Consider the following 123,761-nt stretch of genomic DNA (forward strand, 5'->3'; position numbering starts at 1 on the left):
TCACAGAAAATAAGAACACAGGAGGGTAATTGTGGAGTTGGTATATGAATAGGCTTCAGATGGAGTGCATTTGCCTAGGGGAGAGAGTAGAAAAGGGGATAAATTAGGAAATTATTGCAATAATCCAGGTTTGAGAAAATGAGGACATGGACCAAAAGAGTGGCGAATACAGAAATGAAAAATAATTAAAAAGTAGGAGACATGATTTAAAAAGGGAGAGAATCAGCAGGATTTGGATATGAAGGAGGTGACAGAGAGGACAGGTTAGAGATGACTCAGGCTTTGAACTTGAGTTACTAGGACAATGGCGGAAGTAATAATAGAAAAGGGCCAGTAGCAGGAGGAGCTGGCCTGAAGAAAAGGATATACAATATGAGGTAACAACAGAACAAGCTGTTATTTTCCACGGAGAGTTAGAAATAGGAATGCTGGTGGTGGTGGTGGAAAGAAGGTGGAGCTAGAAATATAGGACTATAGGAATATTGCGCACAGAAATGCCCTGTGAAGCCATGAGAAGGATGTGAGTTCTAAGAGAGAAGGTGTATTGAAAAGAAGATGGTTGAGGTTATGTTCTTAGGAAACACCCACATTTAAAGAATGAGGAAAAAAGGAGACAAAGAGAAAGATCAGAGAGACGGTAAAAGAGTAAGGATAAAGCAGGATCATGGAAGCAAAGGAGATAGCACCCTCTGAGAGAACATTCTGAATTGAATGGCTCATTCATTTATTCAACAAATATTTGTTGGGCACTTCTGTGGACCAGAAACTGTGCACAGTGAAGGATGGACTTGGGTGGGGGAGATATTAGAGATCAGGCAGGAAATTGAGAGGGTGGCAAAGTTAAGGAAACTACATATTTTCAAATAGGGATGACCTCAGCATGTTTGTAGACTAGGGGAGAGAAGGCAGGGGAAAGGGAAAGAGGAAAGATGATACACAGAGAAGTCCTGGAGAAGTTGGAAAGGAGAGGCAAGAAGATATGCCAAAGGGTTGGCCTTGTAAAGGAAGAGTTACACTTATTCCTTTGAGTTCAAAGGGAAGGAGTAAAAGTGGAGAGGAGTTTTTGAGGGATGAATCAAGTGTGGTAACAAATGGAGGGTTCATAGATTAAGAGGTTTACGTGCATCGCCTCAACCTCATAAAATAGAAGGAAAGGGCATTCTGCGGGGGTGGAGGAGGGATGGGGAATGAGTGTAGAGAAGTTTGGAGTTACCTTTTTAAAATTGTTTCGAGACTTTTTAATTAAAATATAGCTAACATACAATATTATATTAGTTTCAGGTGTACATCATAGTTACTCATCAGTACCCACCTGGCACTAAACATAGTTATTACCATATTATTGATTATATTCCCTATGCTAAAGAAGTGATCACCATGGTAAGTTCAGCAACCATCTGACACTGTACCACGCTACCCCAATATTATTGACTATATTTCTATGCTGTATATTACATTTCCCAAACTTATTTGTTTTATATTTGGAAATTTGAACCTCTTATTCTTCATCTCGCCCCCCTTTTTAATTTTTCAATTAGATTTGACACTCAATATTATTTTATATTAGCTTCAGGTGTACAGCATAGTGGTTAGACATTTACATAATTTAGGAAGTGATTCCCCTGACTAGTACCCACCTGACACCATACATAGTTATTACCATATTATTGGTTATATTCCTTATACTTTACATCCTGACTATTTTTTAACTACCAATTTGTATTTCTTAATCCTTTCACTTTTTTTTACTCTGCCTCAACCCCCCTGCCCCCATCTATCACCCCGATAGACCTAGTACCCACCTGACACCATACATAGTTATTACAATTGAAGAGTTACCTTGAGGGATGTGACAGGGAGTCAATAAAAGGCAAAGGGTCACTGGGCTGCACTGAGAGCCCAGCAGTGAGGTTAGTCAGAGAATCTGGGGCTCAGTCAGCATGTTCTGGTGGTTTTTTTTCCTCTCTCAGTAATACTCCCCTGCCAAGGAATGAAAAAGAAAGGGGGTGGGCAGGGAGCAACAACCCTGGTTTGGGAACTAACCAGCTGGTGGATTGGCAATGGGGACAGAATTGAATAGTCTAGGCTGGGTAAGGAGTCATACAGACCAAAAGGGGTCTGGGATTTGAGACTAGAAAGGTGAGGAAATGGGAGAGGTGAGAGATAAGGGGGTTGTGGTCAAACATGGCAACTCCGAATCACGGAGGCAGAGGTTTCCAGCCACAAAAGCTACAAATGTGCTCCTACAGATGCTGCAGGAAACTGAGGAACGGTGGAGTCAAAGGACATAGGAATTGAGGAAAATGGGGAGTTGTGAAGCGTTTTAATTTAAACGGGAATTGACAGAAATGTTATATTTTTAAAAGCTTAGCACAGTGGACCCAAGCCTAGGCTGGGGTCTGGAGACCTGGGATTCCACCTGTAGTTCTGCTAACAAACTGTGGCGCTTTGGGGAAGTCACGGCCCTTCTCTGGGGTTGAAGCAGAAGACCTCTCAGGGCGCTTTCTGCTCTAAACGGTGAAGATTTTTAGGGTAATGGAAAGGGACTAGCTGAAGAGGATGGAAGATCACTCCCATCAGGTCACCTCTCTCCCGAGAAGGGTCCGGAACGTTTCTGCTATGCTTTCTGCCCGGACGTGCCGAAGAGGAGACCGGAAGTCCTTTGCCTGGAGGTTCCGGGTTTCCTGGGCTACTACGATGGCGATGAGTTTCGAGTGGCCGTGGCAGTATCGCTTCCCGCCCTTCTTTACGTGAGGCTCAGACCCCGAGAAGCCCCGCTGTGCCTCCCTCCCCACCCTCGGACCCCGGGCTCAGCCCTGATCCTTCACATGGGGAGGGGGAGAAAGGACCTGGTCGCCACCACTCTCAGCCGCCCCTCACTTGCTTCCCCAAACGCGCCTCCGGCAAGTGCTGCTTCTCTCCCTCCCACTCCCTCTAATTCTGCAACGCACCCCCTTCACCCGGCAGGTTACAGCCGAACGTGGACACTCGGCAGAAGCAGCTGGCCGCCTGGTGCTCGCTGGTCCTGACCTTCTGTCGCCTGCATAAACAGTCCAGCATGACCGTGATGGAAGCTCAGGAGAGCCCGCTCTTCAACAACGTGAAGCTCCAGCGTATCCTCCCTCAGGCTCTTCCACAGCCCACACACATGCACTTCCACACTTTTCCACATGCCCAGACTTCACACCCCACCCCTATTCACCCACAGTAGTCAGCTTCCCACCCGAACTGGCCCTGAGAAAGACTAAGTACGTGTAGCTAGCATCCATCTTACCACCCTTCCCCTGCCCCCAGCCCACATGCTGCACCAAACCCTCTCGTCCTAGGCAGTGATGGGTACCCAGGTGTCATGCAGGTCTTAAAAACTGCCCTGAAACCAAATCCCAACCTTTTCAACCTGAACCCATTAGATACTTTGAATCACCTGTCCTTGTCTTTGTGAGGCTCAAACTCGGTACTACCTTTAGTAATTTTCTCCACCAACTCTCCTCCTCCCAGGAAGTAAGGGTCATTTGTTTTTGCTGCCTGATTCATACCTAAAATATCTGTGCAGAAAGGCTAAAGGACGGAGAGAGGATAGAGAGTGAAAATGGTAGTACTTTTATTTTGTAAACCACTTTTTAAAAATTGGAATAGTTTCTTTTTAACTTCTTCCCCCCAATTACCAGGAAATGCCAATTCCCCTGTTGGGGCATTGCACATATATGTGTGTGTGGTAGGGAGAGGAAGGGGGCAAGTGGTTCTTAGCATGAGACTGGCTCTGAGAATTTTTATCCCACCCAATTCATTTCATTAATGCCATTCCCTTAACCTTAAACCAGGGAAGCTCCCTGTGGAATCCATCCAGATTGTATTAGAGGAACTGAGGAAGAAAGGTGGGTTCAGTTCCCCAGATTCCTTATTTTTCTGCCTAGTTGGGTTTTCCTGAGGGCAGATTAACACAAGTCTTTTCTTTTAACAACTTTTTTATCTCCCCTGGCTTAGAGCCCAGAGTGCTCTGTACAGTAGAGAGCCCAATTCCCCGTGTCCTTTTCCCTCATTGGTATACAAAGTTGAAATCTCTCCATCTGTGCTCTAAGACCTGAAGAGATGTAGGAGAATCGCTGCCTTGCAGATAGTGAAACAAATTTTGAATTTCTCTTTCTGAAAGCTGAGTCTCTTCCACTCTTTTCTACTTGGTTTTGCCTTTTTGTCCCTTCTTAGAGCATAATGCTTTCATAAGTATCTATTTTGCAGGGAACCTCGAGTGGTTGGATAAGAACAAGTCTAGCTTCCTGATCATGTGGCGGAGGCCAGAAGAATGGGGGAAACTCATCTATCAGTGGGTGAGACTATTCTGCTGTAAAAATCCATGCATGGCAAAGGAGAAATGTATCTGCTCAGCAGATACCTGGTGTTCCCAGATCCAGACTGAGCAAAGTGGGAGGGAGCAAAAATAAGTAGTGTAGGTCATCCAGGCAAGATTCTTTCAGTGACTCAATTTCCCTGGCTGCACAGAACTTCCCTTTCTTTGCCTGTTGGAGGCCAGAGGCTACTTGAGGCCATGTTTGGAGAATGCACTACTGGGAACCACGAGTACTATTGTTGGCTGGAGCCTCTGGCCACAGAAGATAAATGGGGAAAGGAAGGAGAAAAAAAATACGGGGCCCCTCCCCCCACTGCACCCTTATGGGGCTGTCCACAATATGAATGTGACTTTCTAAACCAGTGTGGGTGTGGGGACAAACTCTGTCCCCCAAATTCCCAACCACCACCAGCTCTAAACATTCCCGAGAGAGGAGAGGAAGAAGCATCAACAACCCAAATATAACAAACACATACCACCCATTCTTGAATAGGAAAACAACCAGAACGAGAGGTCACTCCTCAGACATGTGGAGGCCTGTGGTTTAGTGGTTCCGAATGTGTGTTTACACACATAAATATAGTACCTGTACGGTTTGTGGGTTTTAGCTGTTCCTCTGCAGAGGTGACTGAGCCCTGGTTTGGGAATAGGTACCATTCCTGGGTCAGTGAGGGGGAGCTGGTGAGTTTACCTTCTCCCAGGAGATTCCTGGTCCTTATTCAATCCCCATTTTCTATGTTCATAGGTTTCCAGGAGTGGCCAGAACAACTCCGTGTTCACCCTGTATGAACTGACCAATGGTGAAGACACAGAGGATGAGGGTAATGCCTTCCCCTTTCCCCCCAGTTTTGTCATCTGAATCCTCTTTCTTTACTTAATTGACATTCAGACTTTCCATTTCTCTGCCTCTGAATTCCAAATACAACATAAAACAAGAGTTTCTTAACCCATATCCAGTATTTCCATAAAGCACCTGAATTCACATACAAAAAAAACCCAACTTTCATTTGTGGGGATGTGTATGTATTTTTTTTTTAGGGATAGAGTACATATTTTCAGATTTTCAAGGGCATCTGTGACCCATGAAAAGTTAATTACTGGTGTAGATGCCGAATGAAGAACCAGAGCAGGAGATTAAGCCTGAAATCTCATTCCTTGCTGACTCAGGCTTTCTTTCACCCTTTATTCTTATAGAGGGCTCAAGATTTGTGGGCGTTAGCTGAAGGGATTGGGCCAACACTCCCAACCATTTGAAATACTTTGTTTTATGGCCAGGCAAGGATTTGTATACTTTTTTGTTTTTACATAGTGTAAATACTCTCTTAGCTGTTTTATTTCTGACTTGATATTCTGATCCCTAGGATCACCAAAAGTTCCAGTCTTGGCTGGCGAAAAAGGGGTGCCTCCCTTTTCTGCCAGACCCTGGTTCCCCCAACAGAGTTTATAGCTTTTGGCTCTTTCCCCTTGCCCTGCAGGCCTCTGCTTGCTACTCCCACCATCACCTATGACTTCAGTGTTGCAGCCTTGCCCAGCCCACCACTCAGGCTGGGTAAAGCTGGAGGCTTCCTTAGAAAGTAAGCTGCCTGACTCAAGAGCTGGGCCCTGCAAGGGGTGAGGTATACAAGCCTGTTAGGACTTGCCTCCTGCCTCTCACATCTTCCTGCAGTATCGTGCCATATCTCCAGATACTCAGCTGGCGCTTGGCTCCCAGCTTTGTTCCTTTTGACTAGGAAAGGGCAGATATCTATGCTGGACCTCTCCTGCCAGAGGTATGGCTATACTTCTCAGTGTTAGAACAGGTCCTCTTGATGGGTCCAGATGTGCAATTTGGGTCAGCTTCCAGTGACAAGGACTTGACATCCCTAGGCTTGATGGTTAAGGCCCCCTCTTTGTGTCTTGCAAGCAAATGGTTTTACTCTTGTGCATCAGACTAATGGGAGGTTGGCATGTGGGGGTTAAGTCTGACAGATGAACCAAGAAGGGTGAAATAAGCAGGAACACTTATGCTAAGTCTTTCTTCCACCCCTTACTCCTAAGGAGTACCCAGGAAGGGTGGGTGGCAGCTGCAGCAGTATGGATGGCACACGGATATCCTGGTTTCATAAGGTCTCAGCTTCCAGCTAGACTGCTCTCAGAGTCCTTGAACCCCAAGTAGCTGAGTGTCCCTGACTACCCATGTCTCCCTGTCCAGAGTTCCATGGGCTGGATGAGGCGACCCTACTGCGGGCTCTGCAGGCCCTACAGCAGGAGCACAAGGCGGAAATCATCACTATCAGCGATGGCCGAGGTGTCAAGTTCTTCTAGCAGAGATCTGTCTCCCTGTACTTCTTACCTCCTATCCTTCCAGGGCTTTCAGAAGGAGACAGACCCAGTGTCCCTATAGACTGGGTCTGTGACTCCACCAGACTTAAAAGGGCTCCAGCCCAGGGATGGGTTTCCTACTTACCCCATGTGTCTGTCCCTGGGATAGGGGAAGCTGAGGTGCCAAGGAGAAAAGATGTGTTTCTCCTTGCCCCACCTCCTCTCTGGTCCTAGGTTGTCCCTGAGCTAGGGTCTGTAAACCTGACAGTTCACATGCGTTCACATATGTAAGTATACACACACAAACACACACACACGCCTGCACAAGCTTCTGTCTCTTAACCTCTCCCACCCGCTTAGCTGCTGTTGCCTCCCCTCTCAGGCTGGTGCTGGATCCTTCCTAGGGGATGGTGGAAGCCCTGGCTGCAGGCAGCCTTCCAGGCAATATGAAGATAGGAGGCCCAGGAAAGGGCCTGGCAGTGAGAGGCGGGGCCAGACACTGATTTATGATATTAAAAAACTCAATCCCACTGCCTGCCTCTGACGTTACTACTGGAATGGGCATGGGGAGGGCTGTGAAGTGTTACCCCCGAGTGAATCCTCGCTTAGGAGAGGGGAGAGAAGGCCTATGGCCTTTGTAAATGAAAAGGTCCTCCAATGCGGGCGGGCTCCAGTGAGCCTGTGGTTTTACATCTGCCTGGTGGCCTCTGTGGGGGAGTGCTGATGGAACACAGCTTGGGGACAGACTGCTTTCTGTGTCTGAATTGGAGTAACTTAACGGCTTCTCCTTCCTTCACCTCCCCCATGAAAGTCCCAAACTTCTCTGAAGCCCCTCCCTCCATCCATCTGGTCTGGGTGAGGTAGTTGAGGCCTAGGGGAGTTGAGGGGGAGTAAACCGGATACGGACTTTGGTTTATTGGAAACTTGGGCAAACAGAAGGGGGAGGAAGGAGAGCCCACATAGCAAAAACAGCCACTCTCATCAGGGCCAGGCTGCGGTCAAGGTAGGGAGGTGGAAGGGGTGGGTGACCGGGTCTTTGGTTCGGGGGTGGGGCTTGTCCTGAGGTGCACAAACCCATCCCTGTGCAGTCCGGAGGCATAGTGGCGTTGGAGAAAACCGGACCTTTCCATTGACTTCTGTATTGTCTGGGGCTACACAGGACGACTAGAAGGGGTGGGGCTACCTTATCTGGGGCGTGCAGGCAGGTGGTAGCCTCCCCCAGCCACCCCCCTTTCTAAGGCCATGGAGCCAAGGTCACGTTTCCTCTCCCTGTCCAGCATGCCCCCCCCAAAACAGGTTTTCGCACTCTTAGTGCGCCAGGACACACCACGGCCTCGCCCCCGACTTGTCGGAATGAGCCTGGAGGCGGGTACGCAGGGAGGCGGGGGCGAGGAGGGGTAGCGGCCGGGGGCGGGGCGACGGCTGAGGTGAGGGGCTGCGCCCGCACCGGGATCCACACCGTTCTCAGTTCCGAGGGGGCGGCCTTGGGGGGTAGGGGCGGGAGCTCGGCCGGGGGCGGGGCCGTGGGTAGGGCTCCCGGGCGGGCGAGTGGAGGGCTGGGGCCCCAGTAGCTCAGCCAGAGTGCTGCGCAGCCGGCCAGTCCGCCTGTCAGGCCGCCTCCTCTCCAGCCTCCCGGCTCACTGCCCTGCGGCGCCCTGCCCTTCCTTATGCTGGCACCCCCAGTTCCAGAGACTGCGGTCCCCATGTCCCAGGCGGAGGCCGACCTGGCCTTGCGGCCTCCGCCCCCTCTCGCTGCCGCTGGGCCACCCCGCCTCGGGCCCCTTCCTCGGCGGACGCGCCGCTTCTCCGGGAAGGCTGAGCCCCGGCCGCGCTCTTCCCGTCTCAGCCGCCGCAGCTCAGTCGACTTGGGGCTGCTGAACGCTTGGTCTCAGCCAGCCTCACCCGTTCCGGAGCCCCCTGATCCTCCGGACTCCGCTGGTTCCGTCCTCGCCAGCAGCTCACCTCCTAACTCCGAAGAGCCCCCCGAGGGCACGTGGGCTGGGGGAGCCCCGGTGAAGTCTTCAGACTCTGCACGCCCGGAGCTCGCGTGCTCCGCAGGAGGCTTGGGGTCCCGGGAATCGCTGAGAGTCCCCGAAGCCGCGGCCCAGGAGCGGCGGCGTGAGCAGGAGGAAAAGGAGGACACGGAGACCCAGGCTGTGGCAACGTCCCCAGACGGCCGATACCTCAAATTTGACATCGAAATTGGACGTGGCTCGTTCAAGACGGTGTATCGAGGGCTGGACACCGATACCACAGTGGAGGTGGCGTGGTGTGAGCTGCAGGTGGGGCTGGGCGCCCCCTCAGTTGCACCTTGAGATGGGACCCTTTGGATGTCTTGGGATGGGAGACCCAGGAGACAGCAACAAGGGAGGGATGTATTTTTCCAGTCAAATGTCTAGATACTCCTGTCCCCACTTGCTCTGATGATCCATGGATCTGGCTGATCCTGGGCTGCAGAGAGAGAAACTAAGGCAGGTGGTGTGTGGTGGCTCCCCTATGGGTTTGGACACTCTCACCTTAAAGTCACCATACTCAACCCTGAGAGGCGGAAAGCAGGAGGGGAAATTGGGTCTGGAGCCAGTTCAGGTCTGAAGGATGGCTGGCCTCACCACTTTCCCTGAGTCCCGAGACCCTCAACGTTATCCGGGTCCTCCTGCTCCCTCAACCTGGATCTTTGCAGGAGGCTGGGATGATGGAAGCCAGGAGGTGGGGCAGGTTCCTCTCCACTTGCAGACGATTTGGAGCTGTTATGGAAGGATGAGGCCCTCCCAAGCCCCTTCTGGAGCAGTCAGACTTCTGGACTTCTCCACAGTTAGGGGAGGGGGAGACGGGGAGCTCCAGCCCAGGTCTGAGTCCGGTTCTGCTGCTCATCCCACTGCCTACCTGGGCTCTGTCTTCCCAGACCCAAAGGCACAGAGCCCCTTGGGCTTTAGTGGGGTATTAGTTCCGAGGGCCTTCCTCCCATGGGGGAGAACCCAGTTAAGTCTAGGCGACCAGCTTCGTATTCAGACTGGGGGACAGAGCCTGGGGGAAGGGTCCTCCCCTGGAGCCCTGGCACTGGGCTTGCCCCTTGCTCCTGCCAGTGCCGAGCCCAGGCTCTAGGCCAGGCAAGGAGTGACAGCCAAATTGGGAGGAGGGGGTAAGGGAGGGAGATGAGACTGGGGCGGGACGGCTATGGGGTAGGGGGCGGGCTCCTGGCGTCTGCCCCTGAATCCTTCCTCTCGTTCTCTGTACCTCCCTCTGCAGCCCTCCCTCCTCCTGTCTGGTTTTAGCAGTTCTCAGTTTCTGAGGCCAACCCCCTTGCCGGCCCCAGTTCTCTGCCCGCCGTCTGCCCGCCTGCTGCCTGCTGCCCGCCCGCTGCCAGTCCCCGGGCGCCCCCTCCCGCCTCACGGCCGGCCGGGGCGGCCACAAAGGCGCTATTGAGCTCAGGGCGCCTGGACCGGGCTGCATAAAGAAGCTTGTGTCCGGAGGGGGGTCCAGGGGCGGCCCTAGGCTCAGGATGGGCGTGTCCTTGGAGCAGCCCGAGCGGGCGGACCGGAATTCGGGGACTACAGCGGTTCGGGGGAGCGATCCCACCCGCGCAGCCCCCACCGACAGCTGCTCCTCTCCCAGCCCCGCCTCCTGTGCCCTACACCCCTTTCCGTGGGGGTCCCGGGCCTGACAGACCTTGACCCCCATCCTCTACCCCACAGACTCGGAAACTGTCTCGAGCCGAGCGGCAGCGATTCTCAGAGGAGGTGGAGATGCTCAAGGGGCTGCAGCACCCCAACATCGTCCGCTTTTATGACTCGTGGAAGTCGGTGCTGAGGGGCCAGGTTTGCATCGTGCTGGTCACCGAACTCATGACCTCGGGCACGCTCAAGACGTGAGCTCTGCGCCTGTGGTGCCGGGTGGTGGGAGGGCTGGTGGTGGGAGGTCCCCACTGCTTCTGGAACTTCTTCCAGGCTCCTCAAACTCTACATCCAGGCCCAGCACCAGGCTAACTACCTCTCACCCACCCCTCCTGTGTCCCTGCCTAATTGCGGGGTCCACTTAGCACTCCAGCCAAAAATGGGGCGTCTCCCCCATGCCTTCTCTCTCCACTCTGTGCATTCCCCTTCCCCTATGAGTCTCTCTCCAAGCCCCCCTTACATCTCCACACTCAGCTTTCACTGCCCCATCTGTACCCCCACCTCACTGCCAACTCACTGGTCTGGAGCCCTGCAGCCTGCCCCCCCCCCCAAAGGGCCTACCTGCCCTCCTCTCCAAGCTATACTGTCTTCCTGCAGTTTGGGGGTTATCTCTCTCCATCGCAAAACTGACCTTATCACTCCCCTTCTTAAAAACCCTTCAAGATTTCCCATGGAGCTCAGGATAAAGTCCACGCTCGCTAAACTGCTCACAGTCTTTTTTAGGATCCAGTCTAATCTTCAGCCTAAATTCCAGACAAACCAAATTCCCAGCACCTCCTCCCACCCTCTCCTGTGCTTGCTGTCTCTTTGCCTTTGAGCATGGTGTCCCCTCTGCCTGGAAAATCTCCATCTCTTCCCCTTTTCACCCTTCAACTCCTCCTCATCCTTCCAGACGCAACACAAAAGTTATTTCCTCTGTGGAGCCCTCCCCACGCCCCCCGCCCCCCCGCCGGGCAGTTAGTCATCCTTTCCGGCTTCCACAGCACCTTGGCCTCAGCCTATAACCTCAGGTCTACCTACCACACCTCCCGGGTTAGTTTCTCCCTGTATCCGGGCGCGGACCAAGGGTTAGATGAATGCTGGCGTAAGACGCTTAGGCAGCAGTGTGTGTGTGTGTGTGTGTGTGTGTGTATGGGGGAGGGCTGGGGGGTCACTTCCCAGTGAGGGCTCCCTTCCTGCCATGACCCTCCTTATGTGCCCTCCCCCAGATACCTGAGGCGGTTCCGCGAGATGAAGCCCCGAGTTCTTCAGCGCTGGAGCCGCCAAATCCTGCGGGGGCTTCATTTCCTACACTCCCGGGTACCCCCCATCCTGCACCGAGATCTCAAGTGCGACAACGTCTTTATCACGGGCCCTACCGGCTCTGTCAAGATCGGGGACCTAGGCCTGGCCACGCTCAAGCGGGCATCCTTTGCCAAGAGCGTCATTGGTGCGTCCCTCCAGAAGGGTCCTTGCCATTCCTACCTCCTCCACGTCAGAAGAGAGCCTGCCCCCCCCCCCCTCTCACGGAGTTAGAAGACTACGGGGAATATGGGGAGACCTATGGCATCCTCTCTCCCATACAGCAGTGGGAAAGGATCGGTCACTTGTACTGCAGAAATCGCGGGCTGCCTAGAGCCTGTGGTATGCCCAAGGGGGCGGGGAAGGAACACGAAGCCAGAAGGGAGGCTCTGCAGCCTGATACCAGTTGTGACTCCTACAGGGACCCCGGAGTTCATGGCCCCGGAGATGTACGAGGAAAAGTATGACGAAGCTGTGGACGTGTACGCGTTTGGCATGTGCATGCTGGAGATGGCCACCTCCGAGTACCCTTACTCCGAGTGCCAGAACGCCGCACAAATCTACCGCAAGGTCACCTCGGTGAGAGGAGGCGGGGAGAGAGGGGATTCCAGGTCGCCTCCCATTTTCCTGTCTCAAACAGCCCGCGGTCAATGCCCTTTCCCTTAATGAAAACAGGCTAGGCACAAAGACGCCCTGGTTTACACTGAAGGATGTCGGATGTACACACGACCCCCTCCAGTACAAGCTATTGAGGATAATGATGTGTGTGGCGCTCCCTAGAGTTTACAAATGATTTCATTTCTAACCCCTCAGCCAATCCTTCCAATTGTCTACCCCCCCCCCCACCCGCAGGGTGAGCAGGGCAAACATTCTGCCCAGCGTTTTACAAGAGAAAACTGGCTCAGAGGCAAACTTGTTCAAGGTCACACGGTGGATATATGGGGGATCTCGGATTCGAAATCAAATCCAGTAGCTGTCGCGGTGCTTTTGCGACTGCCTCACGTGTTACTGTCTCTGGCGAGTGTGTGTGTGTGGGGGGGGGGGAGGCGTGTCAAGCCGAGAGCTGGGGCGCAGAGGGCTGGACGCTCATGTAACCCCTTCCCCCAGGGCATAAAGCCGAACAGCTTTTACAAGGTGAAGATGCCCGAGGTGAAGGAGATCATTGAAGGCTGCATCCGCACGGATAAGAACGAGAGGTGGGAGAGGGGCCCACGGGGGGACTCGGGCGTGGGTTGCAGGGGCAGGTGGCGGCTGGTTTCAGCCCAACAGTGTGTGCCTTCAGGTTCACCATCCAGGACCTTCTGGCTCACGCCTTCTTCCGCGAGGAGCGCGGCGTGCACGTGGAGCTGGCGGAGGAGGACGACGGTGAGAAGCCAGACCTCAAGCTCTGGCTGCGCATGGAGAACGCGCGGCGTGGGGGACGCCCACGGGACAATCAGGCCATCGAGTTCCTGTTTCAGCTGGGCCGGGACGCAGCGGAGGAGGTGGCGCAGGAGATGGTGAGCGGAGCCCAGAGTGCTCAGCGGGTGGGCGTGTGAGGGGCGCAAAGGTGATGAGAAAGGGCCCGATCCACTCTTCTCTGGCACCTACTGCCAGTGTCTCCCTGCCCCTGCCTCTTTAACACTGGCACGCACATTCTGTGTTCAACACGTTGAAGATTTCCTTTTCCAGAACAGACCCTGGGTCCGCCAACCTCCCACTTGACTTCCTGCTGACCCGATGTTCCTGGAATACCCTTTCCTCCAGTTTATCAACCCGTTTATTTTTCTCTTTTTTCGTCTCCCACCCCACTTTGTTCTTTTCCACTCCCCGCCCCCCCCCCCCCCCGCCATGCTCAGAACCGTCAATTTCAGGAAACCTATCCCTCTAAAGTCAAAATTAAATGCTGCTTTTCGCTTCAGCAGGTCTTCAGTTACAGGACCCATCACCATGAGTCTTGTTTTATACCAGGATATATTTCTGTTCTTCTCTGCTCTTAGACTATAAACTCCTTGAGAGCAGAGACTGTGTTTTATTGATTTTTCTGTCTCTGACAGTGCTTGGCACGTGGTAGGAGGTCATTAATAGCCCTTATGCACAAAGCTTAGAGCACTTTCACCTGCATTTGATTGTTGTTACCAACCCTGCATGGAATGATTTTGTCCTGATTTATTGATGAGGAAAGGAAAGCTCAGAGAAGTTGAATATCTTGTCCAAGGAAAGGGGGGAACAGAGCTGGATGTAAACTCAGGTTGTTCAGCCTTTTAAGCCAGATCACCCTGCCCCTCCTCCTTTAGGCGTTCAGCAAAGCTTGTCATTGAAATGAATAAGGAGATGATGAATGGAAGCTGGTAGACTAGGAGAGGTATACGTGGGAAGTAGAAGATGTGGGGCAGAAGCTTGGGGGCTGGTTGAGGAAGGCCTGAGGGGGCAGGGAGAGAGTGTGAAATTCTCAATAGAAAAATGGCAATTGAAAGGGTGGAGGTTTCAATGGTGGATCTGGGTCGAGAACCTAAGAAAGTATTTGAAATGTGGCAATAACAGCAGGTCTCCACAGCACTAACCTGAGATCAAATCCTGACCCATGACTTACAGGAATTCTCGACCTTGTCTGGGGGGCTGCCCTGTGCATTTAGGATGTTGAGAAGAATCCCTAACTTCTACTCATTAGCTCCAGTAGTACCTGCTCCCAGTTATGACAACTAAAAAGTCTGCAAATATTGCTAAATGTCCCCCCCTTTCCTCAGTTGAGAGCAACAGATTTCACTGTATAACCATGAACTGGTTCCTTATTTCTAAAATGAGGTTGATAAGACCTACTTCAGAAGGTCATTGCTAGGATTTAATGATGATGATGTAAGGAGTTGCCAGTTAATACGTATAGTAGGTAACCAATAAATTTGATTCCCTTCCTCTATCCTGGATGCCTCAAGAAAGATGGATCTTTGAGGGGGGTCCCAAACTGTGTTCTTCACCCTCCCAACTCTAGGTGGCCCTGGGTTTAGTCTGTGAAGCTGATTACCAGCCAGTGGCCCGTGCAGTGCGTGAACGGGTGGCCGCTATCCAGCGAAAGCGTGAGAAACTGCGCAAAGCTAGGGAGTTGGAGGCTCTCCCCCCTGTGCCAGAACCCCCACCAGCAACTGTCCCCATGGCTCCTGGTCTCCCCAGTGCTTTCCCCGCTGAGCCCGAGGAACCAGAGGCAGACCAGCACCAGCCCTTCCTCTTCCGCCATGCCAGCTATTCATCTACCACCTGTAAGTTACCTTTGACATTGGGATCTCGGTCCCAGAACCCTTGGCCTTTGCCCCCCACCCAGAAGTTCAACTCAGCAGCACTGTCACTTACCCTACCTTCCACATCAAGCCATGAAACTCCTTCTGGAAAACTCCAGGCCCTTCCTTGCTCAAGTAGCCCCCCTACTCTGCCACCACTCCCCTTTATTTCCCCTTTTTTGACCCCCTCCCTCCCCTACCAGCGGATTGCGAGACTGATGGCTACCTCAGCTCCTCCGGCTTCCTGGATGTCTCAGACCCTGCCCTTCATCCCCCTAGAGGGGTGCCATCCAGCCCCGATGAGTCCCATCTCCGCCTGCCCTCGGTGAGAGGGGGTCACATGGGGGGCTCCCAGCCATTCCAAGCCAATGACGTATCTCCCTCCTTGTGAAACCCAACCCCATGACCTGGCCCCGTGTCCCTGGAAATCCACCACTCGTCCTCATCTTCCTTAATTCCATCCCCTTAGTACCTCAGCATCCTTGAAACCATCTCCCTGGATCCCAACAATTATCTTCCCCTGATCTCATGAATGCATATCCTGTTTCAGGCTTTTGCCCTGTCCATTCCACGTTCTGACCCTGGCAGTGAATTTTTCCCTGGAGACACGTAAGTTCTGGTATGAGTTGGGGTGCTAGCATGAGACGTACGGAGCTCTGAGGTCCCAGTGTCCACGCTGGCACTCCTGTCTCCGTTCTCGTTTGCAGCTATGTCTCAGATGCTGCATCAGGCCTTAGCGACTCGGGTGAAGGCATTGGACGGCTGAGGAGACCCCCAGGGAGAAATCTCCGACGCAGACCCCGCTCTCGGCTTCGGGTCACTAGTGTAAGGCAGGGGCACAGGAGATGGGGAATAACCGTCAGGGCCAGGCAGGAACTGTCAGGACGGGGGAGTCAGCTAGAAAGGGGAGCAGCAGTGTGTGATGTACCCAAGAGGCAGCCTCATTTCCAAAACCAGACTTTAGGAGCAGGGTCTGCTTCGCGGCAGTTCCAATCTGGCTAGTATGACATGGTTGGAGTAGGGTGGGAATACATGATAAGCACAGGGGCTTGACTTCCTCCCTTCTGCTGAATTTGAATCTGAAGGTCTCAGACCAGAATGACAGAGTGGTTGAGTGCCAGCTACAGACGCACAACAGCAAAATGGTGACCTTCCGATTTGATCTGGATGGGGACAGCCCGGAAGAGATTGCAGCTGCCATGGTGAGGGGGAGCGAGACAAGGACAGAGTGTTTGGGTCTGGGACAAGAGTCTCCCTCCTGATGGTCCCTGGTGCTGAAGTCCCCCGCCCCTTATCCCACAGCAAGGGTTTTTATAGCACTGATGGCCAGTCAGTGACACTGAAGACATCTCTGTCCTTGTTTTGGGGGAGATTTGTTTATCCAGTGTGGTTTGGAGCCTCAGCTGGAGAAATCTGAAACTAACATAGGGTATACACAAGTGTACAGTGAAGTACATGCTACACACGTGATACTGTGGCTGTAAGTAAAGGAGGGCAGGGGGCAGGAGGGGGAGAAAGTAGGTCTTGACAGATGGGTGGGATTGACAGTGAAGGGTGAAAAGGGCATGTCTAGTGGGGGTACTGAATAAGCAAAGGCATGGAAGTAGGGCGTGACTTGGAATATGGTGCTGGGAGCGCTTCCTGAGGAGAACACTAGAATTAAGGGTTCAGTAGGAGCCCTTTTGGAAGTGAGGTTGGGCATGTAGAGTGGGCCTGGATTACAGATGGTATTAAGAGTTAGGTGGAGTGTAACATGGTGAGAATAGGTTTTAAGACCAATCTGCCATGGGATGTGGGAGGGGTGGGGGGTGGGGAATCCAGTTGGCAGGTGGGTACAAGAAGCCAGGTGTGGACTGGAGAGGATGGTTTATGGTGAGAGGGAGGAAGAAAAAAGGTGAATCTGAGGGTCATTTCAGGAAAATATATTACTCTGCAATTCAGTAATTTATCGACATAGTAAAGTGTACATAGTAGATGCTCAATAAATGGTTGCTGTGTTCATATGATAGGGCATTAGGGAGAGGAGATATCAGGGGTGACTTGTAGCTTATAGGAACTAATGGGAGTAGACCATCAAAGGAGAGCGGAAGTTAGAAATGAAAGTAGGCTTTTTAAGGGGTCATAGTGAGCTTCAATGACAGAGGGACAGGCAAGAGAAGATGCTCCATAGGAGCAGGATATGGGTCAGGCAGGGCTAGACAGTTGTCAGTACAGAATCGAGAGTGAAGGGAGATGGGCCTGCAAAACCAGAGGCATAGAGAACCTGAAAGTGTGTCTCGGTGGCTACTCACAGTTCTGGAATGGGAAGAGGGATAGGTCATCGAAGGACACAGAGATGGAGTCTGAGAGACAGAAGAAGCCCCAAATGATGTTAGTAAAAACTGAGTGAGGAGAGAGTTTCAAGGAGGTGATATAGGGTGAAGCCGGAGGCAAGGCCAGGCTGGCTTTTGTCAGTGGAGTGAGGGCGGTGGCTGCCAGCCTCGGGGGTGAAGGAGGAAAGGGAATGGGAGAAATTTCAGGCCTCAGGAACTCTCTCCTGAAAAGCTTCTCCATCATGTCATTCAGCTTGTGCCCAGGACAAAGACAAAGTATCTCTTGGCACACAAGCCTATCACCTTCTGTCAAACTACTTGACCCTTCCAGAATCTTTCCTCCAACCACACTGGTTTCTGAATGGTCCTCTGAAGAGGCTGGGCACCTTTCCACTTCACTTCTGCCTCCATCTGCTGAGAGGTCACTCGCCATTAGAGCCTCCTCTATTGGGCTTTCAAGCCTACTCAGATCCCAGACACCCACAGTGACCCTGCTCCCTGAACCCAGGATCCACTGCCCTCTTTTCCCTCCTTACCAGACCATCCTCCGCTCCTTGCAGCAGAATTCTCCTGACACTTAAATTTGATCTTGTTGCTTTTGCCCTCAAATCTTTCCTGGCTATTTGTGGTTACAGAGTAAGGTCCAAATTCTGGAACATGGCCTTTAGAAGTCATAGCGCTCTCAGTTATATGTAAGTCTGCACTATTTTGTGAATGTGCCATGCCTTTTCGTGCCTCAGAGCTATTTATTACTCATGCTGTTCTCTCTGCCTGCACTGCCCTTTTCTCCCTGATGACCAGCATGGAACAGAGGGAAGGGTGGACTTTCACGTAAGACCTGAGTTCAAATTTCACTGTTATTTACTAATTCAGTGAACTTGGGTAAGTTTCTTAACCTCTCTGACCCTTGGTTGCTTATTGGTAAAATGCAGGTGATAATACTTATTTTGCAAAGATATTCTGATACATAATTTAGAAGACATGATATAATACATATGAGAAAGGAAATGACATAATATAATGTATGAGAAGTGTCCACACACGTTAGGTCCTCAATAAAGGGTTGCTTTCTTACTCATCCTTCAAGGTTCAGCTCTGTGACACCATCATCCCAGCTCCCCGTCTCCCTCAGGCTGGTATGACCTGCTGTCTCTCTTTGGAACAGCATTTTAAAAAGTTTTAGTTAAAGAACACGTAACATAAAATTTGCCATCTTAACCATTTTTAAGTGTACAGTTCATGAGCATCAAGTATATTCACACTGTTGTGAAACAGATCTCCAGAACTTTTTCATCTTGCAAATCTGAAATTCTGTACCCATTAAACAACAACTCTCTGTTTCTCCCTCCTAGAATAATATTTTTATCCATCCCTGAATCATAAATACCTTACGTACCACGGGCTGACTTGCAATATATTGAGTTTTGTATATATATATGTCTCTTCCACTAGATTTTGGGCTTCATCAGGACCAGGAGCTTGTCTCATGCTTCCCTGTATTCCTCACAATATGTAGCAAAATGCCTGGCATATAGTATGTGCTCAATAAGTGCACATTGAATTGAAGGTTACAGTTCATTTTTTGCCTTATTTTGATTTAACTTTGTGTGTGTGTGGGGGGGACTGTGTGGTATATGTTATAAGCCCTATGAGAGCGGGAATAGTGTCCAAAAGCATGAGGCAACGGTGGAAAGAACTTAGGCTTTGGCTTTAGACAGATCTGGGTGCAAATCCTGTGATCTTGGGCAGACTGAACTTAACCTCTTTGAGCACTGGCTATCTTAATTCTATAATGGGGGTGTTAATACAGACCCCAGAAAGCTGTTCTGGGTGTTAAATGTGATAATATATGTAAAGTCTCTGGGATATACATGCAGCCTATAAATGTTAGCTCCTTTCCTCTAAGCTGTATTTCTCCTTCCATCACACCGTGCCTGGCACGCAGTAGGTATTTACTAAATACTTGTTTTAGGTTGGTGGTTGGCAAAAGAGGTAGTGTGAGGGTCTGGGTTTTAAAGATCTGAGTAGGGGGAGAGGGATAAGTGGGATAACTGAGCCCTCCCTCCCCTTCCCGCTGACCTTTGCCAGGTGTATAATGAGTTCATTCTGCCTTCGGAACGAGCCGGATTCCTGAGCCGGATTCGGGAGATTATCCAGCGAGTAGAGACCCTGTTGAAGAGAGATATTGGCCCTGTGGAGGCTGCTGAAGACCCCCTGAGCCCCCAGGTCAGACCCCTCTGGATACCTCCAGGGAGAATGGACTCTGCTCCAGGCTTCACGACTGTCTGCCTGATCAACCGCCTGGGATCTAACTCCTCTTCATCTCTGGGAACCTAAAAACAGTGGCTCTTAGCCCATTTGAGAATCTGATGAAAGCCATGGACCCTTGTTCTAGAAAAATGTGTTCAGTGCATACTTTTCTTTTAACTTATCATTTTGAAATAATTTCAGACTTACAGAAAGAAGTTGCAAGAATTGTGCAAAGAACTAAATACTCTTTACCTAGATTTGCCAATTGTGTTTTGCTACGTTAGCTTTCTCTTGCTCTTTTCCTCTTTCCCCTCTCTATATTATAGTGTGTGCACCTATTATTTTCTGAACCACTTGAGTTGCAGACATCATGCCCCTTTATCTCTAAATTTCAGCAAATACACCTTTGAATTCTTTGAAACTTATCTATGGACTCCTAGAGGTCCATGAGTCCTAGCTTAAGGACCCCAGTCTGAAACCTTCCATCTAAGACTCGGCTCTTCCCCACTGACTCTGGGCCCCATTCTGTCCCTCAGGAGGAGCCAACACCATTGCCTGCTCTACCGGGCCCCTTCCCCAACCCATCCAGTGGTATGTACTGACTTCTGTCCCTATTCATCCCAACCTTTGGTTGCTCCTGGGAAGGGCGTAGGGAAGGGAGGACTGGAATCTCAACACACCCTCCTCCCCAGCAGAGCTCCAGAGCAGCACCTCCCTGGAGCAGAGCAGCTGGGCGGCCTTCTCCACCTCCCCATCTTCTGGAAACCCCTTGTCTCCTGGAAACCCATTTTCTCCGGAAACCCCTGTTTCCTCAAGTCCCATCTTCCCCATCACTTCTCCCCCAGGGCATCCCAGCCCCTCCACATTTTCCCCAATTTCTTCCCAGATCTCAAATCTCTCTTCACAACCCCCCAGCTCTCCACTTCCATTCTCCCCCAGTGCATCCCAGTTTCCATTCCCATCCTCTCAGTTTCCACAGAGTTCTTCCCTCCCCAGTTCACCCGCCTTCTCTCCCAGTTGTTCCCAGGTCATTCTTGCGCCTCCTCCCTTTCCTCCATGCCCCTCTGCTGCTTCCCTCCCCCCCAGCACAGCAGCCCCACTCCTCTCCCTGGCTAGTGCCTTCTCACTGGCTGTGATGACTGTGGCCCAGTCCTTGCTGTCCCCCTCACCTGGGCTCCTTTCCCAGCCTCCTCCAGCCCCTCCTGGTCTCTTACCAAGCCCGCCCCCTCCCACTTCCCTCCTTGCTCCTTGTGGCCAGGAGAGGCCTTCACCTTTAACAGCTGAGACGGAGAGTGAGGTGAGTAGGAAACCAAAAGGGATGATTGGGGCGGGGGCTCAATTCTTGATGATTTCCTCATGGACCCACACTTTGTAGGCATCCCCAAATCCGACTCGGCCACTCCTGGGTGAAGCGAGACTGGCGCCCATCTCTGAAGGTGAGGTGTCTGATCCCTCACCTTCCCCTGCCCATTATCCTCAGGCTACTTTATATCTTGCCACTGATTTCTCTCCCTCCTTCCATGACTCCATCCTTGTGTCTACAGAGGGAAAGCCCCAGCTTGTCGGGCGTTTCCAAGTGACTTCATCCAAGGAACCAGCTGAGCCTCTTCCCCTGCCATCAACACCCCCAACTCCTTCTGGTTCCCTGAAGCCTCCTACCCCTCGGCTGACCTCAGAGAGCTCAGACACAGAGGATAGTGCTGGAAGCGTGCCAGAGGCCAGGGAGGCTCTGGCCGAAAGTGACCGTGCAGCCGAGGGCTTGGGGGCTGGAGTAGAGGAAGGGGACAGTGGGAAGGAACCCCGAGTCGGGGACAGCCCCCCACCCCTGAGCCATCCCAGCCCGGTGTGGATGAACTACTCCTACAGCAGCCTGTGTCTGAGCAGTGAGGAATCAGAGAGCAGTGGGGAGGATGAGGAATTCTGGGCTGAGCTGCAGAGTCTTCGGCAGAAGTGAGTCTGGGGAGGATGGAGGACAAGAGGCGGACTTGGGAGAGCAGAGTGTGTGGCTAGCCCTCTCACGCTCCCGGTACATCCTCAGGCACTTGTCAGAGGTAGAGGCATTACAGACACTACAGAAAAAGGAAATTGAGGACTTGTACAGCAGGCTTGGGAAGCAGCCTCCACCGGGTATTGTGGCCCCGGCTGCTATGCTGTCCAGCCGCCGGCGCCGCCTCTCCAAGGGCAGTTTCCCCACTTCCAGACGCAACAGCCTGCAGCGCTCTGAGCCCCCAGGCCCTGGTGAGACTGTCGTCACCCAGCTCCCATCTTTCCCGAGTCCCCTTCCCTAGTGATCCAGCTTTCTCCAGGCCCTGGGGGTCTGCCTTTGGTTTGTGGGGAATAGCCCCCTCTTCCCGTGGCCCCTTCCCTCACTCAGTGCTCTCCCTCCCCATCCTGCACCAGGCATCATTCGAAGGAACTCCCTGAGTGGCAGCAGCACCGGCTCCCAGGAGCAGCGGGCAAGCAAGGGGGTGACATTCGCCGGGGATGTTGGCAGGATGGTGAGGGCGGGCCCAAGGGAGGGAGAGCCCAGGGAATGGGAACTGGCTACAGGTTCACCCTCCTCCCACCTTGGAGGTTTCTTCAGTGCTTTTTCTTTTCCCTCCAGTGAATTCAGAACAGGAGCCATGTGTCAACCCCACACCAGGGAGCTCGTGCTCTCAGAACCTGCTGACCAACACAACTCTGCAAGAAGACCTCAGCACTGAGGGTGTAAAAGTCCACAGGGACATGGAGAGTGGAGTTCCATTATAGGGAAGAGCCAAATATTTGCTGCAACTATTTGCTGTATGTGGATGTAAATTCTGCAGCCTACCATCTTCATCCCTGCCACCTCCCCAGCCAAGAGTCAACCACTAAGCAATCCCACCAAAATGCAGATGCTTCCAGAAGGCACACTCCCAGCTGGGCAAGTGGAGAGGGTGTTCTCACACTAGAATTAGTAGCAGCAAATAAAAATGCTGGAAACTAGGACTCTGAATTTGTATGTCGGGCAAAGGCTTGTGGGATAAGGAAGGGGAGGATTTAGAAGGAACTCTCCTCACACAATGGGAGGTAGGGGTGGAAGCTGCCCAGCCTGATTTCCTACCAGCAGTTCATGAGGAAACTGCAAGGTCAGTGATCCACCTCACCAAGCTAAGATCCCATCCAGACTCCACCTACACAGGCAGCCCCAGTGAAAGTTAAGAAAATGAAAGCTGCTTGTCCCTCATCCTTCATCTACCTCTCTCTAATGGTGGGAAAAGGCAGTAAAGTTGGAGTAGAGTGTTGTTGAGGATAGAGGACAGAAGAGTGACCTTCCCCCAAGATGTGGTTCAGTCTCAAACAGCCCAATGACCCACCATGATCTCTCCCTTAAATCAGGTGGAAAGATCACACGGAAAAAGCAATTCTAGTTAAACATTTACAGCTCCCTGGGGCAATGCCATTGCTGCAGTTACTGCCTGTGGAGCTTTCCAGCGTGAAGTGTCAGCCCCAACACACCATCTGACTCCAAGAGAGATGCCACAAGTTTATTCTCAACCTGACCACGTGTTTCCTATGGGCTTCAATACTGCAGAGCTGCCACACCCACTCCCCTAACAGCCCACCTCTTGTCCTCCTTCCTCCCAGACCCTGGGAGGTGAAGGGGGATAAACCACAAAGTCAGAAAGCTTGGGAAAAACCAAAGTTGGATACCTTTCAAACAAGGAAACAAACTACAAGGGCTCAGCCACCACACGGAGAGTGTGAGGTGGGCAGTGTTCCCTTGATGATGGCCAAATGCATAAATCTCTGGCTTCTTGGGCTCAGTCATCGTCCAAGTTTAGTAGGATGGCCAGCGATGCTGTGAGCAGGCTTCAATTTCTACAGGGTCATGGGTCATCATCCGTCATGTGAAGGGGCTCCAGCAGGTAGATGTGCGATGCCCACCTGGATCAGGGTCCAGATGCCCTTTCAACAGCTCGGGCTCGAGCAGCTTTGACTTCATCCTCCAGCTCATCTAGGAAACGCTCCTGGGACACCGAGTAGAAGGTGTAACCATCTGGGGAGGTGGGTTCAGGAAACCACTTGGAATATGCACATTCCCTTTTCCTAGACTTGCTTCCACCACCGTTGCCGATCTCTCATTTTCCCAAATCAGTGATTTGATCTGCTCTCTGCTCTTCCGGGCCCTGACCCCGACTCCATTATGAAAGAGATATTGAAAGAGCATCTTAAACGACAAAGTAATATACATTAAACGCTTGGCTCAGCGTTAGACTCACTTTCACTGCTCGGGCTCCTTCTACCACCCCCACACTGCCCTCCTACACGCCTCTGGTCCCCTCCCTTGCCCCCATATGCGGTCTCCCGAATCTACAGTCCAGATGGATACAAATAGCTAACACCAGGGCCCCGATGCCCAGGCCGGTCGCGATGTTTCGAGTCCGCCGCTGTGGCAGCGTCTTCTGCCACTGGGCGAGCTGCACCTGCCGCATGAATTGCAGCTGCGCGGGAGTCAGCTTCTCCCGAGTCGGGTCGATACGCTGGGCAAGAGGGGCCTTCTCACTCTTAGCATCAACAGAATCACCAGACCCGGGAGACGCCATATTGCCGCTCCGCCCTTCGCAGTCCCGGGACGCGGAGCTTGCTGGGACTAGACCTTGGTCGCCGCCGCGGGGGACACTGGGAATTGTAGTCACGTTTCCTTATCCGAACGGAGTGAGGCGCTTGGCCTTAGGGGAAGGGCGGAGTAGGCGGGAAGCGGCCGTGCTTTCTGATTGGCTGAGGGGTCCGCAGCCGTTGGGGCGGGAAAAGGCTGTGGAGGGAATTGGGTTTTCCTCAGACTTGAGGTGAGGACAAGCTCACAGAAGGCGATAACGAAGCCAGAGTGTGGCAGAAGGCTCTGAAGAGAAGATAAGGGGGTAGGTTTATGGATCCAGTGAGCCGTCTGCGTGTCCCAAAAGTCTTCTGAAAATGGACGCACCTGTGAGGCCAAGATTGGCCTCACACAGTGACTTTCGGTTTGGAGCTGTTCCCACAGAGACGATCGAAGACGCTCTGCTTCACTTGGCCCAGCAGAATGAGCAAGCAGTGCAGGAGGCTGCGGGACGCATGGGCAGCTTCAGAGAGACCCGGATCGTAGGTGTGGACGCAGGGCCGGGAAGCCGGGTGTAGGGGAGACCCGGGCGTCTGTCTTTGAGGCACCGGCCTTGAGGTTCAGTGTACTTTATTCACATAAATAAGTTTCGTTAGTACCCACTGTGTGCCGGGTTCTGGGGACATGGTGATGAACAAGACACACCCGCACCTCACCCTTGATTTCCATGAGTATAGAGTATTTATTATCCACACTGCCTGGGACAGAAAGATGAAATAGAGATGTACTCCCTGCTTTCAAACCATGTATATAATCCTTGGAGAACATTAGGACAAATTTACAAATGCGTAGGTACACGCATGGCGAGATAAGTGGCATACTAGATAAAACAAGCTGTGATAGGGCTTGACAAGAGTGACGGGGTGAGGTGGGGCTGGGAAGAATTAAGGGTCCTCCGGGCATGGCGGCATTGGACGTAGACCTTGAAGGAAGGATGACGTTTGAGTTGGGGAAGATGACAAAGGGAAGAGCGTTTCTAACATGCGTGAGGCTATGGCACTAGGGATGCTTGGGGTGAGCGGGAGTACAGTGTAGTGCACGTTGGCCAAAGCAGGTGGAAAAGCAGCTGAAAGCAAGATCAGGAAGGCAGTGTGGAGACATTCCCTGTGGAGCTCTGAATGTCAAGGTGAGGAGTTTATACGTGGCGTAGTAGGAAAACAAGAAGGCATTGAAGGTTTTTCTTTTTACATAATGGGCGTGATGCAACTGTAACCTTTGCCTTAGAAAAGAAAATTATTTTGGCGGTGCTGTAAAGGATGAACTGGAGTAGAGAGAGGGGAGGTAGGTCTGTGTTAGTAGTTTAGGTGATGGGGCAGAGGGACTGACAAGGGAGGATGGATTAAAAACACTCCAGACGTAAAATCTAGGGTTCTGCAGTGGACGAACTTAAGAAGTGAAGAAGACGAAGATGACTATGCCAAAGGGTTGAGCCTAGGAGACTGGGAATATAGTGGTGCCATTCAGAGAAACACATACATTAAAAAAAAACATAAAACAGGAGGAAGCATGACTTTTGTTTGGGAAAGACAGTAACTTTGGTTTTTGAATCTACTGAGTTTCAGGCGCTTTAAAACATTCAGAGGAGGGTTTCCAGCAGGCTGTTTAAAAAGTAAGTCAGAAGAGAGATCAGAACTAGAGCTAAAAGTTTGCGAGTTAGCTCCATAATGATACTGTTGAAACTGTGGCAGAGGATGAGCTCCTAGAAAGAGAAAAGAGAAGGTCAAGGGCAGTTCCTTGGGAAACATTTTGTGTTCGGGGAATTGGAGTAGGAAGAAGAGTAGGAAGGAAATAAAAGGAGTGGTTTTGGAGATAGGCACAGAACCAAAAGAATAATGGAAGGTAAGATGGGGTTTCAAGAAGGATGATGGTCAGCAGGGATCAGATGCTTCTGGGATATGAACAACAGGAATGAAGATGGCCAACGGGAATGAGTATTGCAAAAGGGCCATGATATTTAATAATTTGGACACATTTGCTGGCTTTTGACACAATCATTTCAGCAAGTTGAGAAAAGTAGAAGCCAAACTGCAGAACATTAGGGAGTGAATGATGAAGGGGAAGCAGCAGGTGTAGTAAGCTAGGCTTTCAAGAAATTTAAGTGATGGAAACTAGAGAGATAAAGCCGTAGCTTGAAAGGAAAGAAGTGGAGGGTCTTTTCGTTAAATGCAGATCTGAGTATGTTTGTAAGTACAGGCGGTGGAACCAGCAGAAGGAAGAGGTATAACCCTTATTCATTCCACCTATCCCAAGCTCAGTTTTCTTGGCAAATTAAAATGGAAAATAGAAACAGTTGCATGGATAGATAATTCAGGCCAAAACCAAAACCAAACCAAACAACTATGCATACCTACAAAAACAAAACAAAGAAAGCCTAAACTCCAGCAAATAAAAAGACTGGCTAATAACACACAATTACGTATTCGAGGGTATTTTGCTTAATTGCTTCAACTAATTCTCTTCTTCATTGGACACTGCTAGCAGAGCTTTAGTCTCTATAGCAATAAGGTTTAATACATATACCTCTGTGTAACGTGTCGAGTAGATTGTTAAGTTATCTTGTTCTAGCTTGACTTTTATAGGTTTTTTTCCTAAAAAAGTCAAATTTTCTCTGAAGATATGGTAATTTGATTGTATGTAATTTTTTGCTGATCAGTGCTAAAAGTTCCCAATTCTGCAGAGGCTTTCTTTTTTGAGAAGTACATTTACCCTTGTTTCTACCCTCTAATGATATTGCAAACTAAATAGAATTCTATCTGGGGCGGTTCTTTCAAAGAGAAACAGGCAGCCTAAAATCTTGCCAAGGTATCTTGCCCTTCCCACCTTCCCAGTGACTCCGCCCCACCCCAGAATTGGGCTATGTTCCCTGATTTGGAGGATGTTTCTTCAAAACAAGCCACTCCACTGTAACAAACTTGCTCCTGAGAGGCTCAGCCACCACAGATTTACCCAACAAACTGGTGGTGGAGACGTGGTGTCCAGCTGTTAAGGTGAATTGTGTTTGTAAAGCAGTGGGAGTTCTCCAGAGGGTGGTTACTAAACAAACAGTATTATAAAGAATATTGAATCTCCAGGAGGGATCTTTCTGTTCCTGTCAACATTCCACCGCAAACAGAATATAGGGGTTAAGGTTTTTATCCATCCCAAGAATCTCCCTTGAAGCTGGTGGTTCCCAGCATGGTGTAGAGGCCAATTAGACCAGCTGGTGTGTTTGTGTGTAGCTGGCTAAGCCTTTTATCAGCTGAGACCCACAGGAAGTCTTAAGGGTCACTGAGGGGGCTTGGTAAGCCCTTGTCTTTGGCACTCAGTCAGCGCACTTTTCATGCCTCTGATCTGCCTATTGGCAGCAAAGGGAACTAAGCTCAGCTTGGGTTTTTTCAGTCTCATCTTTCTCACCTCCTGACCCTCTTCCCTCAGCCCCATCATGGCTTTTAGCCAAGAGTTCACAGAGTGGTTTTGGTTGCACCTTGTGAATTAGGCTCTTCTTTCCTATTTTGGCAGAGTTTGTTTTTCTCCTGTCTGAACAATGGTGTCTGGAGAAATCCGTGAGCTACCAAGCTGTAGAAATCCTAGAAAGGTAAAGCACTGAGCATAAGGCCTTTGTAAGTGGTACCTCTCAGAATGGCTAATGTACCCAAATCTTAAAAAAAAAAAAAAAAAAAAAAAAGTTCTAGTTGCCCCTTACCATGAGACCTGGTTTTGCACCCTCTGTTACTTACAAATGTTAATTTCTTAGCTTGCAATTGCTATTGGAGAGGATAAGACACAGCATAGTTTGAAGCAGAAACTCCCCTTTAGTTTGAAGGTGGATTGTTTACTCTCGCCTTCCCTTCTTTATAGGTTTATGGTTAAGCAGGCAGAGAATATCTGCAGGCAAGCTACAATCCAGCTGAGAGATAAGACAGAGCCTCAGAATTGGAGGGCTCTGAAAGAACAGCTTTTCAACAAGTTTATCCTGCGTCTTATGTCATGTGTTCAGCTGGCGAGCAAACTTTCTTTCCACTACAAAGTAAGGAGCTGGGGTTGCTCTTAGGCACCTGAGTGTTAGAAAGAAACCAGCTCTTCCAAAGGTGACTGTGAGAAACCTACTCCTAGGCGAGGTGATACTACTCATGTAGAAATTCCAGAGTGTAATTATGCTTCCTAAACATATCTTCCCACCCTCACCCCCACCCCCACGCACAGTCACACAGAGGCAACTATTAAATAGCCTGAAGTTCTGTTCCCAAAGTATAACTGCTGGACAGATGCCATCATTCATACAGGTCACCTTTTCTCCCCTTGGACTCAAGGACAGTTTACATAAGGTGTCTGAATTGCCAACAAACTTATCAGTATTAAAGGCAAACTATTACATTTATAAAGCATCAATTTTTTTCGCCACATCACTACCCAATGCCTATCTAACAAAATATCATTCAGCAAATATTTATTGTCTTCTGTGGGCTGATGCTGCACTAGGTGCAACGGCTGCAACAGTAAAAATACTGTCTGTGCTCTCAAGGAACTTATTATCTAATGAGACACACAGGCAAATAATGTGGGAAAGTGTTCCAACTCATGTAAATACAGAGGGCTATGAATGTACCTCATCAGCCTTGGAGAGTAAAGGAAGTGTATTTAAAGAAAATGACTTCTTAAGGGGGAAGGGGTGTGGAAGATGGGTGGATCCTAAGGGAAGAGGGAGAGAAGTTAAGGAAAGCAGGGAGAGAGAAGGGAGAGGAAAGGGAGATCCAGATACAGTAAACAGCATGGGTGGTGGCTCGGAGTTTGGGAACTGCAAGTCATTCTAGATGACAAGCATCAAGTGTAAGGGGGAATTACCAAGAGAGGAGACGAGATGAAGGCATGGGCTAGATTGTGAAGGGCTTTGTATACTATGCCAAGACGTATGACCTTTTACTCTGACACCCTTCTCTCCCTCTCACTGTTTTGTTTTTCTTTGCTCAGATAATCAGCAACATCACAGTCCTGAATTTCCTCCAAGCTCTAGGGTATCTACACACTAAAGAAGAACTGCTGGAGTCAGAGCTTGATGTTTTGAAGTCCCTGAACTTCCAAATCAATCTGCCTACTCCCCTGGCTTATGTGGAGATGCTCCTGGAGGTTCTAGGTACTTTATTAAGTGTGCCAGGGACTGTGGGATGGAGTCTCCCAGAGGAGGCAGTAAGAATGTGCAGTGGGCAGATTTGGGAGCAGTGGGCAGAATACACCAGAATCCAGGAACAGCGGGAAGCCTGAGATGATGGAGAAAAATGTTCCCTCTGGTACTTGTCACAGGGAAAGAAACTCAGGTCTCAGCCGCTGGCTTCTGTTTGGACTCACTAGGTACTCTTACTGCGGGATCAAAGTGTTGATTTTATAGAGGCATGAGTTAAGAGGGGAACCAACAAATATACTCTAACTGTACATGTATACTGTAGATGGGAGGTTTCCCTACCTCTCCCTTTATCCTTTAAAATTGACCTCCAGCTAAAGAGGATTCTTATAGTAAAACAAAGCAACCAGGAAGCACATTAGCAGCTCATCAGCTTTATGTTACATGACTGTGATTATAATCAGAAAAGACCCGCATAATGCTCTTTACCACATCCATACTCCATCTAGGATACAATGGCTGTTTGGTCCCAACGACACAGCTGCACGCAACCTGCCTGACCCTGCTGGACCTAGTCTATCTTTTGCGTGAACCCATATATGAGAGCTTGCTGAGGGCTTCGATTGAGAACTCCACACCCAGTCAACTGCAAGGGTAAGGCAACTCCTTCAGGGTAGGCTCCTTCTCATGCTATCACAGCATGAGAACTTGGGGAATGGAATTTACCTAGCAAGGCATCCAGTCCACAGATAACCTGCATAGGTTATCTATATGTTGCCTGGATGCGGGTGACAGCCCACTCAGCAAAACCTAAATGCTTTTACTTTTAAACTTAAATGACTTCAAGTAATTAACATACTTCCTTTCCTAGTGCTTCCTTTATAGCTGTTTATAATTTGAGATTACTGGACTGCTTTTATAGTCACTTAGAAAAAAAGCCAGTCACAGGGTTGCAACTTGGACAAAAGTGTTTGATTACTGTAAAGTCAGACTAGTAAAAAGCCTCAGTTACATTTGTTCGGGAGACAGATGGAACAACAAAAGGCCTACAAACCATTCAGACAGGAGGCTCATGTTTTAATCCCAGTTGATTTGGGGGAGGTTGGGAGAGGAGTCAATTAGCTATTACTTGACTATTTCCTTCCATATCTAAAAAATCCAAGATGATCAACATCAACAGCTAATAGGTGAAGTTCCATGACCCTAGGGTTTGGAAGATCAAGTTTCATTCTAGCTCCAAAATTAATAATGGTTTTAATCACTCAGGGAAAAGTTTGTTTCAGTGAAGGAAGATTTCATGCTATTGGCAGTGGGAATCATTGCAGCAAGTGCTTTCATCCAAAACCATGAGTGCTGGAGCCAGGTACGCACCATTGAGCAGGACCAGCATGGTCAGAATTCATTTAATAGAAAGCATTCTCCCATTAGTTAAAGGAAAACAGAAGACAACCTATAAAAGGTAAGTGCCAAGACCCAGGATTAGGATGAATAAACAGGATTTGGGAAGAGGAAAAACTAGGACTGAAAAGTATTCTCCACTTTTCCTCTCATTGAAATCGGAAATGGAGGCCCAATTCAGCTTGTTCGTTTCCCTTTATGATGATAATCTGCTATCATGCTAAAGTCCAATAAGTATTTCCTCCCAAAGGGAGAAAATGTCAAGGCCCAAATATCCCTCTCACAATTCACAAAACTTATCTCCAGCAGAGTGAACGCCTAGCAGAAACTTTCCACACTAACACCATCAGGGCAAAGGTATCCTAATGTCATCTGCCCACTGGCAAACACTGGGATCTGGATTTAATCTTCTCTGTAAATTCAGAGAAACGGAAAAAAAATTTCTGTTTGGCTTGAGAGAACAAGCAATTTGTCTGTTTGTGTACTAAAACATGTTGAGATGATTCAGTACTAAGAAATCTGTCTGTTTCTGAAGGTTGTGGGGCATTTGCAGAGCATCACCGGCATTACGTTGGAGAGTATCACCGCCTTCTCTTACGCAATCCTGACTCACAGCGTGGGAGCCAACACTCCAGGGCCACAGCAGCCTATTCCTCCCCACCTGGCAGCCAGAGCTCTGAGGGCTGCTGTTTCCTCCAACACATGAGGCGGGCTGAATCCACCAAATATAAACAGCCTTCTGTCATTGCACTCACCCTCCCTGTTTACTTCATACTCAGGGTACAAAAGTGTCAAGTATCTTTTGAACCATGTTTTGTATTCCAACTTCCGCTTATTTTTCTGCATCAGAGAAAGAATTTAGGTGGATGAACATGTCTTTTTTTTGTCGTATCAGACTGAAAATGTAAAAAGCTGGGAGAAAGAGAATGTTAGTGAAGTTGGTTCAATTTTGTTTAACAAGATAGTTATGGCTTTTCTTTAATTGTTCATTTCATTAAGAGAGAATATCAGACATGGAGATTAGTATTAACCAGGGGCTCAAAAAACGAGGCCATCTGGGTGACCTTGACTGAGCAAGGAGGAAGCCTTTATTTCCCCTTAAAGTTAATTTAACATCTCTGTTCTGTTACTGAGATCTACACAAATAGGGCATTCCCTACAGCTGTCTATTTCCACCAGTCTTTTTAAAAAGTAACACTAACCCATCTCTAAACCTGTTTCAACAGAATTTCCACATACCTGCACTTGAACTCAATTCTCCCAGAATACAAAGTACTCTATTTTAGTTAAAGAAAAACCCAACAGTGCACCTTGGGCAGTTATCAGACTGTAGCAAATCTTTTATTACAAATAATTAAATCTCTCCATAATGTCTCAAACAGTATCAAACACCATTTCATATCACTAACACAGAGCAGTGTAGGCATTCAGTACTAGAATCGAGTGAGGAGAAGTATTAAATTTCAAGCTTCTGATCACATCACATGGTGACCGAAACTTATATGTCATTTTCTCACGTTATCCAACTGTGCGTCTCATACATCTCATCGTCTCAGTGGAGACAAAAGTTTCTATTTCATATTGTTAAGTGCAGGAAGTTGAGAGAGATAAAATCCAGTGAAAACACATCGATCTCAATTCAACTCAGTTAAAAAAAAAACAGAAGCAATCTTAAATTAGTTGTTTTAAGGGGAGAGAGGGAAAGGAAGGCATGAGGTTAAGAGTCAAAACTATAACAAAGGCTGGTAAGCTATACATGGCATGTTATAGCTCTGAAAACTATTTGTCATATGATATTTTAAAATAAAGTGGCTTTTGTGGATTTTTTTTCTTTTTTGGTATTGTAAACATGTGCTGTTTAATAGTACCCGAATTTAATTTAAAACACTTTTTTTCAAACAAAACAAAATTTAAAGCCTTTAAGGCAAACATTCCCCTAAGGAAAAAAGAAAGTCATTTGTTATAAAACTGTGAGGACACCCAAGCAAGACCCCACTTAAGATTCGTCAGCATGAACTTGAGAGCTTTTGTCCACTGTTCCTCAGAGTTAAACTGGGTTTTGATGGAATAGGAGCCGCCGCTGCCTCCTGTGTCTTCAATCTTGCCTTTCTCCACATCCATCCTACAGACGGACACAGCAGAGCTCATTAGTAACTGAGATCCGAGTTCAGTCAGTTCAGGCAAATGGGCAGGGACTTGATCATGGGACCATTCACGTCATTTTATCTATTAAAGAACTCTTGGTGAGGAACGGTAGTGTATTTTGGATTTGCTTGAAAGCCAAAAATCAAGAAGGCTGTCACAAGAGCCTCATTGTCACTGTGGAGTACAGGGACAGGACACACACCCAAACAGATGACAAGCCCAGAGCAGAGGGTAAGGGAGGGTTACAGTACTCCTCACTGTTTTCCTAGGCATCCCTGAACTCATGGGGAGAGAAAAGAGGCAGAAGAAAAGAAACGCTTTGTTTTGGGCTGACAGAAGCAGCTCAGCCTTACTCTCTTGAACTAAGGTCTCCATCCATCACTGGGTTCCTACACAATTTGACCAAAGGAAGCATTCCTGTATATTTCCAAGGGCTTAAGGGAAAACCTCCCTGAAACTGCACAGCTGGTTTGAGCTCTGTGCCAAGAAAATCCCCCAAACCATCTAAGATAACATTCTTTTTCTCCAGGGACCAGGTGGTCACATTCGGTCCTGCTTGCAGTGTTGGATCCATCTTTGCCCATCAGTGTCATGTGATTTTTGCACCATTTTCTGCTTTCCCACTATTTATATACTATGTTTTGCCGCCATTTTAACTGTCCCTACAATTCTGTTGAATTTGGTCCTACTCCAGGTTCATGCAGCAGTGGGGGATACTGACCTGTAAGGAAGACAAAAACGTGTCTCGCCTTTCTCAACCTCTTCTTTGAACTGCTGCACACAGTCCAGGAAAGCGACCATTGCATGGTCAAACTTGTTGTCCCAGAAAAACCGCAGCCCCCCAGAACAGTACAACGGCAGCTCCTGCCCAAGAGAAAACTGGCTATGGGTGTGGCTCCAAGACAGGTGATCAGAGATTGTTCCCAATCCTATCAGTCTCTCAAGTCATGTTCTTCCTGTATTCCACTGGAAATAGTAACCTTGGGCAAATAATGCAACTGGAACTGTTCCACGGGAAATGCATTCAACACCTACCTCAGTGATGCCTTCCCCTTCCTAGCGCACACATGCTCCTCTGATCTGCCCATATACCTTTTCATCAGACTGTAAAAACCCAGTTTTCCCTATAGGCCTCAAAGAGCTAATCCTGAACTCGACAAGACATTGAATGAGACACTGGCTCTTCATGAGATAGCTAAGTCTAAGAAAGAAACAATAATGCCACTATCAAAAGCAAACCATTTCATTAGGAGGTGCAAGAATTCTGTATTCCAGTGAAAATGGAGTTTCTCAGAGTACCTTAGATTTGTCTGTCAGAGACTCCAGGTATGAATGGTTTCCATAGGGAACAAGTCGATACCTAAAAAGGAGATGCACACAGAGATGGATATACAGGACTATTCCTAAAGCGATTATTGGGATGTTAGAACCCACTGATTTTCAGACTTCATCCTACCCAAGGACCTCTTTTATTATTCCCACCTCTCTGTCTCACCTCCCCATGCTTAACATTTTGTTTACCAAACAAAGGACATTTATTATATAATTGTCTCGGGGCCTTTGTGGACGAATATATTTTTGGTTTAGATTTAAAAACAAAAACTGAAAATAGTTTGAGGAACATTCAGGTTCTGGAGACAGTATGTCGGGGACCACTGTTATGGTCATGCAGCCCTCTTCCCCCAAGTCATCTGCCTGATCAGTAGAAAGAGCCAGAAGCTGGTGAGGGGAAAACCAGAAGCAGAGCGTCTGCATAGACAGAAAACTCCCAGTCTGTTAGGAGCAAGGGTTCCTGCCATGGTGGAGAGCAGTACCAGGATGGAGATATAGATTATATCAAAGACATACCACACCCCAACAAAGGGCTATATTTCTTACCTCTGAAATTTCAGACCCATCTTATTGGCCAAGGCATGGAGCAGCAATACCGTCTGGCCCCAAGCAGCATTAATCTCATTCCATTCCACAGGAACACTGGGTAGGCGACCCAGTCTGAAGTTATTGATTGTGCCAAACTGTCCACTGTGCCTATAGAAGGCAGAAGGGCAGGGAAAAATACAGGGAGAACTTAGCAACTTCTGAGACTTTCTGCTCTCACCTAAAACCTAACATAAACCTCTCTCTTTATCTCCAGATTCATATATCCAAGCTCTACTTGGTAGTTTAAATACTAGTCTAAAACGCGAGTCATCTTTCCACCTGCTGCTCAGATGTCAAAGCAGAAACCTGGGTATCATCCTTGAATGCTCTCTCTCATCTCCCTCACCGCAAAAAAAAAAACAATAAACTGTTGATTCCACCTCCTAAATCTCTTAAATCTGTCTGTCCACTTCTTTCCAAACTCAATGCCATACTCTCTTTTCCTGTTTAGATTGCTACTGACAAGTCTCCCTATCAAAAATACTACCCTCTTCCCCCAAGTCATTTTTCACATTGCAGGTAAAGCTATCATCACAAATGCAAACGTAATTATGTCGCTTCCCTGCCTAAAATGCTTCTGTGGCTCCCACTGCTTTTTGGATATGGTCCAAATCCTTTCAAGAGGCCTACACGATCCTTTAGGAATTGATAACGCTCCAGTTTCATATCATGTCATTCTCCCCTTTACACTCCATCTTCACTCACAATAAGCTCCTTTCAGTTCTCTGAATTCACCACTCCCACTTTCCTGTTTCTTTGCACATGATGTTCTCTCTGCCAGGAACAACCGCCCTCCTCTGCAGACTTCTACTTTGTATCTCAGCTTAAACATCAACCTCCTCTGGGGGAAACTTTCCATATGGCCTCCCCACATTGGGAAACGTGTCCTTCTGTGTTTCCACAGCATCCTAGGTTAACTATTATCACACTGTACTACAATCGCCTATTACTTATCCATCTCTTCCGCTAGATTATAAGCAAGAAGGTAGAATGCATAGTTTGCTGTTGCCCTCCTAGTGCTAGCAGTGCCTACCATACAGTAGATGTTCAACAGATACCAGTTAAATAGATAAAACGTCAAATAAATGAATACACGAATGACTCCGGAGGTAAGAACCCAGCTCCAGGCAGAGGACCACAATTTCATGTGGCTGGAGGGCTCAGATCTTTCCCTTTCCTTGGAAGAGTGGATGTCACCAAACTCTAGAATTCCAATCCCTGATTGTGCCTATCCAATCACAAGGAGTTAAAGAAACCTAGATGGGGTGAAAATGACATACAGTCCTATTTTGTGGGAGGTGGGCCCCCTGGTTTAGTGGTGAGCAGCTAAGGTCCAGATATGTAGTGCTTCCCAGATGCTCCTCACCCTCCAGCCCTCATTACCAAATGTGGAAGGTTGCATTAAAGACGTTGGTTTTCTTCAGCTTGTCCAGCTGCATCTGGGCATAACGCATCTGGTTTTCTACACTCTTCAGCTCATCATCCAATTCCAGCTGTTGTCGTTTAAATTCACTGTACTCCCTCTGATACCTGTGAGCAGCCAAAGTGGCTGTTAGTTTGGGGGCTAAAATTTCTCTGTTACCACCCCTCTTAACGATTTATCGTTAGTGATTATGGTTCTATCCAGTTATAGCATCTTTTAGATTTGGCACAGATCCCACTCAAAGGAACGCACATGCCCTAGTCATTTTGCCTGGGAGGGACAGAACTGTCTCAAATTCCCACTGCCCATGTGCAAAACGGGGAGGAAAAACAGATTCTTCCGAACCAGGACCACATGCCACTTGGATGTCTGATCTTTTCTAAAAGTGAGGTGAGTCGGTCAAGAGTGGCTTCTTTCACAGACTGGCCATAACTGAACTTTTGTAACTTCACCTCTGGATACTATTGTCCTTTAAATAGTTAGTAAACACCATTTCCAATGGAACTTGTCACACTACTTTGTGAAAAATTAACTTCTTTCTCTGTCCTTCATGTGCCCAACTTCACTTAGTGTGGACACTGTGTCTCCTCCAATAGACAGAGGGTTCTCTCAGGTCAAGAGCACCAATGAAATTTCTGAATTGGGAAAGAATGAATGTAGGCCAATATGCTCATCTTTGCAGAGGAGGATGCCGGGTACAGCAACTGACTTACCCAAATGAGCCCCGTTCGTACAGCAGAGCTGTGACCAGAGCCCTGGTTCTCTGCTTTCTATTTAACCAACATGCTTTTTTCACTTAATCATGCTAACCCTTCAGACTTAACCCTCCCAACGAACCTCCAGAAACGGCCTGAAAATAATATGCAGGATCCAGAGCAGATAGGCTGTGGAATGACAGCTGACTGCAGCTTACAAAGTAATCAGACACATTCAGCTGGAAGCCATTTCCCCTCCTGGAGCCTTGAGGACAGGAAGATAGAAGAACATGGTGATCACTCACTGAGCCTCCTCCTGATCCAATTTCTCAGCCTCAGCCTGGACCTTCTCGAGATTTTCTGCCACTATCTTGCGGTTCTTTTCCACATCTTCCAGCTCCTGGATCAGCCTCTCCTCCTCTAATGCCAGCTCCTTTAGCTCCATCTGTAGCTGTTCACTGTCATCCTCATTCATTTGCTCTAAGATTTCCAAACAGCGTCTGCCAAGGACACAAGCAGAGTATGCTTACCAGAGGGAAACTGTTACTCTGTTCCCGAGTGGAGCATACATAGCTCTTGGGTAAGAGCTAAGCAGTCTCATAACAGTAAAAGCTCTAAGACCCAGATCTATTGCCAGGCCCTGGCTCTGGAGACACTCACTTGTAGTTTTGACACTCATTTTCAGTGACGTTGAGCTGAGTGTCCAGCTGGTCTAACAGAGTATCTGTGCATTCCTCACACAGTGGGTGATCCACATCTGTCTGGCCAGACATGATGTCAAAAAGGTCCCCAGTGACCTGGAAGTGTGGGAAAGTTAGATAGGGTCTTCCCCACGCTACATGCCCAGACACCCCCTCTACCAGCCAGGCCCACTGTTTGCCACTGGAATCAGGCCGACTTGCCTTCAGTCTTCGGCTGAGGTTCTCCATTGTGCCGCCATCGGATGCCTCCCCGATCAGAGTGAAGCTGTTGGCACTTTCTGTAGACATCATCCTGCAGACAGCCCCCCGCCCATGGGCCACATGAGGGAGCAGAGAGGCCTCCTCCACCTACTGCGGTGCCAGTGGCAGAGACTCTCAAGCACCAGCTGAGGGGCCTCAAGGTGCATACCCACTCCTAGCCCGACTGACCTCCCAAGGGTACCTCTCTCCCAAGGGAAGGCCATGCTGGTCTTCCAGAGGGGCACTCAGCACGAAGGTTGGCCTGCATGGACTAAGGAGGGAGAGGGGGCATCAAAAACTGTTATGTGTGTGTCTACAGTAGAAAAGGAAGGAGAATCAGGAAAGACCATTTTTTGTAATATTACATCCTTTGCAGCCACCTTCACAGGCATCAATAACTAAGGACCTGAACATCTAACATTTACTATTTAAAAATGTTTCAAATGCCCATCTCTTTGATTAGTCAATCACTCCCTCAACTTTTCTCAGTTCTTCACAAAAGCCCTTCCCACTGAGTGAATGGCTATCGGAAAAACTCAATCAGTAATGGAAGATGATGGGCCAGGTATAAGGGAACACATATTCCCTGGAAGAGCCAAAAGGCTAGGTGATGATTTGTCTCCATCACCTGCTCCAGGTCTCAATTCTGGGTTCAGTTTAAATTCTACTGGTCTTTGGTAAGGAGCAGGGGGCTGAGGAGTAGTAGGCACCTGGCTGGGGGGATGAATCTGCGAGAGACACCATCCTGGCGAGTTTCAATAAATGGCTCCTGGGAAGGAAATAAGAGGGCATTATAATTCTGGAAGTTTAAAGGTGGAGTCTATTTCACAAAGAGCCTCAGACCTATTTGGCTTTACCCTTGATTTATAACCATAAGACTTGATAAACCACAACGACTTAAGAAATGGGTATTATGTAGCCAACCCTGGATACATGCACTAAGAAAGGACCCCTGGTACATACAAACCCCAAGTCCCATTTAATTTTTTGTGGGGAACAGCATTCCCTAAGTGTTTTACTCTACTATAGTTACATTTGCATTATCTCAACACTTCCTAGTCAGGGGTAGGGGTGAAATGCCCTAAATCATAGCCTAAGGAAAAAGCCAGATCAGACTGCAATGAAGTTTGCCATGGCATAAAACAAAGTAGATAATTTATACGTTTTAAATACTTCGATGATATAATTTATGTGATCAAAATCTTATGACATCTATCTTTGGCAATGAAAATGATCACTGTTTAAAAATGACATGTTTTCTAACACAGACAATCCTTTCTCGCTAAGGTAATCATACAATTCACTGCCCAAACCAAGATACTTTTGAGAATGGAGAGGAGTGGATATTAATAATTAGCTAGGACAACAGATGTACTAACCCTAACCCTAACTAGAAATGCCCTGGGATGACCTGGATACATTGGTTATCCCATCTCCCACCTATAATGGCTTATAATTCTGCCTCAAATAAAGAGTCTCTCTCCACATTATGAAGTGGATGCCTCATTCAGTAACCATGTGACATCAGGTATACTTCTGTACCTCTAATGATACACAGTGACCTGATCATGTGGAATGTCTCTTGTTAATCAGAAATCCCAAAAGTATGGTGGCTCTAGAAGTACCAAGTATGCTGCAGAAATCCAGTTTGCATTCCAGTGTTTTCTCACCTCTCCTGAGTTAGCCTCTTCCTCCTGGGTCTCTCCTGGTTTTACCTGGGCTGTGGCAAGTAATGGAGCTAAGGACAAGAAAAATATTGAGTCAGAAAGAACCTTATTAAAGCAGGAGCAGGTATGAAAGTATGGGAAAAGAATTGGAAATATCCTCATCACTACCCCCATTTCCACTTTTTTCTTAAATTACCACTTATAGAAAGAAGACTCTTTTGCCTTCTCCCCCTCACTCCCATTAAATCAGATTAAGGAGTTGTTACAATTTTTCTAGTATAATGGTATCTTGGTTATGTTTTTAAAAAGAGACCTTATCATGCTCGCTTCCACAGCACATATACCAAGATAGGAATGATACAGAGATTAGCATAGCCCCTGTACAAGGATGACAAGCAAATTCATGAAGAAGAAAAAACACACAACACCTTATCATTCAAAAACAGTTACCAAAATATTTACATATTTATGTTTGGAATTTGCTTCAAAATAATTTTGGGTGGGAGGGAAATGGATGCGACTGTAGATGAAACATGATTAAACATGCATTAATAATTGTGAAGCTAGGTGATGGGTACATGGGGTTCATTAGGTACTTTGAAGTTTTCCATAATAAAAGCAAAAACCAAAATAATTGAGTGGGGATGGGAGGTGAGTGGAGGTATAGAGAACACAAGAATGAGAAAATGTAGCTAATTGTTGAAACCAGGTGATTGATACAAGTGAGTTCATTATGCTATTCTCTAGGCTGTATGTTTGAAAGTTTTCATAATAAAGAGTGTAAGACATATTAAAGAGTTAACTCCCCTCAAAAAAGAAAAATCAGGTAGTAATAATAGCTAACATTTATTGACTATTATTTGCCCAGCATATTCCTAAGTATTTATGTTATCATATTTGATCCTTACGACTTCCTCAAGATCGTTTTACATTTTATAGATTTAAAAAACTAAGAAACCAGGCCTAGAGAGATGAAGTAACTTGCAAAAAAGTCATTCAGCCAGTAAATGACAGCCAGGATTTAAATCTAAGGAGGCTGACTCCAGACCCATGAGCTTATTTAAACTACCTATTCAGTCTTTTTTTTTTTTCTAACTTCATCTCACTTCTTGGGATTATGAGACTCTTCCTCTATGTACCAGCTGTTGACCACTGGGTACATTCACGTCATTTAAGCTCTCTGAGTCTCAATTCCTCATCTAAAAAATGATCCAAAAGGTTCGTTGCAGGCACTAAACAAAGTAACGCACTTGGTGTAGGGTAAATTCTCAACAAATGCATATATATATTCCTTTACTCTGTAACAGCAGGAGTAGAAAACTAAGAAATTTCCTTGCTATATAAAGCTCTCAGAAGCACGAAGAGTCAGAACTCCGGATGAGAAAACGGAGCCAGACAGATTAAGTGACTTTCCTTGGTTTACACGACGCGTCTGTGGCAGACTACACGGATAGACACCTTAAGGCCTACATCTCCAAAGCTGCCCACTTTCAACGATCTTGACAACCCTTTTTCCAAGGGTCTCTCTGACCTGTGAGCTCCTGGATAGTGACACGGTCCAGGATCTTGAAGCTCGTGTCCAGTTTCAGGGGCTGGCTGCAGCGCTGGCACACGAAGCTCACCTGCATGGTGCTGCTGGACGTCTTAGACCCCTCCATCCCTGCGGCGATGGAGAGGAGGCGATATTAGGGAGAATCGGCGCCCTTGAACCCCAGGTCCGGGGCTACCACCTGCCTTGCTAGTGCGGTTAAAGGAGAAAATCCTTGCCTGCACCGTTCCCTCTAAGAGCGGTACGATACCAACTGGACCTGCTGCCGGGACAGTCCCAGCAGAGGCAGTTTACAGCCCAGTCAGGGATGGGGTGCAATAAGAGCCGTCAGGGTTCCCAGGTTCCCTTCTAAGGTCGTGATTCAGCCCTTGACGCTCTTCACCTCGGGGCCCGGAGCCCGCCACCCTGGTCCGGTCTACCGCGGGGGCACCGTGGCCTCGGGTCTGCCAAGAAGCGAGGCCTCCAGAACTGCCATCGCCCAGTCTTCAGCTACTTCCCGGTCAGCCAGCGGAGGACTTCCGCCCTGACCGGATGTGACGCCACGGAGGCGGCTGCAGCAGGAGCAGCCCGGAAGTCCGTCCCTGTCCACCCGCTTGTACAGGCACGGCTGCGACCCCTAGCGGCTGAATTGGGAAAGGCGGCCGGCATCGGTGTGTGGGCGAAGGTTGCGATTATCAAGTGGGAAAGAAAGGAGTCTCGCCGTTCTCTAATTCAGTGAATTTTCTTCAGATTTGTCACTTCTGAGCGGAACTGCTTTTAACTCTTTTTGCAGTATCCGTTTTAAAAGTTTCTCCTTGGAAGAGCTAGGCTTTCTTTCAAACGCCCTTGAAAGAAAGATAGACACACTTGGAGGGGAAGGCGAGGAGGTGAACTTCATTGTTTTATTTTATATTATAAGCTTTCAGTTATTAATTAGGGAAAGTCGAGCACTTCAGATATTGAAACGTATTATAAAGTATAAAACTAAAACGTTTTTGTCTTGGTCCAGGAATAGACAGATCAATGAAACAGAATGAAGTTCAAAAATACACCAAGTTGGGCGGGCCAGGTGGCTCAGGTGGTTGGAGCTTCATGCTCCTAACTCCGAAGGCTGCTGGTTCCATTCTCACATGGGCCAGTGAGCTCAGCCACAAGGTTGCCAGTTCAACTCCTAGAGTCGGACAAGGGTGGTGGGCTCCGCCCCCTGCAACTAACAAGGGCAACTGGACCTGGAGCTGAGCTTGCGCCCTCCACAACTAAGATTGAAAGGACAACAACTTGACTTGGAATAAAGTTCTGGAAGTACACACTGTTCCCCAATAAAGACCTGTTCCCCTTCCGCAATAAAATCTTTAAAAAGAAAAAAAATAAACCAAGTATACAGGTTTTAGTATATAATAAAGCTAGTATTTCAAATCAGTGGACAAATGAACTACTTAATAATTGATGAGTGGGGCCAAAGAGCCATGTAGACAGTGGCGAGTTGAATCTCCTACTTCACTGCTTACATTAAAAGAAGTTCCAAGTTGGTCACAAATTTAAGCATGTGGGGACAGAACCCCAGAAAGCAGTTTCCAGGCTCTCGGCCTCACATAGAAAGGTGCTGGCTCAGGTAGTAAATAGCCATCAACTGTGATTGGATGGCCATCAGCTGTGGCTAGTTGGCCGTCAGCTGTAACCAGTGAGCCATTGGCCACTAATATAACTGCCGTGGCTACGCTAGCAGGAAAAATGGGGGGCTAGCAAGAAGATGGTGGCTGGCAAGCGCGGACTGCTGTTAGGATGGCGGGTTGCAGATTATGTGGCTCCTGCTTCCTGTCTCCAGCCCAGCCGCCAGAGAGAATATATTGGTTTGACTCCCCTATCTATGGCTCTGTGGGTGTTCCTGTTTGGCCTTACCCTGTCCTGCGTTCTCATGTGGGGAGCGGGACCTGACACCCTGCAGGCCGCCCCGGACAACGAAGCATCAAAAATACAATGATTAAGAGTACTAGATGAAAGTATGGCTGAATATTTTTTATAATCTTGGAATGGAGAAGGTTGGTCTAAGCACATGAAAGTCAGAAGCCAAAAAGGGAAATACTGAATTTCACTCATTAGAAATGAAAACTTTTGGAACTATCAAAGACACTATAAAAAAATGTAAAAAGAGAAATGTGGAAAATAGTTGCAGCTCTTAAGATAGAAGATAAATTTCCTTAATATAGAACTCTATTCAATTAATAAAAATATGAATAGGCTAGTAACGAAATGGTCAAAGAATATGAAAAAACAGCTCACAGAAAAACAAAATGGTTGATAAAAAAATAAAAAGATGTTTCATTTCACTTGTAATTCAGCCAGTGGAAATTAAACTTCTGTGAGGCAACATTTCTCATTTATGAGACTGGTAAAGGCTGAACCAGTTGATAATATCCAGTGTTAATGAGCAGTTGGGGAACTCTAAAATACTGTTGGCTGGGAGTGTAAATTAGCATAATAGTTTTGGAGATCAATTTAGAGATGTCTATCAAAATTTTAAATGTTCATATTCTTTGACTCATAAAAATCTCTCTAGGAGAAATTTCCTAATAGATATGCAAGTGATTAAATATATATGTACAAGAACTTTCACTGTTAAACGTCCTTCAGTAATAGAGGATTGTTGAAGTAAGTTATGGTATTATCCATTTAGCAGAATGCTATGCAACCATTAAAAAGAATGAATAAACTTGCTTTTTACTTGGTTCATTTGGCTACTTAGAATAGTCTGAAGAAGGGCCAGGGTAGAAGCAGGAAGCCAGTTAGGAGGCTTTTGCACGAATTGAGGCAAGTGATGATTGTCAATTAAGAAAAGTTACAGGCAGTATACATGATATGATTCCATTTATACAAAAAATAATATGTATATGGTGTATATGATGTTATGTTATATGAAGTGATATGCAACAAGCAGTGTCTTTCATTGGACAATGGGACAGCGACTTCAGTTTGTATTGTTAGGTTATTTTTACAATAAACCTATAATGAATTTACAACAAAATTAAACTTTTACAGATAACAATACAGGAAGTTAAGGGAATAGTGTCATGAAATTACCCATAATCTCACCACACTATAATTTTTATGTTTTCCATTAAAATATTTTTCCTGTTTTAACACAGTTGTATTTGTAATCTATATGCAATTTTTGTATATTGATTATATACAAATGGCTGGTTCACAGTCCTATATTTCTTCCTGCTTGGTCGGCTGTCACTAATACCAGAAAGGCATAGAGATGTAATAGGCTTCTAGAGAGGTAGGTGTATAGACATTATAACTGAGGTTTGAAAGTCAAGATGGCCTGGATTCAAAATCTATCTTTGTCATTCACCAACACTGACCTTGAGCAAGTTATTCAACTACTCTGTACCTTTTCTTATTTCTAAAGTGAGCATAATAGTGTCTGTCACATAGGGTAGTGTGATGATTGAATAATCTAATAATGAGGTACAAAGAGCAATTGAGTGGCAAACAGTCAACCCTCTGTGTGCCCTGCTGCTTGGAGAATATATGAGTCAGCATGTATAGTGCTTGAGGGATTGGGAATAATCAACAACATACCTCAAGTCAATTCAAGAAGTATTTATTGAGGACCTAATATGTGCCACTTTTCTAGGTCTGGGAGGATACAGTGGTGAACTGCTCTAATAGTTCGTATTCTAGAGGAGAGATTTTGACAATAAACGAGTAAAATTTCAGATAATGGTAGGTATTATGGGTTGAATTGTGTACCTCCCAAAAGGTGTTGAAGTGCTAACTAACCCCAGTACCTGTGAATGTGATCTTATTTGGAAATAGGGTCTTTGCAGATGATCAAGTTAATGAAGTCATTAGGGTTGGCCCTAACCCAATACAATTGCTGTTCTTATAAAAAGGGGCAATTTGGACACACAGGTAGACATGAACAGAGGGAAGAGAAGCGGAGAGAAGATAGTTGTCTCTGAGCCAAGGAACACCTGACTATCAGGAGCTAGAAGAGCGGTCTGGAACAGGTTCTTCTTTAGCTCCTTCAGAGGGAGCATGGACTGGCTACTTTGACTTCCAGCCTCCAGAACTGTGAGACAATATATTTCTCTTGTTCTAAGCCACCTGGTTTGTGGTACTTTGTTATAGCAACAAACCAATATAGTAGGTATGATGCGGAAAATAATAGAGGATAATGTGATAGAGAGTAAGTGGGGGCTAGGGTGGGTGGAGTTACTTCAACTGGGGGATTCAGGGGGGCCTCTGTTAGCTGGGAAACCATTAAGGGTGATAAGCAGGGAAGAGACATAATCTGGCTGACTTTGAAGTATAAAATATAGAGAAAAAGACACAAATCCTAAGTGTACAGTTCAGTGAATTTTCACAAATGAACACACCCATATAACCAGCGCTCAGCTGTCCTGCCCTATGCTCCATTCCAGTTGCTGCTCACCACAAGGGTAAATAATTTCCTCAATTCTAACACCATAGAATGTTTTGAACATCATGTAAATGGAACCATAGAGTATGTACTCATTTATGGTTTATTTTTATTTTTTCAATCACAGTTGACATTCAATATTTTATATTAGTTTCAGGTGTACAGCACAGTGGTTAAACCTTTATATAATTTATGAAGTGACCCCCTTGCTAAGTCTAGTACCCACCTGGCACTATACAGTTACTACAATATTATTGGCTGTATTCCCTATGCTGTACTTTACATCCCCATGATTAGTTAGTAACTACCAATTTGTACTTCTTAATCCCTTCACCTTTTTCACCCAGCTCCCCAACCTCCTTCTTTTATTCAGTATTGTGATTCCTCCATCTTATGTATAGTTTTAGTTCATCTATTCTCCATATATGCAGAATTCTGTTGTGTGAATATATTAAAATTTAGTTATCTATGCCACTCTTGAGAGACATTGAGTAGTTGCCTGTTGCCACGCAGCAGCCTACCCGTCTGTCTCCATGTACCTGCCCCTAAAGAAAGGAGAGTCTGTGACACGGATCCTTTCAGGGACTTTGCTTCACCTTTGTGCTTGCACCTTATGTCTCCCTGTTTGGCCCCAGAAAGATGGCTGGTTAGTCAATGACGAGTAAGATTCCCCACAGGGGGTGGGGGGATAACTCAAGCCAGGTGCCCTCGAGTGGGGACCAATAGGAGAACCCACAAGTTCATAGAGGTGGGCACAGCACCCCCTTGTCCCCCGGCTAAGGAAAGCCTCTGCCTCAGTGGCTGCATTCCTTCCCACAACCTGCAAGGGAAGAGATTCAATGGTGTGCTCTCCATCTATTCATATGCATAAAGATTTTGTCCCTTGGGGAAGTACACACATCCTGAGACTCAAAGTTCAACTGCCTGCAGGCAGGGGTGATTGGCTTGAATCAGTTTCCTGTTGTGATGTGTGGGATTCACAGATCTTGAGATTGACAAGCTTTATCTCCTTTACTTCCCCACCTAAGTAATAAAAACTTTGCGTATGCCCCATTGGGGTCCAGTCCTTGAGGCTGGAGTTCCTTGGCCCCGCTTACACTCTATTCATGGCTACTGTCTTTTCTTAACCCTGCACCACCCTCCTCGCTCACAACCCTCGTTGACAGTTGTCAGTTGAGGCTATTGTTAATAGTGGTGTTATTAACATTCTTGTTTGTGTTCTTGGTGAATATATTTATGCATTTCTGTTGGGTATTTTTCTAGAGTTGGGATTTCTGAGTCACAGATATATATATAGAAATATGTATCTATATATTTGTTTTAGTAGATACTACCATAACCATGGTTGACATATTAAAAGATAATCTGGGTGTGAGCAGAGAATAGAACGTATCAGTGGGGGTGGTGGCAAGAGTGAAAATGGAGACTCGATTGTCCATTGTAACAGTGTTAGCAAAGGATGACAATGGCTTTGAGTAGGATAACAAGTGAGGAGATGGAGAAAAGCATACTCATACAGGATTCATTATACAGGTAAAGCTCACAGGACCTACTAACGGTAGAATGTGGGGAGATGAGGAAAAGAGAGGAATCAAGGTTGATAATTAGATGTTTGAGTAACTAGGTGGACAGTCGTGTCAGTTACTGAAATGGGAAAGAGCAGGAAAGTAAGAGGTGTGTGGGAGAACTGAGAATTCTGTTATGGCCATATTAAGTTTGAGATGTCCATTGGCTATCCAAGTCGAGATGTCAAGTAGACAACTGGAGCTGTTAGAGGTCAGGAACGGAGAAATAAATTTAGGACCACCAGCATACTGGTGTTGAGTACTGAGAGATTCAAGAAAGATGGAGAAGTGACCACTGGTGCTGTCAACATGGAAGTCATTGGTAACCTAACAAGAATTATCTCAGTGATAACATGGAATGGGAATGCCTGATTGGAGTGGAGTAAATAGGAGATAAGGAAGTAGAATGAGACAACAGTATCATTCAAGAAGTCTTGCCATAAAGAAGAGCACAGAAACAGAGTGATAGCGAGAGGAATCTGTGTTCAAGGGAGGGTTTTTCTCAAGATGGGAGATATTTATCATGTTTGGTCCAGTAGACAGAGATAAATGTAATACAGGAAAAATGAATAATCACTGAAGCACAGATCTTGAGAAAGTGAAAGGGGATGTGTTCCAACGCACAAAATGAAAAGTTGTTTTTTGATGGGAATGGGATGTTTCCTTCAACGAGAGGAGGAAAGGCAGAAAGTATTTGCAGGATGGCAGATTTGGTGGTGAAATGAAGTTCTCATTTGCTTCTGTTTTCTCAGTGAAGAATAAGTCAAGACCATAAATTGGAGGTGGGAGAGGAGGGCTATTGGAGGTTTAGGGAGATAAGAAGTTATGACAGATTCAGAGTGTGGAAGAGTAAACCTGTCAGAGGCACGTAGTAGGATCTCAGGTAGTGTTGTGCACCCATTTGAGGTTTGTGGACATGAATTTAAAGTGAGACCAGTTATCAGTGATCACGTTTGATTCATAAGTACCCAGAAATGAACAGAATTTGTTAGATATAGCGGTGCCTTCAGCAATTGTTCACTGAATAAATAAGCGAGTAGAGTATTATATAAAACATTTGGATAAGGGAGGAGGTAGGGAAATAGAGAAGGAATGTGTGTCTTATTACAACTTACTTGAAGAAGACAAAACACAATTATTTGAGAACAAAGCCATATTTCAACAAGCACAAACAGTAAATTTTCAAGTTGAAGTTATTAATTCTGAAAGAAATGCAGGATAATGCCATACTTAAAACAGGGTGAAGTTAATTTGGGAAAGCATTCCTGAAGTTCCAGATCAGAATTTAAAAATTACTAGGGACAAGTGTTATAGAAAGAAGAGGAAAAAGGGGAAAACATTAGATATTAATAAGCAACATAGGTAATATGGGCTATGTTGTATGTAGCCTTGAATAACTGGAAAAGGACTTTTGAGTCTGAAATCAGGGGTGATAATTATATAGTTTAAGGGGTAACCTCTTCATGCTAAGCATTAACAGGTAGCTTATCTGATAATGGCTACTATGTATCTAGTACCTGCCTTGCGTCCTGGTACTGCACTAGTTCTTTTATATATGTATGATTTCCAATACGACAACCTTAAAGAATTACACATTATTTACTAATGATTGAAATTCCACTTGACAGATGAGGGAATTGACACTCAGCATTTCAGTAATTTTACCAAGATATCACAATTTACTAGTAAACAGCTGAGATGGGATTTGAAGCCATGTCTCTCGGATTCCAAAGGACATAGTCAGTTGCACTTCATTTATCTATGTATTCCCACCATTTCTCTTGCTCTTAGCACAGAGGCCTGGCCAGGATAAATGTTCAGCAGCAATGGTGACCCCAAAATGTAAATCACATGCCTGACCTGCCTTTGCACTTAATCCAAATTGTTTCCCAACAACCCTCCCCACCCTACTCGCCTTACTATCCCAAGTTCACTAGTTTTTCAATTTCTTCAATAGGACCCTTTTCAAGTATTTGCCTGTGCTGCACGTATACCCCTGAAGGCTCATCCACTCAGGGTTTCCACGCTAACCCCTTTATATCTTTTAGGCCTCAGCATAACTGTCACTTCATCTGAGAGGCCTTCGTTGGCCATTCTATCTAAAATAGACCCCTGGTATATTTTCTACATCAGTCATTTGTTTCCTAACGCTTATCAAATTTTGTAATTATGTCGTCAGTTTACTTTCTGGTGTCCTTTCCCAGTATTAAGCCCCATGAGACCGGAGAACTTGAGTCCTGTTTACCTTTGATTTCCCAGAGCTGTGCTGTTCAATACAGGAGCCACTAGTCACACATGGCTATTCGGTACTGCAAATGTGGCACTTCTGAATTGAGATGCGCAATGAAGTGTAAAATTCATACCAGATTTCGAAAGACTCAGTATGAAAAAAAGAATGTACGTTATCTCATTAATATTTTTATATTGATTATATGTTGAAATGATATTTGGATAGCTTGGATTAAACATGATTAAAATTAATTTCACTTGTTTACTTTTTAGTGTGGTTACTAGAAGATTTTAACTTACGTAAGTGACGCACGTTAAATTTCCAGGCTCTAAGGCAGTATTGTCCCAGAGCCTACCAGTGTCCTGGCCCATTTTATTGAGCGAAGTAATCAATGTTAAGAGACAGACCGAATGAATGGGTGAGTGAAGAGACCGAGTTTCTGCCTTCCTCTAGGAAAATGGATACAGGACTGTCCTAGAAGTCAGATCAGGGTATCTGGTCCAGGATTTACTGGAATCACTGTGTAACCTACAGGACTCTGGGCGTCAATTTGCCCATGAGGCAGTTGATTTCAGAGGTCTGAAAGTGTATAAGTGGCGGAGGAAGGTGGGGAAGCCTGGGACAACACAACTTGTCTTCTGTTTGGCTCTAGCCTAGCCTAACACTAGAGCTAAGGCTAACGGGAGGCGGCAGCAGGAATCACAGGATAGACCCCGCGAAGCCAGCGCCGGGACCACCGGCTTCCTGGGTCTGACGTCACTGGGGCGCGACGGCGTCGTCGGTCCTGCCCTCGAAGAGGCAGCGGCTAAGGTCTCTTCGGTGAAGACGAATGCCGGGCTAACAGAGAGTCCAACAGTTCCCGAGTCTCTCTGAGACTCAATTCTCAGTAAATCAGTCTCCACCACCCTTCCTCTTACTTCCCCCTTACCAGGCACAAGATCCCGGGAGATGTAAGCCGGGCGGGAGAGTCCAGCACCGAACTTCAGCGCGGCTGCGCAGAGCACGTGCGCATCCTCCCCGGAGTCCCGGCTATTGGCTGTGACGTAACTTCCGTCGTGAGCGGCGAAAGCCGGGAGGGCGAGCAAGAGGGAGCAGGCAGCAGGCAGCTGGCCCCAGGCGGGCGGGCAGACGGCAGAGGGGGGGGGGAACGAGCGAACAGTGAGTGAGCCAGCGAGGGCGGACGCGTCCCAAGAGCAGCCGAGATTCCTCCCGTCTCTCTGACCCCCTCCCCGGAGCCCACAGCGCCTCTGGTCTCCAGCGGAGCGGACACGGCCCGGCCCGGCCATGGCCTCGCTGCTGAAGGTGGATCAGGAAGTGAAGCTCAAGGTAGCGGCACCGGTCTGGGCCTCCGTACCCCTTGCTTCGATCCCCGAGCAATCTGACCGGCTCCCCACACCCCGTGGTGTCTTTGTCTCTCTGGGGACACCAGCTCTGAGCTTCCGCTAGGCTCAGCCCAGCCCCCCACTCCCGAGATGGCTTCGGGGGAGAGGATAATATAGGGTGGCCCTCAGTACCTCGTTTGGTGATTGATGGAAAGCCCCGGGGAGACTTCCGCGGACACGTGGTCGACTCAGTGCTTTATGCTAGTGACAGCTGGATGTTCCCCAGCCCGCAACATCCCCGCCTCCGGAAGCTGCCGCTGCCCCTGCCATTGGCGTCAGTCCTACCTCATGTCATAGGCTAGGTCTGGGTGGGGGTTGGCACGTTTATGAGTTCACACCTCCCCTATCTACTTGTCTTTTGTCTGCTCTCAGACTCAGACAGCCTCAGACACAGGGAGGGAGGGAGGGAGGGAAGACCGGCAGGTGTTGACCTCAAGCCCTGCTTCCCTCTCCTGAGATGGAGAAATGGGTCCTGAAAAAAATAAAGTATTTGCAATCTGGGGGCCTCGCAGCTTCTCATTACAATAACAAGGTGAGGGAAAGACAGCTAGATTTGGGTTTCCCTACCCAGCCCATACCTCTGTTGCCAGGTACTGACTTTCCGTTACTGAATTGCTCTTTGTTAATTTTAGGTTGATTCTTTCAGGGAGCGGATCACAAGTGAGGTGAGTGAAATAAATAGAAGAATGTGTGTTGGTTAATAATTGGGAGTTTCCCAAAGGAGAGATGACTAGAGAGAGACCATCCCACAATTATTAATGTATTTTCCCTCATCTTTAGGCAGAAGACTTGGTGGCAAATTTTTTCCCAAAGAAGTTGTTAGAACTTGATAGTTTTTTGAAGGTGAGAGACCTTTTTCTTTTCTGCAGATTCCCCAATTTTTTGGGCCCTGGTCCTTCTGTCAAATGGGACAAATCATGTGTTGATTCTGTTTGCTTTGTACTGTAAAGCTCTCTCACTTCTTGCCCTTCATGTTCTTTGTTCATCTTGAAAAGACTAATGGTTTTTTTTTTGGGGGGTGGGCTCTCTTTTAGGAACAAATCCTAAACATCCACGACCTAACTCAGATCCACTCAGATATGAATCTCCCCGTCCCTGACCCCATTCTTCTCACCAATAGCCATGATGGACTGGACGGTGTAAGTGTCCTATATTTATCTTTGTGTTCTGAAGCAATACATTTTCTGTGCTCTATTTCTTGGTCAGTTTGAACGTGTACAAAGGAGGCAGTGGGATTTGGATCTGGGAATGAGGACTCTCACAGACATGATGACTCCAATACACCCTCTTTAGACCCTGATTTTCGTTTATAGCATGGGTGAATTTGCTAATGCTACTCTGTGTTAGCGTGAGTTTCAAGTAGGACTGATAGCTACCGGTTCCCTCAGGTTATCTGGTCTGTCCTCATGGCTCTAAGCAAGACTTTTCGTATCTGTTTCGAAGTCTTGAGTCTTAAGGGATCAGTAGTTTTTCTTGGTGTATAACTGTAGTCCGTATCTTTACTGTGCATCTTTAGTGCCCAGTCCTTATCAGTTATATGTCCACATTCTATAACACCGATGACACTGTATTGTTCTTTGTCTGCATTTTTGTCTCACTGGTAGGACTTGCAATTCTGAAAAGCAGAAACTGACTTAATCATCTTTGTATCCCCAGCACCTAGCATTGTTCCTAGTACATAGCAAGGGCTAAATACATGTTTGTTGATTATTATGTTTCATTGTGGAACCGGCAGATTTGTACATATTCCCTTAATTTTATTTACCCTACATTGACTAGGTCTTTTTTCCTATTGTTTATAGTATCCACCCATCTCCTCTAATTTCTTAATATGGTAATATTTCTTGAAAGGTTGGTTTTACCAGTGAGAACGTAAGTTGCTTTGTGGCAAGAACCTTTTGTTAAAGCCTTGTGGATGCTTAGTAAGTTGTACATAAATTAATAAGATAACTGTGGGGTCAAAGAAAGGATTAAACTTGCTTGAAGAGTAACTTGTGATAGGGATGTAAGTGTTGAGAGCAGGCTAATTCCTGTCTCTTTGCATCCTTAGCCCACTTACAAGAAGCGAAGGTTGGATGAGTGTGAAGAGGCCTTCCAAGGTAAGAGCCATCCTGCCTCACCCCACCCACGCCCTGGCTTGCAGCTTTGAGAAGCAGGATGGAGCTGGTGTTCTCCTAGCCTGGAAGCAGGATCTGATTTTATTTCCCAGAGATACCATTCCCAAGTCTTCCAAACATGGTCATGATTTAGCACTCTCAATCTAATTTTCCAGTAAACGGAGGGTTTGACTTTGAACGGCCAAAGGAGAGAGGTTGAGGGTGGCTACACATTGCAGATTTTTCACAGAAGTCCCAGTTTGTGTCATTTTTTCCTTTTCAATAATAGTTGGTACATTAAATCTTTAGAGCATATTTTAATGTTCTTATTCTTCAGACTTTGAGCATACTTGAGACATTCATTTGTTAATCCATACGTTTTCTCTGTTTGATTCTGTTGGTGGTGTCATGGTTTGTAGATAGGGTTGTGACAGATAAAAGGCAGAGGTCATGGCATCTCATGGGCCTGGGGAGAAAGAAAGGCCGGGGGGTGCTATGTCCTGCCCCCCACCCCAATCATTTGGCCTTCTTCATGTCCCTGCCAGGAACCAAGGTGTTTGTGATGCCCAATGGGATGCTAAAAAGCAACCAGCAGCTGGTCGACATTATTGAGAAAGTGAAACCTGAGATCCGGCTGCTGATTGAGAAATGCAACACGGTGAGGCAGAGGCTAGTGACCTATGGGCTGACTTCAAACAGCCTGGCTTGAACTATGAAAAATGATGGATGGTGGGGTTGGAGGCATGTTGGTGATATGGGTGCTGGCAGACTAAGTATCTTGGCTCCTGAGCTCCTGGCATCTGATCCCAGCAGCATGAATTAATTGTATACTTAATGGCGTTAGTAGAAAAAGCCACATCCTCATGTATTGTGGTCTCCTCACCCTGCAGGTCAAAATGTGGGTACAGCTCCTGATTCCTAGGATAGAAGATGGGAACAACTTTGGGGTGTCCATTCAGGTAATGTGCTTGTATTGGGCCCTGGAGAGGAAGCTTTAGGAGATGCTTTCATCTCCCCTGCTTAATCTGTTTTCCCTTTCTCTTTGGTCTGCTGTGGAGTGACGCAGAAGTGACTTTTGACTAACTTTGTGTTGTTGTTTTTTTGTGTGTTTTTTTCCAGGAGGAGACAGTTGCAGAATTAAGGACTGTTGAGAGTGAAGCTGCATCATACCTGGACCAGATTTCTAGGTAGGGCTGCTTGGGGTTGGCCCAGGATTTGGGGCTGGTGAGGTGGTAAGCACTGTCCAGGGTCTCCAGCTTCCTCTTCTCTCTCCTTCCAGATATTATATTACAAGAGCCAAATTGGTTTCTAAAATAGCTAAATATCCCCATGTGGTAAGTAAGGGTTTTGTGGCCTGAGGGTGGAAGTGGTACGATAGGGAGGAGTGACCATTACTGGGGAAGAGCTGTCTGTGGACAGTCAGGCCTTGGGACCTGGCCTTTCTCTGCTTCTTCTTTCAGGAGGACTATCGCCGCACAGTGACAGAGATTGATGAGAAGGAATATATCAGCCTTCGCCTCATCATATCAGAACTAAGGAATCAATATGTAAGTAACTTTGGCCCCTGCCTCAGTTGCCCTGGCCTCTCTTAGTTTGGGTGATAAATTTCTTGCCACTGTCTGGGGACGAAGGTAAAATAATTAGAACAAATTCTGTTCATCAGTCGAGTGTTGAGAACTGTGAAGTCATGAGGCTGTCTAGCTGGGTATCGCCCTTCTTTCTACCTGGGTGGGAAGGAGTGCAATATAGTATAGGGATGAAAATGCAGTTGTTAGAATTAGACAGACTTAGGCTTAGAATCAACTCTACCTGTAATGTGTGACCTTGGGCAAGTTGTTAAACCTCAGACTTCAGTTTCTTCATGTCTGAAATGGAACTTACATTAGAGTATCTACTGCACAAACATGGTTTTTAAAAATGAGTGAGATAACCAGTGCAACTCTTGGTATGTTAAGTGCTTAATAAATGTTAGTTATTGTTAGGCCCAGGTATACCCAGTTTTGGGGTATGAGAGAGGTAGGGCAGTCAGTCAGTCACCCTGAATTCAGGTTCAAATGAGTGAGATTGGAATTATGTGAATGATTGCTTGGGGATTTGGTGGGGAGGGGTCTTGCTTTTATTTTTTTAAGGTAAGTGTAGAACAGATGTGTGATTCCCTGATCTTTCTTCTTCCAGGTCACTCTACATGACATGATCCTGAAAAATATCGAGAAGATCAAACGGCCCCGGAGCAGCAATGCAGAGACACTGTACTGAGGCCAGGGCCAGAGCCAGGGGACTCTGTGAGTCTGGCTCAAGACCGACATTGCCTTGGTTTGTTACATGACTATCGTGATGGGGAAACTGGCTGGAAATAGTAATCACACCTCTCTGTTTTTAGTTAGAGTCTAATGAAACTCTCATGTAGTTCTGTGACGTGTTTACCTCTTTTTTCAGGCCTCAGGAACTCTTCTATTTTCTTCCCTAATGCCCCATACCCCACCTGACCTAATTTCTGGAGCACTCCAGGTTTGTGTGCGCAGGATGTTGGCACAAGAATCCTTAAATGTTTCCTCCCACCTTCCCCCTGCCCCCACCATGTCTTAGGCTTTGTGTTTTCTTTCTTTTGATTTTTAGTTGGTTAGAAGCTGAGGGAAAGTGCTAGATGTTTTTTTAGGGTCGGGGGAACCAGCTCCTCTCTTCCTTACATTAGTATCTCTTGCCACTGTGGGACTTTGGATCCTTCCTGCTACAGTTGTTGGGATGATGACTTCGGGTTTCCCACCTTGAACCTGATCATGACAAGAAACACCTTAGACCTCAGCTAAGGCCCTAGTTCCTTCCCATGTTTCATAACTAGAATTTTCACATACACATATGTGCATGATAGACACACACAGCCATGCACACATCTGCCTTCCTACTTTGTTACCTACCATCCTCCCACCCTTCCACGAGCTATCACACACATACACCATTGAGAAGGTGACAGTTGTCTCAGTTGTCATTCACGGGGCCCATTGTCTCCTGATAATACAGCCTCTTGATGCCCAGAGACTGGTGACTTGGAGGAAAACCAAGAGGTGAGAAGCAGAGGGATTGGGGAAGCTCCTTTCTCTGTGAGTCGGGTCCTTTTAGGCGTCATTGCAAAGGCCAGTCGTCTGAATCCTGGTTGCCTCTTCTCAGGCCAATTGTAAATTGGGGTGGGGATGTCTACAGCCGTGAGGGCCAGATGCTGCTGCTCTTGCTGGGCTTTCCCTTTGGGAAAAATATTTCTCTTATTTATAGTATTGTGCTTCCAGGGAAAGCAGTCACTTTCCCAGCAGATCTCCACATGCACACGCTGTGTACGTGCATGTACACACAGTACTGTGTATACATACTGCGTGTATGTGTACGCACACGGTGTGTGTATGTGGAGATCTGCTGGGCAAGTCAAAAGCATAGAAGAGTGGCCTCCTATCTCTCAAATCTGCCAGAGATAGCCCCCACTTTTTTATTCTACCACTACTGGGGAGTTGATATCTGCAGTCAGCCTGCCAGTGACTCTTCATGTCTATTTCTGACTTATTCTTCCCCTGTCTCGGTCTTCCAACCCCCAGTCATATTTCTACCTGGATGCATCATTTTTACTCCCAATGTGCTATAGAGAAGGAGTCAGGATGCTGTCTTCCCATGAATAGTCCTCAGTAACAAACCAATTGCGTTTTAGTTGGGCAATGCCCGTACCTACCTTCCAGTTCGGTTCCGGATAAAACACTTCCCTTCTCCCACCAGGCGTTTCTCAATTTCCCTTTTTGTTTGTTGGGTTGTTCCTTTCCACGGCGCCTCCTCCTCAGCCTACCACCCATGGTTGTAATGTAAAATTCTTTTACCATGTCAAGAAATTATTAAAGACGCAGATACTTGGACCTCTTTCTAAAGCCGCAGACCCTGGTGCAATGCTCTGGTGGCTAGGGACATACCCATACTCAATGTGTGCACATTGGGATACCCACCTCCACATGCACCTCCAGCCACACTATTGAGTGTCTGTACCAATTGAGCACCCTCTTTTCTCTGGTATAATGGAAAGACTGAGGCTTCTGCCTACCAAGAGGGAAGGGTGGGTCCTTCATTTGTGTTTAGTCTGAATTATGTAAATGTTAGCTCTTTCCAAACCTAAGCTGCCTTCTGTTCCTACTCTCACCAAGATCCCAGGTCCTTCCTTCCTTCCTTCCTTCTTTACTTCCTTCCTACTGTCCTTTCCTCCTTCCTTCTTTCATTTTCTCCTTCCTTCCATCCTTCCCTCCTTCTTTCCCTCCCTCTCTCCCAGTGATACCCATGAACTGCCAGTAGAGGCTGCTCTAGTTCCGTGTGAGGAATCACTGGGTTCAAGGAGCACTCTACCCTGTCGTTTGCTTTACCCTATACTAATTCTCCCCTATGAATAATGTCTTAAATTTCTTGAGATGCCCGGGGACTCCTGGTTTTGGTTTTCAAATGACTTGGAGATATGTAGGACCCTAGCTCCCTCTGAAATAAAGTTTCCTCAACTCCCACCTTGTAAAGTCACCTTCTGCTATCCAATGATCCTCTCATCGTCTCTGCCAAAGGAGACTTAAGGCCTTGAACAGTGGAGGAACATCGGCCCTGTTCTGTTTCAGAGATCAGTACCAGTAGCTAACAGTTTTTGAATGTCTACCCTGTGTCAGGCTCTGTTAAACACTTTCTATGCATGATGACGTTTCATTTAATCTTCATGAATCTATAGGTAGTCTTAACCCTTCTTCATAGATGAGGACACAGACTCGTGATAAGTACCTTCTCTGAGGTCACACAGCTTAGGGACCTGAGATTGGTGTACAAATCTGACTGCTAAGCCCAGGGGCTCACCACTTCTCTCTCACCGACCAGATAGAAGAGGCCTGAGACTACAGATCAAGCGCTTGGCCTTAGACAACTGGCAGAACGCATTGCTTACTGCTGAACTGGGCAGTGGATCCTGGAAATATTGGGGGGTAGTGTCTGCCAGGAGGTAGGAAAATGGACAGTTGTAGTGCCTGCATGCAGCACACAGGTCTTGGTTGGTCATCTGAGATTTGCATGCTTCCCCAGATCCAGTTTGGATGGAAGGTAGTTTAATGTTACTCCACATGCCGTCTAATCTGGTCTAAATGATGGAAACCAGTATTGAGTACTGACCGTGCTGCCAGTAGGAGCTCAGGGGCAGGGGAGATGCTGTGCACGTGGAACTAGTACCTTAGGCCAAACCACAGAACAGAAAATTGGAACAGAATTATATAAATCAAGGTCAGAAATTTCCTGTTCAACCCACAGGGTGGAGTTTTCTCCATTCCTATCCATCCTACTGAATATAAGCCCTGATTTGATGTCTGGAACTTGAAGGAGCATCTGGTAGGACTCAGCTCGCAGCTCTCACCATGAATCTCAAGGTAGTCCTCGTGCTCCTGGCACTGTCCCTCATCACCATCTTTGCCCTGGCCTATGTCTTGCTGACCAGCCAAGGGGGCTCCAGCCAGCCTCCCCACTGCCCCTCCATAACTCCCAGTGCCCAGCCCTGGACACACGCTGGCCAGAGCCAGCTGTTTGCAGACCTGAGCCAAGAGGAGCTGACGGCCGTGATGAGCTTTCTGACCCAGCAGCTGGGGCCAGGCTTGGTGGATGCAGCCCAGGCCCGCCCCTCAGACAACTGCGTCTATTCGGTGGAGCTGCAGCTGCCCCCCAAGGCTGCCGCCCTGGCCCACCTGGACCGGGGGCACCCTCCGCCTCCCCGGGAGGCACTGGCCATCGTCTTCTTTGGCGGACAGGCCCAGCCCAACGTGAGTGAGCTGGTGGTGGGGCCACTTCCGCACCCCTCCTACATTCGGGATGTGACCGTGGAGCGTCACGGGGGCCCCCTGCCCTATCACCGGCGCCCCATGATGGGAACTGAATTTGCCCAGATGTGGAAGCATTTGAAAGAGGTGGAGCTACCTAAAGCACCAGTCTTCCTTGCTTCAGTCTTCAACTACAATGGCTCCACCTTGGCTCCTCTGCAGGCCACCCCTAGTGGCTTACGCTCGGGGGACCGTACTACCTGGATAGCCCTGCACCATAACATCTCAGGTGTTGGGATTTTCCTTCACCCAGTGGGGCTGGAGCTACTGCTGGACCACAGGGCTCTGGACCCTGCCCGCTGGGCTGTCCAGCAGGTCTTCTACCTTGGGCGCTACTATGCAGACTTGGGCCAGTTGGAATGGGAGTTTAAGGCTGGCCGGCTGGAAGTGGTTAGAGTGCCTCTGCCCCTGCCGAATGGGCCTTCATCCCTGCGGTCCCGGAGCTCCCCAGGTCCTCTTCCCCCTCTTCAGTTCTCACCCCAGGGCTCCCAGTACAGTGTCCAGGGGAACCTGGTGGCGTCCTCCCTCTGGACATTTACCTTTGGCCACGGGGTGTTCAGTGGCATGAGGATTTTTGATATTCGGTTCAAGGGCGAGCGAGTGGCCTATGAAGTCAGTGTCCAAGAGTGTCTATCTATCTATGGTGCCGATTCACCCAAGACCATGATGACCCGATACTTGGATAGCAGCTATGGACTTGGCCGTCACAGCCGGGGTTTGGTGCGGGGAGTGGACTGCCCCTATCAATCAACAATGCTGGACATCCACGTATTAGTGGGTAAAGGGACAGTTCAGCTGCTCCCGGGGGCTGTGTGTGTATTTGAGGAGGCCCAAGGACTACCCCTTCGAAGGCACCACAATCACCTTGAGAGTCATTTCTATGGTGGTTTGGCCGGCTCAGCCCTTGTAGTCAGGTCTGTGTCATCTGTAGGCAACTATGACTACATTTGGGACTTTGTATTGCACCCAAATGGGGCACTTGAAGGGCGGGTCCATGCCACAGGCTTTGTCAACACCGCTTTCCTGAGTGGGGGAGAGGAAAGCCTCCTGTTTGGGAACCGTGTGGGGGAACGAGTGCTGGGGACCGTGCACACGCATGCCTTCCACTTCAAGCTGGATCTGGACGTGGCAGGTGAGTGCTTGGGATGAGAATTGAGGGTTGAGGTGGGTCAGAGGGAAGGGAGACCCCCAAATCAAGCCGGACAAGGCAAGAGGGGGGCCTTCCAGCACCACAATTCATTGTGGCAACAGAATGGGGACTGATTTGAGTGGATTCATCTGCGTGCAGTCAGCCTGGAATACGGGGTTTACTGGGTGTCTGGCAAAACGTAGAAAGGAACGGTTCCCTTGCTCAGCCCCGATCACCCAGCCCCTCTGACTTGCTGAGATTGTGAAATTAGTTTAAATGTCATGGCTGTGCCTGGCTGCCTTAGCCTTGAGTGACATAGGGTGGTGAATTTGCCCCGAGGGAGAATGGGACTGGAGTTGGGGTTCTCTTGAGTTCTTCCTAACTAATTCTGACGGTCAGTGGAAGTGGGGAAAACGGGGGCCTGAGCAGAGGTAGGCAGCAGTCTGTATGAAGAGCTTTTCAGAGTAGAGGTGGTCCAGGGGCATGAGAAGGGTAGGTTCTAGCTGGGAGTTGCTCCGCAGAATTTCAGACAACTGGGGCTATGGGATAATGGCCCCACTCTCCTGGGGAGGCCCATCCCATTCCTGCCAGCACATGTCATCACAGTGGGCTCTCCAGTGACATGGCGGCATGCAGTAGGCTTGCTGCAAGTGTAAAAAGGAGTGATAGAGTAGGACTCAGCACAGAGAACTTGCTGCTTCTAACGTTCTTGTTGAGGACAGAAAATAACCACCTTATCAAATCCCGGACGATAACCCAGAATGAAAATTAAAGATCCACTAGGACCTCTACATTTTATAGTTAGGGAAATTAAGGAGGGTGGGGAAAAGATGAGACAGGAAGTGACTGACTGCCCAAGTATAACGGAGGCTATTTCTTGTGAAACATTTTCTCTTACAAAGACAGTGTGTGTGTGTGTGTGTGTGTGGTATGGGGGCAGATGGGAGAAGAACTAAGAAAATAGCATGATTGAAATGGCATATTTGACATGTTTCGAATATGACTATTTTATGATTTGGAGTTTCTCTTCAGCATTTTTGGTATTAAAGAACCTTGTCTTGGGAAATAAAATCAAATAATTTTTATTGGATCCCTAGCGTGTGCAGCACAGGCGGGTGCTGTGGGCCTGAGTCTGTGTCAGGCCCGCTGTGCACAGGACAACCAGCAGAGGCACTGGCTGCTGTGTGCCAGGTGCCTTCACATAGGTCACGATTAAAGGAACTGACAGCCAGGACCTGCTAGAAAGAGTATTTGATCAAGTACCGACTGGGGAGAATGAGTGCAGGTTACGAATGCAGTAGAGTTCTGGGGAGTTTCCAGGCAACTTAAAGATGTAAATCTCGCTTCTGAAAAAGACTGAAAATGGTCCTCACCTTGTTGAGGAAAAAAAAAGCAAATTCTCAGAGTTGGGAGGGGTATGCAGGGCACCGTGGAAGGGGATTGTTTTTCCAGCCAGCTTCTCCAAGACAAATATCTCTTTCATAGTTACAAGAATGTTACCAGCCACCTGCATGTGCTTTTCCGTTTACAAAGCTCAACCATAGAACAGCTGTTATGATGCCCAGTGTAGAGATTTGGAAAATGAGAATCAGAGAAGTAAACAATGGGTCCAAAGTCTCTTGGGTAGACCAGTGCTAATATAACTTTCTGCAGCGATGGAAATGTTCTATATCTGTACTGTCCAATATGCTATTCCATGTGGCTAGTGAGAACTTGAAATGTGGCTAGTGTGGCTGAGGACCTGAAATTTTCATTTCAATGCAAATAGCCACCTGTGACTGGTTCGCAGAAGATGGGCTAGCGCTCAGATGCAGACCTCCTAGCTCCCAGCGGGGAGTGCTCTCTGCTGAGTTCTGCTGCCCTTTGTCAGGCCAGTGCACAGACATCGGGAGAGATGAGGAGACTACTCACCTGGTGTGGAACTCCTTTCCCTCCCCTCACCCTGGCAGGGCTGAAAAACTGGGTGGTAGCTGAAGACGTGCTGTTCAAACCTGTGGCAGCCCCTTGGAGTCCAGAGCACCAACTGCAGCGTCCCCAGCTGACTCGGCAGGTCCTGGGAAGGGAGGACCTGACTGCTTTTTCCTTGGGGAGCCCCCTTCCTCGCTACCTTTACCTGGCTGGTAACCGGACTAATGCGTGGGGTCACCAGCGTGGGTACCGAATCCAAGTCCACAGCCCCCTCGGCATACACATGCCCTTGGAGAGCGACATGGAGAGGGCCCTCAGCTGGGGGAGGTGAGGAGATTCCTGGGCCCTGGGTGGTAGGGAATGACTGGTCCCCTTTCCCATTCCGGCTCTTGGAGACCCCAACTCACTATCCTTGGCTTACATTCACCCCTGTACCTCCTCTCAGATCCAAGTAGATATGGGATGGGAGATGGTCTCGCACAGGATCTGATCCAGAGGACTTCTGGAGCAGTAAAGGCCTTTGAATTTTCTGATTCCACTGTCTTACGACATTCCTGGTCAGATACCAGCTCGTGGTGACCCGGAGGAAGGAGGAGGAGTCACAGAGCAGCAGCATCTATTACCAGAATGACATCTGGACACCCAGTATTGCCTTTGCTGACTTCATCAATAATGAGACTCTCTTAGGAGAGGTTGGTAGCCCTAGGGGCAGAGGAGGGTGGCTCCTCTGTGTCTGGTGTCTTGGCTGCCCATCCCCTGGCCATAGGGTGGAGGGAATGGTACATTTCCACTTCTCAGATTCAGGGGTCACGGAGTTCTCTGACGACCAACATGGGTCATCCCTCTTGGGGTGAGATTAGCCCTGGGACACTGACCACCCTACAACTTCTCACGTGGATCACCATGCCTGTCATGTGGGCCTGGGGCCGGGAGGAGGTAGAAGTGGGGCTGAGGCTGGAGGTTGGGGATTGTGGCTGAGGAGTGGTTCTCTGGGTCCCTCCTCCAAAGTCCTCCAGCTCCTCCCTCTTCCTGCAGGACCTGGTGGCTTGGGTTACAGCCAGCTTCCTGCACATCCCCCATGCTGAGGACATCCCCAACACAGTGACTCTGGGGAACAGAGTTGGCTTCTTGCTCCGACCCTATAACTTCTTTGATGAGGACCCCTCCATCTTCTCCCCTGGCAGTGTCTACTTTGAGAAGGGCCAGGATGCTGGGCTCTGCAGTGTCAACCCTGTGGCCTGCATCCCCCACCTAGCAGCCTGTATCCCGGACCTGCCCCCTTTCTCTTACCAAGACTTTTAACCCCAAGGGTGTGGTGGGGCACACAGTGGATATGGGTGGCTGATAAGACATATGAGCCTTTTTCCTCTCTGTTTCCACTTCCTGCTCCCCTGGCTTCCACCCTCCTAATGTTTTCTCCTACACTAAACCCCCATATATTCTTTTCATTAATTTGTATCTCCAGTTTTCTATTTTATTAATGATGAATTTATACAAATGGTATTATTATTGAAATATTCAAGCAAAAACATCACAAATCCTACCACTCAGAGATAGCTAGTGTTCACATTTGGTGAGTACTATAGCAGACATTTCTTTATCTATGTGTATTGAAATGGAAGAATAAATTGAATTTTATAAAAATAATGTCATGTGCAATTTATAATAAATATTATGAGATTTTTACTTGAATTTCTTCTATGTGACTTTTGAAGCATTTAGAATACCCCAGAGAATATTAAGGATTCTGGCCAAGGAAATTAGCAATGGATAGGAGGACAAGGGAAAGACCTGGCCAAGGAATGCTGCTTGGGAAGCTGAAAGGCTGGGGTGGGGGTTTCCTTGGAAGGAGAACAATAGTTCCAAGTTACAGGAAAGGGAACATTTGGCCCTGGGAAGATGGGCCTGGGTGGGGAAGAAGCAGGCTGAGAAGGGGGCTGAGAAGCTGCAGACCCAGTTCCCTGATGGTGGTGCATTTCCAAGCTCAGGCTGGTCAGATGCATTATTTTGAAATTTCTCCCCCTTCCCCTACCCCAGCTCTCCCCAGTTCCAACCCTGACCCAGAGAGCAGAGTCTGATTTGGAACCTGGAAGACAAAGCCATGTAAGGTCTGTGGAAATCTCTGCTGCCCAGCTTCAGGCCCACCCCCCAGCTCTGGCCTGCCCCGCCTCCTCCTCCCCAGCCTTCCCGGTCCTTCCCACGCTCAGTTTCCTATGCCTCTGAATACAAGGAACATAAACCAGAGTCCAGGAGCCCCTCACTTAGGAGCCAAGAGAGACCCTCTTCTGCTGGCCTGAGATTACACGCCTCCACTCTGGTTCAATCCTATGTCCCTCTGCTCAAGGGACAATGAACCAGAAGACCACCCTGGTGCTCCTCGCTCTGGCGGTCATCACTATATTTATCTTGGTGTGTGTCTTGCTAGCTGGAAGGAAAGTAACTGGGGGTGAACCCAGCTTGCCTCCCCACTGCCCCTCCGTAACTCCCAGTGCCCAGCCCTGGACACACCCTGGCCAGAGCCAGCTGTTTGCAGACCTGAGCCAAGAGGAGCTGACGGCCGTGATGAGCTTTCTGACCCAGCAGCTGGGGCCAGGCTTGGTGGATGCAGCCCAGGCCCGCCCCTCAGACAACTGCATCTTCTCGGTGGAGCTGCAGCTGCCCCCCAAGGCTGCCGCCCTGGCCCACCTGGACCGGGGGCGCCCTCCGCCTCCCCGGGAGGCACTGGCCATCGTCTTCTTTGGCGGACAGGCCCAGCCCAACGTGAGTGAGCTGGTGGTGGGGCCACTTCCGCACCCCTCCTACATTCGGGATGTGACCGTGGAGCGTCACGGGGGCCCCCTGCCCTATCACCGACGCCCCGTGCTGATGCGAGAGTACCTGGACATAGACCAGATGATCTTCGACAGAGAGCTGCCCCAGGCTACTGGTCTTCTCCATCACTGCTGCTTCTACGAACGCCAAGGAAGGAACCTTGTAACAATGACCTCGGCGCCCCGAGGTCTGCAATCAGGGGACCGGGCCACCTGGTTTGGCCTCTACTACAACATCTCAGGGGCTGGGTTTTACCTGCATCCTGTGGGCTTGGAGCTGCTGGTAGACCACAAGGCTCTGGACCCTGCCCGCTGGACCCTCCGGAAGGTGTTCTTCCAAGGCCGCTATTATGAGAGTCTGGCCCAGCTGGAGGACCAGTTTGAAGCGGGCCTGGTGAATGTGGTGCTGATCCCAGACAATGGCACAGGTGCGTCCTGGTCCCTGAATTCCCCGGTGCCCCCAGGCCCAGCTCCCCTTCTGCAGTTCTATCCTCAGGGCCCCCGCTTCAGTGTCCAGGGGAGTCAAGTGGCCTCGCCATTGTGGACTTTCTCCTTTGGCCTCGGAGCTTTCAGTGGCCCGAGGGTCTTTGACATCCGCTTCCAGGGAGAACGGCTAGCTTATGAGATCAGCCTCCAAGAGGCCGTAGCCATCTATGGTGGAAACTCCCCTGCAGCAATGCTGACCCGCTATATCGATAGCAGCTTTGGCATGGGCAAGTATTCCACGCCCCTGACCCGTGGGGTGGACTGTCCCTACCTGGCAACCTACGTGGACTGGCACTTCCTGTTGGAGTCCCAAACCCCCAAGACAATACGAGATGCCTTTTGTGTGTTTGAACAGAACCAGGGCTTGCCCTTGAGGCGACACCACTCAGATATTCACCCCCACTATTTTGGGGGTCTTACAGAGACAGTGCTGGTCGTCAGATCTGTGTCCACCTTGCTCAATTATGACTACGTGTGGGATATGGTCTTCTACCCCAGTGGGGCCATAGAAGTCAAATTCCATGCCACGGGCTACATCAGCTCAGCGTTCCTCTTTGGTGCTGCCCGAAGGTACGGGAACCAGGTTGGGCAGCACACGCTGGGCACCGCCCACACCCACAGCGCTCACTTCAAGGTGGACCTGGATATAGGAGGTAAGACGTGTCCGTGGGCAAGGATTCCAGAAGAGGGACTGAAGAGTTATGTCTATTTGTCTTGGGTCTATGGTGGGTATGAGGGAAAGGAGGATTTGAGAATTGAGTATACACTTTTGGAGTTTCATGCTTCTCCTTTTGCTTGATAGATGAGAGTTGGAATCTGAATGTATTCAGCTCATTGGCTGGGTGCCCAGCTGTCTTGGAGTCTGTCTTTGTACTTTCCTTTCCACGTTGAGCTGATCAGATTTTTTTCTGTTCTCCCACTGAAGTGTCTCAAACATCTCATTTGGCCCTTCTGCCCTCCTCCTGTAGGTGCTATCTCTCTCTGCTATTCCCTCTCTTCTTCCTTTCAGGTACAGAATCCACTCTGTGCTCAGAGGTACCTACTAGCCCATGCCAGCCTGTTCCCTCATACTGCTCCCACTTTCCCAATCACCTATGGGATCCCATCTGCAGAAGAGCCTACAGTGCCCTTCCTATTCGGCCTCTCAGATGTTTCTCTGTGTCCTGCTTTAGCGACACCGAAACCCACCCTGTCCCTGAACACACACACGCACACACACACACACACACACACACACACACACACACACACCACGTTACAGTCAGGCTTCTTTGCTTTGGCTCATATTGTGACCTGCCCAGAATGCCCTACTATGTCATCTCTGCTGGTAATATCTTCTAAGGCCAGGCAGAATATTTGCCCAGGGAGGCCCCCTTTTCCGGCCTCCACCTCTCTTCCTATAACCTTGAATCTTAAATGTGCTCTCTTTCGCCACTAATGAGTATGAGTGAACGAACGAATGAATGAATAAATGGGGAGTGAATAAATGAATGAAATCCTTGATGAAATATTTTATAGCTCAACAGCTTTGGCTGAAAGATTTGGGGATATCTTTAGAGGCAGGAAAGGGAAGTAAGGGGCACACTGAATTCGGGATTTCTCTTTGACTCTGCCTCTGAAGCCAGGTGGGGGCTGGGCAGCTACATGACCAGCCCTCATTCCACTCTTCCTCCCTCCAACCCCCCTCCCTCCCTCCCACCCACAGGCCTGGAGAACTGGGTCTGGGCTGAGGACATGGCCTTTGTCCCCACGGTGGTACCCTGGAGCCCTGAGCACCTAATGCAGAGACTGCAGGTGACCCGGAAGCAGCTAGAGACAGAGGAGCAGGCCGCCTTCCCTCTGGGAAGCACCCACCCTCGCTACCTATACCTGGCCAGCAACCACAGCAACAAGTGGGGTCACCCGCGGGGCTACCGCATCCAGATGTTCAGTTTTGCTGGGGAGCCTTTGCCCCAGAACAGCTCCATGGAGAGAGCTGTCAGCTGGGGCAGGTGAGTGGGGGGTGTCAGAGAGACCCCGGGGTGTCAGGGAGATGAGAGTTGAGAAGGGAGCACTGGGAGGGGCAATTGGAAACTCAGTTCAAACTCTGTGAAGTGAGGTAAGAGGTCCAGAGGATTTCCTGGTTATCAAAAGACACACGCAGTGGACAGGTAAGTCGTCCTGGTGGAGGGCTAAAGCTCAAGGCTGAGAACTTTTCTTTCCTATGGGGGAGGGGCTGTGCTGTGAGATGGGGGGTGCATGGGGTGGGTGAACAGGAGGACCTGGAAGAGTGATGGAGGACTCAGCAGGGTGGCATCAGAGTCACTGTGTGAATGAGATAGGAAAGCTGAGGTCTATGCGCTCAGCTCCCTTCCATCATAATCAGGCAGCAGAATGGGGTTAGCGACCATAGAGGCCTGACCAGTGCCTCCCTAGGTACCAGCTGGCTGTGACTCAGCGGAAGGAAGAGGAGCCCAGCAGCACCAGCATCTACAATCAGAATGACCCTTGGAGCCCCACTGTGGACTTCACTGACTTCATCAATAATGAGACCATTGCTGGAGAGGTCAGCTGACTATGCCAGGGCCGAGGGAGGGAGTGGGGGCACAAAGATGAGCCCCACCTTCTCTTGGGGATCCCTAAAATATGCCTGGTGTTCTCAGGAGCTGACTCCTGCCTTCTGTTATTTCATGGATCTGATCATTACCTCTCGAGGGAATCTTCCCAAGCTAGGAGTTCATTTGCAGATGCTGGCTGAGGCCCCGGGGCTATCCTCGAGACCCTGCTGCCCTACAAATCTCAGCTTTGTGGACTGAGTCCTTTTCAGGCCCTAGGACTCAAGGAGGGCTGGAAGTCACCATGGAAGACCACATCTATTGTATCTAAAGCTCATTCCTGGCATGGCCACTACAGCATTAATTTCTGAATGTTGGCCTTTTCTGCCTCCCAAACTTTGATCTTCCTTCCTCCATCCTCCTTCCCTCAGTTATAGTTTGGGGCTCTTGGGAAGTGGGGAGCAGAGGAGCTGAAGAAGCCTGTGGCGTTATCATTCCTCTTGGGGTGGGGAGGCTGATAGAGATGTGATGAAAAATGTCAGAGACAGAAGCACAGGGTGGTACAGGGAGCCAGATGTTGATCCCAATATGAATATGAAATTAACTATGCTTTGACTTCCGGACCAGTAGGAAAAACATGTAAAGACTTATGATCCTTCTGAGGGAAGGTGTGCTGGCATGACAAATCCTTACGTACGAGGCTACTGTGGGAGGCAGGCGTGTCCTTAGCAAAGCCAGGCCTCATGATCCTCTCCCTTCTCCCCTGCTAGGACTTGGTGGCCTGGGTGACAGCCGGTTTCCTGCACATCCCACATGCAGAGGACATCCCCAACACGGTGACTGTGGGGAATGGTGTGGGCTTCTTCCTCCGACCCTACAACTTCTTTGACCAGGACCCCTCCTCTGATTCTGCTGACTCCATCTACTTCCGGGGGAACCAGGACGCTACGACCTGTGAGGTCAACCCCCTGGCTTGCCTCCCGCAGGCTGCTGCCTGTGTCCCTGACCTCCCTGCCTTCTCTCATGGGGGCTTCTCTCACGAGTAGGCGGTGCCTGGGATGGAGAATGTGTCCGGGGCCCCAAGATCAAGGCGTTGGATAGGGGAAGCAGTGGGCCCTGGGCCAGGAAGCCTGGTGCCCTCTTCTCCTTTCTCACACCCTGAGGACCCCTCCTCCCTGACCCCAAGTTCCTCTCTCTCCCATCTCCCTCCTTTTCATCCCCCTCTCTACTGAGAGCATCCTGAGACTGGGATGCTGTGGGCGGGGGGCACAGGGGAGTCTCAGCTTTGTTGCCACCAGACTTGCTGGGTTCCTGTTCCAGAGAGGAGAGGAATGGCCAACCAGGAGCTTGGAGTGATGGTGGCTAAGCTTTCCACAGAAAGCTCCGCCCCACACTTTTTTTCTTTCCGGCTCTCCCAAATCTTTTTAGGCCTTCTCCTGGTCCCTCCTGACCTTCTTAGTCCCTGCCTTGGGTGTCTGCAATGGGGATAGTGCCCTAGAGGCCCCAGGGCTGTGTTCCTGCGAAGGTTATGCTTCCATGGATGAGCTGGAAGGGGCTTCTTGACCCTTATTCCCTCTTATCCAAGTCCTCCTCCTTCTTTTCTTCCCCCTCTTGCCTACTGCCTCCTCCTGCTCCTCCTACCAATTCTTGTATCCTGGGATTTCCCTCCCAGCCCTGAGCGGATGTTCCTCTGCCCTAATGCTCCCCTAGCCCTCATTTCTCAGCTTTAGCCTCCTCTCCTAGGCCTAGGCCTAGGTCTGTGGGAGACTCAAAGTGCAAGGGACATCGAATTTAAGAGTCTGCCCCTGTGTGTCTGTCATATATGGGGAGTAGGAGTTGCCCCCACTCTAGTCCTGGGTCAGGTGTGTTCGCTGTGCCCATTTGTTTACCACTGCCTTCCATTCTCAGCAGAGGATGGTCACAGGGAGAGTAGCAGCTCAACTTAGCATTTTAGGTGGTTTTGTGGATGCAGTGGTCATGAGGAATTGTCCTTTTGTGCTCGGGCTGTGTGTGACCAGTGACCTCTGTAGGCAGCAGCCAACAGAGGAGGCTGGGTGGGCACCAAGGGTGAGAAGCAGGAAGAGCCAGGGACTCCTGCAAACGACTGGGCCAGGGGCTGTCCAATCACATGCAGGCATGCAAATGAGCCTGGCCCCCTTGGGGAGGAGCCTCCCACCAAGTGATCCCTCTGCAAGTCTTGGGCTGGGAGTGGATATGTTAATACAAACAGCAGAAGTTTGGAAATGACTGCATGGTCCTTCCCTAGAGTACTGGTTAAATAAATTCTGGTACCACCTTACAATGCAATTCTATGCAGCTATAATTATATCTCTTCTTATACTAATAGGGAATAATCTTCCAATGAAAAACGCAAGGTGCAGAAGTGTGTATGATGCACTTCCCATTTGTGGTTTAGAAGGGAGGAGAATATAAACACATATGGGGGGGGGCCAAAAAATGTATACAAGTGGACACTTTGGTCATCGTCACTCAAGCAGTAGTTCACCATAATCAGAAGTGTCTGGACGCTGATGGTAACCACTTTGAGCACCTCTTGTAATTGAAGAAATCAAATGTGACTTGTATTCATCTTTTGTTATCGGTATATATTGAGTATTACAATTTTAATAGGTTTTTCCTTTCTTAAAATGTGTATCCATTTTTTTGGCACCTTCTGTGTTTGCTTATATATGCATATTCAAGAGAACCATGTAACTCTGGTGCCTCTGGGGAGGGAACTGGGAAGTTGGGGACAGGGGAGGGAGGGGACTTAGCACTGTATACCCTTTTGTACTTGTTGAATTTTGAACCATGTGACTGTGTTACTTATTCAAATTAAACAATAAATGGGCCCGAACAGGACTTGACCTTTTGTTTTATATATAAATTTTATCGGGGAATATTGGGGGACAGCGTGTTTCTCCAGGGCCCATCAGTTCCAAGTCATTGTCCTTCAATCTAGTTGTGGAGGGCGCAGCTCACTGGCCCATGTGGGAATCGATCCAGCAACCCTGTTGTTCAGAGCTCGAGCTCTAACCAACTAAGCCATCCGGCCGTCCCCAACTTTTGTTTTTTAACTGACATCTTTTAGGACTGGATGAGGGGTAAAGAGGGTAAAGTGACTTAAGGTATGGGCCCAGGGACTCAAATTTCTCAAGTTTTGAGACAGAGAGAAATAGGCATGGTCTCCAGTAACTCCTTTGCCTTCTCTTGCTTGGTTATCTTTGAAGAAAATGTTAAACCTCAATCAATCTCTCTTATTCTGTCGCTCACTTTCACTCTCTGTCTCTCTTTGAAGAGGGAGCAATGAGAAGCAATGGGGAGGGACAACTTCTGCCTGCGGGAAGCTCACCCCAGGCCAGGAGATGAAGTGCAGGAAATGGATTTTAGATACTGCTTATCTTATGACCAGAGGGAAATCTCTCCAGGGAGCTTAGACATCAGCCTCTGTTACTATCCAGGCATGAGGTCCAAAGCTCAAGTTCACCTCCAGGTCAATGGAACAGTGGATGGAGAGGAGTCGAGTCAGTGAGCTGGAGAGAAACTAGGTTCCAAAGAACAGGGAGAGAGGAAAACTTTAATAAAGAGCAGAGGGACAGTGATGGCTGGATTCATTTAGAACCCAGCCTGGGATGGAAGCAAGGGTGACAGATGACAGTCTTTGGCTGAGGACAGCGAGACTGAAAACTGTGATGGGAGAGAAAAAGAAATGTCCTGGCCAAATGAGGCTCTGATGCGGACTTCGTGCTTCCTCTTCTTCTGACCTGAGTAACTCAACTTCTCCTTTAAATGCACATCCTTTTGTTTCTACCTCCTATAGTTCCTTCTTATGATCAGTTACTCAATGTTCAGTGATGGAGGAAAGGAATAAAAAAACGCTGGTGTCTATCCCTCTTCATACCCCATCTTACTAACATCAGGCCCATTACCTTGAAACCTATCTCCACCCAAAGAGTATGAGTGTTTGTATGTGTGTGTGGGGGGGTGCGTGTGTGTATGTAAGTGTAACTGTGCTTGAGTCTCTCTGCATCTCACCATAGGAATGACACCTGCCACATGTCTCAGTGGACATGTAGATCGTGGGAGTGTCAGCCCAGCTAGGGTCAGAAGGGCTACATGACCTGTCCTCTCTCCCGCCCTCTCCCACACCACCCTCCATCTTGGCAGGACTGGAGAATTGGGTGTGGGCTGAGGACATGGCTTTTGTCCCCACAGCGGTACCCCGGAGCCCAAAAAAAACTGAGGATGGCTAGAGTGTTGGCCTCAGACTTGTGGTCAAGTGATAAGAATGAGTAATGACCGAGGATGTCAGCTTCTGAAAGAACTAGTGTCCACAAGGCACTCAGGTCAGAGGCCATTGCCCTAAGAGGAGCTGGACAAGGGATCCCCCGGGCTTAGGTCAGAGGGCATAACTGGGACTTCCCCAGGAATGTAGTCACCAGAACCTGCCTGTGAGGAGCACGAGATGTGCTCCCCTGCCTCTGCTGCCCTCCTGCAGCCCCTGGGAAGGGTTCCAGCTCAGAGTGCAAGAGAAGGATTCCTCCATGCATTCAACAAAGTTATGGAGTACCTTCTAAGTGCCAGGCAGCATTCGAGGCCCTAGGATATATTAGTGAATAAGAGATACAATTTCTGCCCTCAGGGGCAAGAGAGGCAAGTAAAGGGGCAATTACAGACAAGGACTGTAGAGGGAAGGTGGGAAGAAGACAACAGCAGGGCTCCCTCAGACTTAGGAATTGGGGAAGGCTTCTCGAGGGATCTGATGTCTAAACTGATCCTGGCAGAGGAGTAGAAGTAGGCTGAGGGAGAAAGAAGAGTGGAAAGAATGTTCCAGGCAAAAAGAAGAGCATGTTCCAAGGCCAGGAAGTTCACAAGATGGCACCATCCAAAAACACCAGTTCATGGACAGAAGGGTGGGCTGTGAGGAGAGCCTGGAGGAACAAGGAGAGGACAGAGGAGACAGGTCCTTGCAAGCATGATTGGTTACCCTAAGAAAAATGGGAAGCCATAGAAGGATTTTAAGCAAGAGAGTGACAGAGTCAGATTTTAGGACATTCCTTTAGGACATTGTGGCCCAGACATGAAGAATAGAGTTTACAGAAGGCCTCATCACAGGGAGGTGGCTCAGAGGTAAGAAACGACTGTGGCCTGAATGCGTAGCGAGGCCTTGAGGAGGACTGTGGAAGATCTGGCCCAGGAAGGTCTGTTTGGCTTCAGTGCAGCCCATGACCTCATGAATGGAAGAGCTTTATATTCACTGAACACTTATGAGATCACTTTGAAAGTCTGTTGCAGATTAAAGTCAATCTTACCCAACGATCGGTCACCTTTGTTGTTAGTGCGGTTATGTGATAATTGCTTAGATTATTCTTGTAAGAGTCATACAGTGCATAGTGGGTTTGGAAAAAAGTTATATCCCTTTTAAAAAAAAAGGGGGGGGCGGGGGTGTCTGAAGGCCTCCTGACAGCTTCTTTGACTGAGTTTAGTGGTGAGAATTGACTCATTAATTCTGCAGCTTCTTTACCTTTTTAAGGGGAACCTCAGTCTTTCCAGCTTTTCCCAGAAGATTCTCTTTCAGTTATCCACTCCTCTCCCTGTATTTATAACCTCTCCCTCTTGACTGGCTCTTCCTCTCAATTCTCATCTTTTGAAGCCGTTCCAGGACGCTGTATCTCCTGAGCAGTGGTCTGCTCCCAGCCTTCCTCCAAGGAGTGTTCCACAGGTCCTGGGTCCACTTCCTGCCCTCCCTCAGTCCCTCTTCAACCCGGTGCCCTCCCTCTGCTGACTCTGGAGCAGCAGACACTGCTCTGACAGAGGTTACCAGTGACATCTATATGCAAAATCAATAGACCTTTCCTGACTTTCTGGACCCCTCAATGGCATTCAACAACACGGACTACTCCCTTCTTGAAACTCTCCTGTCTCGACTTCCCCGTATTTGAACCTCTCCTCATCCATATTTGCTGCTTTTCAGTCTTCTGCGCTGATTCCTTTACTTGTGCTCCACCCACTAGCCCACTTAGCCCCAAACCTTGGCGTTTTCCAGGACTCTGTCCTGGACCCTCTTCTCTTCTCTCTCCAGAGTTTCCCCTCTGCGTGACTTCATACTCTCATACTTAAACGGCTAATATTTGTTGTTGAACCCAAATCTGTGTTTCTAGCCTCCAACATCTCTCCTTACACTCTGGACCCATAAAGCCGACTGCCCTTTTCCTAGGCATCTGTATGGGGGCTTCCCATGAGCACCTCAAACTCAAACTTGTTAGTTTCCCCCTTAAACTTCCTGCTCTTCAGGCATGTCCTTCTTTTGGTGAAAGGACCTGCCACCCATGCAGTCACCCAACAGGAAAATTTGGTGTCGTGTAAGACACTGTGGCCTCTCTATTCACCCACACCCAACTGGACACGCAGTCCTATCAAGTCTACCCTTAAACATTTCTCAGAATCATGCCTTCCTCTCTGTCCAGCAGGGCACTGGCCTCATCCTGGCCCTTTGCCTTCTGCCTGGTCTCCTCACCTCTAGTCTGTCCCCGACTCAAGCCAGAGCCATCTCCCTAGAATGCAGACCAGAGCAGAATGTGACCTGGTGTGCGAGACGGTTGAGCTGACTGCACAGGACCTCTGGGGCAGCAGCTCTACTGAGGCATGTGTTCTGGGCCCAGTTCTCAGGCTGAGGGCGAGGCGTGGACTTCACTCCCAGGGATAAACTCATCTTCATGAGTTTATCATGGCCCCCCCAGAGCCAGGGGCCAAATTTACTCAAAGGGAAATAAGACCTAGTGGGGTAGCAGAGTGTGTGGTCCTGTCTCCTGGGTAATTCTCCGAAAGGGACAATTTTTTAACAAGATGTTAAGGATTTAATGGGATGATTGTGAAGGCTAGGATAAAACAATATGAGAGCAAATGATGTGACCGCAGGACACTGAGGGAAGGTGGTCAGGGTGGCGTCCTTTTATTTACCAGTTTCCCCACCAGTCAACGCAAAGGGCTGTCCCCTACCTGGATCATCACACACTTCCCCGACATGAGAGCCTGATGATACCCTACCAGAGTGAATATTCTTGACTCCTGCTTGGTAACACTGCTCAGGACAAAAAACATTAGCCATCTTAACGATGTGATCTTAGCTGGGAGCTAAGAATGTAACTTCCCAAAGGCCCAGACTCATAGTTACCTTGTGGTCAGGGGTAGTCCTTGACATTAAGATTCTTGACATTAGTTCCCCCTTATTCTCAGGATCACACGACCCATTTCCAATGACCCCTTTTGCCTTACTTATAGCAAATCTATTGTTCATCTTGACTGCAAGAAGCTCCCCAGTCCCTCATTTCCATCTTACTGCTCAGTCAGTGGGAATATTGGGTGTTAATTTTACTCCCATCATTCGGAGAAGATATTAAATGTCATGTTTCTTTATTTTTCAATAAGAGATAATCAGCTGTGTGCCCTAACTCTCCTGGTTGGTAGGAAATTCAAAATTCAATTATGGGCATGCTTGTGTGTGGGGAGGGCACTCATCTTTAGGATTAGGTAAAACTCTGTAGTCTGGGACTTTGGGCGATGTGTGGCTAGTCTTCAGTTGACAGCAGCCACTGCTAGTATGCTCACTTTCTGCTGGCCTGAGGCCAAACTTGCCAAGGCAGGGATGGGAGGAAGGTTTGACCCACACCCACTTTCTCTCCTTGCATAAGCCCCATTCTCTCCTGTCTGTTCACCAAATGTTTCAAAAATGTTTTTTTAATTAGAAAGATTTAAAATACTGTTCTCCATGAAGAGCATCTGCAGAGCATGTTAACCAGATCAGCAAAAGCAAAGCTAGTTCCTGTTTTCTCCAAGGACAGGGAAGGCTGACCTCCCTGGAGAAGGGGTTTTTTTTGTTTAAATTCCATCCTGGGAAAAAGGGTCCCTGCCTTTCTCACCACCTTGGAATGAGCCCCATTACTCCTTCAACAGCTTAAAGAACATGAGAGAAGAAAACCTGTCGAGTTTCCGTTTCCAAATAGAGCTGGTGGCATAAATATTTCTGGTGAATCTGACCTTTCTGGGATTGGCTGACCTGGTTTCATTTGTCCAGGTTCTGCGATGTCTCACTGTCTTCCTTGAATTACTACTGCCTACCTTGCTTAAAATACAAACCACACAAGGCTTTCTTAGCTCTTCTGCCTGCCCTCCTTCCTGTCCTCACATCACACTGAATACTCTGACCTTTTGGCCATTCTCTGCCCATGCTGAGGCTGTCTCAAGTTTCTGTACCTTCTGTTCTCTTCAGCTGGAATGTCATCCCCATTCTCTGCCATGGGAATGCATTCTGTCTGCAAGGTCGGAATAATTTCTGTTCGTAGGAAAGTCTTCCTGGACATATGCAGCTTGGAAAGGATTCTCCCTCAGGCTCACAAGAGAAGCATGTCCCCTGTCTGGCACCTTTCGTCTCTTTCAGTCCCCTTCAGGACCTGGCTGCCCAATCATGGTGGTCTTCTGAACATCACCTGGTAGAGAATGGAGGCGGCTTTGCTCTCTGCCTCTGCAACATTTTGGAGGAGGGTTTCCTGGAGCTGAGGGTTGTGGGTGGCTAGGTTAATTCCAGCCAGTTTTCCAGGACCCCTGTCCTCTGACCTGACCCATCAGTCCAGCTCAAGGTGGTGGTGGTGGTGGTGGTGGTGGTGGGTATCTCTTACACTCTGCAGCCCTTACAACTCCTCCAACTTCTAACCGGCCCCACACCCTGCACGCTCCAGTGACTTAGGGTGCTCAAGGCCTGCACATTTTTGACCTGGCTCAGCCCGTCAGACCCCCAGCTCCTCCCAGGTGTTTTGTGTTCTCAGCATTACTCTCAAGCATCCCTGGGCTGCTGGTAGAGTTCTGGTCGATAGGGGAGAGATTGCCGAGGAACAGAGCCTGGATTGTACCACAAACTAGAGGAAGGAAGGAGGGAATCTTGATGGAGAGGTGTGGGCAGGTGAGTTTCACTTGTAGCCTTGTAGTTGAGAAAGGTTCGACGTGAAGGGTGGAGGAAGAGCCCAAGAGTAGGCCCTTTCTGCCCCTGTCACTTCTCCCTCTTGCCTGCCTCCAGCTGTGTAATCTCCAAAGCCAACCCCTCCCCCACTTAGTTCCCCAACCCTGACCCTGAGTGTTTGATTTGGAACAGGCTGACAGAGGATTACGTGGGCCACTTAAAGTCCAGGGTTCTACCTCGGCCCCACCTCCCAAGCCTGGCCTGACCCTGGCCCCCTCCAGCTTCAGCTCTACCCCCACCCAACCCTCTGGCCTTGGCTGACTGTCTTCAATGTACCCAACATGCCTCTGGCCCAGCAGCACCACCCAGAGACCAGGAACCTTCAGAGACTGTAAGAGGCATCCCGTATCTAGGTCCTGTTTATTTATCTTTCTGTCTCCCATTCTGCATTCCAAATCAAGAACCTGAAGACAGCCCAGAAGCTTTAGCTATGGCTGTCTTCATTATTTTGTGCTTGTGTAGTGTTCTGGTGATAGGCGTGGGTGAAGGTGGGACTGGGAGTGACGAAGGAGTTGAGAGGGAATGTACACCTGTCCAGCCTCCCCACTGCCCCTCCATAACTCCCAGTGCCCAGCCCTGGACACACCCTGGCCAGAGCCAGCTGTTTGCAGACCTGAGCCAAGAGGAGCTGACGGCCGTGATGAGCTTTCTGACCCAGCAGCTGGGCCCAGGCTTGGTGGATGCAGCCCAGGCCCGCCCCTCAGACAACTGCATCTTCTCGGTGGAGCTGCAGCTGCCCCCCAAGGCTGCCGCCCTGGCCCACCTGGACCGGGGGCGCCCTCCGCCTCCCCGGGAGGCACTGGCCATCGTCTTCTTTGGCGGACAGGCCCAGCCCAACGTGAGTGAGCTGGTGGTGGGGCCACTTCCGCACCCCTCCTACATTCGGGATGTGACCGTGGAGCGTCACGGGGGCCCCCTGCCCTATCACCGACGCCCCGTGCTGATGCGAGAGTACCTGGACATAGACCAGATGATCTTCGACAGAGAGCTGCCCCAGGCTACTGGTCTTCTCCATCACTGCTGCTTCTACGAACGCCAAGGAAGGAACCTCGTGACGATGAATACAGCCCCCCGAGGTCTGCAATCAGGGGACCGGGCCACCTGGTTTGGCCTCTACTACAACATCTCAGGGGCTGGGTATTACCTGCACCCCGTGGGCTTGGAGCTGCTGGTAGACCACAAGGCTCTGGACCCTGCCCGCTGGACCCTCCGGAAGGTGTTCTTCCAAGGCCGCTATTATGAGAGTCTGGCCCAGCTGGAGGACCAGTTTGAAGCGGGCCTGGTGAATGTGGTGCTGATCCCAGACAATGGCACAGGTGCATCCTGGTCCCTGAAGTCCCCGGTGCCCCCAGGCCCAGCTCCCCCTCTGCAGTTCTATCCTCAGGGCCCCCGCTTCAGTGTCCAGGGGAGTCAAGTGGCCTCGTCATTGTGGACTTTCTCCTTTGGCCTCGGAGCTTTCAGTGGCCCGAGGGTCTTTGACATCCGCTTCCAAGGGGAGAGAGTGGCCTATGAAGTCAGTGTCCAGGAGGCCTTGACGGTCTATGCTGGCAATTCTCCTTGTGCTCTGAGAAGCCGGTACACAGATGGTGGCTTTGGTTTGGGCCATTTCTCTTCGCCCCTGACCCGTGGGGTGGACTGCCCCTACCTGGCAACCTACGTGGACTGGCACTTCCTGTTGGAGTCCCAAACCCCCAAGACAATACGAGATGCCTTTTGTGTGTTTGAACAGAACCAGGGCTTGCCCTTGAGGCGACACCACTCAGATATTCACCCCCACTATTTTGGGGGTCTTACAGAGACAGTGCTGGTCGTCAGATCTGTGTCTACCATGCTCAATTACGACTACGTGTGGGATATGGTCTTCTACCCCAGTGGGGCCATAGAAGTCAAATTCCATGCCACGGGCTACATCAGCTCAGCGTTCCTCTTTGGTGCTGCCCGAAGGTACGGGAACCAGGTTGGGCAGCACACGCTGGGCACCGCCCACACCCACAGCGCTCACTTCAAGGTGGACCTGGATGTAGGAGGTAAGGCGTGTCCGTGGGCAAGGATTCCAGAAAAGTGGCCCAACGTCTCCATGCCAGGCTTTAAAAATTATCATTGAAACATTAAAAAGGTAAAAGTATATGACATAAATGTGAAAGTCATTGGATTCCTAAGAGATTTTCACCCTTAGCAGATCAGTTATTCTTCCACACTTAAAAGAAATTCTTTCAAAGTTTCCAGTCAAATGGCAGGGTAGGAAAAAAAAATTCCTCTGTATTTTAAAATATTGCATCTGCAATTACAGAATTTACTATATTGTATACTATGTGTAAATATGATATACTGATACACATATTTAGATTTTTATTTATTACCAAATTTGGATCATAATGTATATTTGTTTTGCCACTTCTGTTTTTTTACATAATAATGTATCATTCATGCAAACAAGAAACATATATTGAATGCATATTTTTGCCAAGGTCTTCACTAACACAATTTAACAAAAGAAATGACATTCCTACTCTCAGGAGGCCTACATTCTAATGGAGGAGAAAAATGACGTTATGTCATTATGTCATCTCAATGCATCATATCAAGGGGTACATGCTGTCGATATAGCTTATTATCAGTGATATTGACCTCAATCCCTTGGTTATGGTGATGTCTTCTGACATTCTCCATTGTAAAAGTTAATATTTTTCCATCTTCAATTAATAAATATCTTGCGGGAAATTACTTTGATGTTATGCAAATACTCTATTTCTTTTCTTCTCAAACTCTTGCCCACTCATTTTAGCATCAATTGGTGGATTTTTCCTGCAACAATTATTACTGTAGTGTTCCCCTACTGGTAATTTAAATTTTCTTCCCTATTCTCTATACCTTTATTAATTGGAATTCTCCAGAAGAAAGAGTTATCCCTCTCTTTTCACTTATTTATATATGTAATGATTAATTCATAATTGTAAGGATTCATAGATATTTATTTTGTTCCAAGTGTTGTAATCCAGTCCTCCCAGAACTATCATTTATTTGTTTCTTAAATTGTTTCAGTTTTGGCCATTGGGAGATCTTTCGGTTTGGTTTCTGTGTGCTTTTGACATGCCTCCACCCTTTTTTGAGCACTTCTTTATTTTCTGACCCCACCAGATGTTCCAATTCCATCTTGTGTTTTTTCTGCTTCAGCCCTGGAGTCAATCAACCTCTTCTCCAAGGAGCTCTGGTTCCTTCCATTGGAGAACAGTATTTAGAAACCAAGATCTGGGTCCCAGGTGTGCTCATTATGACTGGGATCTTATTGCTCTTTGGCTCTGTCATTGGACTTAGCTAAAATATGTATGTGTATATTCTGACTGACACACTCATCTCTTTATTCTGTATCTAAGCAATGATGACTCTTAAAGCTCCTGGAATAGTGCCTAACACATAGTGAGAAGTACTAACTGTTGTTGTATTATCTACAGGAGTCCATTTGTGTGGCTGTACCAGAAAGAACTCTTGGCCTTTAATTGTCACCTACATGTGAAAACCCTGGGGTGTGAACTAGGGGCAGTGAATCCACAAAAGGAACTGAGGGGTTGGTTAAACAGTCTCTATTCTCTTGTGGTCTTGGAAGGTATGGAGGGAGCGTCCAGCATGTTTTAGTTTACTGCTCTTTGATCACAGATCATTTAACTTAATTTCTAATATGGGACCTAGTTAGACTGTAACGCATCATTCAAAACTCCAAAATTTCAGTTGAACAGACTGTCTTTGGCCCTACTCTTAGTTCCTTGCTAAATTCCAAACTATGGGAAACACCTCCAAGCTCCAGCAGCATTGGGCCCAGGGTCTCACTTACCTTCCCTCTGGCCCACGTGTCTACTGTCCATGTGTGATGGGGCCACTGTGTGTTTGTTTCCGCCATGTGCTGACATGCAGGCAGTGTAGAGCCAGACTAAGACCTGGGTCCTCAAGCACTGCCACAATACTAACCATGTACCCTCGGTTACACGGCATGTTATTTAAATTCTCTAGGCCTCAGTTGTCCCATCTGTAAAATGGGGACAAACTGTAGCTCCTCTTTAAGATTGTTATACAAGTAAATCATCAATACATGTAAAGCATGCTGCCTGTGCAGAGCGCCTTCAGGTACAACAAATGTGAGCTATGGCTGTTATTATTTTCATGATAAGGTGGTTCTGGTGATGCCATAGGGCTGCAGATATGAGGTGCAGACCCCTTCCTGAGGTCAGAAAGATCCTGACTCTGCACATTGCTGCTAGACTGCTCCAAACTCAGGTGAAGCCCCTTCCCCTTGGAGCCCCTCAGAGGGAGGTCAGAGAAGGCCCAGTCACAAGGCACCTAGGATTGGTACCAGAGACAACATCAGGGAGAGAGACCTTCACCAAATCTCTGCATCAGGAATATATTGGGGCGAGGCAAGGAAAGTATGGGGCACACTGAGTTCGGGGCTTCTTTTTGACTCCGCCTCTGAAGCCAGGTGGGGGCAGGGCAGCTGCATGACCAGCTCTCACTCTACTCTTCCTCCCTTCATCCCCCTCTACTCCCTCCCTCCTCCCCACAGGACTGGAGAACTGGGTCTGGGCTGAGGACATGGCCTTTGTCCCCACGGTGGTACCCTGGAGCCCTGAGCACCAGATGCAGAGGCTGCAGGTGACCCGGAAGCAGCTAGAGACAGAGGAGCAGGCCGCCTTCCCTCTGGGAAGCACCCACCCTCGCTACCTATACCTGGCCAGCAACCACAGCAACAAGTGGGGTCATCCGCGGGGCTACCGCATCCAGATGTTCAGTTTTGCTGGGGAGCCTCTGCCCCAGAACAGCTCCATGGAGAGAGCCTTCAGCTGGGGAAGGTGAATGGGGGGGGGAGGTGTCAGGCTGGGGAAGATGGACTGTAAGAAGGGCCACGTGTTGCTGGGAAACCAGGTTTCGCCACCTCCTATGGGTGAGCATGCACACGCACACACACTCATGCACACACACTCATACACACACAGTCCTGTGGCCACTATCCTTAGCCATTTAAAATAAAGCCTACTAGATGGATGGATGAATGGAGAGGTGCATAAGGAACCAAGTATAATCAAGTGTTAGAGGTAGAATCCGGGTTATAGGTGTTAACTATACTATTCCTTCAACTTTTCTGTAGGTATAAAAGTTCACAATAAAAGATGGAGGGAAAAATAAAGAGTAAGAGAGAAACACAGATCTGAGGGAGTATTCCCTAAAATCCAGCCATTTGAGACACTGACATTGACTAAAATGGGAACCAGGCCCCGTCCGTGCACAAGCATTCAGGGCCCAGGCTCTGACCTGGATGTACAAGTGACATTCGGACCTGAAGTCTGAACAATGGGCCAGTTGATGTTTGAGATACAGGATATTGAACAAATGTGAAAACTCTACAAGAGCGAGAGCGAGAGCGAGAGCGAGAGCGAGAGCGAGAGCGAGAGCGAGAGAGAGAGAGAGAGAGAGAGAGAGAGAGAGAGAGAGAGAGAGATAAAATGGGAACTGAACAGAGAATAATGAAGAGGCTTGCTACCCTGCGACCTTTGTGCTCAATTTTTCCTGTGTGTTTTCAGTGCAGCTTCAGACCATAGGACCGGTTGATGACCTGTGGGTCTAATCCAAATCTCCTATAGGTACCAGCTGGCTGTGACCCAGCGGAAGGAGGAGGAGCCCAGCAGCACCAGCATCTATAATTTGAACGACCCTTGGACACCGACCGTGGACTTCACTGACTTCCTCAATAATGAGACTGTTGCTGGGCAGGTCAGTTAGGGAGCAAAGATGAGCCGCTTCACTCTCTCCCAAGCCAGGTGCCTTGGGGGGCTTCAGAACCCACTAAGAAATGAAGCTTTATGATTTCACATTTTTCCTGGGTTAGGGAGCTGAATCCTTACGTACAAGGCTACTGTGGGAGGCAGGCGTGTCCTTAGCAAAGCCAGGCCTCATGATCCTCTCCCTTCTCCCCTGCTAGGACTTGGTGGCCTGGGTGACAGCCGGTTTCCTGCACATCCCACATGCAGAGGATATCCCCAACACGGTGACTGTGGGGAATGGTATGGGCTTCTTCCTCCGACCCTACAACTTCTTTGACCAGGACCCCTCCTCTGATTCTGCTGACTCCATCTACTTCCGGGGGAACCAGGACGCTACGACCTGTGAGGTCAACCCCCTGGCTTGCCTCCCCCAGGCTGCTGCCTGTGTCCCTGACCTTCCTGCCTTCTCTCACGGGGGCTTCTCTCACGAGTAGGCGGTGCCTGGGATGGGGAATGTGTCCGGGGCCCCAAGATCAAGGCGTTGGGTAGGGGGAGCAGTGGGCACTGGGCCAGGAAGCCTGGTGCCCTCTTCTCCTTTCTCACACCCTGAGGACTCCTCCTCCCTGACCCCAAGTTCCTCTCTCTCCCATCTCCCTCCTTTTCATCCCCCTCTCTACTGAGAGCATCCTGAGCTCGTGATGCCTGATACACAGGGACTCAGCTTTGTTGCCACCAAACCTGCTGTGTTCCCATCCCAGAGAGGAGAGGAGGGGAATGGCTAGCTGGGAGCTTGGAGTGATGGCCAAGCTTTTCCCCAGATGACGCCTGTTTTTCTAACAATTTTTTAATCTTATTTTTTATAATGAGATATAATTCAAATACCATAGAATTCACCTTTTAACGTGTATGTATAATTTAGTGGGTTTAGTATATTCATAAATTTGTGCTACTATTGCCACTATCTAATTCCAGAACATTTTCCTCACTCGGAAAGGAAACCCCATAGCAATTAGCAGTCACTTCCTATTTCCCTTCAGCTCCCTCCCAGCTCTGGGCAACCACTAAGCTTTCTGTCACTATAGATTTGCCTATATTCTGGACATTTCATATAAACAGATCTACACAACATGTGGTCTTTTGTGATTGGCTTCTTTCACTCAGCATAATGTTTTTGATGTACACCCACGTTGTGTCATAAATCAGTACTTCATTCCTTTATAGCTGAATAATATTCTGTTGTATGGATACAGCACATTTTGTTTATCCACTCATTGGTTGATGGACATTTGGGTTGTTTCCACTTTTTGGTTATTATAGATACTGCTGCTTTGAACATTCATGCACAATGGACTTATGTTTCCATTTCTCTTGAGTGTATACCTGGGAGTGGAATTGCTGGGTCATATGGTAATTTTATGTGTAACCTTTTGAGGAACTGCCTGACTGTTTTCTAAAGTGACTGCACCATTTTTTCTTTCCTTTCTTTCTTTCTTTCTTTCTTTCTTTCTTTCTTTCTTTCTTTCTTTCTTTCTTTCTTTCTTTCTTTCTTCCTTCCTTCCTTCCTTCCTTCCTTCCTTCCTTCCTTCCTTCCTTCCTTCCTTCCTTCCTTCCTTCCTTTCTTTTTTATTGTGGTTAAATTTACCATTGGATCATTTTTAAATGTACAGGTCAGTGGCATTAAGTACATTCAGGAGCTTTCTTGGGCCTGCCCAGCTCCTTTTCTGCCCTGGGTCTTGAATATGGAGGTAAGGCCTTTGGAGACCAGCTGTTCTCTCAAGGCCCACGGCAGGGTCCTCATCGGGTCTGTGTCCCAGATCTTGGGAATATGCTTCTCTGTCTTCATTTCCTGTTGTCTTAGCACATTCTTTCTCTGCCCTTTCTTCTCACTCCTCTTCCTCTTACTACTTCAGCTTCTACTCCCTGGTATTCCCTCTGAGGTCCTGAGGGGATGTCTCTGCTGCCTCGGGTCCTATAATTCCCCCCATCCCTCAATTCCAGTGTTCGCCTCCATCCTTGGATTGGAAAAACCTTAGACATGCAGGCAGCTGTCTTATGTGAGAGAAGGACAATCCCTGATTGTTTTCTTGTGGGTGACATTTGTCCCTGAACAGCTTTCCTCATCTTATCTCTCTGCCTCTCATGATCTGAACAAAAAGATTCCTTCTGTCACCTCGTCATCTATCTACGCTGCCAAATAATCTTCTTCTAAGTTCCTGCCATTTATATAGACCATGTGGGGTAGGATGAGAGGGGTTAGGATGGTCACGTGACAGCAGCAGTTCAGGGAGTTTTGTGGGTGAATGTTAAGGGTCATCTGTTCCTTGGGCCATCGGTGACTGTGGCTTGCATTAAGGGGCAGCAGTCAGCATAGATGTCCAGAATGTCACCGAAGGCAGGAACCAAAAACCCTCAGGAGCTCAGGCAACCAGGTGAGGAGCTGCCCGAACAGGGCTTGGCATGCATATGAGCCAGGGGCATCCCAGGGGATCAGTCCCGCCTGGTCAGGCCACAGGCCCCAGGGCCTCACTTCCTAGCTGCTCCTCCTGGGGTGTGGACTTTGGATGGGCATAAATAAGAACTGGGATATTTTCCAGAAAGGAGAGTGGGAGCAGGAGTAAAGTGGGGAGGAGGTAGGGCTCAAAGAGCAAGCTTTCCTAAGTGCCTCCAGGCCAGAGAAATCCATGTGGTAGGCAGTGTCCACACCTCTGCTTCAATAAATTGCTCACTTCGGTCAGTGTCTTTTCTAGAAAGTGGGGCATGAGGTCAGGAAAAGAGGGGGCTTCTTCCTCAGCAGGAAGCCCAGGGCACTGACCCAGCCACAGGGGAGGGTACTGCCTGGATAGGCCCTTCCCACTGCATGTTTCTCACACTGCTTGACCAGAATAGGCCCTGGCAAGAGGGCAGTTCAGGGCACAGAGATCCGGGTACAGCTCAGCTTGTGACCAGAGGGAAATGGCAAATTGGGAACTCAGATACCACGGGTGTCCTGTGGTTCCCTCAAGAACTACCTCAGGCTCAACCAAGGGAGCTGGAAAGGAACTAAGTTCTGGCAAAGGGACCGTCATACAAAGAATAAATACCAGGGAAGCCACATTCTCGATTCAAGAATAACAGCAGGATATGGTGACAAGTGCTCGGATGGGAAAGGGTTGAGGCAGAGCTGGTTTGCTGTTGCGGACTCTTCTTGCTATTTTGCTTGTCAGATCAGTGATTTAGCTTCTCTTTACCCTCTCAACCCAAATAAATATCATGTTTTGACTTGTGTTTTCTTGTTTAAAGAAATTTGGACCAAGACGGGTGTAAATGCTCTCATCTTGTCCTCAAAACAAATGCTATGGGGCAACCAAGAAGGCTTCTCTTGGCTGTTTCACCTCTGCTTCTCCAGATGCAGGGTTGAAGAGAGGGGACCTGTGGCCCTCGGCTGCTTGGGGGACTCTGCTGCTGTGGCTCTCTTGCTGACCGATGTGTGTGCAGTGGGGCTCCCCACTGAGGCTTGAGGCCCGTCAAAGGGGTATGTGCACAGACAACTCCCAAAAGACGACCCCGAGGCAGTCCCATTGCAAGGCTCTCCTGGGAACATATCCTTCCAGCCACAAGAAAGAAGCAAGCAGACCGTGAGGAAGGCAGCCCAGAGAGATCCAAAGGGTCAGAATAGCAAAGACCTAGCGTGAACCTGACAAACGAGAGGGAAACCCAGGGAACACAGTCCTTCCAGAGACCCTAGGACCTACAGATCCCACTGAAGGGGCCTCGAACTCACACACACACACTCACACACACACACTCACACACACACACAGTATTAGTGAGAGCTCCCTGGCCTGGCCTCTTACGGGCGCCTGCCTCCTATCCCCACTCCAGCACTTGGCCTGTGGCCAACGGTTGGCCCCGTGTGCTCTGCTCAGGCTCAGGTGGGCTCTGTATCTTCTGTAACATTCCTCCTTCCCACATCTGGATCCAGTGAAGGGAAATAGATTATACCATTCTCACTGGGGCTTGGTTTCAGACACCTTCCCACTGCATGTTTCTCAAACTCCTTGACCAGAATATGATAGGGGCTCCCCTTTCTTGAGGACCCTCAAAGAATGGGATGTCTCAGTCTCTCCCATTTCTCCCATTGAAATAGAGCCAATATGGTGGAAACTATGATGAGCTAGTTGATTTCCCTCTGTTACCTCATTTATGCTTCACAACAACCTTGCGAATATTATTATTCCCTTTTTACAGAAGAGAAACTACGTTTCAGGGGGATTAAGTAACTTGCCCCAAGTCAGCTGGCTATTAAGTGGTGGGGCTGGGATTGAAACCAGGTCTTTGTGGAATTATACCTGATTGCCGTCCCCTGTACCACTGCTCTTCGTCACTGATTGGCAGGCCTGGTTAAAGAATTAAACAAGGTAATGCTTGAGAAGCATTTGGCACCTGATGATCCATGGTAAGTGATCCTCTAAGAGAAAAATCAACACTCAGTGGACCCGAGCCAAAACATGCACAACTGCCTTAAAGCAAAAGCTCAACCTGTATTGTACCTGAAATCACGGGGGAGCTTGTAAAAACTCCACATTTCCAGGCTGCACCTCATACCAATGAAATCAGAATCTCTGGGGGTGTGGCTCAGGCATTAGCAAAGTAAATTTCCCCCAGGTGATTCTAACATGTAGCCAAGGTTGAGAAAACCCTGGGAGAGCCGTGCAGTTCCAAGCTGGCCAGGGGTTTAAGGTACATAAAGAATGTGTCTGTCAGAAGGCACAGAAAAGGAGCATTATAGAGGCTGCCCTGGCAGTGACAATCCAACCGTGTCTGGAGCAGAGGACCCGCCCAAGGCCAGTTCAGCCCTGGAGGCACATTAGCCACACAGATGGAGGCCCCAGGCCCTATCAAACCTATCTCATGACCAACTGCTGATTCTGATTCACAGCTTGATGGGCCAGCTTTCCACCACACCTTGCTCATGGGAAGAAATGGGCAAATCAGTTAAATCTCTTGTGTAAATCAATGAATTGGTATTCTGATCATAATTGTTTTTCTTGACAGTTACTGTAAATAAAGATTAACCTTCAGGTGTGACTTTGGTAAATTTAGATCTTTCCAGAAAGACAATCCCCCTTGGTGAGCTGATAAACCTGGTTTCTGATTTAGGCAGCTCCCTCCCCCATCGCCACCACCGCAGCCTTTGGACTGTGGTGAATTTACCAAGAAACCATCGTGAGGTGTCCTAGAGACAGCCAGACTCTCCTGACACAATCCACACCAGCCTCGCCGTGGACTTCATGTCTAACTACCTGAGCAGAGACTCACTGTAAGCGAATCCCACCTTCCTTCCTTTCCCCTCCTATAGTTTTTGCTTGGCCAGCTGCCCCTTATAAATCTTCAGAGCGTCCCACTCTCCAGGGCACATTAGATTGTCTATAAACTGGGTTCACACTCCCTACCATCTTGATGCCCTGCACTCCAGACTGTCCCAACTCCATGCCCTTCCCCACATAGACTGTCCCCACCCATTCATGGCTCCATCCATGCACTCCCCTCCCCTCTTCCTCTGGTTCCTTCCTCTTTCCCTTTCCTCCCATCTTCATCTAGTGATATCTTATTCATCCTCTAAAACCCAACTCAAATATCACCCCCTCCATCTTTTCCTGCTTGTTGCTTTTTTCTCCTTGCTACCGTAGTACTTTAAACAAAACTCTCCAATGGATGTTCACACGCTGAACTCTAGTTCATTCTCTACACGTGTCCTCCCCTCATTCCTCATCATAGAACCGGAGCTTCCTGGGGCAAGAACCATATCCTGTTGGCCTTGGTGGCATGGTGCCCACGGTGTCATGCCCATTATGGGTGCTTAAATACATCTTTGTTAACATCTAAATAAACAATAACAGTTGTTATAGTCAAGTAATTCTTTGTCTTGTAAAAAGTCATTTCATATCCAGTTTCTCCTTTGATTACCTCTAAAAAAGGAGATCTAAGAAAGTACAAAGATTCCGAGTGAAAAACATCCCTGGTTGCACAGGTTAAACTGGGACACAGGGCAAAAGGGCGACACTGACATGTTGAACCCAAGTATTTCCTCTCCAGATGAAACCTGTATCGCTGGAACCAGCAACCCAACAAAGGTTGTAAGAAGGAGATGTGACAGACAGACAGATGGCATGTCTGTAAATCAGTTCCCCATGCTGGGCTTTCCCTGAAACAGGCAGGAGGGGCCCAGTATGTGGAGCAGACCTAAGATGACATCGTGTGGGAGGGTTAGAAGCATCGGCTGGGCATTGGACCCTCAAATGCTATAGAATTTGGCATGTATGTATCTGAGGCAGGAAATCAATGAGTTAATGTTTTCCTCATTCTGCAACATGGTATAATGGTTTATAGTGTGGCTTCTGGAGCCAGATTGCTGAGGTTTGGACTTGGCAACGTATTTAACTTTTCTGGGCCTCACTTTCATCACCTGAAAATGGGGACAGTAGTAAACTCTATACCAGGATTTTTATAAGGATTAAGTGAGTTAATCTGTGTAATTTTCCAAGACTAGTTATTGGCATATAGTAAATGGTCAATGAATGCTAGCTATTATTTAGCATTTTATTAACCAACATCTACTGGGTGTTACTGCATAACAAACCGCCATAAAAAATAGTGGCTTAAAGCAATAAACCGTTTTATTTGCTCATTATTCTGTAGGTTGGCTCTCTGAGCTCGGCTTAGTCGGGCAGTTCCTCTGCTGGAGTTGCCTGGGATCACTCAAGGCAGATATCTGGCAGAGAGACTGGGGCTGAATGGTCTAAGATGGCCTCACTCACATGTCTGACGGGTGGGGCTGGCTGTCAGACAGGCCACATGTTACAGCAAACTGTCTCCAGAAGGCCACCCTGGACTTCTCCCCTGTGTGGTCCAGGGTTCCAATGGTAGCCCAAAGAGGGAAAGCCCTTAGTGAGTGAAAGCTCTTCAAGCCTCTGCTTGTGTCACATCTGCTAATGTCTCATTGGCCAAGGCACAAGATCAAGCCCAGATTCAAAGGATGGAGACATAAACTTCCTGTCTTGATGGGAAGAGAGGCAAAATCACAATGCAAAGGGGCATGTGGCAGCACTGGGAGGAACCATCACAGCCACCTAAACAATTTACCACGCTGGCACCAAGTATGCAAGCAGAGCTCAGTTCTGGATGCTGGAAGGGATCTTTTCTTGGCCCTCAGGGTTCAGGATAGCAGAAAACGGGTTAAGGCTTATGTAAAACAATTGTAATACAAGGTTTGAACATGCTAAGTGCCCTAAGAATGGTGAAGTGCTAGGCGAGTTCAGGTCACAGTGATCCTTTATAGCTGATCCTGGGTAAGCATCAGTGGGTTAGGAAGGCTTTATTAGCTTGGCCTTGACATATGTTTAAAATCTGGACATGGGGAGATGGAGAAAATGGTATTCCAGGTGGAAGGAAGAACAAGTTAGGCAAACCAAGACATGCTTGGGAAATCCAAATCCATTAGCATATCTGGAGTGAGGGGTCCACGAAGGGAAGTTGCAAGAGATAAGGCTGGAAAGATAACCTGGGGTTCGACTGTAGGTGAGTTTGAACTTCATTCTGTGTGCAATGGGGAGTCCCTGGATATATTTTATGCGTTAAATGAAAAGAACAGTATTATGAGGCTCCTTTGCCAGCAGTCCGTAGTATGGCTTGGGTTGGGGCATGAGAAGCGGAGTAGGAGGGCAGAGGGATTGACAAAGGGCAGCAAGAGTAGAAAATCAAGCAAAAGTCAGAACCTGATCTAGGATGATTCAAGGGTTGCCAGGCTCTTTGACTATGGGATGGCAGGGGAGGAGAAGATGTATTTACAAAGCAGAAGTCTGGAGAAAGAACAGGTCTGGAAGGAACTTGTACATTTGGGGAATGCATGGGACATTCCAGTGGTACCCAAGTGGGGTCTAACATCATGGTGACTATGGGAGGAGGAAGAGAAGAAAGGAGAATAGAGCTTGCTGAGCACAGTGAGGGCAAGCATTTCAAAGCAGTTATCTGTCAAAGTTACAGATGTAGCCAAAAGATTAAGGAAAAAGAAGGATGAGAAAAGGCCAACCTGCAGATTTGACAGTGAGAAGGTCATGCTGACTTCCCAGAAGAGCAGAGGAGGCAGAAGTTGCACAGAGCTGAAGACAGCAATGGGCATCCTGTCTCTGGAATTCAAGGTTGGAGAGATCCCCTGGACTTACTTGATCCCAGGGCTGCCCTCCTTCCACTCCAAACCTACTAAAGTGAAGAAAATATTTAAAATCTGAAAACAAACACTGGCTTTTCTTTCTATCCTAAAGGACGGAGGCATGCTAGACTTTCCTTGCCCTTCTCCCTTTCTCTCCCACCCACTGGCTGGAGATCAGGCACTGTGAAGACTCGTGTCCAGGGAGACAGGCGTTGGCGGAGAGACGGCTGTTTACTTCCAGGCAGAGCTCTGCTGTGTTTTCATAGCTCAGAATAGTTCCTTGGCCCTCTCCAGGCCTGGGGGGTGGGGAAAACCTCACTGTGTGTTTTCAGGACAATTCAGGGCCTCACCTCTTCCTCTTTCATGGCCCTCTACATCATGGCCCTCATTTGAGAACTCTCAGAAGGAGTAAGTTGTGGGTTAAGAGGGTCCAAGACTACTAATTTCCTAATTATGTCCCCCCAACTGGACTCCAGAAGAGGGAAGGACAATAACTGACTGTACAACATGGGAATTTTGGTTGGGATGAAAATTCTATTGAAGAAAGAGTTGATTAAAGGACTAGAGGGCAGAGCTGGGGGAGAAAAAATGGGTAGGGAGAGAAGAGAGTGGAAGGCATGACCCCCACCCCCAATCTAGATCTCAGCTGGGCGCCAGATTCTACGCAGGGAGCTGACTTCTGATTGAGAATTGTAGGGGGCTTCTCTGACCCTGGGTACACCTCAGGTCTCAGCTGGTTTCTGGCAGCACGAGTGTTTGGAAGGTGTCCAGAGGTAGGAAAAACTGACTTCAATGAATACTCTTTCGAACTCTTATTACTTTTGAAAATATTTTAGTTAAAAAACTATATTGTCCTTCTGGTAGTAATGAAGTATTTCTGTTTCGTCATTAAAACTCAGGCACCACCTCATTGGAGCTACTTTCAAAGGGGTACCCCAGAGTTAGACAATCTTAGAACTGAAAGAAGGGTGAAAGTCACCAACTCTCATTTTACAGTTGACAAAAGTAAAACCCACAGAACTCTAGGGACTTGGCTAAGGTCACACAGCTCTTTAATCTTCCTATTCTTTTTCTTTTTACCTTATAAATTCTAGTGATGGCAGCGGGGGAGGAGAAGTCTCATGGGCTGCCTGCAGGAAGCTTGAGGATGTTTTTTGAGGGTCTTCCAAGGAAAAACACACCAAGCTATTACCTTCCCCCACCCACAATCCCTACCTCGATTCCACACCCAACCAGGCTGAGCTACGACTGAGAGATTGATGACATATTCCCTCCCCTTTTTCTTTAGCTGGCCCCAATTCTTCCAAAGAATCCGTGAGTTGAAGCAAGAAGGGAAAACATGTTGGGGCTGGGTCCTTAGCTCACACTTCCTGTCTCTCCTCAGATAAGCCCTCTTTGCCTCTGGGGTACAGGCCAGGAAGAAGGGGCAATGAGCTTTTTCCAAATAGTCCCAGCCACTATTTTGTAGGCTTACCTCCCTTGCCCCTGCCTCTGCTGTCCACCATTAACAAAATTTAACTCCTAGCAGGAAGGATCGAACTTAACAGCAAGAATGTTTCCTAGCTGCTAGGGTAGTTTGCACTGCCAAAAGTTGGAGAAGTGTCACCATCTGGTTGTGAGGGAACTGGTTGACCATTTGTGGAAAACAGGATATTCTCTGGAGGGAACAAGAGCTTTTTGGGGGAGGGGAGTTAAAGAAGATGGAGAAAGCCGAGAGGTTGGTCAGTCTGTGCTTCCTGTAAAGGTTCCAATGATTCATTTGATTTTGGTAGAAGGCAGATCCTGGAGTGGCAGGGAAAAGGGAGTGAGCGGGGAGTTTTTGACTGTTTACAATCAAGCAAATGCACTCTGGTATTTTTCTGTGGACAAAGTGTCCAGCCCATTCTGAGACAGGCAGCATGCTCCCCTCACCTGGACAAGAAGTGCACAGTTCAAGGTCCTAAAGCTGAACTTTCTCACCATGCTAGAGATTAGTTAGCCATTTTCACTGGCTAACAATAATTAATCCACCTCTCCCTTCACTTGCTTTCCCCAACAAATTTTTTGCAAAAAATGAACGAGGTCACTCACTTAAAGGTGACAGCAGTTGATTTAGCCAGTTTTTACTGTCTACCCCCTAAACACCTCCCCCACTGATCACTTGGTGGGGAAAAAAAAAAAGGTACCTAAAAAGAAATAAGGAAATAAAAACACTGTATATCTTGCAGTTTGGGCTTTAACCCTTAGAAGGAATCTCCCCTGCTGCTCAGACAAGCCTTGGCTTGAAGCTGGGTTTTGCATCCCCGATACAATGTGCAGACAAGACCCATTCTAGTGATATAACTGAATCAAAAAGCAGCTCCTCTCTCAGTAGAACCCAGAGCCCCAGCCAGAATAAAGGATTTGGCTACAGGAAAAGTCAGCATTTCTTTTTGGTAATAAATGTCATTTTGGAATGAAGTGTAGGATAAATCATGACTCCTTCCCCTCTTTGCTTTCCTGTCAGCATGTAAATTTGTTTGAGTCAACCTTGCTCTGGGATTAGAAGGTGCCAGGACTCTGGAACCAGCTGCTCTTATTAACAGCAAACCAGACTGTACTTTCTGGCCCCTTTCCTTCATGTTCCTCCCAAACCAAGATTTCCCAAGCCTCTGAATTTGTTTGTGGAGAAAGTGCCTCAGGAGTGCCCAGCTAGTGTTCCTGTTGAAGAGGGGCCCATCTAACTTTCCATCCTCATTGCTACACAGGCTTGGCTGATCCTTTACCCAGAGGCCATCATTAAGTCTTGAGTCATCTTCGCCAGGGACAAAATAACAAGGAGCTCACTGATATTTGTACAAATGGATTCAGTTTTGATTTAAGGATCCCCCAGTTGACAAAGTTAGTCGTGCAAATGTCTAACCTCCCTGCCCCACTAGAATGTCAAGGTCCCTGAGGACCGCCAAGATTTAACTTTGAATTCCTCATAGAACAAGGCGTAGCGCTTTGCTCAGGAAATGTTCATTGAATTCAACTGAAGAACTTCTTGAAAGGGAAGACAATGGGAGTTAGAGGATGATGGAATCCCTTCTCTGGAGAGAGTTCTTTAAATGAGTGAATTCTCATCAAAACCTCTAGCAACTCAAATACTTTGCTCACATTATTCACCTCAAATAGCCACAAGCCCTTTGAGCTTTTGAGTACTCCACAATTCCTCTCTTCAGTCAACTTTCTAGTGGGCTCAGGTCCTTCGGGGCCTCACCTCTTCCTGCACATGATAAAACGTTGCTGGAGGCAGCAGAAGGGTCTGGAAGGTAGGAAGGTAAAAACTAGCAAACAGTCTCATGATGATACACAATTGATCTGACCAAAAGGTCCCCCTGCCAGGGAGGCAGCCTTCCAGAGAGGGATTCCTCCTCTGCCCTGTGTGCAGATATCAGCTACATCACACCTTCTTATCAATATAAGCATTCTCCCTGAGGTTCCTCCAGAAAACAGGGATCTCTACTGCCACCACCTCCCCACCCACACCCCCCACCCCCATTCACTGAGAACATGATGGAACCCCAGTGGACTCAGAGACTCTGGCCGGTTCCTAGCAGCCCTGTGGAAAACCAGACAGTGGCCTTTGAATATTTTGTCAAAGGATTTGCCCTATTTGCCCTTGACTCACCTCAGACCATAGAAAATCCAGTCCCCAGGGATCACCATGATAGTTACTCAATACTTTCAAGGAAGGCTTATCTGAGTGGAGGGAAGGGACTGTCTCTTCTTGTGGAGCCAGCTATCTGTGGCCTAGCAGTCCTGACAAGACAGAACATGCTTCCCCACAACTGCCGGGTACATGCTTCCTTTACAGACCACCCACAGCTAACACCACTATTATCTGCTCTCCAGGCTAGTCACAGTAGGACAGGATTGCTTGGACCAGCAGAGACTATGTGGTCAAAGGCAGTTGGCATCTGCTTGAGGTGGGTAGAAGCTCACGGGGTTTGGGATAAGACTCCAGATCATACCTCCTAGATGATGTTTTAATCGTTTCCAGCATGGAATGTTGTCAACCGTTGCTACAAACTCATTAGCTCTGAGTTTCTTTTCCCTGTCCCCAACCTACCCCTTACAAGGCAATGTGGACTTACTGATGGGAAATTCAGGTGGGTTTTAAAAAGTTTTATTGCCACTGGCTCTTATCCTTGAAAATGCATCAATTTATTACCCAATTCAGCCCCCTGCTTCCTTCAGAGTCCTAAGTGATCCAAGTGTGAGGTTTTGGTCTTGTGCAAGTGAGAAGGCAGCATTGCTTCTCGTGACTGAGCCTTTGTTACTTTTATTTATTCTTTTTCTACATACATGGCTATAATCAAATTGTATTGACTTTCTGGTGAATATGAATATATATATATTTATATGAAGAGAGAGAGAGATATAGCGTGCCAAAAAAATGTATATGCCTTTTAAGAAAGGAAAAACTGTATTAAAATTATGCCATGTATTAAAATTAAGGTGTATTAAAATTGCACTTTGAGTACTTCTTTTAATTGCAGACATCAAACATGACTTGTATTCATCTGTTATTATTGGTATATATTGAGTATTACAATTTTAATACAGTTTTTTCCTTTCTTAAAATGTGTATACATGTTTTGGCACTCTCTCTCTCTCTTTTCATATATGTATTCTCCCAGTATAAATGAAAGAAAACTCAAACTACAAAAGCCCTTTCCAGAGTCCCCTAATCACCAATTTGCTGGTGTTTTCATTTAGACCCACATAGTCCTCATACTGTTTTTGCATGAACACACATTCATTCCATTGCTTAAACTTACGTGTTAAAATCCCAAAGGTCCTAACTTTCAAGAAATGAATGAATGAATTAGTGCATTTGAAGGTGATTATTTTCCTCACCTGAGCTATGGAGCCATATGGGAAGAAGGTTTGATCTTTCAAACTAGAGGCATTTCCTAGCTAACGAAGTTAAGAAAGGCCCAGCAAGGTGACAGTACCCAGTACAATAGAATTTATTATCTTCTAAATTAATAACTTAAAATTTGAATAGCTAGAGCACCAAGACTTTTCTGTGTCCCCAAATAAGTGCACTTGCAGACTTAAGATATCAGTCATCTGTGCAAGACTCATCGTGAGAGGTTTAGACTCTGTCCCGTGTCTCTGGCTGGGTTTCAGAGCCGGGAGGGCAGCCCCTGGCACAGTCAAGCAGCATGCCAAAGTTAATAATTGGCCCTGCCGAGTACATGGCCGATCAGGCGGTTTTTGTGTGCCTGTTTTTCTATTTTACGTAAATCACCCTGAACATGTTTACATCAACCTACTGATGATGCACCTTTGATCAATAGATTTTAGAGAAAAGTGTTTTTTTAGTCCAAAGATCAGGGCTGGGTTGACCTGCAGACTGGTTACAGGGTATATAAAATGGGCAAGGCGCAGGCTGATAGCAGAGCAATCAGCACTAAGTCTGAAATAATTACAAGAACTCAGCTGACAGCTTCCCGAGGGGCCAGGCAGTGAGGATGGAGGAAGGAATGAACATTCTCCATGACTTTGGGATCCAGTCAACACACTACCTCCAGGTGAATTACCAGGACTCCCAGGATTGGTTCATCTTGGTGTCCGTGATTGCAGACCTCAGGAATGCCTTCTATGTCCTCTTCCCCATCTGGTTCCATCTTCAAGAAGCTGTGGGCATCAAACTCCTTTGGGTAGCTGTGATTGGAGACTGGCTTAACCTCATCTTTAAGTGGTGAGTAAGAGCCAGACAGAGAGGAGATCGGCAAGAAAAGAAAGAGGCTGGCATTTTCTCTGGAAATGTCTGTCCATCGGAAATTGCCTTCTCCATGCTATTCAGGAAGCAACAGGTTACTCCCCTTCTGACTTTGGGTCAGCTACATAAAGAAAAGACAGAGAAAACCCTGTCAGTGAGTTGAAGATATAGGAAAGGCTATTTCATGTGGATGGAAGTCCAGGTGGACTGAATGAAATCTCTGAATATAAGCAAAGAAACAGTTTTATTACTTTAAAGCAGAATAGGTAACATAAAGATGGATGTCTGAAGGAAGAAAAATGATGTATGAAAAAGGAAACACATAGATAATTTCAAAACCTTTTGTGTGGGGTAATGAGAAGTAATCCAGAGAACTGGGTCCAGCCCTTGTTCAGCCACCTACCAACTGTATGTCCTGAGCAAGTCATAGCAACTCTCTGAGTTGCTGTTTATAATCTGTAAACTTAGTTTATCTCTGGGACCTTAATGATAATTATAGTTAGTATTTATTGAACATTTAGTATGTGCTAAGTGCTTTTCTGTGGGTACTTACTGTATTACAGATGAAGATACTGTAATTAGGCCAACGTGGGCAGTAAATGGCAGAGGCAGGATTTAAGGTCACGCAGCCTGGCTTTGGAGGCAAGGCTCTTTAAAAACTATGTTATATTCAGCGCTGATAATCAGACTCTTGGGGGGGGGGACCCCGATTTTAGCATTTGCCAATTTCTATTGTTTATATATTCCCATTATGGCCACTTTCAAGCTACCAATGGGTCCAGCTTGCAAAAATCCTGAATATTTTACAATTGTCAGCCAGTACCAGCTGACACTAGCACATTGCTGGTTTGGCCTGTATTTCCTCATCTAGAAAATGAATTGGACCAGCTGCCCTCTACGACCTTTACCATCCCTAAAGCTATCTATATCTACTGTCAGGTGATTCTTAAGATCTCTTCCAACTCTAATATTCTTTGGCCATACACAATAAAAATCCTTTAGAGAAGAAAAAAAATATTGAGCTCAGAAGCCCAAGGCATATTGATGGGATTCCGAAACTACTATCGGAATTGAAAAATCTACTAAGTTTTGTCTGTAACGTTCCTATTCAACAGCATGACCCTAAAATATAAAAAGATAAAGGGTTATTCCAAACATCTGACCTCAGTTTAAGAATGATGGATTTTCTCTGAGTTGGTTGAGGTCAGAGTGAGTCGCTGTCCCTGATTCTGATGAGAAATCATGATTCTACCACTGGAGGGAAAAGGAGGCATCCAGACAGACCTTTGACATCTGTTTCCACAATAAAAACATATCTAGCCCTTTTAAAGGGGAAGCGGTTGCTCTTAGATATTTTGTTACAAAGCAGAGAGGTTACAGAGCAAGCACCTGAAGCTATGTTTGTCCTTACAGAAAGTGATTCTGATGGCAACAGAGGCCACATCTCCTGAAGGGGCTTTTCCTTGGGGCTGGGGCTCATTCTCTGATCCCTGCGGCCTGAAGAAAGAGAAAAGGAACCTGATAGGATATGCAAGTCCAAGTTGCAAACTATAGTCCCATACTCATCCTTCCAGGATAAATTTTTCTTGGAGTTTGAAAAAGGTCACATAGGGGCCGGCCCTGTGGCTCAGGCGGTTAGAGCTACATGCTCCTAACTCCGAAGGCTGCCGGTTCGATTCCCACATGGGCCAGTGGGCTCTCAACCGCAAGGTTGCCGGTTGGACTCCCACAAGGGATGGTGGGCTGCGCCCCCTGCAACTAAGACTGAAAGGACAACAACTTGAAGCTGAATGGCACCTTCCACAACTAAGATTGAAAGGACAACAACTTGACTTGGAAAAAAGTCCTGAAAGTACACACTGTTCCCCAATAAAGTCCTGTTCCCCTTCCCCAATTTAAAAAAAAAAAAGAAAAAGGTCACATAGCTGCCATGAATATGAATTTTAGGATTTGGGATTTACTTATTTATATTTGCATAAATAATATATTCAAAAAGTTAAAAATGCAAAACTTTTTTTGCATAAAGGATGTACCAGAAAAAGTCTCCTTCCCCTGCCTTTCCCCAGCCACCCAGTCCCTCTTCTGGGAGGCACCAGTGCTACCGATTTTCTGTTTAGAGTCACATGGATCTTCTTTTCACACTACTCTCTCTTCTCAAAGGTGTGGACTTCAGGCACAAGGGTTCATTCAATAACTCCAGACACGGATTCTGCTTTTCCACAGGATTCTCTTTGGACAGCGCCCCTACTGGTGGGTCCTGGACACTGACTACTACAACAACACCTCTGTGCCGCTGATAAAGCAGTTCCCAGTCACCTGTGAGACTGGACCAGGTGAGAGTCCCAGCCCCTGTAGAGACAGAAGCTGGGTGGACTTTGCTCGCTATGGACACCTATTAACATGTGTTATAGATGAAGCTGTCTTTGAGGTTACATGAGAGCTACTCCAAGTTTTTTGTCATGGTCTTCGATTTGGTCCAATTCCATTCTAATTCACTTCAGGAAGGCCTTCCTTAATAGCATGTTACTTTGGAAATCTGCGTAATGTTTCCGGATCCTAAATTGCTAGTTCAGAGAGGCAAGGGCATACTCTTAGGGCTCATGAGAGTGATTGTGCCATGCCTCTTGGTCCAGGAAAGGAAAAGGGCTAGAGGCCTGAGCCCCCGACTGTCCTTCCCAGAGGCCTGGCCAAGCAGATGTGTCCTCCTGAGCAGACCATCCAAGCCCACATCCTGCCTGTATTTTATTAGTTACAGCCAGACAGGTATTGTTTAATCAAGTGACAGATTTTGTTTTTCAGTAAATAATCAGAATATCCAACCCTTTCGCTCTCCCCTGGGTCTCAGTGCTGGCATTCCTTCGTTGGGAACCCTGTCCCTGACCCCCAAGCTAGGGCATAGCTTGTAATTATTTGCTCTCACAAACCCTTTGTTCACTTAGGATGATATTCATTAATTCAGATGTGATTTATCGAATCACAGAGTGTCTACTATGTGCCAGACACTATTCTAGTAACTTGGAATACCTCAGTGAATAAAATGGACCAAGATCCCTGCCCTCATGGAGCTGAAATTTGAATGCTGTGTGTGTATATGTACTTGTGTATAATGTACCAAATCATAACAGACAAGTAAAATGTATAGGATATTAGAAGATGACAGTTTAGAAAAAGAAGGAAGAGGAAGAGGAAATGGAGAGGGAGGAGAGGAGGAGAGAAGAGGAGGAAAGGGAAGGAGAAAAAGAAAAGGCAAGGCTTTACCTATGGGACTCCGTGGAAAGCAGACTCAGATGTAGATTAGCATGTAGGAGTTTAGTTACTCGTAGGAGCAATACTTATGAAGGAAGGATCAGAAGCCACTGGGCAGAAGGAGAAGTCCAGTTGCCATTCAGTCTCAGCCAACCCCACAGGAAGCTCTGAAGCTGGAGATGGCCCTTCAGAGTTGCCCTGAATTGGATCAAGAGGACCAGGTCCTTATACCCCTGTGTAGACCAGTGATTGGTTGTGGGCTACCCTCAGAGAGAAGGTAACCCTGATCAAGATAGCTGTCTTCAGTCCAGGGCAATGCCCAGAAAAGGCTGAGAGTTGAGGGTTTCTGTGACCACAGTCTCTAGAGCTGGGAAAATAAGTCCTTCAGTCCAGAAAGGATCTAGGTGAGCAGCTCAAGACCTTCTATCTCTCAGGGTAGAGGGATCAGAAATGGGAACTGGTTGAAGCATCAAATCAGGTGGTCAGGGAGAGAAGGTAAGATTTGAACAAAAACTTGAAGGAGGCAAGGGAATTAGCCAGTAAATTTCCGGAGGAAGAACTGTCTGACCAGAAAGACTAACAATGCCAAGACGCTGAGGTGGGAGCATGTTTAAAGGAGAGCAAAGAAGCCAGCATGGCAGGAGCACAGGGAGCGAGTGGAAGAGAAGTGTTGGGAGGCAGATTGGTTTGTAATTATGCATCTAGTACACTGGTTCTTTGTGTAATCTCTAGACAAGAGCTGGGCCTTCTCTGGTTTTGCTCACCACTTCCTCCCAGAGCCTAGTGCCAGGCGTGTAATAGGAGCTCAATAGATATTTGTTAAATAGAAGACTAAATGGATAAACAAATGGATGGATGTATGGATGAATGCATGGATCGATGGATGGATGGATGGGAAGATGACACCCCCTAGCAGTCTACCAGATGGAGACTTTTCACCTTTAATCCATTTATTAATCTCTTTCCTGCCCTTTAGGGAGTCCCTCCGGCCATGCCATGGGTACAGCAGGTGTATACTACGTGATGGTCACTTCCATCCTCTCTATCTTTCGGGGCAAGAAAAAGCCGACCTACAGATATCGGTAAGAACTCAGAGATGGGGTGTGGGTGGTAGAGGGCAGGAGGTGGCTCTCTCTGTAGCTGACACACCACATGCTCTTCCTCACATTCCCCTCGCCCATCCCACACTTTGGTTGACACTGATAAGAGTTGTGGCATTTCTGCTGAGGGTGAACACAGAATGTTAGGGCTGGAAGAGACCCACTAGTGCAACCCTTAATTTTACAGATAAGGAAACAAGCCCTAACACAGGAAAGGAGCTTCTTGAGATCAGGTAGTGAGATAGTGGCAGGGTATAAATAAAGACCCATTTCTATATCGACCATCGAGTTGTCCCATCCAGGTTTAAAAAAGAGAAAGAGAGAGAAACATAGGACATTCCAACTACAGGGAATTCTGGGTATGCAGCCACTGTGCAAATCCTTAACTATCAAACATATAAAACAGGGAGGTTAAAATTCACATATGCAAGGCTTCATCAGGAGCCACAGGCATCTCTGAGCTTTTGAGTATGGGCTTCAATTTACAAAAATTCCACTGATGGCAGGAATCCAGGCTCCAACATTCCTTCCAGGACTGTTCTCTTTGCTGAAGGATCTGTATCTGGGTTCTGTTATGGCTGCCTCTTCCATTGCAGGTGCTTGAACGTCCTTTTGTGGTTGGGATTCTGGGCCGTGCAGCTGAACGTTTGTCTGTCACGCATCTACCTTGCTGCTCATTTTCCCCATCAGGTTGTTGCTGGAGTCTTGTCAGGTATCAGCTGCCCTGGCTCTCTCCCCCTCTTCCCTTTCTATCCCATTTCTCCTTAATCAGGACAGAATCCCGGCACTCCCACCACGTTCTGTGGTTATCAATGCTGTTGCATTTTAGTGGGTTGAAAGTCAAGGGTGGACGATTTGAAATGATTCCTTTCTATATGTAATCTATAGGTAATCTCCTATAGGTAAATGATTACTTTCCATAGATGTGCCCAGATCTACACAGTTAAGTATGTTTCAGAAATGTTGGCAAGACATCGAATTAACTTGCCCAATTGAATTAGCTTGAAATCTCTGAGCTTTTTACGTTCTTTATTTCTTACTGGTCTTCAATCGAAGTGGCCCCTAGTTTTGTTTTAAGGGGCTCTACCAAATTTAACAAATTAACACAGTGTCCTAGAAAAACTCTTAATTTAAATAAATTCTTGTGCAAACCTAATAGATACCCACAGTTTGTCTTCTCATAGGTTCAGAATTTTGAATATTTGTGTTTTCTTAGATCCAGTTAATAAGGTTTAGATTAAAAAGACTTAGGTAAAGTATAAGAAAGAATTTTTTTACTTTGTTGGAGGCACCAGAGTATAAAACTTTAGGGAAATTGTGGAATTTTCCCCCTGGAAATTTGTCAGAAGAGAACACAGTGCTGAGAACAAGGAAGATAATACTTTCATGGCAACCACGAAAGTAACACAGCATTCAATACTGGGTTCCATGTTTGAGAAAGAGTCTGGAACCCATGTTACACGAAAAACCTGGAATGTGTAGGTTAGAGAGGAGAATAGCTATCTTCAAATGTGTTAAAGAGACTCTAGATTTACAACTTGACTCCTGTAGAAAGAATTGAGATCAACAGATGACATTAGAGGAGGACAGATTTCAGCTCAGCACAATGAAGAACTTTTAAATAATCAAATCCATTCAAAGATTAAGTGGGCTGCCCAAGTTAGCTCTCCAAGTTAGCCCAAGTGAGCTTTCCACCCCAAAGGGTATTGAAGTGGAGACATGAGGACCCCCCTGACAGGAAATATGCAAGCAATAGGAGGATGTATGTGACATGACTTCCATCTGAAAGAGTCTATGGCTGAGGACAGGCTGAAGTCACAGATGGGAATAAACCAGGTGACCCTCTAAACTAGCATTTGTGATTTAATTCCACAATGGCAGGATAGATGACCCGCTGGCTCCAAACTGGCTTCTAGTTGAAGGTCCAAAGTCTTCCCTATTTCTCACAGTCGTTTGTTCTTCCACTCAGGCATTGCTGTTGCTGAAACTTTCTGCCACATCCAGAGTATCTACAATGCCAGTCTCAAGAAATATTTTCTCATTACCTTCTTCCTGTTCAGTTTTGCCATTGGATTTTACCTGCTGCTGAAGGGGCTCGGTGTAGACCTCTTGTGGACTCTAGAGAAAGCCAAGAGATGGTGTGAGCGGCCAGAATGGGTCCACATTGACACCACGCCCTTTGCCAGCCTCCTGAAGAACCTGGGGACCCTCTTTGGCCTGGGGCTGGCTCTCAACTCCAACATGTACAAGGAGAGCTGCAAGGGCAAGCTTAGCAAGTCGTACCCTTTCCGCCTCAGCTGCATCGTGGCCTCCCTCGTCCTCCTGCACCTCTTTGACTCTTTGAAACCCCCGTCCCAAATCGAGCTGATCTTCTATGTTCTGTCCTTCTGCAAGAGTGCAGCAGTGCCCCTGGCATCTGTTAGTGTCATCCCCTACTGCCTTGCCCGGGTCCTGGGCCAGCCAGACAAGAAGTCTTTGTAAGACATGTGGAGTCTTCAGTATTTAAAGTCAATAACTATGATGACGAGGGCAACTAGCGAGTGCAACTAGCGACATCTGCCAGCCCACTTTGAGGCCAGAACTACCAGAGTCAGCTCAGGTGACCCTCCTTCCTCCTTTGCAATTCTAATTGTACTGTGTGATGTTTTTGCGAAAAGCTAATAAGGCTATTTGAAAAAAACTTGTCTGTTAGAAGTTGGGCAGTTCTGGATTTTTTCCCTGAAGACTTATTTGTTCTTCTGTCAGATACAAAAGCCAGACTCCCAAGTAGGGTCAGTGCACATTCCCAGGCTGGGGATTGACCTGAGAATTTTCTGCCTATGCTTATACTTACTCAGCAAAGGAGAAAGGAGAAGTGGATTTGATAGGGAAAGAAGGATGGATTAAGGAGGATTTTTTAGTATCTTGCATATCATGAAAATTATGTTAAGTAATACCTAAATGGCTTTTATTAAAATCTTTAGGTAACTGATAGGTAATAAGTGGGGATAATTCTGCTTCTTGTATTTTTCTACTATATACCTATAGTCATTTTATTTACTAGGATTTCAGAAGGGCTGCAGTGACCTAGATTTGTGCTAAAGTCAGAATATTCAGGCATAGTCAGCTTCTCCTCTATCGCACTAGATTTTCCTCTTTATTAGCCCAGCTCTGCTTTCCCCAGAATTTTCCACTGGCTCCATGCCCACCCTGTTGGGTACTGAGATGCCTGAAGGCAATGCTGTGGTGGTGCTTTTGTATGTTTTAGTTAAGATCTGAAATCTTGGGCAAAAAGGCAAGAGGAAGGAAAGGAGAGGAAGCAAGGATTCCGCTCTCCAGAAGGTCACTCCAATGTTACTTTTGATGCTTGGAGGGTAACCATGACTTCTCTCCCTAGCCCAAGTCAACCAGGAGCACATTCTTGGAGGGAAAGCCTCCTTGCCTGTTCTCTAGTCTCAGTGGATTTGCAGAATATGTCCTTAAAAAAATATGCTGAAGCCTATTTATTTGAGAGTCTTTGTTTTGCTACTAATTATACAGTTCACCATATATTATCATTCACACCAACCATCCTGGTCATAACATCTTTGAAGAGAAAAATATATGTGTGCAGTATTTTATTAAAACATTTTATTTAAGAATGAAGTCATGTTGATTACTATATTTTAGACGCAATGGGATCTGAAGGTTCTAATTCTGGTTCAACTAAATGTCTAGCTCTTTCTCTATTTCCCTAAACAAATCATTTAGTTTCTGTGTACCTATGTTTTCCCTTTGTAGAAGGAAGGCACTTTATCTTGGGTTGGTCAGGAGTCCAGTAGAGTGGGGAGACTTATAAAGTGTTTATGGGACACAGATAGAATTGAGCACATCAACATAGGTACAATATTATTAGCCAAGATTGAACATTAGTTACCAGACCGCAGGTGAGCATGAGCTGCTCTGTGGGATCAAACCACAACTTGAGGACAGACAGGCAGGGTCATTACCAAACTAAGCAATCTGGGAATGTAAGTCATAGCAGCAGAACAAGACTGGGCAGACTCTCAAATCCATAACCCAGTGTCAACAAGGTTTGGGGTTATAGTTAAAGAAAGTCTCAACAGGACAAGTCATAGCACCAATGAATGCTCAAGGGAGCTATTGCAAGTTTCTCTACTAAATGATTTATTTCATTCTGGGTGTAGGGTCCTACCTCCAAAGGCCTTAGTTATTAGCATAATCCTGGAACTACTGAGGGTGAGATCTGCTCACCCTTCAGAACTTTGGAATGTATTTTTTGGGGGAAAGTTGAGTGCCCCTTTTGGAATCAGTTTCTTCAAGAGGGGAACAAGGCCCCTAAGAGCCTCTAATGGTCTCACAAAGAGAGAAGGGAAATGGTCTTATTCTCTCTGAATTGAACCCCACAGCTTAGGCATGGCCTCCATCCTTGATGATTTCATTGCTTTCAGGGACCAAGTCCAGGTTCCTGGAAATGGGATTCTGGTGAATGGTGTCCCTGCCCACAGTAGCTGATAAGGTTGATAAGGACTCATAGTAACAGATAAAAGTGAGTGCTTACTATATGCCAGGCTCTGTTCTATGAATTTTTTTATACAATTAACTCACTTAATTCTCCCTATATCTCTGTGAGATGTGTGCTGTACGCTCATATTACATACGAATAGGATCAGAGGAGTTAAGTATCTTGCCTAGAATGGTGGAGCCACTTCAAGAACCAGGCAGTCTGACTCCACACTCCATGCTCCACCCTCTACCCCCTCACTCCCATACCCCACGGATACCACTAAGACTGGCAGCTATATCAAATCATCCTTCAGATACCAGATATGACTCTTAATTCAGACCATGGAAAATTTGATTTCTTGTGGCCAAAGGACATTATAAAATGTAGAGTAATCCTCCCAGTGAGCTAGTATTCATTTCTAAGTATGAAGATACCTTATTTCAAAGGTAATTTCATAAAGTAACTATTAGAACAGCACAACCATGTTAGTTTAACAGCTGCTATGAATACTGCTATGAATATTTGTATACAAAGTGTCTAAAACAACTTTGCTTTTCGTTTCCTTTCTTTCAAGACAGAGAGTAAGAGTCATGCTCAGGGTCCCATCTACTTTTAAGTTAAAAGTAAGGCCAATATGAATGGGGCAGGAGAAGTCTTAGGATTCCCTGAGGATTTAACTGGAGGGTTTGTACCCTAAGAAGACACGTCACCTCACTAGAAAGGGTGATGGTGCTGGGCCAGTATTCAACTTCAAGTGTCCAAGCTGCCAAACAGGTCTTAAGGGAGTTGCTTACATCCACCAACACCATCCCAGCTCTGGGGCTCCCAGGAGACCACGGCTGTTCCCTCCTGAATGGATATGAAGCACTGGAATAGCATTAAAGCTTTCCCTGAATGTGCAATCATGTTCCATGGAGTTTGGTCTCTTTATTTTTTTTTAGTTAAACACACTTCTTGATATTCACATGATCTATTAAAAAACTGAGTGTAAAAAAACAACACTTGACTACTACAGAAGGAAGAAGATAATGTGACCAACGTCAGGTATAGCAGTATTGTCTAAAAGAGAATTATTGTACAATTATAAAAAATGGAATAATCAACTAAATAATAAACAAAGCTGTTAGTAAAAAACAAAAAAAGAGTCAGGTCAGACGATCTGGGTCAGACATTAAGGTAAGTTACTGTTTCTACAATCGAGATAAAGTGAGAAGATAGAATTACCACAAAGAACTTTTGGTATAGATCCACATACAGGGGTAAAAAATAAAGAAACACTGTGGAAGATTGTTTAGATCATAGACTCCAGAAATACAGGACTGCTACCTTTTATTGGAACGGGCAAAGTCTAGAAATGGACAGCCCTACAGGCTTAGAATTTGTGATGGGTAAAGCGGAGCACAAAGAGTTTCAGCCCATGATCAATCTGTAATTAGAAGTTTCTGTAATATAGACAACGTATTAGCATTTGTGATCATTGATCTCCCCAAGTTACATAAGTAGGTTTGCTTTGGAAACAACCTGTGAATCCTCAGGATGGAAGTAAGTTTGAGTGACCAATGACTGTTTTAAACCAGCGTCCATAGCATGTTATAGCGTAATCTGATAAATTGTGCTAGCAGTCTATCAGTTTTGAGGTGGTAGGCTTGGGGATCACACACACACACACACACACACACACACACACACACACTATACAACTGTATTATTGCCCTAGGGGAACAGACCCGTTAAGAAAATGTAACTTCCTCTGTCTAAGCCAATGCTGCTGTACCACATAGAGACCAAAGGTTTAAGGTTTTTTTTTGTTGTTGTTTTTGTGCTTTAATGAATTTTTATAGCTTTAAAATTTTTTATAACAAATTTATTGAGATATAATTCACACACCATACAATTCATCCATTTAAGTTGTACAATTCAATGGTTTTTAGAATATTCAGAGAATTTTACAAACATCACCACAAATCAATTTTGGAACATTTTTTGTCACTCCATAAAGAAACCTCATACCCATTAGAAGTCACCTCCATTTCACCCTAACCCACCCAGCCCTAGGCAACCACTAACCTACTTTCTGTCTCATAGATTTGTCTATTCTAAACATTTCATATGAATGGAATCATACAACATGTGACTTTTTGTGTCTGGCTTCTTTCATTTAGCATGATATTTTCAAGGATAATCTGTATTGTAACATGTATTAATACTTCATTTCTTTTTATGGCCAAACAATATTCCATTGTATGGATATACTAAGTTTTGTTTAACCGTTCATTAGTTGATGGATATTTAGGTTGTTTCCAGTTTTTAGCTATTATGAGTAATACTGCTATAAATATTTGTGTACAAGTTTCTGTGTGGAACGATGATTTCATTTCTCTTGGGTATGTACCTAGAGGTTGAATTGCTGGGTCATCTGGTTACTCTGTTTAACCTTTTAAGGAACTGCCCGATTGTTTTCCCAAAGGCTTAGTAAAGAAGTTTTACAGTGTTTTCGGTTTTGCCATCTCTTGATTTCCTAGGATCATACCCTGTACTATAACTTTGTCTAATTCTTTGCCTTAAGAGTTTTAAAGCAAGATTGATCAGGTGATCAGATTTTACATGATGAAATGTCAGTGGGCTTCTCCTACTTTTGTTGGCAATGGCTTTATTGTTCCAATATTTGTTCCAAGAGCTTTTCAATTGAAGACATGTCTGGATACTTAAAGTTCCAGCCCTAATCAATTGACTAGTTACTTGTAACCTGTCAAAATTTGCTGACTTGTTTTCTGAAAACCATTACTTTAGCTGCTGAATTATTAACATTTATTGATTTGTACAGTCTGTAGTAATTACCGAACTAGGACAGATTCCTTTAAGGCCTGTATGTGTAAATAAAACAGGACAACATCATTTGCATCCAAGAGTTTTTCAAGAGCCTCCTGAGAATGGAAAACTCTGACCAAACAGCCTTCTGATGAGGTTAAGGAAAGAATCGACTAAAAATATACGAAGTAGTCAAAAGCCACTTCCATTAAAGAACCAAGAATCTAATGAATCTGGAAGGAAAACTAGCAATTGTCTAGTCCAGTAATGGGTGACCAGAAGCCCAAAGTCTAATTTCAGAGTGAAAGATTAAAAAGCTGCCGCTGTGTTGCTACTTAATAAAAAGAAAAACGTCGGTAATTTTTTTAATTTATTGGGGTGACAATTGTTAGTGAAATTACATAGATTTCAGGTGTACAATTCTGTATTACATCATCTATAAATCCCCCTGTGTGTTCACCACCCAGAGTCAGTTCTCCTTCCATCACCATATATTTGATTCCCCTTACCCTCATCTCCCACCCCCCAACAACCACATCGGTAAATATTTTCATTTTTCCTAAATTGGCTTTTTTTTTAAGTTACTCACTGTTAATTCTATTCAAAAAATTTTTTTCATTTCACAGATTCAGAAATTAAGGCCTAGAGAGATGAAACAGCTATTCTAAGTGACATAAGCAACTGGTTCCCGGGTCTCATGATTCTTAGCAGAGAGCAGTCTCCCTTTTGTCTGTCTCCAGCATTTACCTGGGCTGCCATGTCAACAGGAAGCTGCTGAAACAGAAGCAAAAGATATAAGTAAACCGTAGAACCCGCTTATGTGAACCAGAAACAGGCTTTGTTAACCAAATTAAAACCACAGCTAGAATAACTGTGTTCAAGGTGGCCTGTTCCTAATTATGTTATGCACTCCTCTCTTCTTTTGCTTTCGTAAGTCTTTCCAGGGAAACAACTTGATGTTTTTATGGGGTTTTTCTTTTTTTCTTTTTTTGTTTGTTTGGTTTTTTGTTTTTTGGGTTTTTTTAGCAGGAGGGTACTTTTCCAGCCAGTAAATTTTCAATGCTTTGCTCTATGCTGTCTTCTCTCTTTCTTCTTCTGCTCTTCACATTCCACAGTCATTGCCTTTTGATGAGCTCAATTCAACTGCAATGTTTGAAGGCTGCTCCATCACAGAATTGGCGATACAGTCTTTTATTAGCTTCATTAGTTTTTATCCAGAGACAAAAACGAATTCCCTCTCCTCCTCTGTGAATGGTTTTAGACTCCTTGGCTGAGGCACTGTCACACAGGAGACCCTGCTCGCTGAGCCATGTGTCGTGCGGGGCGGCATGCAGAGTCTCTGCTCTTGCTCCCCACATAAGAACGCAGGATATGGTGAGGCCAAAAAGGAACACCCATGGAGCCATAGGTAGGGGAGTCATACTACTATATTCTCGCTGGCGGCATCCACCTTTCTGCAATCCGCGCTTGCTAGCTCAGCCACCATCTTCTTGCTAGCCCTCATTTTCTGCTAGCGTAGCCATGGCAGTTATTTTAGTGGCCAATGGCTCACTGGTTACAGCTGACGGCCAACTAGCCACAGCTGATGGCCAGCCAATCACAGTTGATGGCCATATACTACCTGAGCCAGCACCTTTCTATGTGAGGCTGAGAACCTGGAAACTGCGCTCCTGGCTCTGTCCCCACAGGCGCACCACCACAATTTCTTCTCTCCATCTCCACCTGTCATTCTAATCTCCTTCTTCAACATCAGCCCATTAGGAAAAGCCACTGATCCCTACTTGATCCACCCTAGTGATGAATGCAAGTGAGCCTTTGGAGAGATGTAATTTGACTTAATTGATTTGATAACCCAGGTGGCATACATCAATTTCTTTATTTTGGTCATGTGTTTAGGCTGCAAATATTCTCCTTAGCAGTCCCTTTCCCCCTCATACAATGACTGCAATGGAATGACAATGGCATCATCTTTGCCTACAGACTGCAGTGAAGACATGCTGTACCAAAGCCTCCAAAAAATTACTTTGCTTCAGGAGCCTTAGGTGAGGCCTTGGATCCTGACAGGTATCAGAGTTGATTCAGGAAAAGCTGATACAGCAGCCCCAGTCTCTGAGCTGGCTCTTCCAGCTTTGCCAGCAGGCTCAGTAGTTACAGTGGCTGCCAGAACTATTCCCCATTTTCACTTTCTATGGAACATACTCTGCACAACTACACAATATGCTTCTAAGAACTTCCAAAGGTCAAATGACCCCAGACATAATGACAGTCAGACTACTGAGTTAATTCCTCAAACTGGGGGTGGCTGAACTCAATCCACTTTAAGAAAAATGAGAGAGCTGGGGAGGATTCTGCCCACTCAGGACTCTTTCACCTGAAAGAGTTCAAGATTTCCAATTAGTTACAGGTTTTCTTTGGGGAGACCCACAATACTCAATCCTGGAGGATGATTAATTGGGGGAAATGAATCTGAGGAAGAATAAGAAAGTGCTGAAAAAGAACTTGGTGAGGGGAAGAGTCAGGAGTGGAAACAGGTTTTCCCTCAAGTTTTATTTTGGGCTGAGCCTTCTGGGAAGCCCAGGGCAGAGAAGATGAAGTTGGAATATTCCGTTCTTCTCATAGATAAAGGAGAATCTCATGCTGTTGCCCAAATACCATTATTTCCACACAAATATCTAGCAAAACAATGGTTCTCAACTGAGGGCAATTTTGCCTTTCAGGTGACATTTGGCAATGTCTGGAGACATTTTTGGTTGTTATAATGGAAAGGGGTTGTGGGGAGAAAGCCCCAAAAAACAGTTTCCAGGCTCTTGGCCTCACAATAGAAAGGTGCTGGCTCGGGTAGTAAATGGCCATCAACTGTGATCAGATGGCCAGCAGCTGTGGCTAGTTGGCCGTCAGCTGTAACTCGTAAGCCATTGGCCACTAATATAACGGCTGTGGCTACGCTAGCAGAGAAGATGGGGGCTAGCAAGAGCGGATTGCAGAGAGCCGGATGCCGCCGGTGAGAATATAGTGATGACTCCCCTACTTATGGCTCCGTGGGTGTTCCTTTTTGGCCTCACCATGTCCTGCGTTCTTATGTGGGGAGCGGGAGTGGAGACCCTGCAGGACAAATGGCGCAGCGAGCAGGGTCCCCTGCACAACAGGGGTGCTACTGGTATCGTGTTTCCCGGAAAATAAGACCTACCCCCAAAATAAGTCCCAGTTAAGATCGTCAGCCAGATGGTCAGCATTTAGTACGTTATGATGATGTTCCAGAAGAAGATGACATGACTATATTTGAATAAATGTAGATGGTTGTACATGAAAAATTAAGACATCCCCTGGAAATAAGCCGTAATGTGTCTTTTGGAGCAAAAATGCATACAAGACCCGGTCTTATTTGGGGGGAAATACGGTATGTAGGAGGTAGAGATGAGGCAGGCTGCTTAACATCCTAGAATGTACAACCCCCACAACAAAGAGTTATCCTGCCCCAAATGTTAATAGTGTCAGGATTGAGAAACCCTGTAACAAGCCAAAGAGGAGAGTCACAGTGAACCTGAAAGAATTTTCCTCCAGTGAGTGTTTCTCCACTCAGCGTCTGCCGTGCAAATGGATCATTGTAGTGTGCGAAGCAGCCCCTCTTCCCGTTCTGTCTGAAGAGGGAGAGTTATTGCTCTAAATTCTAAAATCTTCCTCTCCAACAAGCTCAACTTGTTAGAGTAATTGGAGTGGGAGTCATCCGGGGTAACATAAGTAAAACCACTCTTGCCTCCAGGCCCTTTGTAGAGACCCTGAAGCTGAATGTGTTACCAGGTATCCACACAGGTGGACCTTATTAAACACAGGGTAAAACATGCAGAGGAATTGAGAGTTTTAGATAAGGAGTTAGGGTAAGAGAGGCAGGGTCTGGCAGGGAGCCACCTATTTAAGAGTTTGGTGGACAAGCTGCCCTTCACCCCAAAAGGCTCTCGGTGTACTTAACATTTGTTGTTATATCACCAGGGAGAGGAATGAGTCAAACAAAACACATCCTTAGATAAAAAAAGACGGTAGTTAAGACATGCTGCATAACACCAGTGCTTAATCTCACTGAACTTGGACTTGACTTCTTCGGAGGGGCCTAAGAGATGAGGTGTTTCCTTGATGTCTCATTGCTACCAGACACAGTGTCCAATATTGTTAATACAAACTCCTGTTTTAATCTCTGTTACTTGCTGATGAAATAAAACCCTAATTTGATTGTGTCTTACTGCCCTAGTTAAGGTTGAGAAAGGAAAAAAATCAATCCCAGGCCAAAGAACATTCTGATGGTGGTGTTAAGGCCAGAACTCACTAGAAAATTTATTTTAAATGATGTGTAAACTTTAATAATCCTTTATTCCAATGAAGATGTTTCCTTGCTTTCTAGTTGTTAAGTATTAATCCATACCCAAGATATATTGTTTTTAAAATATTCTATATACCCTGAACTTGCCACAAATATCTATCCATCTTTTTCTTATTTTTTACACCTCTTTGATTTCATGTCCTCTTACTTCCTCAATATGACTGTCCAGTTTTCTATTCTGAACTCTTTTGTTTCTTGTTTTTTAAAAAAGGAGAAGTCTGCTGTAGGCCTGACTCTGTAATGCTAGTTGAAGAGCCAGTGTTGTTTTTTTTGTAAATATATTATGGCCTGTGAAATCTAATTTCCTTCTCTCTGCCCATTTAAAAAATAGGTCCCTGCCACTGGGCTGGTTATTGTTGAACCCTTATCAAGGTCAGACCATTGCTCTGCCAGGGGACCAATTCCAAACAGGTTGTAATACCCAGCATGACTTTTCTGCAGCTCTCCAGGCCTTCCTTGGTATCTCTAGATTCTAGAACAAAGAGTTCTGATGCTAGAGTTCGCATTTCCCCCTGCCTTGGCACATAACAATGAAGACTTTTTGCTGCAAAACAAAACCCACTGGTTGATTTGTATTATAACTGTCTATATGCTCAAATAGCTTTTTTTGGCTCAAAATGGTCTGACCGGGGAGTACTGCGGGGAATACAATAGATACTGTGATTCACAAGCCACTTGACTGAAGAGGGATCAAACTCAACTCTAAACTACATTTTCCTTTCCTCAAAATTCACCTCCAAACTTCTTTACGCAACACACATTTTGCATAGTTGTCAACTTGCCATTTGGTATGTTTTGTCACTTAAAATAATTTAATCTACACATTCCCTAGAGCCAGCAGAGGCTACATTCCTGTCATTTGAAATAGTTTGCTGGTGTTTCCTTAGGTCACTATACCATAATTTGTCGAGTCATTCCCTTATTTGGCATTTGGCTTATTTCCAACTTTTCACTCCTATAAATAGCAGCACATGAACATCTTTGTACAAATTACATTTTTTCCCCTTTTGGGTTATTTCCTTGGGATATATTTCCAAAACTGGTATGTGTAGGTCAAAGGTTTGCAAAGTTTCATAGCTCTTGGTACCCTCTGCCAGAATATTCTCTGGGCAGATTGTGGTATCTTTGAGCATTTCTAATGTTTAACCAGGTTTCCCACGATATACACGATTAACTTTCATCTTGTCTTATTCTTCTGCAAACTTCAATGCGGGAGGTTTGAAAACAAAACAAAAATGAAGACAGAAGCACTCTCTGTAGCCAAAGACAAGCTCTTTTAGGCTAACTTGAGAAAATGCTACCCCACCAGTGCTGGGGTGAAATATCTCTATTCTAAGCAGAACAGAAAATGATACTCAAGGTTCTGTGAAGTCATGTCAGCTGATGATATCTGAGGCTGAGACAGTTTCAGGGATAATTTACAGCTGACACATGATAAGTGATCGGGAAGACTTGGTAAGGAGGGTGGGGAGAGAGGGAGAAAAAAAGGATGTGCACTCTTGTCACTGCTGCCTTTGGGGTGATGGCACCAGCAGCCAGAGAAATCAACTGGTTCTGTGCCTTTGAGATACGGATTACCCACCATCTGGAGGTGACTTCTAAGAATTGTGAATGCTTGAGGACCTTGGTCTCCTTGGTTTAAGAATCAAAAACAAAAGCACTGAGTCAACCTGACCATCTGGTTCCTCTTGCTAATAATGGCGGTGGTGATGATGGTGGTGATAATGAATATACACTACGTAAGTACTTACTATGTGCCTGTCACTTTTCTAAGGGCTTTACATACATAACTCATTTCACCCCCCATCAACCCTGAGTATTCCCACTTTACAAAAGAGGAAACAGAATCAGAAAGCTAAGAAACTTCCTTGAGGTCACAGAGCTAGTAAATGTCTGACCACCATACCTGTGCTCTGACCACTACACCATACTGCCTCAGGTGCTACATTAGAAAATGGCTTGTATGTGGTTAAATGATGCACTAGAATATCCAGTTTTAGGTTATTTTAAAAACATCTGAAAGCTTAAAATCATTTGTTTCCTGCCTACTCATCTAAATTGAAACAATGTGTTATTCAAACATGCCTTATTTAAACTGTATGTGTATATATATATATATATATATATATACAGAGGGTGCCAAAAAAATGTATACATATTTTAAAAAAGGAAAAAAACTGTATTAAAATTACACTGATGGTAACCAGTTTGAGCACCTCTTGTAATTGCAGAAGTCAAACGTGACTTGTATTCATCTTTTGTTATTGGTATATATTGAGTATTATAATTTTAATATATTTTTCCTTTCTTAAAATGTGTATACACATTTTTTGGCACTCTCTGTAGATATCTCAAACATGATTTTAAAATGCCTAAAAAAGACTGAAAAAAAAATACACCAAAATGACAACATTGACTATCTTTAGTTAGTGGAATCGTGGGTATTTTTCTTCTTTCCACATTTCTATTTTTGACAGTTGTGCTATAATAAGCATGTATTACCTTTTTTTCCTACTCTTTATTTTGAAAAAATTTTCAAATAAAAAATAAAGTGCAATGAATGTCTATACATCCTTTATCTAATTCACCAACTATTCATATTTTGCCATATTTGCCTTATCAATCTCTCACTATGTATGTACATATTCCTATCTTTTGATCATTCATTTAAGGGTAATTTGCAAACATCATGACTCCTTCACCTTCTAAATACTTCATATTATAGCCTAAGAATAAGGATATTCTCTTACATAACCACAGTAATGTGTTCCTTTTTTAATCCAAAAGGACCTCAGTTTAAGAATAACAATTAAAAACAAACTAAAGCAAACATAGTATTTTCTGTTTCGGTACCTTGTACTCTGGGTTAAATGACCTTTCCTTGCTCACTGAAGCTCACCTGCCCTGCCTAATCCTTGTCCACATGCCCAGCTATGCTCCATCCCTGCTGGGGAACCTTCCGGAACAACATTGACTCTTTGACATCCCTAAGCGTCAGTTTCCTGTCAGTGCTCTGAGTGTCTAGATACCAATCTATGCACTTCCTTCCCTCTCTGAAATCCAACAAGTGGAGTATTCAATTTATATAACACTTAGATTGCTATTAGTTTAAAGTCAATATCTTTGTTTTATTACTGTAATGGAACTTTTAAAACCCTAAGGGTTTTTATTTTTATTTTTTTTTTAGAAAAATCTCTTATAATTACTGCTTAGGTAAGCAGGGCCTGTCTTTTAATTTAACAATTTATTTAACTAGAATAATTTATTCACTTTAAAAAGTATTTATGGAGCATCTGCTATATTCCAGGCATTGCCGAAATTAAAATAGATAGCTAGCACTTTTGAGCAATTCCTAGTCCCAGGCACTACACTTGAAATACCTGAGTTACCTCACAACTATTACCATTTTCCAGATGGGTAAGCTGAAAAGTTATTTGCCCAAGGTCCTGCAGCTAGCCAGAATTCAGACCCAGGCAGTCTGCGTCCATCTAGCACCTGTGCTCACAGGCACCTGGTAACACTACTGGGGGTTCCTTCGGGGAGGCTTATTTGTGGGTCACCAAAGGTACTTGCACTTGTGAGATAGTGGAGATTCTTGTCTTAGATGGGGTTGGTTGTGGTCAAGACGATTCAAAAGGCAGTTCCATTTTCCCTGTTCTGGGCTCTAGCAGATAAAATAGATAAAAGCAAGAAAATTGTGGCTCTGTGTGTGGGTAATTATTCCTGTAAAAACTAATAATGGAGTCTTGGCCTTAACTGGGCTTCTAAGATATTCTCGGTATTTCTACTCCCTCTAGCCACTCCTCTCTCTCCTGTTCCAACTTCATCATCCTCCTTCATCCCAGCTTTCAGTGTCTCAAGCACTGGAGGCTCTGTCTCAAGCCTCTTTTTTAACTCACTTCCTACCCAAGGTGTAGATTATCATGTGATTTGTAAGTCTCCGCTCTGGGCTCTGGAGGCCTACCTGGATAGACTGTGTCAGGCTCCCTTTCCCAGGGCTTTCATTTGGGTTTTGCTGGGATGGAGAGTGAAGCCAGGGTATTATTCCTGAGGGGTGTTAAAAAAACAAAATTCAACCGAGTAAATTTGAAGATCTAATTGGCTTTACTGAGCCATTCATAAATTGGGCAGCATCCCATCTAGCAACTAGAAGAGTGTGCCAGGGATTGTACAAAATGGGAAGATTTTTGTAGGAGTAAGGGTGGGGCAAGGGAGCTATTAACAAATTCAAGGAAAGGATTATTTGGGAGTAGAGACAAATAAGAGAATGGGAAGGAGTTTTATCATGCAGATTACCTCTTCTTTTTATGGATGGAGAGGGCCCAGGTGATAGATTACCTTACTGGTGCTTGATCAGAAAATTCCATACTGGTTGTAAGATTTTGTTTCTGGGAGAGGTTGAAACTTCAATTAGATTGGGTATTAAATCTAGGTTGGGTACCATGGGCTTTTAGCACGACTGATGCCGTTTGGAGCCTGTGTGTTTTTCTTTAACAGGGGTCATTGCGCTTTGGCAGTGTCCCTCATGGAAGTCCACAGCTACTTTTAGGTCACCCTCTCCACACAGCTCACTCTCTGGCTTCATGCCTGGGGGCAGGGTGCAATGGTTCCCACTTTGTTGGCCCCAGGATGCTGCACTTTTTTATTGATTTTCTTCAACCCTACCCACATTTTCATGAACTACACCTTTCTTAAACTCTCCTGACAGTATCCATTTGGAGCATGCCATCTGTTTCCTGCGGGGGCCTCTGCCTATCCCCCAATGGCTGTCAATTTTAATATCTCCCATCCAGACCTATCTCTGCTGTTTGGAGAGCTATATATTCAACCACCCACTCAATCTCTCTACTTGCATTGCTTACAGAAGCCTCAAACTCAAAACGTATAAACCTAGTGTGATATAAGAAATATAAGTATGGTCTTTGTCCCCAGTTTTTGGCACAGAGTTCCAAAAACCCTTGGATAAGAACAATAAAGGTGTCTTGATATTCATGACAAACCCCTTTGAACCACACCTGAGTTTATGTTAATGAGGTAACTTTTGGATCACACCTAAGGATGTGGACTGGTTGCCAGGGGGAACTAACCCTGTGATTAGAGGGTTGGAACTTTCAGTCCCACCCCCGTGACCTCTGGGGAGAGAAGAAGAACTAGAGGCTGCATCAATCGCCAATGGCCAGTGACTTAATCAATCATGCCTGTGTAATGAAACCTTCAGAAAAACCCAAAAGAATGGGGTCCGAAGAGCTCCGGGTTGGGGAACACATGGACATACGGGGAGAATGGTGAACGTGGAGAGGGCATGGAAGCTCCGTGCCCTTTCCTCATGCCTTGCCCTTGTACGCATCTCTTTCGTCAGGCTGTTCCTGAGTTACATCCTTTTATACTAAACCAGTGATCAAGTAAGTAAAAGGTTTCTCTGAGTTCTGTGAGCTGCACTAACAAATTAATCGAGCCCAAGGAAGCGGGTTTTGGAACCTCTGCTCTATAGATCTATATAGCCAGTCCATGAGAAGCACAGGACACAACCTGGCCTTGTTACTGGCATCTGAAGGGAGGGGTGCAGTCTTGTAGGACTGAGCCCTTAATCTGTGGAATCTGACGCTATTTCCAGACTCAGAAATGAGTAGAACTGTAGGACACCTACCTTATGTCCCCAGAATTGCTTGTTGGATGTGTGGGGAAAACAACCCCCGCTCCATACATTGGATTAGGGTCCAGAACCCAAACAGGGAGGAATGGGAATAATTGCTAAAGAATATAGAATTTCTTCTGGGGGTGATGAAAATGTTCCAAAATTGACTGTAGTGATTATTCAACTTTTGGATATACTAAAAATAAATGACTTGTATACTTTACATGGATGAATTTTATGGTATGTGAATGTTATCTCGACAACGCTGTTATCTCCCCCCCCCCCATATATATACACATTATATGGCCTCCGTGAGCGGGCTTGATGTGGGCCTCATCTACCTTGCCACCTTCACCTCCTTCCATGTACAGACCGGTGTGCCACACTGTGGCCTCCTATGGGCTTTTGTACAGCTCTCTTAAAACACTTCCCCCACGTCACATAGTAAATTCCTTCCCACCCCGTACCACTTTCTCAAAGAAACCTCCTTGCCCACCCAACCCCGGTCTAGGTCAAGAGCCCTTTCTAACCCCATGCATCCCACCCCCCACCCTGCTTTACTCTTCCTCTCTAGCAAGTGTCAATTTATGATTATTTGAGTCATGTCTGGCTTACCCACTGGATTCTATGTGACATGAGGGTAGCTCCATACCTGCTCTGATCACCATTGTACATGACCTCAGGGCCTAATGAAGAAGGAGCCCTCTGTTAGTCTTTTTTGAATGATAAATGAAAAATATACAGCTATTTGCTGCCAAGTTGGACAATCAGCTAACAAATTATAGATTAAATTAGTTTAGAGTTCCACAAATGACTCAATAAAAAGACATTCTTAGGCATTCCAATTCAAAATTACAAAGAGATTGAAAACCCAAATGACAGGGCAGGACTCTATAGACACATTGGACTCTTCCCAGGAGATATTTCTCCCCAGAAGATGGGAACAAACTCTCTAAGCAGCCAATTACTAGGAAGTCATGACTAACTAAGACTTGTTGTTGTTTTTTAAGACAGAGATTGACTCTCAGAAGTTCTAGGGGTAAGAGAGGTAATGTGACCCAAACCTTTCAAATTCACCCCCTTGGGCTTTCAATGCAGGACTTCTGCTTAGACCTACTGGTGGCTTAAACAACAATGACCACATTGCCTCCCCTCCATCCTGTTCCCTGTAGTCTTTATGATACTTTGAACATCATAAAAGTGGAGAAAACATGCAGAAAACACCACAGTGAGAACAGAATTCATTATTACAGTCCCACTTAAGTGGTTATGTAAGTATTAATAGATGTCAGTTTTCATCTTTATCATCGCTCTACATATTTTTCTTACTTTCCTGGGTTCCCTTTTTTTTTAAAAAAAGATTTTATTGGGGAAGGGGAACAGGACATTATTGGGGAACAGTGTGCACTTCCAGGACTTTTTTCCAAGTCAAGTCGTTGTCCTTCAATCTTAGTTGTGGAGGGCGCAGCTCAGCTCCAAGTCCAGTCGCCGTTTTCAATCTTTAGTTGCAGGGGGTGCAGCCCACCATCCCATGTGGGAATTGAACCCACAAAGTTGTTAACCAACTGAGCCATCTGGCCGCCCCCAAATCGTTGCAATTTGGTCAGTGGTTTCCTTATCCTTCCACCACTACCTGTCTGAAATCCTTGTTGTCTAGACCCACTCTAAATTGTCCTTCCTCCAAGATGCAGAATCATCCTCCAAGAAGCCTTAATTCCTTTTAGGGAGAGTCAAGGTTTGACAGAAGGGTTGCTGTTGATGGGCTACAGTCAGGGTCAGAACCAGAAAAACATATTTCTGTTAAAAGTCCTGAGTTCTCAATGATTTTTCCAACTGAATTGACATTTCCTTCTCTTTTTTATGCCTCATATGCCTTGCCAACCACCCTTATGCCATTCCTTTGGTAACAATGATGTCTGTTTTGGTTGATCTCCTTGCTCTAGTTGACCAGCCTGTCCTCCTTCATAAACAGTAGGAAACACAACCCATATACACACACACACACACACACACACACACACACACACAGTGACCCCAGTCAGCATTCTTCTCATGTGCATTACTGGAGGCAGAGTCCTGCGTGACAGCCTGACATCCTTTTAAGACAGTGACTTCTTCTGAAGTAAAGTCGTAACTGAGAGAGTTTCAGGAAACATTTGTTGTTTTATTGTTTTGCTGAACTGACATTTGGGAAGCGACATTTGTTCTTGCAGAATATTGTAAAGTAATTTTTTTTTAATTATAGCTCTTGCTTTTTCTGATTAGGCAAGCATCACACAAAAGAATTGCAAAGAAGACCATTTCCCTATGAAGTGTTGGAAACTACTGAGAAGTATAAAGATGAAAATTTTAACAAATAATAAAAAATAAATAAATAAAAATCCAATCTCATTATCCCCCAAAAAAACTTCAGCTAACATTTTGAAATAAGTATTGAATGAAACAAAACAAGAAATCACCATGACTTTAAAAGCTGCTGAACTTCAGACAACTATTTCATCAGATAGATAAATTAGAGATTTCTCTAAAGGCTAAAAAAAATGTAAGAAATATTAAGTCAGTTGGGCCACTCTTACTTTTTTATCCCCAGCTTATAAAGTTGTAAGTAAAAGTCATCGATGATGATATAATTCTGATTTAAAAGTACGTCTTTATGAGTTAAAACATCCTTACAATCAAAATGGCAGAATAAAAACTGTGGGGTCCAAAAGATCTCTGACTTTCCCTAATTTTTTTTCTTTTTTGTGTACCACTTTTTTTTTCAGTCACTTAATGAGACACACTTGTGTCCAGGTAGTTACACTTAGTCAATCCATAAAAATCAGAAGACCTCTCTGATATCTAACTAGATAATCAAAAACCTATTTTCTAATTAAAACGTTTAAAATCCAAGCCTACTTTTAAGTTCATTCCCCAGAGAAAAGAATAGGGAAAAGCTGAGCTATAAACACACTATCCATGACTGCTCCAGCCACTAAGCACCATTATAGACACGGGCTTTGCAGAGTTCCCCAAGTGTCCCTGCTATCCACAGGACCCCCTCAACAGCATCCCAGTAATGAAGCCTAGCGAGGTGCTCCGAGGGCCCTGCTCCAGAGCCCCAGCCCCTCCCTGATTGGCACCATCCTTCAAGCCCACTCCTCTCTTTTACTTACTCCCACATCCAATTGGTCAGAAGTCCCCATGGCTCTACCTTCAAGTATGTCCAGAACCCACCACCTGCATCTGAGCCACCATCTTCAATCACCTGGATTACAGCATTGGCCTCCTAACAGGCCCCCACTTCCTCCCATGTCTCCTACAGTCTTCTCTCAACACAACAGCCACACTGATTATTTTAAGTCAGACCCTGGCCCTTGTGCTTAAAATGCTTCAGTGGGTGGGATGTCACTCAGAGTAGGAACTGTACTCCTCACAGGGGTCCACAAGACTCTTTATCTCTCGAAGCTCCTTTCCTTCTACTCCAGCCCCCACTCCATCCAGCCACTCCGGCTCCTTGTGGTCCCTGGAGCAGGCCAGCCACCCTCCAGCCTTAGGGCTTGGCACCAGCTCATCCCTCTGCCCTCCCGCTCTGCCCTCAGATAACTGCTTGCCTGATGCCCTCATCTCTGTCAAGTCTTGGATTGATTCTCATCTTCTCCATGAGGCTTTCCATGACCACGCTATTTAAAATTTCAACCCACCCTAATACTTTCCTCCCTCCCCTCACAATTCTCCTTTCCATTCCTTCTACCTCTGTTTCCCCTTATTGATCAGATTTATTGTTTATTGTGTGTCTGCGTCGCTAAAATACAAGCTTTTACTAGGGCAGGAATTGTTTTTTTCACTGTTGAATTCTAAGCACCTAGAATAGTGCCTGGCACAAGATGGGCACTCAGTAAATATTTGTTGAAATTGGTCAGTGCTCATGCCATAGCAATTTGTAAATAATTTGAATACATCACCTAAAAATATCCCATGAAACTACCCTATAAAAAACAGTCAATGGAAAAAGAAACAACAAAGTGCTTCGTGGGGAAACAATTGTGGTTAGCAAAATGATTGTACACGAATTCAGAATATCTATCAGTCCACTGCTCCTCCAGCCCCACTCCAAATTACCTGACTAAAAGAGGCTTGGCCTTGGTGCTGTAGAAAATACTGCTCCTTCTGCTTCGCCAGTTCTCAAATTCATTTCAAAATTATAGCTTGTTTCATTTTCAGATCTTGACTTTCTTGAACCGCGTATCTCTTTATTTATTTTTAGAAGTTTCTAATTATCTTTCCATTTTCTAATTGGAAGATAAGACATATGCCTTCAGCCCATCAAAAACGTCAATATTCCTTGTCATACAAATCAGGTGTTACATCACAATTTCTCTACCTGCAGTCCTTCCTCAGTTTTGCTATATCTTACATCCTATGTTTTCCCCTTTCTAGAATTCTTCTTTTGTTTTGCTGAAGTTCACCCAACAAATCAAATCAAATATTGTTAGTTTATGCCAGAAAAAGAGCACAGGTGGTAAGCTTTCTGAGGTCTTATCGGTTTGCCAATATACCTATTTTGTCCGTGTCTAGAATTTTGTCAAGTTTATAATCCAGGCAATGGCTGATGCTGTCAGAGGCTGGTCTTTGCAGCCATAACTTTCATATGTGGCCCAAGGTCCCTCTGCCTATCCTCTCTCACAGTGGCTACCAAACTACGTTAAAAAAACAGTTAAGTCAACTCTCCAGGATAGATAGACCCTATGTCTATAACAAGGAGTGACCAAATTCAATGCAAGTCCATCAGGTGAGATCACGAACTCATCAGTGTGTCTTGCCATGAAAGCCTACTGTGAAAGGTTTTATAAAAATAAATCACCCCGTGATTTATCACTGGGGGAACATCTAGATTCTTATAAAGCAAATTTGCTTAGATCAAAGGATGACTGACATAGCCAGAAATAGGGATTGTCACTGTTGCTTTCTATCAACAAGATGCAGCATTTCAGGAGATGGAGAAAGACTGAGAGACAATCTGGAGGTAACATTCAAGCCTGAGCTTGAAAAAAAATGAAAAAAATGTTGTCTTGTAGCCATTGATAGAATCAGTACAAAGGAATTCAGAGGGGGCCTAGGAAAATGGGCATAATGAATTCTGTTTTCTGAAGTAAGTTAGGACCCACTACTATTCAGAATCTCTGGTCTTGGTGGAGTTAAAAGCATAAAATATCAAGCACCAGTTTAATCAGAGAAGGGTTAAAATTCTCAAAAACACAAATGACAGATCATTTCCAGAAGGCCACACTTCAGCTCTTGATTCCCTGCTTGCATTTTGGGAAACGTCTGATTACTCCACAACCCACAGACAAGGTCTTCAAAGCAACAAAGGGACAAGACAATTAGAAGCCTTCTTTTAGGCTGGCTGAATTAGCAGGGGCTCTTACCCTCTTTTTCTGGCCGAGGCCTCTGCAACCACAGGCTTGCAGCACCCTCTGCTGTTAAATAGCAAAGGACCATGGTGCCTGGGTGTTGGGGCTGAGACAGCTAAAGGATTCTGGTCTGGGGCAAGAGGCAAATTACAAAAGCAGAAGAAATTCAAAATTTGTTTTCATGCAAACCGTCAAGATGAGTTAATCTTTGTGGTAACAGACAACAATGGCAAAGCAAAACAAAACTAGGCAGCTGAACTTTTCCAGTAAGGCGGCTTTTCAGCCTTTTCCAAGCTGAGTGGAAATCCCCCATTCACCCACACCAAGGTTCCAAAACAGGAAAAGTACACTTTTTCTAGTGCACTTGTGAAACACATGTAATTCTGTCTCCATAGAATTCGATCCCAGAGTAACAGAAAGGATTCGAATTAAATGTAGGGAATGAGGGGCTTATCTTTTGGACTCCAAAAGAATAAAGCCCTGGCTTTTCCGTTCCTGCATTGTAACGTATGTACCTGACCTAACAGAGGTAAAATTAGAGGCTACATGGCACCATTATAATGGAAGGTTTTCACTTCTATTTATAACTTGCTTATTTGATCCTTTTTCCTTGCCAAAAGTACCAGACAACCTCAAGATCCTTAAATGCCCTCATCCTAAAATCACTTAGTTCGCCATGAGAGAGAGGCTAGTTTATAAAAGAAAAGATACTGGTCATATATATAATTTGTGTGTTCTTTTCAAGTATATTAGTGGACATAGCAAGAA

General features: G+C 46.6%; 10 protein-coding genes across 16 annotated transcripts; 8 read left to right on the plus strand and 2 right to left on the minus strand.

Annotated features, from left to right (window-relative positions):
• Window positions 1-2,642: 2,642 nt before the first annotated feature.
• On the plus strand, window positions 2,643-7,175 carry VPS25 (vacuolar protein sorting 25 homolog). Its single transcript, XM_081028001.1, has 6 exons — window positions 2,643-2,750; window positions 2,968-3,113; window positions 3,822-3,875; window positions 4,237-4,325; window positions 5,091-5,166; window positions 6,537-7,175. The coding sequence occupies exons 1-6, from the start codon at window positions 2,698-2,700 to the stop codon at window positions 6,647-6,649; spliced, it is 531 nt and encodes a 176-aa protein (XP_080884127.1). The 5' UTR covers window positions 2,643-2,697; the 3' UTR covers window positions 6,650-7,175.
• Window positions 7,176-8,200: 1,025 nt separating this feature from the next.
• WNK4 (WNK lysine deficient protein kinase 4) lies at window positions 8,201-22,913 on the plus strand. Of its 2 annotated transcripts, none has more exons than XM_081027280.1 (19): window positions 8,201-8,928; window positions 10,339-10,511; window positions 11,526-11,746; window positions 12,020-12,177; window positions 12,706-12,794; window positions 12,881-13,097; window positions 14,567-14,831; window positions 15,053-15,174; window positions 15,400-15,458; window positions 15,557-15,674; window positions 15,935-16,051; window positions 19,250-19,387; window positions 19,948-20,002; window positions 20,104-20,708; window positions 20,787-20,847; window positions 20,956-21,361; window positions 21,450-21,649; window positions 21,812-21,909; window positions 22,017-22,913. In XM_081027280.1, exons 1-19 carry the CDS (start codon window positions 8,314-8,316, stop codon window positions 22,017-22,019), a joined length of 3,720 nt encoding a protein of 1,239 aa, XP_080883406.1. In that variant the 5' UTR covers window positions 8,201-8,313; the 3' UTR covers window positions 22,020-22,913. The 2 variants fall into 2 exon arrangements, with proteins under 2 accessions (XP_080883406.1, XP_080883407.1); XM_081027281.1 differs by having other exon boundaries at window positions 20,107-20,708.
• COA3 (cytochrome c oxidase assembly factor 3) lies at window positions 22,907-24,000 on the minus strand. Its single transcript, XM_081027291.1, has 2 exons — window positions 23,766-24,000; window positions 22,907-23,432 (listed from the first exon to the last, which is right to left on the minus strand). The coding sequence occupies exons 1-2, from the start codon at window positions 23,977-23,979 to the stop codon at window positions 23,326-23,328; spliced, it is 321 nt and encodes a 106-aa protein (XP_080883417.1). The 5' UTR covers window positions 23,980-24,000; the 3' UTR covers window positions 22,907-23,325.
• A 148-nt stretch (window positions 24,001-24,148) lies between these two features.
• CNTD1 (cyclin N-terminal domain containing 1) lies at window positions 24,149-32,343 on the plus strand. The gene is made up of 7 exons (XM_081027297.1): window positions 24,149-24,515; window positions 27,528-27,603; window positions 27,867-28,035; window positions 28,977-29,139; window positions 29,634-29,778; window positions 30,391-30,487; window positions 31,058-32,343. The coding sequence occupies exons 1-7, from the start codon at window positions 24,347-24,349 to the stop codon at window positions 31,226-31,228; spliced, it is 990 nt and encodes a 329-aa protein (XP_080883423.1). The 5' UTR covers window positions 24,149-24,346; the 3' UTR covers window positions 31,229-32,343.
• Window positions 31,831-50,351, minus strand: BECN1 (beclin 1; the record flags this gene model as incomplete). Of its 3 annotated transcripts, XM_081027295.1 has the most annotated exons (13): window positions 31,831-32,644; window positions 33,389-33,531; window positions 33,967-34,027; window positions 34,546-34,695; window positions 35,971-36,117; window positions 37,011-37,205; window positions 37,366-37,502; window positions 37,608-37,698; window positions 37,849-37,917; window positions 38,357-38,415; window positions 39,317-39,384; window positions 40,845-40,973; window positions 41,245-41,387. In XM_081027295.1, 12 exons carry the CDS (start codon window positions 40,969-40,971, stop codon window positions 32,476-32,478), a joined length of 1,416 nt encoding a protein of 471 aa, XP_080883421.1. In that variant the 3' UTR covers window positions 31,831-32,475. The 3 variants fall into 3 exon arrangements, with proteins under 3 accessions (XP_080883421.1, XP_080883420.1, XP_080883422.1); XM_081027294.1 differs by lacking the exons at window positions 37,849-37,917; window positions 41,245-41,387 and adding an exon at window positions 49,994-50,351; XM_081027296.1 differs by lacking the exon at window positions 37,849-37,917.
• On the plus strand, window positions 50,013-56,295 carry PSME3 (proteasome activator subunit 3; the record flags this gene model as incomplete). 2 transcript variants are annotated; one of them, XM_081027298.1, is made up of 11 exons in its annotated part: window positions 50,013-50,391; window positions 51,080-51,112; window positions 51,228-51,290; window positions 51,482-51,586; window positions 52,498-52,546; window positions 53,089-53,201; window positions 53,434-53,502; window positions 53,663-53,730; window positions 53,823-53,877; window positions 54,004-54,090; window positions 54,719-56,295. In XM_081027298.1, the coding sequence occupies 11 exons, from the start codon at window positions 50,350-50,352 to the stop codon at window positions 54,797-54,799; spliced, it is 765 nt and encodes a 254-aa protein (XP_080883424.1). In that variant the 3' UTR covers window positions 54,800-56,295. The 2 variants fall into 2 exon arrangements, with proteins under 2 accessions (XP_080883424.1, XP_080883425.1); XM_081027299.1 differs by lacking the exon at window positions 50,013-50,391 and adding an exon at window positions 50,905-50,979.
• Window positions 56,296-57,680: 1,385 nt separating this feature from the next.
• AOC2 (amine oxidase copper containing 2) lies at window positions 57,681-63,128 on the plus strand. 2 transcript variants are annotated; one of them, XM_081027292.1, is made up of 4 exons: window positions 57,681-59,533; window positions 61,480-61,765; window positions 62,001-62,130; window positions 62,474-63,128. In XM_081027292.1, exons 1-4 carry the CDS (start codon window positions 57,946-57,948, stop codon window positions 62,738-62,740), a joined length of 2,271 nt encoding a protein of 756 aa, XP_080883418.1. In that variant the 5' UTR covers window positions 57,681-57,945; the 3' UTR covers window positions 62,741-63,128. The 2 variants fall into 2 exon arrangements, with proteins under 2 accessions (XP_080883418.1, XP_080883419.1); XM_081027293.1 differs by lacking the exons at window positions 62,001-62,130; window positions 62,474-63,128 and adding an exon at window positions 61,884-61,923 and having other exon boundaries at window positions 57,841-59,533.
• Window positions 63,129-63,659: 531 nt separating this feature from the next.
• Window positions 63,660-70,129, plus strand: AOC3 (amine oxidase copper containing 3). The gene is made up of 4 exons (XM_081028735.1): window positions 63,660-65,387; window positions 66,440-66,725; window positions 67,150-67,279; window positions 68,039-70,129. Exons 1-4 carry the CDS (start codon window positions 63,788-63,790, stop codon window positions 68,312-68,314), a joined length of 2,292 nt encoding a protein of 763 aa, XP_080884861.1. The 5' UTR covers window positions 63,660-63,787; the 3' UTR covers window positions 68,315-70,129.
• A 6,489-nt stretch (window positions 70,130-76,618) lies between these two features.
• On the plus strand, window positions 76,619-83,248 carry LOC308488741 (amine oxidase [copper-containing] 3-like). The gene is made up of 4 exons (XM_081028757.1): window positions 76,619-78,308; window positions 80,837-81,122; window positions 81,912-82,041; window positions 82,250-83,248. Exons 1-4 carry the CDS (start codon window positions 76,712-76,714, stop codon window positions 82,523-82,525), a joined length of 2,289 nt encoding a protein of 762 aa, XP_080884883.1. The 5' UTR covers window positions 76,619-76,711; the 3' UTR covers window positions 82,526-83,248.
• Window positions 83,249-95,533: 12,285 nt separating this feature from the next.
• G6PC1 (glucose-6-phosphatase catalytic subunit 1) lies at window positions 95,534-107,275 on the plus strand. Of its 2 annotated transcripts, none has more exons than XM_081029380.1 (5): window positions 95,534-95,932; window positions 98,177-98,286; window positions 100,176-100,281; window positions 100,896-101,011; window positions 102,269-107,275. In XM_081029380.1, the coding sequence occupies exons 1-5, from the start codon at window positions 95,703-95,705 to the stop codon at window positions 102,778-102,780; spliced, it is 1,074 nt and encodes a 357-aa protein (XP_080885506.1). In that variant the 5' UTR covers window positions 95,534-95,702; the 3' UTR covers window positions 102,781-107,275. The 2 variants fall into 2 exon arrangements, with proteins under 2 accessions (XP_080885506.1, XP_080885507.1); XM_081029381.1 differs by having other exon boundaries at window positions 95,575-95,762.
• The last annotated feature ends 16,486 nt before the right edge of the window (window positions 107,276-123,761 follow it).

This window comes from Rhinolophus hipposideros (genome assembly GCF_964194185.1).
Source record: "Rhinolophus hipposideros genome assembly, chromosome: 20".
Classification (NCBI taxonomy): Eukaryota; Metazoa; Chordata; class Mammalia; order Chiroptera; family Rhinolophidae; genus Rhinolophus; species Rhinolophus hipposideros.

Coding starts and splice junctions, on each gene's coding strand:
- VPS25 (XM_081028001.1), top strand. CDS start 2,698: ATGGCGATGAGTTTCGAGTGGCCGTGGCAGTATCGCTTCCCGCCCTTC. Junction 2,751..2,967: donor CGCTTCCCGCCCTTCTTTAC/GTGAGGCTCAGA, acceptor TTCACCCGGCAG/GTTACAGCCGAACGTGGACA. Junction 4,326..5,090: donor GGAAACTCATCTATCAGTGG/GTGAGACTATTC, acceptor CTATGTTCATAG/GTTTCCAGGAGTGGCCAGAA.
- WNK4 (XM_081027280.1), top strand. CDS start 8,314: ATGCTGGCACCCCCAGTTCCAGAGACTGCGGTCCCCATGTCCCAGGCG. Junction 13,098..14,566: donor AGGAGGTGGCGCAGGAGATG/GTGAGCGGAGCC, acceptor TCCCAACTCTAG/GTGGCCCTGGGTTTAGTCTG. Junction 14,832..15,052: donor CAGCTATTCATCTACCACCT/GTAAGTTACCTT, acceptor CTCCCCTACCAG/CGGATTGCGAGACTGATGGC.
- COA3 (XM_081027291.1), bottom strand. CDS start 23,979: ATGGCGTCTCCCGGGTCTGGTGATTCTGTTGATGCTAAGAGTGAGAAG. Junction 23,433..23,765: donor GGCCCTGGTGTTAGCTATTT/GTATCCATCTGG, acceptor CCACCTCCCCAG/ATGGTTACACCTTCTACTCG.
- CNTD1 (XM_081027297.1), top strand. CDS start 24,347: ATGGACGCACCTGTGAGGCCAAGATTGGCCTCACACAGTGACTTTCGG. Junction 24,516..27,527: donor CAGAGAGACCCGGATCGTAG/GTGTGGACGCAG, acceptor CTATTTTGGCAG/AGTTTGTTTTTCTCCTGTCT. Junction 28,036..28,976: donor AACTTTCTTTCCACTACAAA/GTAAGGAGCTGG, acceptor TTCTTTGCTCAG/ATAATCAGCAACATCACAGT.
- AOC2 (XM_081027292.1), top strand. CDS start 57,946: ATGAATCTCAAGGTAGTCCTCGTGCTCCTGGCACTGTCCCTCATCACC. Junction 61,766..62,000: donor AGGGCCCTCAGCTGGGGGAG/GTGAGGAGATTC, acceptor ATTCCTGGTCAG/ATACCAGCTCGTGGTGACCC. Junction 62,131..62,473: donor ATGAGACTCTCTTAGGAGAG/GTTGGTAGCCCT, acceptor CTCTTCCTGCAG/GACCTGGTGGCTTGGGTTAC.
- AOC3 (XM_081028735.1), top strand. CDS start 63,788: ATGAACCAGAAGACCACCCTGGTGCTCCTCGCTCTGGCGGTCATCACT. Junction 65,388..66,439: donor GGTGGACCTGGATATAGGAG/GTAAGACGTGTC, acceptor TCCCACCCACAG/GCCTGGAGAACTGGGTCTGG. Junction 66,726..67,149: donor AGAGCTGTCAGCTGGGGCAG/GTGAGTGGGGGG, acceptor GTGCCTCCCTAG/GTACCAGCTGGCTGTGACTC.
- LOC308488741 (XM_081028757.1), top strand. CDS start 76,712: ATGGCTGTCTTCATTATTTTGTGCTTGTGTAGTGTTCTGGTGATAGGC. Junction 81,123..81,911: donor AGAGCCTTCAGCTGGGGAAG/GTGAATGGGGGG, acceptor AATCTCCTATAG/GTACCAGCTGGCTGTGACCC. Junction 82,042..82,249: donor ATGAGACTGTTGCTGGGCAG/GTCAGTTAGGGA, acceptor CTCCCCTGCTAG/GACTTGGTGGCCTGGGTGAC.
- G6PC1 (XM_081029380.1), top strand. CDS start 95,703: ATGGAGGAAGGAATGAACATTCTCCATGACTTTGGGATCCAGTCAACA. Junction 95,933..98,176: donor CTTAACCTCATCTTTAAGTG/GTGAGTAAGAGC, acceptor GCTTTTCCACAG/GATTCTCTTTGGACAGCGCC. Junction 100,282..100,895: donor AAGCCGACCTACAGATATCG/GTAAGAACTCAG, acceptor CTTCCATTGCAG/GTGCTTGAACGTCCTTTTGT.